This window comes from Amphiura filiformis, chromosome 5 (genome assembly GCF_039555335.1).
Source record: "Amphiura filiformis chromosome 5, Afil_fr2py, whole genome shotgun sequence".
Classification (NCBI taxonomy): domain Eukaryota; kingdom Metazoa; phylum Echinodermata; class Ophiuroidea; order Amphilepidida; family Amphiuridae; genus Amphiura; species Amphiura filiformis.
The window spans coordinates 40293983-40438161 of record NC_092632.1 but is presented as its reverse complement, the minus strand read 5'-3'; the positions used below and the strand labels follow the sequence as shown (position 1 = coordinate 40438161).

The 144179-nt window shown below is 36.3% G+C and overlaps 4 protein-coding genes, 1 long non-coding RNA gene and 1 other non-coding gene across 8 annotated transcripts; 2 read left to right on the top strand and 4 right to left on the bottom strand.

Moving 5' to 3' along the window:
* The first annotated feature begins 17301 nt into the window (after positions 1–17301).
* On the top strand, positions 17302–58344 carry LOC140153118 (TNF receptor-associated factor 3-like). Its single transcript, XM_072175755.1, is given in 10 exon segments — positions 17302–17437; positions 18449–18822; positions 21630–21972; positions 32049–32123; positions 35523–35600; positions 47603–47836; positions 54249–54489; positions 55838–56119; positions 56122–56177; positions 57871–58344. Coding segments are annotated over 10 exon segments (1962 nt in total). The 5' UTR covers positions 17302–17386; the 3' UTR covers positions 58099–58344.
* A 10110-nt stretch (positions 58345–68454) lies between these two features.
* Positions 68455–68527, bottom strand: Trnav-cac (transfer RNA valine (anticodon CAC)). Its single transcript has one exon. It is a non-coding gene; the product is annotated as a tRNA-Val (tRNA).
* A 9244-nt stretch (positions 68528–77771) lies between these two features.
* On the top strand, positions 77772–112626 carry LOC140152192 (splicing factor 3B subunit 2-like). Its single transcript, XM_072174492.1, has 21 exons — positions 77772–77955; positions 84886–84942; positions 85765–85856; positions 86573–86818; positions 87774–87954; positions 88408–88668; positions 89679–89783; positions 90700–90818; positions 91376–91582; positions 92443–92586; positions 94081–94239; positions 95072–95224; positions 96364–96464; positions 96989–97127; positions 97712–97819; positions 98932–99039; positions 99790–99932; positions 101123–101321; positions 101737–101828; positions 102500–102587; positions 109839–112626. The coding sequence occupies exons 1-21, from the start codon at positions 77871–77873 to the stop codon at positions 109905–109907; spliced, it is 2856 nt and encodes a 951-aa protein (XP_072030593.1). The 5' UTR covers positions 77772–77870; the 3' UTR covers positions 109908–112626.
* A 3754-nt stretch (positions 112627–116380) lies between these two features.
* On the bottom strand, positions 116381–121262 carry LOC140153117 (uncharacterized). The gene is made up of 3 exons (XR_011859072.1): positions 121117–121262; positions 120090–120228; positions 116381–118566 (listed from the first exon to the last, which is right to left on the bottom strand). It is a non-coding gene; the product is annotated as an uncharacterized lncRNA (long non-coding RNA).
* A 1685-nt stretch (positions 121263–122947) lies between these two features.
* LOC140152191 (uncharacterized) lies at positions 122948–124393 on the bottom strand. Its single transcript, XM_072174491.1, has one exon. The coding sequence runs from the start codon at positions 124391–124393 to the stop codon at positions 122948–122950; it is 1446 nt and encodes a 481-aa protein (XP_072030592.1).
* Positions 124394–132562: 8169 nt separating this feature from the next.
* LOC140153116 (uncharacterized) lies at positions 132563–141187 on the bottom strand. 3 transcript variants are annotated; one of them, XR_011859070.1, is made up of 5 exons: positions 141099–141187; positions 136504–136627; positions 135387–135461; positions 133984–134162; positions 132563–133625 (listed from the first exon to the last, which is right to left on the bottom strand). XR_011859070.1 is itself a non-coding variant. In XM_072175754.1 (4 exons), the coding sequence occupies exons 1-4, from the start codon at positions 141152–141154 to the stop codon at positions 134070–134072; spliced, it is 348 nt and encodes a 115-aa protein (XP_072031855.1). In that variant the 5' UTR covers positions 141155–141187; the 3' UTR covers positions 132563–134069. The 3 variants fall into 3 exon arrangements, 1 of the variants encoding a protein (XP_072031855.1); XR_011859071.1 differs by having other exon boundaries at positions 132563–133948; positions 133998–134162; XM_072175754.1 differs by having other exon boundaries at positions 132563–134162.
* Positions 141188–144179: the final 2992 nt, after the last annotated feature.

Genomic DNA, 144179 nt, shown 5'->3' with positions numbered 1-144179 from the left:
GAAGATAGCTTTATGTGTCTTACTATATCTTCTGAAGATAGCTTTATGTGCCTTGCTATCTACTGAAGATACCTTTATGTGTCTTGCTATCTACTGAAGATAGCTTTATGTGCTTTACTATCTACTGAAGATACCTTTATGTGTCTTGCTATCTACTGAAGATAGCTTTATGTGCTTTGCTATCTACTGAAGATAGTTTTATATGTCTTGCTATCTACTGAAGATAGCTTTTATATGTGCTTTGCTATCTACTGCAGATAGTTTTATATGTCTTGCTATCTATTGGTCTTGCTATCTACTGAAGATAGCTGTATGTGCCTTACTATCTACTGAAGATAGCTTTATGCACCTTGCTATCTACTGATGATAGCTTTATGTGCCTTCCTATCTACTGAAGATATCTTTATTTTTCTTGCTATCTACAGAAGATAGCTTTATGCGCATTGATATCTACTGAAGATAGTTTTATGTGTCTTGCTATCTACTGAAGATAGCCTACCTTTATGTGTCTTGCTCTCTACTGAAGATAGCTTTATGTGCTTTGCTATCTACTGAAGATAGCTTTGTGCGTCTTGCTATCTACTGAAGATAGCTTATGTGCCTTGCTATCTACTGAAGACAGCTTTGTGTCTTGCTATCTACTGAAGAGAGCTTTGTGTCTTGCTATCTACTGAAGATAGCTTTATGTGCCTTACCGTTATCTACTGATAGCTTTATGTGCCTTGTTATCTACTGGAGATAGCTGTAGGCCTATGTGCCTTACTACCTACTGAAGATAGCTTTATGTGTCTTACTATATCTTCTGAAGATAGCTTTATGTGCCTTGCTATCTACTGAAGATACCTTTATGTGTCTTGCTATCTACTGAAGATAGATTTATGTGCTTTGCTATCTACTGAAGATAGCTTATGTGCCTTGCTATCTACTGAAGACAGCTTTGTGTCTTGCTATCTACTGAAGAGAGCTTTGTGTCTTGCTATCTACTGAAGATTGCTTTATGTGCCTTACCGTTATCTACTGATAGCTTTACGTGCCTTGTTATCTACTGGAGATAGCTGTAGGCCTATGTGCCTTACTACCTACTGAAGATAGCTTTATGTGTCTTACTATATCTTCTGAAGATAGCTTTATGTGCCTTGCTATCTACTGAAGATACCTTTATGTGTCTTGCTATCTACTGAAGATAGCTTTATGTGCTTTACTATCTACTGAAGATACCTTTATGTGTCTTGCTATCTACTGAAGATAGCTTTATGTGCTTTGCTATCTACTGAAGATAGTTTTATATGTCTTGCTATCTACTGAAGATAGCTTTATGTGCTTTGCTATCTACTGCAGATAGTTTTATATGTCTTGCTATCTATTGGTCTTGCTATCTACTGAAGATAGCTGTATGTGCCTTACTATCTACTGAAGATAGCTTTATGCACCTTGCTATCTACTGATGATAGCTTTATGTGCCTTCCTATCTACTGAAGATATCTTTATTTTTCTTGCTATCTACAGAAGATAGCTTTATGCGCATTGATATCTACTGAAGATAGTTTTATGTGTCTTGCTATCTACTGAAGATAGCCTACCTTTATGTGTCTTGCTCTCTACTGAAGATACCTTTATGTGTCTTACTATATCTTCTGAAGATAGCTTTATGTGCCTTGCTATCTACTGAAGATACCTTTATGTGTCTTGCTATCTACTGAAGATAGCTTTATGTGCTTTGCTATCTACTGAAGATACCTTTATGTGTCTTGCTATCTACTGAAGATAGCTTTATGTGCTTTGCTATCTACTGAAGACAGCTTTGTGCGTCTTGCTATCTACTGAAGATAGCTTATGTGCCTTGCTATCTACTGAAGACAGCTTTGTGTCTTGCTATCTACTGAAGAGAGCTTTGTGTCTTGCTATCTACTGAAGATAGCTTTATGTGCCTTACCGTTATCTACTGATAGCTTTATGTGCCTTGTTATCTATTGGAGATAGCTGTAGGCCTATGTGCCTTACTACCTACTGAAGATAGCTTTATGTGTCTTACTATATCTTCTGAAGATAGCTTTATGTGCCTTGCTATCTACTGAAGATACCTTTATGTGTCTTGCTATCTACTGAAGATAGCTTTATGTGCTTTGCTATCTACTGAAGATAGCTTTGTGCGTGCGTCTGGTAATACTAGCCAAATTTCATCATATTTATTAGTGCATAAATCACTGATCATAGTGTCAATCATCGGTTAGGGTAAATTGGGGTAAATGGAATGGTGGGGTAAATGGAACGCTGAGAATACAATTTCCTCAATCAAGAATAAAATTGGGCAACATCATACTGAGTGTTCCATTTACCCCAACGCCATACATTCTGCTTTTGTTTCATACCCCAAATTTGGGTTTACTCGGTATTTGAGTGGAAGAAAATCTCAAATGTTGATGACTGACCATGAAGTGGTGCTACGGTTCAGTGAACATTACTAATTTAAGGGTATTGATTCCTAAATATTTGAATGTTATGCTGAGAGTTGTCATACAATATTGGCAATATGTTTGTTATCTACAATAACATAAATGTTTTACACAATAAAATAGCAGATTTTAATGATGAAATTATGCAAATTAATATGCTAATTAGCTAATTAATTAGTTTGGTGTTCCATTTACCCCACAACAGATCCACTTGAGGTAAATGGAACACTGTTGACTAACTTCAAATATATATAGGGCCTAACATGTTAATATATTTTTACTGATTGGTTTAAATATTATGAAATCATATAGGCCTACTACAAATAACTAATTCATGGTAGATTTGGCTACCATTATGTACCATAAGAAAGTGTATTTTTACGTGGTATTTTACCATATTTATTAAAAACACACGAAAACAAAATTATTGTTGTTATTCTTTTGATTAGTCCATGTTAAATAAAATATTCTGATGTCTTTTCAATGTAAATGGTCAATTCCAGCGAAAGCGGGACAAAATTCTCTCTATGTTAACTTTCCACTTTAAAATGTCATTAATAAAGGAAATCACGTTATTGATGGAGCATATCATGTCACGTCCAATGTGCTCTCTTTGTGCATATAGGCCTTTAGTAGCAAGTCATACCAGGGGACAAGTTATGATAGCTTAAATGAATTGGCGTTACCCACGAATTCAAAGATAAAGCACCATATATGTCATTGAATGTCCTTCAATCAAAATGAAATTATTACCGTTAGAAAGACGTTTGCATGATCTCTCATCATGTGTAAAACGATTGAATTCCACCAAAGTTTGTGGACTCTAGAGGCCATTAAGTCAATTTGACTAATAATTTTGTTACCCGCGTATCAAAAATAAAATGATCGTTCTGAAAAATGTTAAGTGAATATGCCATAAATGACTATATCATGAAACGAAGTTTCGTTCTATAATTCTGAGGTCCAAGTGATTATTTTATGCAAATACGTTTTACCCATAAAATTCCATAAAATCAAATTTGACGTTACCCACGTATCAACTGTTACCCACGAGTCCAGCAAATATAATTGCCATAACTTAAATTAACATTTAATGACTTTGGACACTGAATTTAGTTTGACAAGCGCTTAAAATTGTAAATCGTAAAAATACGTTCACCGCTTTAAAAAAGAATCTACGACGGTTTAAACTTTTGTTACCCACGAATTCCGAATAGATGCTAACCTTGAAAAATAAGGAGATTGTTTATTTTAAGTTTAAATCAGCACATATTCAAGCCATGGGTATGCTATAATTTTGACAGTACTTACAGTTTATACACCTAAGAAACGCAAACCCCAAACGGTACTATAGTACTTATAGCTTTACCCACGAATTCGGCGTTACCCACGAATCCAAGGATTTACTCGTAAATTATATGTGTCTTATGCATCTTAACATTTTGAAAACATGCGAAATAGGTTCCAAAACAGTCCTGTTTAATAGCGTCCTCTTGAAGGTATACTGAAGCTGCATCATGAATTTTTGATTGATTATCCTAAATTACCATTTTTTGGGTAAATGCAATTGGTTAGAGAAACAGGAATCATTGAAACACAATGGAGGAATAACCGCATGGTGGTTTCCAACCTTCTGTAATATTTTCTATTTTGCAGCTTACCAATGCATACCTTCAAATATGTGTTACCCACGAACATTTTGGTTACCCACGAATCCCTACTTAAATTATAGTTAACAATGTATTGATAGTGTTTTAGTTCATAGGAACTGTCAAACACGAGTTAATAGAATATTGCTGCATGAAAATATGGAATGATTTTACTAAAATAATAATATCAAACTGTTTGCTCTGTCTATTTAAATTTGGCAACTTCATTATTCTCAAGATTTTTATACCCAAAATGCCATAATGATCCATTCTAAATATTCCATGTAGTCTGTATTTTGATTAAAATTCATTTTAGTGCCATTGCAGCCTGAATTATTGACATACGGAAAAGTATTTTTTATTTTTATTGAAATTTTTTAATAGGAATTGCTATTTTCCAGACGCTGTTACCCACGAATCCATCCGAGATCCTCATCCTGCGACGAGATACAAAATCTAACTTTATATTTATATGAAGCATTTATTCTAATCTTTCGAAATAATACAGTAATGTAATAAATGACAGCCACTTTGGAAAGAGTTCGAAGAATTGACACAATCTTAACTGTACACCTGGTTCTTTCTTAAAATTTGTAATAACCAAAATATTTCTTTGTAGATATATGTAATAAAATTCTATTTTACGTTCAAAGTCTTCACCGATTTCTAGTGTATATGAGTCACACATAAAATATTGAAAGATATTAAAGAAAGTGAAATTTTATGGCGTACAACAGGTGAAAAATGCTTGAATTCGTGGGTAACATGCATATGCGCATTTAACACTTTATTTGGTCTAGCAAGAAAAGTTATTTTTCAATCCGATGGCACTTCCACCTGATGATTCACTAGACATGATCGTCTCATTTCATAAGTCTAGAATTGAAAAGGAAAACATTTTCAAAATGGCCCCCAGAGAGAATTTTGGCCCGCTTTGGCTGGAATTGACCAAATATATAATAGCTATGAATGTAGGCTCCTTGCAAGTAACGCCCCTTGTTCCAATTACCCACCCCGGTGTTCCATTTACCCCAATTTGTTGGGGGCATGGAACACCATGACCATGTAGGCTATGTATTTGGACCGAGTAGGCCTACAAGAAACAAAGCATAAAATGGGAGTTTATCTGTTAAAACAAGTTGTAAAAACATATTATCTACTTATTGAAACAAACAAAAATCATATATGGATACCCTCCCGACCACAGAAAGTGATTTATTGCTTAAGCGTTCCATTTACCCCAATTTACCCTACATAGAGATCAATCCTTGCTTACATAAAGCTGGCTGCCTGCGCATGCGCCCATATATGATTATTTCGGCAATCGATAACAAGCTACGCACAGTCTAGTCGGGGATGACACTAAATTCACGGTTTTTGTATTAGCCACGCAAACCTATGGCGAATTTTGTTGCCTTGCTCTCATTCAACAAAGTGAGGCAAGGTACTAGAGGCCTACAGGTTATGATCGGTTATGAATGATTCACATTAAACTCGGCCCATATGACTGAGGGAATGTCACAACCGTTAACGGCCGGGCGATGTCGGTGTGCGGTACGTAGGCCTGAGTTGTTTCACAAAGTGACATTTTATTTTATTTTAAAGAGGAGATTGGCATAGGCCTATGACACGGTGGCGTACCCTAGGGGGGGGGGGCAGCTCTTCTGTGAGAGGTCTTGGGAGGGGGTGAGGGAGGAAGGGGTGGAGGAGGGGATATGGAGAATGAGAGGGGGACTGATAGGAAGAAATGAAGAGAAATAAATAAATAGAAGTAAATAAATAGAAAGATAACAGGAAAATGATCGGAATATGAGGGGGCAAAAAGTAAGAGGGGATGGAGAAGGGAAGGGAAGGGAAGGTAGAAAATTCTAGGGGTGGTGCAATAATTATGTGTACCCCGGGTGGTGAATTCTCAAAATGGTCTGCCAAATATCGCTTGCCCCCCTTTGGCCGTGCCAAAAATCTTTGCCCCCCTTTCGACGTGCCAAAAACCGTTGCCCCCGCCTTTTGACGTGCCAAAAAATCTTTTCCCCCCCCCCTTACACATGCAAGATTTTGGGGAACCCGAATTTAAAACCTTAAATTGTCTTATCATAGGGCCTGTAGGCCTAATGCGAGCGTAGCGAGCAGGAAATTTTGCATATTTGAACGTGTTCCTAACGTTTTCCTACGCCTTTTTAGGGCGTAATAGGCCTATAAAATGGTACCCAAAATATCTGTGCCAAAAATTGCTTGCCCCCCTTTCGACCTGCCAAAAATCGCTTGAGCCCCCCTTTGACCTGCCAAAAATGCTTGCCCCCACCCCTTTTGGCCTGCCAAAAATCTTTGCCCCCCTATTATAATTCACCACCCCGGGTTTTTTAGCAAGGAAAGAAGTACAGAGAAAGGAAAAGAAAGGAATGATAAATGTAGGCCTAATATTAGTAATAATAATTATTATAGAAACTAAACACATCCCCCCACACACACACACATAATTCTACATGTAACACCAACAGCACTATATGCAGCCATTCGATGATGTCAACGCCTTTAAAGCTCTATGTGAAAAGCTATTGTCTGTCCAAATAACCGTAGTAGACACCCGGTTTTTAGGATATATTTCTTAAAGTTTTTACTTTGGCAAAAAGTCATGAAAGAAAAGTTGCTAAACACGGTCAGACCTAACAGAAATTATTAGTAAAGAGATGAAAAAATATTCTTCCTTGTCTACTTTTATTCAATTTTGACTGATTTACAGCAAGATATCTGGGTCCAGCCGAATATTCCTAATGACTTGAAACTTTTGATGGGATAATCTATTTACAGTAAGGGGTGTTTGAACATTGTAATCATGCATATTGATCAGTGATGCCACCCTTTTTTCTTTGATCCTTTTACTAATTCACAACAATGGCGGTCAGTACTCAAATGCATTCAACAAAAGCATGTTTGCAATCTACCGCGAGAGGTCGTCTCACACGCATTACAAATAGGCCTACACTACGATCAAATAGGTTGATGACAATATTTGATTGAATGGACTGCACTGTGCCATGATTTCGGTGAAAGACACCGGTTCAAATCCTTTGTTTGGAGCCAATCAATAATTTCAGTTGCTGGAGTGTATTGTGAATTATACTCCTCACCAATAACATCAGAACATTCATAGGGCATACAATTTGTATTTTCTTGGAATTGGGCCAAGCCAAAAGCATGCACAGAACAAGATTCAAATACCACGCCGAATTGTTGTAATTGGTTGAGGGACAACTGGGATCACTGAGTTAATACACTCAAGAATAAATATGCTAATTAGAAACACTGTCTGCATTTTACGAACTGAATTATATTTTTCATTTTTATAAAATGTTTTTGGTGAGGAGTAGGCCTATAATTAATACTATTCATCCATTCACTATCCAAAATCACAATACCTACAAATCTGTATATTAAATGAGACCTTCCAAAATAGTGGTACCCGATGCTACCGGATTATTTTTAAAGTGTTGAGAAAAACCTTCAAATTTCAATAGAATTTCTGGTAAACTCTCACTCAATGCTTTGGAAACACAAAAATCCCGTTAGGTCTCTGCTAATGTTAACACCTTTCTTTCATGACTTTCTTTGAAAGTGGATATTTTTTCAAATAAATAACAAAAACTGGGTGTCTAAGTTAATTGGACAGACAATAATATTTAAACAGCTATTAAATTCGAGTGAAGCCCTGTCTGTGGATATTTTATTAGCGGCCCTAGCAAGGTCACGCAAAAAAGGTCACGACGTACAACAATCACGCTTGAGAATTGGACACATGCAATGCAGATGAGTATTGCCACATCCTGATTTCCATTATCCTTGGCTGAGAGACTTAGGCTAATTCTAAATTTAGGACGCATGGAAATCCCCAGGAGCAGAATTCAGCAGGCATTAACATGAATCATGGAATATAAATGAGCCCGCAAGTCTTTTGTATTTAAGCAGCACGGAGTTTTCATATTCGTCCACATGTGCTGCATGCTGCACTCCGGGGCTGCAACTTAATACATTGATAGTGTGAGTCAAATTTGGGAGCTTTAAAGCCTTAATTTATGTACGATTTCCATCATGTCCATCAAATTTTAATTTTTTTATTCTTCATTCAAAATGTTGAAATAATGTTAGTAATAACTGCTGGGAAGGGTTGCTGTCCATTTTAAGTTGAAATAACAAGGTAAAGTGAAAGAAACCCCACTGGTTATTTTGCCATTTGACATGCAGTATTGCAGTTCTATAAATGGGAGGACATAAATCATAATTTTTAAATTATGATAATATCATAATAATGTCGAACTTTGCTCTGTTGACCAGACCTACATTCATAACATTGACATTGTACAAAGACAACAAATTTGGCGGATTCCATTTAGGTGCAAGTTGGGACATGTGTAAACATTACAATACAAAAAAATCATGTTTGAAAAATTAACCAATTTCATATCATAATATACTAATCATGGCGTGTCCGTCCGCCCGTCCCTCTGTCCGCGCGCTATCGCGTGTGCGCGACTCGCTAACGCGTGCGCGCGGTGCGCGTCAAGCGTGCGCTATCGCGTAGTTCGCAGAGTACCGACAGGCGCAGTGCGAGCATCGGAAAGCATTAGTGTGGCTAATCGTGCAGGTGTGATCAATAAGGCACTTGAAACTTGATTCTGAGTTTAGCGTCCACCGCCCGCGTTATGAATTTTGTGGGGCGTTTGAGATGTAAAATCTGAAAATAATTCATTATTTTGCAAATTACTACTAAATCAGAAAGAAAATTTGTTCTGCAAAATTTTTAAACCCCTTTTTTTGTATTTGAACAATTCTAAAACTATAGAAAGCCTTGAGAACTATTTGATGAATCCATCTAAATATTTTAGCATTAAAAATATACAGGTTTTTGACCCTTGCACACCGTCATCATCCCTATATCTTCGTGTTAAAAATTGCCGTGGTAGTACGATAAATCCTCACGTTTTTCAACAACTACGCATGGTGATTTTGTTCGAGATAGGCCGTATGACTCAGGCTATGCATACAATTTGAGATTTTGAGAGCCGGCCACACTGTTTCTATTCTATGTTTTACGATTTTCGCATGATCAGTATGGCTGGCCGTAACCGCCACAACGTGGAGCTGCTACGTGTAGCTTACTTTTAAACTTCATGGAGCTAAATTGACCAATCATGTTAGATCTTTTCATTACGCTGGAGCCAGTTGATGCATCCTCGCTCCAGAGAGAGAAACTCTTGCCAAAATTAATGTTTACTATGTGGATTTTAAATGAATCGAATGTAAATAAACCACCAACAGTTGTACAGGATCAATACCATTGTTTGATTAGTGTATAGTCAATGTTACCTTGCATGCATGTGCCATGTGTGTGGCGTGTTTGTTTGTTTGTCTACTGTGTCAGGCCAGGATCACTGACACCCACGGTACTGATACTGTCATACTATCACGGTGATCATATTGTTGAATGTTGTTGACTTTAAAATAATCATGATGCAGTCATGTCTACAGTAGAATTCACCACGACCTTTGAAGGACTTAAACCCCATTAAAAGCTATTAAACCAAGATAACACTCAATGAAAACAGCTCAACTATGTTACATCAGATCTTCTCTGGTTAAATACACACTGCACTTGTGTCTGTTTTACCTGTGCAATGAACAATGAGCTGGTATTATAGTTTCAGTTGGGTGAATGATTATAAAGCGAACGGTAGGTAACAATACTGTCTGGGCTTTTGTTTACGAAATGAGACAATAGTCTGCTTATTGTTAACCAGCGTTCTTGAAAATGAGAAGCATAATGGTTTGCAGACTTAACACGGTTTAGAAATAATTTGTTCATATTTTTTGGTGTTATCTGTCGTTTACATATCCTTCCTAAAACACAAAAGTACCAATATTTCCAAACACCTAAATTAGCTAAAATTTAGGAAATGTTACAAAACTATATTTTCTAGAATTTCAGAGAATACTTTAAATATTGACTGGTTATTTTTTACACAGTGACGTCATATAGGCAATGGCATAATACTTCTAACATACACTAGGTCAGCGGGGCGCCATTAGGGGGGCAAGGGGCGGCCGCCTCTATTATTTGCAAAAAAAGAGGTAAAAGGGAGGAAAAGAGAAGAGGGAAAAGAGAGAAAAAGGGAAGGGGAGAGAAAGAGAGGAGGGGAAAGAAGAAGAAAAGGAGCCATTGCCATGGTTAGGCGAACGAAGGGGGAAGCCCCATCCCCTTCGGACATCTTGCCCCCTGTGGAATGCTGACCGACTCGGTTTTAAAGTTGTTGTTTTTTGTATTTTGGGCCGATTTTCCGCACATTTTCCCCCATGAAAGTCACCTGGCCTCTCCTGCCTTTTCTCTCAACTTCTTTGGAAAAATCCTGGCTACGTCACTGTCCTGGCGCGGCAACATAGGCAAGTCTGTGTCATGCCAGCAATTTAATCATTATAAATTTTACTTTCAGTCTGATATCTGTAACACACAATTTTTACTTTTATCACATTGTTTGTATATATATGCTACCTCTCTCAGAAATAGTATCAAAATTATTTAGCAATAATAAGCAATATTGGCTTTATTTAATACGGTTAGGGGCATAGCCAGGATTTATGGGGGCTGATTTTGAAAAAGTGGACATGTTTTGGACCTTTTCCTAAAATTGTGGACTCTTTTGACCAAGAAAGCATAAAGAACCTAATTTTTTCGCTCGCTAATGGGCAAAATGTTTGACTTTTTTGACCGAAAAAGCATAAACTGTTTTTTCCTGCTCGCTACGCCATAAATTGAACCGCTTTGGCTTTCGATGATTGGGGAGCGACCACCCCGCCTCGCCCTGATAACGGCTTTCATTTAAAAATATTTTCCGACTTCCAAACACCCCTATTCATATCATTTTTATCGTGTTAGGCCTATTCATTGCGTAATTAATATAAGGCATCTCATATACAATGCAACTTTAAAACATACACACTGCTATGCGACTTAAACTTTGCATATTAATTAACCGGGACTTTGCAAACACGCCAAAGAATTGTACTTAATGTAAAGCCAAGAATTCTCCGCGTTACGGAAATTCCGCGAATTCGGAGGTAAAGCGGAAAACGCATTTCTGAGAAAAAAATTTAAAAAATAAGCAAAAATGACCTAGAAAAAGAAAAAAAAAATACAATTGAAAAGAAAGAAATAAAATACTAAATGAAATGGGTCTTCAAAATTCATCAAAATAAAGTAAAACCCGTCATAGATTTACCGTATACAACGCCTGTAAGCATGCTGCAGTGCTTCATTCTTGTGAAATTTTATATGTCAGAAATGTGCTAAAATTACAAAGCGGAGAAAAGCGGAATTTGGCATTTGTAAAGCAGAAAATTCTTGGCTTTAACTTAATGCCCGATCATTTGTATATATAGGCCTAAGGATGACATGAGAGAAGAAAAAATTTGAAAGGAATGGCGGTAAACATGGTCAAAAGAAAGAAATTTTATTTCAACAAAGGTGAAATTGGACTGGGAAAGCATGGGAAAAAGTAAGACTCCAAAATTGAACGCTCATAGGCCTAATTGAGTAGGTCCATGCCTAAAACCTGCGGTCCGCAAGTCGGGCCCGTTAATGAAACCCATAAAAATATGCGGTTGGAAAATAAATAAATAACCAATAGAAGGGTGAAAATGGTGCATCAAATGGCTTCATTTGTACTTCCATTTTGAAAATTTTTCCAAATTCTGAGGGGGGCACATCCCCCTCAGACACCCCCTGCTCGTAATGAGTAAGTCAGACTTGATTGGTCAGTTTTACCTCCGAGTAATGAAAAACTCTAACATGATTGGTCAATTTGGCTCCACGGAACAAAAAGTCAGCTACGCGTAGCAGCTCCACGTTGTGGCGGTTGCGGCCTACCATATCAGTATCCCATATGATATTTCTATTGTAAGAACATTTTATTTGTTGTCACATAAATCACAGGTTTCGTTTAAATGTACTAACTGGAAATTAAATGTACTAATTAGTGAGGACCGGTATTTTGCTGTGGATATGTTTAACTGCAATTTGCGGGTAAAAATTTGAAATCCTGAGTAAAAATTTTGATCATATTCAACTCTTTGAGAAAAAATTTATATAAAAGAATGCATGTAAAATCCAGCTGCAATACAATGTACATTATTGACACACTATCACGCTCTTTATCTTCGTCAATAATAGAATAATCGATTTCAATCGAATTGAATGCATGAGTTTGTAGTTGACTACTGAGCGACCTAAGCGATCGATTGCTAGCCAATCAGATAGAACTCCTTTTCTTGCGTTCAGTGAAATACCACTCGCCTGTCGCTCACTACCACTCGCCCGTCGCTCACCAACGGAGTATTAAATTTATATTTATCGTATAGGACGTCGACGGTGTGCCTTGCTCTATCCAATTATTTCAATTATACCTTTGGGATACCAAGGTAGACTAGAAATCAACCTAGCCAAAATGTTTTTACCAGATTGTTGATGTTGTAAATAATTTAACCAGGAAAGACCTAGTTTTGACAAATTGGTGCCAAAAATTTATTTCAAAATGTTCTGCATGATTGTTATTTTTGTATTTAATGAGTCAATCCCCCACCCCAATCCCATTTCCCCTATCCTCAAATGTATACGGAGAGGTTAGTACAAATTGGAGTGAATAAGACTGGCATGATATATACTTCGGAATACATTTAGTTTGTTTTAAAACTTGAAAAACAAAAAGCAAGATAATTATACTTTTATAAATGTTTATGTGTGTTTGTGACATTATATTGCGACTGGCGATACCCAATAGAATGAACAAAAGCGCATAAGCATTGGTAAAAGGCCGCTGATAATGAAACCTTGAAAATAATGAATAATGAATAATCAAATAGTTGCCTCATTATGAGCTGAAAAAAATGGGACGCTAAACTCAACATCAAGTTTCAATAGCCTAATAGGCCTATTTTCAACATATTTCAATACGGCCTATTAGGCCTACAGCAGAACATGACTATCGGGGTGCAATATTAAATTAAAAAGGTCAGGGCAGGTAGGCCTATGATGGGTAACAGGTGCTGGGTAATTAGAGATACTCCTATCCAGGCCTCCAGAAAATTTGCTGCTGTCTGGGAACTTATGACAAGTGCTGAAAATTTTCTGTGAAATAACTGAGCGCGAAGCGCGAAATCCTAACGGCCGGGGTCCAGGGTTTAGATGCTCTCTCGTGCAATCTGAACCTTATTTTGGAACAGTTTTCTATAAAAATTTACATCCTTTTTCACAAAAAAACACAACTTAAAATTTCAAAGTATTACTGTCAAAACTCAAAACAATTTTTTTTTTTTTTTTTAACATTTTTTAGAAGTATTTTGCAACTTTGAAGAACCACTGGACCTATTCTGAAGGGTTAGGATTATTCACAGATAATTTGAAGAAAAAAAATGACGAAAAAATTACAGTTTGTTATCCTTAATATGCAAACCATTAACTTGTGTTTACCTCTTCATCTATCACATATTATAAATGCATGGAAAACCAATGCATCTATAATATGTGATAGATGAAGAAATAAACATTAGTTAATGGTTTGCATATACAGGATAACAAACTGTAATTTTTTCATAATTTTTTTCTGATTTTTTTTCTTTTTTTAAAAATTAACTGTGAATGATCCTGAAGTTTCATAATAGGGCCAGTGGTTCTCCAAGGTCGCGGAAAACTTTGGAAAAAAAAAAAAAAAAAAATTTGCAATTTTTTTTTCTGTGACCTCTGTGACCTTTCTGGGAACGCCGTTCCCGCGTTCCCGCGGTTTTTGGAGGCCTGCTCCTATCACAAGAACCAACCAACCCGAGAACTGCGAACATTGCTTTCCTATCATTGGTGACAAGTAAGATAATAAGATATGTATATTAGGGGCAAGGACTACAACTACTGCACTGGAAATTTTATTTCAGCACAGACAACAGTTGTGGAGTTACAGTCAAAAATGAGGGAAAACCAGTATTTGATCAATAAATCAATAACTACTTGCCTTGAGTTGCTGAATTTTCAGAGCAATAGTAGTACCGGTACTAGTAGTCCTTGCCCCTACAACATGCATATCTTAATTGTCACCAATGCTTTATAATTTTTGAGAAAAATGCAAAAATAGGCAAAAAAATGGCCAGGGGTGTAGTACCCCCTTAAAGCCATATTATAACATTTGCTGAGGAGAACGCCCTCAAAAAAATTTTAAATTTAGGTTTTTACACGATTGTAATGTACTTTAGTAAACAAAGATTCTCTGCAAAAATCACGACTTTAGGTGCTGTAGTTTAGTCAAAATCCGAGATTTTTAATAAACCGCCTGAATCAGCGCTTTATTATTACGATAGAAATATTAGTCGAACGCAGCATACATGCGATGTCAACACAGTACTACGTATTACACGGCGTATGGGACAAACACACACACGCCAGAGGGTCGTACCAAATTACAACCGCCGGAGTTGGCGCTAGTTGTAAATTCCTATTTTCTTTGCTTTACCTCACTTGTTCGGCTCAAAATTAAAAGGGGACATATCTGACAGTAAATGCTAATATTTTATTGAAAATGAATACTAATCTATTTTTAAAGAAATGTTATAATATGGCTTTAAGAAGAGCAGTAGAGAGTGATTGCTCTTGCTCTTCTCAAAAGGCAGGCTCTGTTTTTCTAATTGGAACCTTTTTCAAGCTAAGATTTACTTACAAGTGCAACCTAGTTCTGGGGTAAAATCAGGGGCGTAGCCAGCTTTTTTGGTGAGGGGGGGAAAATAAAAATTTTGGGGCACAGACGAAAAAATTACAGTTGCATCATACAATACATAGAGACAAAAGGCTTTATTCGGACGATGTGCGCGCTACTTTGCACTATTTTCGCCCATTATCAGGATGGAAAGGGCTTAATCTTTGCAATATGCGTGCGTAGCGTGGAAAAATTGTGTATTTTCGGCTGAATTTTTTCTTTCATTTTGCTCCCCTGCCCCCCCGCTGGCAATGCTACTGGGTAAAATTACATTGAGAATATAATGGAGCATTTAGAACATGCGAGATATTTAGCTTGGTTTAGTGCTGCACAGCATCATCACCCCTTTATGTCCAATTGAGCTGAAATTTAAATGCAATGATCCTTATGACATTCTTGTTAAAGATGTTTTTAAATTCATTTAAGGTCATAAAGGGGTCAAAGGTTAAGTTTTCACAATGCTTCAGTTGAGGTGAAATTTAAATGCAATGATTCTTATGACATTCTTAACATGTTTTAAATATATTTAAATTCATTTAAAGTCATTAAGGGGCCATACAGAGGTCAAAGGTCAAGTTTTCAAAATGGCAGCTTTCCACGATCAATGCATGTATATAAATGGCAATTAAAAGGGCATTTCGTAATCCACAGCCTCATCCCCCTACTTTTCTCAAAAAAAGTTGAGATTTTTATATCACTGGAATACTCTGGCTACATAATGTTTATGTACAAAATATTTCTTGCAGATTAATTAGTTTAGCAAAGACATCGCTGAATTTGAATTTCGCTCTGGTGCACCAGAACGAAATTACAATGTATTGTCTATGGAGCAGTGTAATACACATAATCATGCATAACTCCCAAGTTACGCAAAATCGGAATCAACTGAAATTTTGGGAATATGCTTTTTCGTGGATATGTACTGAAAAATGTCATAAAAAGAGGATGCTAGGATCACGAAATACTCAAACAGTCTTATTAAAATTAATCTTATCCAGCACAGTATTGCTGTTTGATCAGATCGTCACAAGCATCCGCCTAACTTACCTCGTGCCCTAGTTCATTCGTTCTTTCTTTCATTTCTTTCTTTCTTTATGAATGAATGAATGAATGAATGAATGAACGAACGAACGAACGAACGAACGAACGAACGAACGAATCCTTGGGGCCCATGGACTGACTGACTGAATCCTTGGGGCCCATGGACTTTGTTCACTCTATCCACACGCTTGCTACGCCCCTGCAAACTGGTACATGTTTATACAGGGTGTCCCCCCCCCCAAAAAAAAAGAGGCCCCTCACTGCTCCCTCTTTTTCTCCTATTTCTGAAAAGTTAATTAAATATATGTAAAGAAACCTTTAATCATTAGCTTTTTAATAAACCAAAACAATTATTTCAATCGGCTCACAACTTTTGAAGATATGCCCTTTTGAATAAAAGTACCTGTTTTTCACTCTGTCCACGGATAGCAAACAGAGTGGTTGGGATGGCTCATGCTGTGGAGTGGCCTGCACGATCACCAGACCTCACACCACTTGATTTGTTTCCTTTGTGGCAAAATCAAAGATCTTCACAAACGTATTACTGAATGCATTCGCAAGTATCCGGCGCACAAGGATGGTACGCACCCGGGGTACGCAACGCAATTGATGCAATGAGGACCAGGGCTGAAACCTGCATTCGCCAAGGAGGCAACCAGGTAGAGGGGAGAGCAGCACAGTAAACTCACTTCAGAAGAACTAATGACAAACCAAATAGCCTTTTAGGGCTATCTTTTATCCTAAAAAGAGAATTGACTTATGTTTTAAATAAAAAAAAAGCAAGAAACAACAAAGTAAGAAAGTAAGAAACATAATAAAACAAAAAGGCATAAATAACCAAAAAAATAAGTAATTGCAAGTAAAGCAAAAGAAGTCCCATTCGCATCTATTTTACCCACAAATTAATGACACTATTAACAAAATCCATTGCCCATAAACCCACCAGTAAAGCCCATTCCATAAATAAAGTTATTTTATAAAGTTATCATTGACTCCATTGAGGAATGTTTGATATTCATGTATGGTATGTGTACTCCTTTTCAATCATTGAAGTAGCGAAACCATATCCGTGGACAGAGTGAAAAACGGGTACATTTCTTTAAAAGAGCATATCTTCAAAAGTTATGAGCCGATTGATATAATTGTTTTGGTTTATTAATGCTAACAACTCAAGGTTTCTTTACATACCAAAATATATTTGATCAACTTTGGGACATCCTGTATTCTTGAATTTTCCTGAAACCTGATGGAAATGTTCACCTTTGGCTTTGGGTACAACATGACAACCAGGGCCGGACTTTGCTGGTTTTTTTGTACAAACCGCTGTATTTTTAATATTGGATGTTTGCATTGTACTATTTTTACTTGTAGGTGATTGCTCAACTTCTTGGTTTATAGATATGTGTCATTCAAAGCGGACATCCACTTTTTCATAACAAGTACAACAGCTACCGATTCCCACATGACCCAGATCGCTGTTTGGGCTATTTTCCATCACAAATGTAAAAAACAGGTAATTGTGTAAAGAATAATGTTTTCTAATTCAAATGCATATGGCAGGGCTTATAAACCCTGCACAAAAAGGAAGTTCTCACTCCTTTGACCTGTCATCAATCTGTACCTGAGCACGTTATGACAATTTGATTGAAATGGATGTTTGCAGAATCTTGTTATCTTCCAATTTGATACCACAATTGTTACCAAAATTTGGAAATTGACAAAATTTATACCAGTGTTTGAAGGATTATGTGGTAAAAGTAGCTAAGCGTGGCCAAGCATGCTGCCCACGAGTCCCTATCACCTTCCCCAGATGCCCATGCTAAACACCATTCATTCACCGCTTAAATCTGTGTTTGGACTTACAAGTCTATTTTTCTTTCCTGAATTACCATTTACTTGCTTGCAGCATTGGACGTAAGGCATATTTTATGCGTAGCATTATCAGCTTGCACTACTTGATTTTTGTTACATTGGCATCCTTTACTATATGAGTCTATGGCATAAAATTGCTACGCATTTCCGAAATTGTGTAGCAAAATTGAGTAGCATTTTGCTCCGCGATACCAGCTACGTCCAATGCTGCTTGCTTGTATGTTGTATTATATTATTTGTATTCAAATAAATATTATTATTATTATAGAATATTAATATCATGCTGATCACTCTCACCTGTAAGATTAGTATCCTTGAAAAGAGCGGTATTGTATTCAATCTATGATTGCACATAAACACAGGTGGTGAGTGCAACCTGCTTGTAATGAAGGCTGATATATTCAAAAATTGTTTTAACCTATTGCTATGGTAGTTAATCCTGTTACATAATCACTTCTATGGTGAATATTATAGCCATAAACGAAGTTGCACAGTTATAATATGTATCTAGATGTATAATAGATTATAGACTTAGAAAAGGTTGTTCAACTTGGAAGAAATTACCTTGCAATGAATGGATAAATAAATATATAAAGTTTCATTTTATAAATAAACGAATAAAATTTACATAAATTTGTGCATTCATTTGCAGTTTTGCTTTGAAGTACCTGGGATCTTTTATAAGATCATCAGTTTTCTGCATCCAATACAAGAAACTCACAAGATACCACCACCACGTATCCCAGTACAAGAAACAAATCAGCAGCAAATGGCTGAGAAAGTACCTCAGGATGCTTTGGAGTATAGCAGTCTGAGGAGTATTGGAAGCAGTGCGAGCTTCTTGCACCTGCCATCGGTTTCCCCTCCCGAGTCATTACTGCATCTTCAAGGCATAGAGTCTGGCATATTTAAAGAAGAGGTAGATCCGCAGTTCCATTGCGGTATCTGTAAGAAAGTGTTACGATGGCCAATGCAGACTGAGTGTGGCTGTCGATTCTGCTACAGCTGCATACATAATTATCTTGGGTGAGTCTGAAGAGGGGAAGGGTGTTTGAATAAAGGCCTTATTGTGAAGCTGCCAAATCTTCTGCTTTTACCAAATGTCCAAGAAATAAAAGAGTCAGTCACCAAAAAAAGCAGGAGAAACATATGCTGTGTGAATGGTTTGTTGAAAATTTGTGCAAACATTTAAAAGTAGATAAATATTGGCATCCAGTAGCTTAGCATGACTCATAGATTGTTGGGGGGGGGGGGGGGGGTGGAAGCACAGGAACTAATTGAGGGGGCTGTTACCAGTTATGTAGGCAATTTGGAATTTATCACGCCCCCATGCTTACTTACAATGCCTCTATAACATTATGCTACTGTTGGCAACAGCATGGATAAGCATAGGAAAAATGCGCGCCCCTGTTTTTGAAAATGTGCGTTTTGCGCAAATTTGCACATTTTTTACCAAAATGTGTGATTTTTCACCCTAAAAATTTGAATTATGCAATATTAACTTTTTTTCTTCTATATTTTCTTGCAATTTTATGAGATGGCCTATTTTCTATACTTTTTTTAAACATAGATTGTGTTGCAGATCATTATGGGTTCTTTGATTTTAGTGAAAACTTCAGGTTTTTGGAAAACAAGTACTTTTGGGAAAATCTTTTGCGGTCTGACCTAAATTGCGCATTTATACCCAAAATGCACAAATTTCTGCATTTTTTGCGGAACCGCACATTTTCCCTATCCTTAAGCATAGTGGATTAAAGTGAAGTAAAAGCCTTCAGTAAGCATGGTAAGCAGTCATTTAGCAGTCCTTTAAACATTCCTATGTACAATCACTTAAAGCAGTCATGTAGTAAAAGGGCACTAATGTGTGCAGAGATAAAGCTCCATTTAAGCCTTTGAAGCTCGATAGGCTGTTGTTACGCCTTCAAATGGACTTTATTTAGGCAATCAAATTTGATTTAAGCAATCGGCTGCATCTTTGATTGCTTAAGTAACAAGTCATTGACTGTTTAATTAGGCAATCATTTGTCTTTGACTGCTTATGGATTGCTTATTGACTGTCTATTAAGCAGTCATCTGTTGTAAGGGTGTTCACTGGTGTAGCCAGGGCTTTTCCAGGTGGGTGATTTGCCCGCCTCCTGCCCCTGGAGCCAAAAAAAAAAGTGAAGAAAGGAAACAAATGGAAAAAGGAAACGGGAAAAGAAAAGTGGTAGAAAAAGGGGAGGGAGAGAGAAGAGTAAAAGGGAAGGAAAACCGGAAAGGAAAAGGAGGGTGGGGGGGGGGGAATGGATTAGGAGGGTAACAAAAAATCTACATTGAAAAAAATTATATATAATCCCACCCACCCACTGAGGCTGGCTGATAAGTGGTTGTCTATTGCCAAAGACATCTAAAACTAGTTGCATCGCAGATAACCTAAAATGACATAATAGTTGTCCAGTGGACAGTCAAAAATCTGAACCCACAAACTGTTATGTTAAATTTTCATTACTGATAAAAATCACAATGATATAAAGACCAATGATTGGGTCACAGTTTGATAGTCTCAGAAAAGGGTCATTAGCACAAAAACTCAATAACGTAATTAAAAATCATATTCCTTACATTAACCCTAAATGCATAACCTAAGCCATAATCGTAACCTTAAACATAACCCTAACCTAAACATAACTGTGCTATAATCCTAACCCTTTTCGGACATGTTTTATTATTAATTTTGATTGATGAATTGAATTGAATTAAAAATGAATTGAATTGAATTATAAATTGAATTCATGACCCTTCGGGCTAATGGGGTATAAATGACGTATCAACCAATGACAGGCCTTGATTGTGTATGTTTGTCTGCTATGCGCGTGCACCATGCCGCTGATGGTAGTATGAAACCAGCGTTAGATTAAAAGAAACACACAAAAATTCATTTTAGTAAAATTGTACAAACCGATTTGTGGCAAGAATTGCATCACAAACAAAAATGTGTCAAAAAGGTATGGGCAACCAAAAAAGGTATGGTCAAGCAAAAATCTAGTGAACAAGCAAAAACATGAGGTCAGGTTGTCTGTTAGACAACCTAAATTTTGGTCATCAATTCAAACACTGATTATAATAACCTTTGAGCTGAAAGTGTATACTTTCTGAAGTGAATAGTATGGTTGCAAAGGTTGTTTCGGAATCAGGAGTGCTTTAAAAGTAATAATTCCCATGCACAAATAATAATTTATTGATACCATTGTATATGGAATCCTATAAATAGGTTTATCTTGATAACTCTTTCAGCTGGGTCTATGTTTGATTGATATCTAGGACTAGATTACAATTGTGCTCTTTTACTATAATTGATGAACATTGTGATTTTTGTCCATTTTATAGATCATTTGACACTTTGGAGGGAAGTGAACCATTTTATACAACCTTGAAAAGAGATGGACCCATATATATAACCACTAAAGGTGTTTGTTTTATCATTTAACATACCCTGCAAGAGAAATGTCATGAGACTCAGAGCAAAGAATTGTTGAGGATCTGTCAATTTATGCTCTAAATTGTAGTTTTGCCTAGAGCCTTTGATATGGTCATTCCCCTGTAAAATTGATAATGCAAGAAACAATCATACGCAAACTTACGTGGAACTTTCAAAGTCAAATTTGAAATGTTCTGTATTTGTAACCAAATTATATCAAAATTGTATTGATAATATAAGAGCAACATAGATCCTTTTGACATATAACTTGACAGATTTAAATGTAATCTAAGTTTTTTTAAAATTTTCACAATGCTCTTGTGTGTTACTACATTGTATCTACCACCCCTAATACTTTATTTCTTTTCTTCCACAGTGACAAAAAAGGTTTAATTGATTGCCCTTCTGAAACTTGTGATGAGAAGTTTAACCGAGCTGATGGTGTGGCCAAAGATAACTGGGCAAATCGCCACCTCGGGAAATCAGTTGTATATTGCCTCAACAAAGGAAACGGTTGCCCTGAAGAAAGACCGCTTAAAGATCTCCCTGATCACCTGAAAGAATGCAAATATGAGGTCATTAATTGCATGTTCTATGATAAAGGATGTACAGCTCGAGTCCTCAGAGGACGTTTAGCTGAGCATTTACAAAACGAATGCCATTTTCGTCAAGAAAAGTGCGAGTTCTGCGGAGAGTCTTTTGCTGTGGGCGATCTTGCTGTAAGTTGATTTACTCTTTGGTGTGAAGAGTGGTGAGTGAAGAATGCTATATTGATCCTTATAGGATCTGGTTTTAAACATAATCTATATTGCGCTGCAAATGGGGTGTTGCAGTAGTCAGTAACCATTTAAATAAATCACATTCCACAGTTTTGAAGCAATTACATTATATTTTAGGATCAGGGATGCCCAAACAGAAAGCGACTGTAAAACTGTATTTTTTCTCAAAATTTTCTTGGAAGGGAGAAAAAAGAAAATAAAGCAAGAAAAAAGGAAAGAATAAGCCAAATCGGCATTGGAAGTTTGCAATGCATTATTGTAGGACAGTTTGTGCAGTTTTGGGACACTTTTCAGAAAATTCAGAAATATTGGGTTTTTGTACGTACAAAATATGATTTTAAATGTTTTATAATAATTAAAACAAATATAAAAAATATTAGTATTTTATAAATAAATTATTTAGTATTTTTAATGATCAACATTTAATATGACAATAATAAGAAAATTAATAATAATTACGTCAATTTTCCTGATATGTCAGAGGTCAAAGTGTCCCAAAACTGCTCTCAAAAACCGGAAGTTAGAATGGTGATTGGGCTTATTATGATGGGAAGCTCTTGTGCAGATTCTGCCCAACATCATTAGTGGGGTCAACAGGGCAAATGCAACTTTGTCAGCTACTTTTTCTTACTTCAATCGTAGTTGTTACATGCAAACCTTCATTATAATGATAAGTTTCATTTACCTGTGGACTCCTAGTAGGAAAATAGTTTTCCAAAGGTGTTATTTTGAAGATTTCTTGTTCTTCGGATACTTCTTCCCATTATAAATTATGATACATTTTAAAGTACATGTGCAGTGTTTTTATTCATTTGTGGCTGGACGCGGCGAATGAGCCGTAAACTCGGCAAACTTCATTTCGAGCTACAGGTGAAAATATATGCAAATCTCGTATTTTGGCGAAGTTGAGATTTTTGCAGATTTTAAATGTTAAAGCTTTCTTCTAAACACATACAAAGTTTTATTTTAAAGAAATAAGTGGAAATATGAAATAATCTACATTTTCTGAGGCCCGTCTGATGAATGGTCATTATGCTTCCCTAACTTTGAACACGTTTTGCTCAGTTTCGCGTTTTGATTCATGACAACCTATAACAAGCCATAACTGTGCTTCTGATTGTCATATGAAGTTCATGTAGGTGTCATTTTAATCCCAGAAACATGCTCTTTGCAAATATGCAAAAATGTAAAAATTACCAGAGGGGGACTTTACGGCTTATTCCAGGTGTCCAGGCACATTTTAGTAATCATAAAAGATGTATTAAAAAGGAACAAACTCTTTTAAATACAAAATAACCTAACCCTTTTTATGCTAACTCAACTGTTACATTTCAGACTCTGTAATGGTCATATTATTAGAGCTTATCAACCATCCGGAAACAAATGTTTACATCAGGCCTCCAGAAAATTTGCTGCTGTCTGGGAACTTATGACAAGTGCTGAAAATTTTCTGTGAAATAACTGAGCGCGAAGCGCGAAATCCTAACGGCCGGGGTCCAGGGTTTAGATGCTCTCTCGTGCAATCTGAACCTTATTTTGGAACAGTTTTCTATAAAAATTTACATCCTTTTTCACAAAAAAACACAACTTAAAATTTCAAAGTATTACTGTCAAAACTCAAAACAATTTTTTTATATTTTTAACATTTTTTAGAAGTATTTTGCAACTTTGAAGAACCACTGGACCTATTCTGAAGGGTTAGGATTATTCACAGATAATTTGAAGAAAAAAAATGATTTGAAAAAATTACAGTTTGTTATCCTAATATGCAAACCATTAACTTGTGTTTACCTCTTCATCTATCACATATTATAAATGCATGGAAAACCAATGCATCTATAATATGTGATAGATGAAGAAATAAACATTAGTTAATGGTTTGCATATACAGGATAACAAACTGTAATTTTTTCATAATTTTTTTCTGATTTTTTTTGTCTTTTTTTAAAATTAACTGTGAATTATCCTGAAGTTTCATTATAGTGCCAGTGGTTCTCCAAGGTCTCGGAAAACTTTGGAAAAAAAAAAAAAATTTTTTTTTTTGCAATTTTTTTTCTGTGACCTCTGTGACCTTTCTGGGAACGCCGTTCCCGCGTTCCCGCGGTTTTTGGAGGCCTGGTTTACATTGATCAACATAGTGACTTATTAAATTAAAATCGTGCCAGATAAATTGCACTTCTCTGTAAACATAAGCCTGATAGCTGATGTAACCCTAGCAGAAATTCTATACAGCAAGAAGTGTATCAAAAGTGTATCAAAGTGTATTAAAACTGTATCAAATGGCAATTTGATACAGTTTTGATATACAAAGGGTGTATTGAAAATGTATCAACTGAAAATATAGCGTATCAAAACTGTATCAAATACCACCTAAATGTATCAAAAATGTATCAAAAGTGTATCGAATTTGAACTTAGTTAATTTTGGCCATGCTTGTGGTGTATCAAAAGTGTATCAAATTGGACTTTGCAGTTTTTTAGTGTATGTAAGTGTATCAAAATGAACTTAGTTCATTTTTGGTGCTAGATGTATATCAAAAGTGTATCAAATTGGACTTAGTCAAATTCTGGCTGCATACAGTGTATCAAAAGTGTATTAAATTGGACTTTGTCTGTTTTTTAGTGTATGTAAAGTGTATCAAATTGAACTTAGTTAATTTTTGGTGGCTAGAGGTATATCAAAAGTGTATCAAATTGGACTTAGTCAAATTTTGGCATACACTTTTTATATAATTATGTATCAAATATGTATGAAATGAAAGGATAAAAATTTCAGTGCTAATTTGATACAGTTTAAATTGGAACGCTGATTTGATACAGTAACATATTCGATACACTTTTGATATAAATTATGTATGAAATGTGTATGAAATGAAAGGATAAAAATTTGAACGCTAATTTGATACAGTTTAAATTGGAACCCTGATTTGATACAGTTACATATTTCATACACTTTGATATAATTATGTATGAAATATGTATGAAATGAAAGGATAAAAATTTCAATGCTAATTTGATACAGTTTAAATTGGAACGCTGATTTGATACAGTAACATATTCGATACACTTTTGATATAAATTATGTATGAAATGTGTATGAAATGAAAGGATAAAAATTTCAATGCTAATTTGATACAGTTTAAATTGGAATGCTGATTTGATACAGTAACATATTCGATACACTTTTGATATAAATTATGTATGAATTGTGTATGAAATGAAAGGATAAAAATTTGAACGCTAATTTGATACAGTTTAAATTGGAACGCTGATTTGATACAGTTACATATTCCATACACTTTTGATATAATTATGTATGAAATGTGTATGAAATGAAATGATAAAAATTTCAATGCTAATTTGATACAGTTTAAATTGGAACCCTGATTTGATACAGTTACATATTTCATACACTTTTGATATAATTATGTATGAAATATGTATGAAATGAAAGGATAAAAATTTCAATGCTAATTTGATACAGTTTAAATTGGAACGCTGATTTGATACAGTAACATATTCGATACACTTTTGATATAAATTATGTATGAAATGTGTATGAAATGAAAGGATAAAAATTTCAATGCTAATTTGATACAGTTTAAATTGGAACCCTGATTTGATACAGTTACATATTTGATACACTTTTGATATAATTATGTATCAAATATGTATGAAATGAAATGATACATTTCATTTGATACTTTTTGATACATTATCTTGGCATTTGATACACTTTTGATATGTATAAAATGTGTATGCAATGTTAATTTGATATAGTTTTGATACATAAAAGTGTATGAAATGAGGGTTCCAATTCAAATACTTTTTATTTCATACATTTTTCATATGAATCAAAAGTGGTGTATCAAAAGTATATCAAATTCCAGCCAGGGAATGGCAGGATGATACTGTGCTATCCCTGTTCACTTGAGTCAGGCCCATATATGGCAAGCCACATGTTCAATATGTTGATAAACTTGCTTTTTCGCAGATGAACTTAGTTTTTCTCACATTAACTTACGTTTCTAAACTGAAAAACTTAGTTTTTCAACTGAAAAACTTAGGTAAAAACTGAAAAACATAGTTTATCTGAAAAAACTATGCAGGAAAACAAACTGCAAATTACTTCATAAACATTTCAAATTATTATTCCTCCTAAACAGATTTGAAATTCATCCAAAATAGCATAGCAAGTAAATTTAATACCATTCTCATGCCATAGTGATATCTTGGATACATGGTAGGGAAATCCCTGGGGAAATCCCTGGATGTGGGCTGTGCATTATGTTTATTCATTTTATTACATAATTTTTTAATCTACATAGTTATAGTGGATCAAAATTGTAGCTAGTTTCATGGGTACTTTCAGTAGGGCAGCTTACAGATCAAGGAAATGTGATTGTTAACCATTCACAAGTGTATCAAATTGGACTTAGTCAAATTCTGGCTGCATACAGTGTATCAAAAGTGTATTAGATTGGACTTTGTCTGTTTTTTAGTGTATGTAAAGTGTATCAAATTGAACTTAGTTAATTTTTGGTGGCTAGAGGTGTATCAAAAGTGTATCAAATTGGACTTAGTCAAATTTTGGCATACACTTTTTATATAATTATGTATCAAATATGTATGAAATGAAAGGATAAAAATTTCAGTGCTAATTTGATACAGTTTAAATTGGAACGCTGATTTGATACAGTAACATATTCGATACACTTTTGATATAAATTATGTATGAAATGTGTATGAAATGAAAGGATAAAAATTTGAACGCTAATTTGATACAGTTTAAATTGGAACCCTGATTTGATACAGTTACATATTTCATACACTTTTGATATAATTATGTATGAAATATGTATGAAATGAAAGGATAAAAATTTCAATGCTAATTTGATACAGTTTAAATTGGAACGCTGATTTGATACAGTAACATATTCGATACACTTTTGATATAAATTATGTATTAAATGTGTATGAAATGAAAGGATAAAATTTGAACACTAATTTGATACAGTTTAAATTGGAATGCTGATTTGATACAGTAACATATTCGATACACTTTTGATATAAATTATGTATGAATTGTGTATGAAATGAAAGGATAAAAATTTGAACGCTAATTTGATACAGTTTAAATTGGAACGCTGATTTGATACAGTTACATATTCCATACACTTTTGATATAATTATGTATGAAATGTGTATGAAATGAAATGATAAAAATTTCAATGCTAATTTGATACAGTTTAAATTGGAACCCTGATTTGATACAGTTACATATTTCATACACTTTTGATATAATTATGTATGAAATATGTATGAAATGAAAGGATAAAAATTTCAATGCTAATTTGATACAGTTTAAATTGGAACGCTGATTTGATACAGTAACATATTCGATACACTTTTGATATAAATTATGTATGAAATGTGTATGAAATGAAAGGATAAAAATTTCAATGCTAATTTGATACAGTTTAAATTGGAACCCTGATTTGATACAGTTACATATTTGATACACTTTTGATATAATTATGTATCAAATATGTATGAAATGAAATGATACATTTCATTTGATACATTATCTTGGCATTTGATACACTTTTGATATGTATAAAATGTGTATGCAATGTTAATTTGATACAGTTTTGATACATAAAAGTGTATGAAATGAGGGTTCCAATTCAAATACTTTTTATTTCATACATTTTTCATATGAATCAAAAGTGGTGTATCAAAAGTATATCAAATTCCAGCCAGGGAATGGCAGGATGATACTGTGCTATCCCTGTTCACTTTGCAGGAAACAAACTGCAAATTACTTCATAAACATTTCAAATTATTATTCCTCCTAAACAGATTTGAAATTCATCCAAAATAGCATAGCAAGTAAATTTAATACCATTCTCATGCCATAGTGATATCTTGGATACATGGTAGGGAAATCCCTGGGGAAATCCCTGGATGTGGGCTGTGCATTATGTTTATTCATTTTATTACATAATTTTTTAATCTACATAGTTATAGTGGATCAAAATTGTAGCTAGTTTCATGGGTACTTTCAGTAGGGCAGCTTACAGATCAAGGAAATGTGATTGTTAACCATTCACAAATAGGCATATAATTCAAATGTATTCAGGTTATAATTGTTTTCCAAAGATCAAATAATGTGGTTGCTTCAATATATATTTGAAAGGTTAACAGGATGCATATGTACAGACCTGCTGAAACTTTTCATCTTTTTAGCTGATTTCCTCTTTTGATATTCCTGAAATGTACACATTATTCGTTATTTTCGGCCCAATTTGAGCTTTTTTGGAATGATTTTGCGATGTTTTCCTCTTTTTTTTAAAGCATTTTTCTTTTTTTTCACAAATGGCCAGTTTCAGGTCTGTATGTAAATATTCGTGCATCAGTCATGCACTGCTGCACTTCAAATTATATTCCCTCGGGAAAAATACTATAAAATGACAGAAAAAGGAAGTAGAACCAATTCAAATTGAATTTACTATTTTCTATTTACTGTTTGGTTCATACAGAGAGAACTAGAGTGGAACAATCAGATGCATATCAGAACAGGATTATTTATTATTGTCATGTCTCTGCTAAATCTAGCTAAGGCCCAAAACAAGTTGTTTGCTTGTCCTTGTCCGATCGACCGACCTTCTCGGCAGCCATGACCATAGAATTTTTTTTTTTGAAAAAGTTTTTTTTACGATTTCCCAAAAAAAGTCATGAACTTTTCGTCTGAAATCTGAAGAAATGTTGTAAAATACCATTTCCTGCATGTTTCCCCTGTCTAGCTGTACCTGGCCAGGGTTCCAATATTTCATATTATCATCCTCCGCATCTACACATGTAAAACGTTTAAGAACTTAAAAATGCAGTATTTTAAGTCTGCCAGGCATGCACATGCAAATAAAATGGGGTTTACCTTCTGTGGTCAGTGAGTCTTTTACATACACACAAGTAATTCACATTATTCTTTTGGTACTTGAAAAAAAAGATATAAGAAGAAAACAACCTTTTCCTGACCGACCCAACTTCTGAAAGTGATCTATGGACAAGCAAACAATTTTTTTTCTTAGCCTAATACCATGCACAGCTTAACCCCATGAGAACTACCTGCCGATTGGCCAAAAAGAAGTTTTCATTATCAATTGGACCAATCAGCAACATTGTTAGAATAATTTCACCACACAAAAAAATTGGGGTGAATTATTTGCAAAGCTCCATTCTAATTGGTGATTAAAGTGAAGATATCATGTAATTGACCAATCAGAGGCAATGTTAGATTGGCAGGTAGTGCTCAGTGGGTTAACTTGGGTGTGCAGGGAAGGGAAATCCCCAGATGTTTTGGTTGTTCATGTAGGAAGTGTTAATTTATTCATTACTGTGATTTTGATTTATTTGATTACTGCGATTTTAATTATTGTTCATTCATAAAAGTTGTGCATTTTAAGTCCATTTGTTAGGTTGTTTAAAAACCACAACACATAATCCAAATATTTAAGATTTTGGACATAACTTAAATATATTGAGGTAAGATTTGCATCATATTTATGACCGCTTCCCTTTTCTCAGTTATACAGAAGTGACCTAATTTGAATAAATCTTGATAAAAGAATATTTTTATCATGTACAGTGTACTGTTAACATCCTACTTTATATGGATAAAGAGCCACAAATTATTTTACCATGGCAATCAATCATGTTATGATTGATTTGTGGTTCTTTCAATCTGTAAAAGGTTAACAGGATGCATTTGATAAAATATTCTTGTGACAATTACATGCACTGCTAAACTTGTATACTTTGAATCATGGTCTTAGGCAGGATTTGAAGGTTTGGGTGTGTAAATTAAAAAAACTGGGTGTGTAAATTAAAGATTTGTGTACGAAGTATAGGCCATGTGGGCAAAAACTGGGTACAAATTTGGGTGTGTAAAACACTCCCTACACAGCTCTCTGCCCAAGTCCTTGCTTTGAATTGCACTTCAAGTTCTATTCCCTCAGAAAAATACTATGAAATGACACAAAAAGGAAGTAGCACTAATTTGAATTGAAGATTACTACAGTTTGTCCACTCTGAAGTACAAAGTGGCAACGCGCGCGTATACAGCGCGTTAACAGTGCAAAGTGCTGCGTGTCTGCTGCAGGTATGCGTGCCTTCAAAGTCGGCACAATGTGTGCGTCCGCGTCTGTACTTTGTACTTCAGAGTAGACTGACTGTACCCATCATTTTTTTACTGGTTTACTTTGTAAAAATTTACATCCCTGAAATCTACCATTAGTTAGGTTGCAATATGTTGAAAGTCATTACAGTGGCATGCACATATTTTTTTTGGAGGGGGGCTTTGGGGCACAAGCCCCCAGGGTAAAAGCAAGGGTGGCAAAAAAGAAGGGTTTGGGGAAGAAGAAGGGGCAGCAAAAAGAATTATCATAGAAAAAAAGGGTGTTAAAATTACGAAAATGGTTAAAAAAATTGGAACTACACATGATAAAATTTATTTTTGCTAATGCCTGGGTCAACCTCTTGATGAAGAGGCGGCAAAATTTACCTTTTCTGCAGTCCCCAGTAGGAGTGGCCATGGAATGCCACTGAATGGCGTAACCGGGCGGCTCCTACTGGGGGGCTGGAGAAAAGGTGAATTTTGCCGCCCCTTCATCAACAGCCCAAAAAGGTCCCAATATTTTTTTTGATGGTTTGAAAAAGTGAAGAGCAAAAAAAACCGTTTTTTTTTTCACAATTTTTAACAGTTTTGACAATTTTCCGCTCTTCTTATTTTAATAATTTTTGCACTTCTTCTTCTGTTGCCACTTCCTTGTTGCTGCCCCTTATGTTTACCCTGTGTGGTTCGCACCTCCAAAGCACCCCCCCCCCCCCACCGCAATATATGTGCATGCATTAGCTATATGTCTATTGAGCTGACTGAAAATCACTGCATTCTACTGATTGTGAACAAAATTGTTTACTGCAACAGGCTGAACATTTTGTGATTGGTTAGCTGGCTTTTTATTTACTCTCTCATAAATAGTGATCTGTTATTATTATTAGATAATTTTATAGAGAAATGTCCAAAAAAAATACACACAATATGAATGTTTTGGAATTGAATATCTGAAGCAACTTCTAATATATATAGAACAATATAAAAATGGTACCCATTCATTCTGTATTCCTGACCTGTATCTCTTAAATCGTTATCGTAAATCCTAATCCTAACAATTCCCCTTAATCTAGGTTCAGCCTAGTACCTAACCATAATCTTTACCCTAAAACCTAACCCTAATCTTTTTTGGTGGTGGCAGTTATTCTAAAGTCTTGCCATATATGCAAACACATACCACATTTTTTGTGCTTGAACAAATTTGAGGGCCTTTTTAAAAAACATTGGGTGAAAAAGAGTGATCAACAGGATTTTTGTCTCATCTGAAAAGGTTGTGATCAATCACTTTTGTAGTTTATTTGCACACCACCGTATTGGGCATTTTGGTTCAAAAGTTTTGGATTAATTGTTGCAATCGAACAGGACAAACCCAAATGCAGTTGTATAAATTAGTAGTGTCAAAGGTCAAATATTGAGGTCAAAAGTCATTGCAGGACAATAATTTGTTTCATAATAATTTTAGAGTAACCTGTATAAATTGACAGTGTCAAAAGTCAAATATTGCAGGCAGAGGTGAATTTGCATTCACTACAATTTATTGTCCTTCACATTGGAGGACTTTGTCAGATATGACTGATATGATCATCTGATCCACTGTCACTGGAAAGTGGATCAGATAACCATATCAGTCATATCTGTCAAAGTTTTGTCAAGCATAACTATATATTTTAATTAACAAACCTAATGAATCTATTCAACGAATCTGCATTATTGTTATAATATATTTCACAATCATTTGATGTAACCTGTATTTTTGCAAAGGTGTTGGGGTCAATTTAAGAACTCCACTTAACTCCATTAACTGCAAAATATTTATTATCATTTTCATACGTTCATTTTTTCAGAGTCATCAGAAAAAATGCCAAGCCTCAGTTGCTCCTTGCCCAAACAAATGTGGGAAAAGGGTACATCAAGATAAGGTATACTTTATTCTTAATGATAATTGATATCTCTAGCTAGTTAAATTGCATGTATGTATGTTTAGAAAAAATAATGGAAAGAGTTGGAACTCAAACAACTTCGGCTTTTTTTCAACTTATATCCATGTTATGTTTATATCACTGATCATGCTGAAATTTGCAGTACTGAACTTTGTGATTCAAAAGAGTCACTGGTCTTGCTGAAAGTTGCAGCACTGTACTTTGAGATCCAAAAGAGTCACTGGTCATGCTGAAGTTCCAGAACTTTGTTATTCAAAGGAGTCACTGGTCATGCTGAAAGTTGCAGTACAGTTCTGTGTGATTCAGAAGAGTCACTGGTCATGCTGAAAGTTGCAGTACTGTACTGTATGATTCAGTAGAGTCACTGGTCATGCTGAAAGTTGCACTACAGTACTTAACAATTCAAATGAGTCACTGGGAAAGCTGAAAGTTGCAGTACTGTACTCTGTAATTCAAAAGAGTCACTGGTCATGCTGAAAGTTGCAGTACAGTTCTGTGTGATTCAGAAGAGTCACTGGTCATGCTGAAAGTTGCAGTACTGTACTGTATGATTCAGTAGAGTCACTGGTCATGCTGAAAGTTGCACTACAGTACTTAACAATTCAAATGAGTCACTGGGAAAGCTGAAAGTTGCAGTACAGTTCTGTGTGATTCAAAAGAGTCACTGGTCATGCTGAAAGTTGCAGGACAGTTCTGTGTGATTCAGTAGAGTCACTGGTCATGCTGAAAGTTGCACTACAGTACTTAACAATTCAAACGAGTCACTGGGAAAGCTGAAAGTTGCAGTACAGTTCTTTGTGATTCAAAAGATCACCAGTCATGCTGAAAATTGCAGTCATCGTAAAGCTATGTGACCAAATAGTCACAAACAGTTTGAAGATAGAGAAATGACATGCTGAAAGTTGCAGTACTGTGTGATTCAAAAGAGTCACCGGTCATGCTGAAAGTTGTAGTACAGTACTTTGCGATTCAAAAGAGTCACAGGTCATGCTGGCAGTTGCAGTATAGTTCTTTGTGACCGGTCATACTGAAAGTTGCAGTACAGTACTTTGTGATTCAAAAGAGTCACCGGTCATGCTGAAAGTTGCAGTACAGTACTTTGTGATTCAAAAGAGTCACCGGTCATGCTGAAAGTTGCAGTACAGTACTTTGTGATTCAAAAGAGTCACCGGTCATACTGAACGTTGCAGTACAGTACTTTGTGATTCAAAAGAGTCACCGGTCATGCTGAGAGTTGCAGTACAGTACTTTGTGATTCAAAAGAGTCACCGGTCATGCTGAAAGTTGCAGTACAGTACTTTGTGATTCAAAAGAGTCACCGGTCATACTGAACGTTGCAGTACAGTACTTTGTGATTCAAAAGAGTCACCGGTCATGCTGAAAGTTGCAGTACAGTACTTTGTGATTCAAAAGAGTCACCGGTCATACTGAACGTTGCAGTACAGTACTTTGTGATTCAAAAGAGTCACCGGTCATGCTGAAAGTTGCAGTACAGTACTTTGTGATTCAAAAGAGTCATCGGTCATACTGAACGTTGCAGTACAGTACTTTGTGATTCAAAAGAGTCACCGGTCATGCTGGAAGTTGCAGTACAGTACTTTGTGATTCAAAAGAGTCACCGGTCATACTGAAAGTTGCAGTACAGTACTTTGTGATTCAAAAGAGTCATCGGTCATGCTGAAAGTTGCAGTACAGTACTTTGTGATTCAAAAGAGTCATCGGTAATGCTGGAAGTTGCAGTACAGTACTTTGTGATTCAAAAGAGTCATCGGTAATGCTGAAAGTTGCAGTACTGTGCACTGTGATTCAAAAGAGTCACTGGTCATGCTGAAAGTTGCAGTCATCATCAAGCTATGTAAACCAAATAGTCACAAACAGTTTGAAGACAGAGAAATGACATACCATGTGATCAAATAGTCACAACAGATGGTTATGCTGAAAGTTGCAGTTAGCACAAATAACATGACTTGGAGTAACAGCTGAACACATATAATTGTGCTCAAACTTGGAGTCAACACATATTATAGCCAAAAAGCATCAAGAAGATAATCACTTCTTTGGAAGCTAGAGAAATGATGGATATGATTGTTATTTGCATTTTGAGGAGTGAACTTTGCAGTGTGGCAGTTAATTTGCAATGAAGGTAGGTGATGTTCCATGATGGTAAGTTGTCAAGTTACATTTTTGCTATGAAGTCAGCATGGCCATCACAAGAGAAGATTAAAAAAGGTAAGTTTTAAAATGATAAATTCTGTCCACCTTTCAGGGGCAGATCCAGGAGGGGCGCAGGGGTGCTGCCTCCCTAAAATAGACAGAAATCGTGCAAAATCAACCCATTTTAGCCAATTATAGTCTCATCCCCTCCACCACTATTTGAACATCCTGGATCTGCCTCCACTTTTTGGAATAGTGTATACATGTACGATAGTGTTATAGTATCTGAAGTACACCATGAATGCAAAGGTTGCACTAACTGGCAGCACAAATCAAGGTAGGTCTCATGTAAATGCTAGCAAATGTTCAAGTTGTGATTTGATAAGATGTCTCTGTCAGACATAAAAAGTGATTTTGAAAAAAAATTGGACAGGATGCACCAGTCAAGATAACTGAAGATCCCATGAACATTAAAAGGTAAGTTTTGAGAGACATTTGTTTTCACGAAATGTTGAGAGTTTTGAAGGATTAGTATGATAATTAGACCCAGTTGTTAAAGAGATGAATGATTAATGTTGCAGGGATGTGAGAGTTCAGTGTTAAAATGTGGCTAACTCAGCCAGAGTGTCCAGCCCAGAATTGTTTACAATGATACAGGATTTGTATATTGTTACCTGTCAAGTTTTTTTTTTTTTTTTTTTTCAAAAAGTGTTTTTGACTTATGCTACACGCCAACTCAAAACCCCATTAATTTTCTAAGGGAAAGCTTTTCGGCACATTTCTAATTTCACAGAATAGTCAAACCCATGAAAAAAGAATTTGTTTAAATATATTTTTCTGTCCTTTGTATCCATTGTATGCAAGTGAATTTGATTTGATTTTGTGGTTAATGTATCACTGAAAACTACAAACTAGTTTTCTCTCTCAGTGCTACTGAAGTATATGTTTAAAGATAATGTTGGTACTTTTTCATAATTTTCTTTATAGAAACACTAAATTACCCAAATTTGTGAATTTGTTGGAGCTATAATACTACTAGATTTAATACAATTGAATAGTTCAACATAGCAAAGTTGTCACTAAGGATACTACTCATCAACTTCTTATACTAATCTGCTATGGGTTTCAGTCTCAGGTGTGGGGAGTCTTCAGGCAGCTATAGTAAACAAGAAATAATATTTTCTTTTTTTCTGCTTTTGTCTTGTTTTGTTGTTCTTTTAATAGATTGACCAACATTTACAGAATGAGTGTCTTGCCCAGTTGGTTACATGCTTCTTCAAAGAATATGGATGTGAACATACTGTAAGTATCCCAGGGAAGCCACTCAAACATACTGTGTTTCCATCCTCAAGCAAGAATTTGCAGGAAAGGGAAGGGATTTCACTGGGCATTACAGATGGTGTTTAGGGTGTCTGTTTCAGGCTCATTTGCCCAAAAGGGTAGGCTATAATGGCACAGTTGGCCTGCAGGCCACTCATTTCACCTGATCATGAATTTCACACACAAAACTGACAGCAAAGTCTTTTAGCCAAAATCGGGTGGTTAGTGAAAAGATCCCCTTTTAAAAAGATTTGAAGGAAGGTCGGTGATTACGGTTGGTATTTTCACGAGAAATATTAGTGTTTTATGTTGGAAATGTGAGGGTCTGCTCGAGGATGGTAACACATGAATTTATACAACAAGAATATTCTTGAAATGAGCAACTACATATATGTACGTATATATATAATGGCAAAATATACTATACAAGTCTATAGAATTTTACCCAATATCATGCTAACAGTGATCGGGTGTGCTTTAACAGGTGTGATAGTTAGAACAATTGTCTAAATGGTGTACTTTAGTAGTAACGTTGAATATTTGTGTAAGCAATGGTGGTTAATATGTAAAACAACTTTAAAGTACCACAAACTTTTACATAAATATTGAATGTTTATGAGTACAATGGTAAGAATATTTTCATGAGGTGAAATATGCACTGTTCCATTCAACGAGGCTTGGATGAGTTTAAGGGTATACGATGTATTGTTGGTCGAAATAGCAGAAAAAAAGTAGTTCACAGCATCTTGCAAATGGTAGTGAGCTTTAGCAAAAATTGCATTGCTCAATCACAGATATACTTTTGTAGGTCCTGTGGTTCTTGAGTTATGTTGTAAAGAGGGCTGAAACAACAACACTTTTGTAAAACGTACATAACTCATTAACAACAATAAATTAAGCAAGTTTTCAAAGTATATGATTTGTAGAATGAACTTTTGCAAAACACCAAAGTGTTATTTTTCAATAATATATTGATTCAGATAATGAAATCGATTTTTTTTATGCTTCGACCAACAATACCTCGTATACCCTTAATGGAACATTTCATATTTCACCAAATGAAAATACTCTTTCCATTGAACAAAATAAAAACATTCAATATTTGTTTTGTATAACTCTTATATAAATTCATTTTCATCCATTTTATAAATCATCAGGAAAACAAAATTAATGTTAAGATATCTAAACTATATTTATTTTAGAAGCTTTTGTCAGCGTTGCCATGGTAGCTGCGCCTGAGTGCAATGAAAAATAGTCGTATTGCAGCTGACACTAAAAATAGCAAAAAAGAACCAATTGTAATTGGCGGATCAAATGATAAGATTCTTTTGAGTTTTATAAAAATTACTAAGACTTCACTGGTAATCCCTCTATAAACAAAATTCCGCTATTTGTGCACCTTGTTTCATTTATTTGTGTGTATATTCAAGAAATTATAATTATAATTATGGTTGTGTCTTTGTTTCTTCTTTATTTCTAATTTTAATATTTTTTTAGTGGTGGACATTGTGTTCATAGGGTTTGTTATAGTTGATCCATATCATTTTTACCTAATCAATAATTGGTATTTGTGGTGTATTAATATTTGCACTGTCAAAGGTACATTGTAATTTGCCAGATAGCAAAATTTTAAAATAGTTTTTTACAAGATCCAAGAAGCATGTGTCATGTGCCTTTTGAAAAATGTCTGTAAATATTATGGCACTGGCCAATGGTCTGTGCATGTCTTCTTTCCATGCATCAACAATGGCAATGAGAGCTTCTATAGAATGGCCTTTTCACTTGTCTTTTACTTAGTGATAACAAAAAGTATAGCAAAGCACAGTCAGTGTACCATATGACAAACTTGTAAAAATATCACTTAACTAACAATTACTATATTCTAACAGTTTTGGCTCTATAGTTTGATCAGAGATTTATAGGGGGTCCAGTTTTTCTTTTTGATCTGAATTGAATATCGTGATACATGTATGTTCAGTGGCGGCAAAGAAAAATAGGGAGAGGGGAATATTGGACAATTTGCATATAATTTTATATTTTTGCTCTAAATAGTGGGAATTTTAGTGGTTTTAATGTTCTGAATGAGGAAAAATCAAGTTTGTGAGAGAAAATAGTATGTTGCTGTTATGTTCACAGTGGTGGTGCTACCGGGGGCAAGGGGCATATTTTTCTTGCCCTCCAGTTTGCCACACCCCATTTTTGAGGCAAAAACCCCAAATCACATAAATTTCCACTATTTGCAGCAATTTTGGGCAAAATTGTCCAAATTTTGCCCCCCTGAAATTCACTTCCCCCAATGCCCCCGAAAAAAAAATTCCTGGCACCGCCACTGTATGTTCAACCTGAAAGTAGTGATAGTGCTTTGTATCGTTTACACAAAAAGGCTTGCCCATTATCTTTGATCAAAATATAGAACTCTGATAAGTGTCCTATACTTTCCTACCATTTTCCATGTTGATTCCCTGCTATTCATTCCAACCCCAGAGTCTACACCCAAATTCTTACCCTGAAACCCATCATTAAGCATTTGATAGCAAATTCTTATTTTTGTCTCGCCTGAACTTGTTCAGAAAGAGTCACTTTTTCTGTTTGTACAGGCTGCATCAAAATGAAAAGGTACAGATCAGTTTTCATGTCTATTAACAAGAGTGTGCTTCCTGCAAATGCAGCATTGGATCATATCGCATATCGAAATTGCAACAATTTAGAGTTGACACCCTTTCATATCATTTATCTACAAATTAGGTGAATCTTATGTTGTATTTGGATGTATGTGCATGACATATGTCTGTGATTTTACCAATTTGGTTACATTTTCATAAAATAGATGCCATTCCAAAAGTATTAGTGAACCAAACATGGGTGGGGACTTACAATGACTTGAAGGGTGTTGAGGTTAAGGGTCAAATGAGGTCAATATGTACTAAAGTTCCCCAAAGTATGAGTTACCAAGGTTGGTCAAGATGCTTCTTACGTGAAGGCTCGAATGAGGTATTAAGGACAATAAAGTCAAAGGTCATGTCATGTACACAATTTGTATGAAATTTAATAAAATGGCTCTGATTAGGCAAGTACTTGATGGAAATAAAATTGAAAGCATTGGAGGTCATCTGGAGATCAAATTGTTAATTGGTCCGATTTGACTGAAACTAGGTGGATGAGGAGAACTTCATTGACTGAAATTGTATATATGATAACTTGCAACATGCTTAAGCACATTAGACAGATAAGAGATGAACAGAGACTTGCTAAATGGTTAATATTACGGATTGAATAACTTGTTCGAATAATCCAAATTTGTTAATGTGAATGCTCAATTCTGTGTTGCCCTTGTATTTATTTACCATACTCTTTAAAGGCTATACAGCACCATTGGTGCTCTTGTTTTACTAACATATATATTTACTTTTATTTAAGTAACTCTTTTTGTATTATTGCAAAGAATGTTTCAAAACATAACATGGTTTGGCATGAGAAAAAATAGTTGTGATATTATAAATGTGGTATATAGCATGCTGATCAATTAAAATGCATGATTTTGATGAGTGTTTATTATTTATGTATTTTGCAAGAACTTGTGCGCATTACATTTGCTTTTTTGAAATTATTTACCAGAGATGGCATGAACATGCTAGTCATTCATAGTAGTGTTGTGGCTAATGTAGCTTGCATCATAGATGTGCTTGTATGTGCACTAAGGTCCAGCTTTAGACCTCATCATGCAGTGATACTTTGGTCACCATTTTAATATTTTTAGTTGTACATATTGTATCCTTTTGTCATATTTTATACCACCTTTAGCAGCAGATCATGACCATTGCTAATATAGCTAACATGCAATTTACTTGATGTTGAAAGGAATACTTGATGATCAAAAGACCTACATTAATCCTGTCCTAGAGGGATATGGTCATAGGTGCCATATGCATAGTCAGGTTATTTATTAATTCATTTGTTGTTCTGATGTTTATTTATATGTCATTTATTTGGTCTATGATTCTACCATACTTTAACCCATGAGAACTACCTGCCGATTGGCCAAAAAAAGGTTTTCATTATCAATTGGACCAATCAGCAACATTGTTAGAATAATTTCACCACACAAAAAAATTGGGGCTCCATTCTGACTGATTGGTGATTAAAGTGAAGATACCACATAATTGACCAATCAGAGGCAATGTTAGATCAGCAGGTAGTGCTCAGGGGGTTAAAAGAATAAAAAATCAAATACTTCTTTAGTGTTGTGTAAAAACAGATAGATAGATAGATTAGATAGATTTATTAATATCTTTTCACTCAATACATGATACAAGAATAATACATAAGAATATTACATTATAAAGATATAAATAATAATACATATATAATAACTATGGAAATGCATAATACAACGATGAGTGAAGGAATTACAGTAGAGGCCCAAAGGCCTGTAGCTCTGTAACCCCTTGGTACAGGTGTATGGCATTTATTTGACATGGCAGCAGGTTGGTAGACAACAAAAATGTTGAGTCGAACCAACCAGCTGTCATGTCTATCAATGACATGTCCCATATTAACATTTAAGGAAAAAACAAAGAAAACAAAATGCACATATCAAAAGCTAATTATTGAAAGTAAATTAATGAAATTTGTGAACAAAATAATGGTGAGGTACACATGATTGAAAGACTGTATACAATTAAGAATAGTTTTGCATAAGATGTTGTTATGCCTCCACCGGAGGTATTATGTTTCCTGGTTGTCCGTCCGTCCATCTGTCCGTCCGTCCGTCCGTCCGTCCGAGCTTGCGGGTGCAATATCTCGGAACTGATGAGATGTACAGTGATGCAATTTGGTGGAGGGATGGTCATTGGCGGTCTTCAAATTCCAGAAGGTTTGGTTAGTGGGTCAAGGTCACCCAAGGTCATCTGGGGGTCATCTGAGGTCAAATTAGCAAAAAACGTCGTATGGGCATGAACCTTGGTGGGTACTGTAAACATTTAGAACCAAATTTTTTGAGGGTCATTTTGGGGTCACCCAGGGGTCATCTGAGGTCAAATAACTTCAAACTGTCGTATGGGCATGAACCTTGGTGGGTACTGTTAACATTTAGAACCAAATTTTTGAGGGTCATTTTGGGGTCATCCGGGGTCACCCAGGGGTCATCTGAGGTCAAATAACTTAAAACTGTCGTATGGGCATGAAACTTGGTGGGTACAGTCAACATTTAGAGTCAAATTTTTGGATGGTCTTTTGGGGGTCATCGGGGGTCACCCAGGGGTCATCTGAGGTCAAATAACTTAAAACTGTCATATGGGCATGAAACTTGGTGGGTACAGTCAACATTTAGAGACAAATTTTTGGACGGTCTTTTTTGGGTCATCAGGGGTCACCCAGGGGTCATCTGATGTCAAATAACTTAAAACTGTCGTATGGGCATGAAACTGGGTGGATACAGTCAACATTTAGAGTCAAATTTTTGGACGGTCATTTTGGGGTCATCCGGGGTCACCCAGGGTCATCTGAGGTCAAATAACTTAAAACTGTCGTATGGGCATGAAACTTGGTGGGTACAGTCAACATATAAAGTTAAATTTTTGGAAGGTCATTTTTGGCCTTACATTCCACTCGGATAGTATCAAAATACTTCCTTGCTTCTGGTGCCAAAATCAAACCATTTTGATGAAGACAAAATGGGTCAAGGATCTTTCATTTGTTACACTTTTTCTAAAAACCTACACTCCATCTAGAGATGGCCAGTTCGGTGAAATTGCACCAGTTAAAATGATACGCGTCAAGGTGGAGGCATTGCGGCCGACGCTTTGCGTCGAGAACCGCGCAAGTCGAGAACCGCTCTAGTTTATACTTTTTTCGGAATTGCTTCACTGATGATGAGCACTTGATATCAGAATCAATAGCATTCCAAACCTTTATACCTGCATATTATTACTGTTAGTGGAAACTATCTTTTGAAAATGATGCAAAGACAAAACATGTGAGGTGATTAATAATTTTAGGCTCTCACAAGCTAATAAAGTGAAGGAAAGTCTCTAGGTGTTCCCCTAGGTCTATTGTGGGGTCAAGCAAAATCAGTCTGAAGACGCAAATATTGATTTTATGATATAGGCAAACAAATGAAATATTCATTTTGTTTCCTATTGTTTTGGAAACTCTTTAACTGTTCATATCTTTTGGACTGGTTGTCCAAATTCAATGGGGTTTTCTGCAAAATGTAGCTTTGTAAATGCTTGTTACAATCCAATAAGAAGCTGAAAATTGAATAATATAACCGACTTCAGACTGATTTTGCTTGATCACACCACATATAAGTTCGGAAAAACCTTGACAAATGATAGGTACATGGAAGACGCTACAAATTATTTGCGTGACTTGGTCTCTGGGGATGAGGCTAACATGTTTCAAGGAAATTGCACTTTGCCCACTTGCTAATTGTAATCAGTGTTTTACCAATGTTGTTGAATATATATTTTACACATCATTCAGCATTCACAAAGTCATGTATTATATATACTTATACATCATGCTGTATCATCCATCATCAGCTATTGTAATTGTTTCTTTTCATTGTAAACATTTCGTAAGTATGCATGTGCGCATCTGAGGTCAGATATTCTTAATCATGCAGCATGATTCGTAACTTTGAACTAGGATCAACAAGGAGAGAAAAATCTTCATTTTCTTGGTGTGAAAAAGAAATATGTCTTCCATTATTATCACTAATTAAATTCCCATTCAGTGATCCCAGCACAGGTGTAAAAAAATTTAAAATAAATTTCACTTAAAAGTGAAAGATAAGACATTCAAATTGTCATCTGGTATTTTTGAAATGAAAAATACACAGCTTTCAGCTGAACCACTAGCAGGCTACAATGTATGTTAGCACATCTATGAGAATGACAAAAGTACCAAAATCTGAATTTTGATAATTTTTACGATCCTTCGGATGAGCAAATCACTGAATAGGCCTTTAATACCCTCCTAGAAGACAAAACAAGGGTGATTGACCATAGTTTTGGATGTTCACAAAGCTACTAAGTACTATAAAGTGAAGGAACATCCAGGTGTTCCCCTAGGTCTGTTGTGGGGTTTAGTCCCCAAAGCCTTGATAAATGATAGATGGAAGATGCTACATTTTATGCCATAGTATTGCCTTACATGTGCTTCTGGTCTCTGGGGATGAGGCCAACATGTTTCAAGAAAATTGCACTGTGCCCACATATGTGACCAGATCTGGTCCATTCAGGCTAAAGTTGGCATTAATGAAACTGAGATAGGCAAAAAGTGAGGAGAAAAACCAATAAAAAATATAAGAAAATAAACATATAAAAGGTTCATAACTTTGGAACCAAGTATTCCAGAGACCTGGGGATTCAACATCAGTAAGCTTAGGTACTGAGCAAGTTAGTAATAATTATTGTAGTACTCAATTTTCAACATTTCCGACTTTGGCCTGAGTAGATTAGATTGGGTCACATATTGTAATTAGTGTTTTACCAATTTTGTTGAATATATTTTGCACATCATTCAGCATTCATCATTACTCATACATCATGATTTAAATTGGACCGGACTGAAGTCGGACGCACCAAGCACTTTTTACACAAGATTGGCGCAGCGTCATCAACCAAATGTGAATGTGGTGAAATTCAAATGATGGAGCACATCATCGATGTCTGTCCCATCTACAAGTCCCCACATGGTGCCCGTGCACTTCAAGAGCTTGATGAAGACACCAACCTAATGGACCTTACACGCAATTAGAAGAAGAAGACACATCACAATGTATCAACCTTCATCAGCTATTGTAATTGTTTCGTTTCAGTGTTAACATTTTGTCATGATGCAAGCGCGTATCCCACAATATTCTTAATTATGCAGCATGGTTCATAACTTTGAGCTGGAATCAACAAGTGTTAAGAAATCTCCATTTAATTTCTTGGTGCAAAAAGTCAGAAACAAAATTAATATGTCCTGCCGCTTTATTATGACTTATTCATAACCTTATACACGATGCGTGAGATCCAATCGTGTTTTATTATTTGTAAAAATATGAACGCAAATCGAGGTCATTAATATCTTGCAATTGATCGTAAAATGCGTAATTGTTCCAGCGTATATATTAGTATCCTCCCCATGCGCCATGTGCGTCGAAAAAACTGTGTGCACGCTGGCCGCCATATTTTGATTGCGCGCTACCATATTTGCACAGATTGTGATACGCACTTTTGTTATTGGACGTCCTGTTTTAGCCTGTTAGATTTTTGGATAGGGGAAATGAAAAAATGGCTTATTTTTACAAACTTTTGAGGAAAATTTTATGTTATTTTGTAAATTGAAAAGATCAACATGACAGTTATGAATGAGGTTAATAACTTTGCATCGTTAATATATCTGGCATTATGAAAAATCTAAACATTTTGCTTTGGACCTTGGAATATCGGAATATTCCTTGATTCCAAGGGCAAAATGTTTAGATTTTTCACAATGCCCTCCAAATAACCGATGGGCAGTTATTAACCTCTAAATATTGCCCTCCTAGCCAATCAAAAAAGACTTTAGAAAAATATGCAGAGTGTATTGAAAGTGTCCAGTTGCACTACCCAAATTGTCAACTGTCAATGATTGTAAAAGCTTATTTTAACTTTCCAAAAAGTCAAGTGTGATTGGCAAGTCTTCAAACTGATATAAAACGGTGCAGTATTAAAATTATAGTAAGAACTAAGGACTATGAACATGTAAATAGAATCGTGCAAATAATATCCAAATATCACATTATTTTTTCATGTTAAATTTTAAATAACTAGAGTACCTGCGGCTGTGAGGGCACTGTAGCTGTACGTGAGAGCACCACCAGCATCAGATAGTGATGCTGTTTGACCCCCACTGAACCCATATGACCTCTGACCCTAAATGACCTTGGCGTGACCCCCTTTGACCTTACATGACCTCAGTTTTATTTGATCCACCCATTTGAAATTTAGAAATCATTTTCAGCTATGAATGCTGGGAAGACATTGCAGTCCTCACAGGGAGTGGTGAAATCTTCCTGTTCCTGTCATATTGAGAATTCGTTATACCATGTTTAAGCCCTCGTAGCAAGGACTCCACCCACCAAGTCTGTGCCCGATCGGACAAAGTTTGAAATTGGACCCCCTCCATAATGACCTTTGACCTCGGTTGACCTCAATGGTATTTTGCGCATATATTCCCCTCGTAGCAAGGATTCCACCCACCAACTTTGAGCCCCATCGGACAAAGTTTGAAATTTAACCCCTCCATAATGACCTTTGACCTCGGTTGACCTCAATTTCATTTCGGGCATATATTCCCCGCGCATCAAGGATTCCACCCACCAAGTTTGAGCCCGATCGGACAAAGTTTGAAATATGACCCCTCCGTAATGACCTTTGACCTCGGTTGACCTCAATTTTATTTCGGGCATATATTCCCCTGGTATCAAGGATTCCACCCACCAAGTTTGAGCCCGATCGGACAAAGTTTGACATTTGACCCCTCCGTAATGACCTTTGACCTCGGTTGACCTCAATTTTATTTCGGGCATATACTCGCCTCGTATCAAGGATTCCACCTACCAAGTTTGGGCTCGATCGGACAAAGTTGAAATTTTGACCTTTGACCTTGACCTCCGATGACCTTTCAAACTACCCCATAAACGTGGAATGCCCGATACCTATCTATATCCGAAATATCGGAGTGATGCGTCGAAGCGCGGCGAAACGCATTGCCGGACAGACGGACAGACAGAGCTTACGATTTTATTAGTACTAGTGCACCTGCAGCTGTGAGAGCCCTGATGCTGTGAGAGGCTCCCCTCATACGAAGGATTCCACCCACCAAATTTGAGCCCGATTAGACTAATTTCCTACTCCGTTGCTTCCAGTAGGGAGCCTTGTGTGGCACCTGCAGCTACTACAGATACATGTACATTATTTCTTTGAAAGCAAAATACATGTAACTGTTGTCCCTTGTGGTCTCTGGCAATACTCCAGGAATGAATGAATGAATGACCTATTCACCCATAAAAGCACCATGCTGCTTGGGCAACTGTAGACATGTTGGGAATCGTCTATTGGATTCTTTTTATCCACTTACTGCTTTGTATCCACGTGGGGTATTTTCCCTCATGACCTTTGACCTTGACCTCCGATGACCTTCAAAACCACACGGTCAACATGCTTTTCCGTCACCTACCCATGTCCCAAATATGGGATCTATCGCGGGACAGACAGACGGACAGACAACGCTTATGAACGTATAGACTAGTGCACCTCGGACAGACAGACGGACAGACAACGCTTTGATGATTATTATAGTATAGACTAGTGCACCTGACCTCGGTTGACCTGTTTTGATATATTCCCCTCGAGAGCCCAGATGCTGTGAGAGCACTGGCATGATAGCTCCCCTCATCGATACTGTTTGACCCCAGATGACCTTTTTGAACCTCGGCATGATCAAAGGATTCTTTGGTCGGACAAAGTTTTTTTTCAGCGCGACATGCTCCCCTCAGTGATACAAAGGATTCCACCTATCAAGTTTACCAAATAGGGCAAAGTTTAAATTTAGGCCCTACATGACCTTTGACCTCGGTCCTCAATTTTGTTTTATGATATATTCCCTCGATCAAGGATTGCACCCACCAAGTTTGAACCCTATAGGACAAAGTTTGAAATCCATGACCTTTGACATTTGACCTCGGATGACCTCCATATAATGTTTTTCATGCTCCCCTCATACGAAGGTTTCGACCCACCAAGTTTGAGCCCGGTCGGACAAAGTTTGAAATTTGACCCTCCGAATGACATTTGACCTCGGTTGACCTCGATTTTATTTCACAGCATTATAGTCCCCTCCTATCAAGGATTCCACCCACCAAGTTTGGGCCCGATCGGACAAAGTTTGAAATTTTGACCTTTGACCTTGACCTCCGATGACCTTCAAAACCACATGGCCGACATGCTTTTTTTTTTTACCTAATATATGCGAAATTTCAGCGCGATGCATCGAGCACGGCGAAACGCATAGCCGGACAGACAGATAGATAGACAGATAGACAGACAGATAGAGAGAGACCGCTCATTATTTTATTAGTACTAGTGCACCTGCAGCTGCGAGAGCCCTGATGCTGTGAGAGCACTGGCATGATAGTGATACTGTTTGACCCCAGATGACCTTTGACCTCGGATGACCTCTGGAATTTTTTTCATGCAAAGGATTCCACCTATCAAGTTTAAGGCCAATAAGGCAAAGTTTAAATTTAGCCCCTACATGACCTTTGACCTTGGTTGACCTCAATTTTGTTTTATGTATATATTCCCCTCGTATCAAGGATTCCACCCACCAAGTTTGAGCCCGATCGGACAAAGTTTGAACTCCATGACCTTTGACCTTTGACCTCGGATGACCTCCATATAATGTTTTTTATGCTCCCCTCATACAAAGGTTTCGACCCACCAAGTTTGAGCCAGATCGGACAAAGTTTGAAATTTGACCCCTCCGTAATGACCTTTCACCTCGGTTGACCTCGATTTTATTTCAGCATATATTCCCCTCGTATCAAGGATTCCACCCACCAAGTTTGGGCCCGATCGGACAAAGTTTGAAATTTTGACCTTTGACCTTGACCTCCGATGACCTTCAAAACCACATGGCCAACATGCTTTTCCCAATACCTATCTATATCCAAAATTTCAGCACGACACGCTGCAAAAGTTTGAAATTTTGACGTCGAAGTCGGCGTAAACGCATAGCGGACAGACAGACAGACAGATAGATAGATAGACAGATAGACAGATAGAGACCGCTTATTATTTTATTAGTATAGATAGATGTGCAATTACACAGTGTATTAATTTTCATAAATTTCTTGCAGAATATCTTTGTTACTTTATTTTATGAAATGTATCAGTAGCTTTTGATAATAATATATGTGTTTTGTTTTATTTCATTTTATGTACTTAAAGGGTGAAAGAAGAGAGATGGCTCATCATGAAGAAGCTGCCCAGTCTGATCATCTTCGATACATGATAACTTGGTTTGAAAAAAGTAGACTAAAGATGCAAGAAGCTCAACATCAAATGCAAGAAATAGTGAACAACCGAGAAATACAAGACAGCCAGCTGACGGATTTGGCCCAGCAAATGAGCAACATGAATATCTCAACTACGGAAAGTGAGAAACACATCAAAGGATTGCAGGTACGTTTATTATACTATTTGCTAGACCATACTTATTTAAACAATTTGTTTTACAGGATGGAAAAACATTTGGAAGATGCCGTGATGGAGAGACGTTTGAAGAAACGCCAAAAGAAATGTAGAGGTGCAATTTCGTCAGACTTTACATGAATCAATATTGATTCTTGCATGATGAGTGAGTGAGAATCGATTTTGATTTGAAGATCAAGTCAGCTTACTGCATGTGAAATAGGAATGATATAGAAGAATCAATTTTGATTCTGGCAAATCCAAGTTTAGGAGAAAATCTGATTCTTGTCAGATATGCATCCCTGAAATTTATATTAAAACTCATCGCAATCAGGATACAACTCATGACATTGATAAGAGTCTACTGATTGATAATCAAGCCTAGTTTTTATTTGTCATAGAGGAAAATATAACTGCAAATGTACAGGGAAAAAAATCTGCTATATGCAATGCAGCAAAGTCATATTGTGTTATCCATTAGATTCTATTCATAGAGTTTGGAGAGAGATCTGGATAGCATCAGTAAAGTCGTGTGCAGGCTGAATGTTAGAGGTACAGCTGGATTATAACACAGAAATGTGGATATCAACTATCATGAAGACAGGCCAAGGTGTACATACATAACTACAAGAAAGCATTTTAGCAACCAATGTGTTTCCAGTTTATCTGCTGTGAGACAAACACATTTAAAATTAAAAGACGAAAGTAATAAACCACGGTAAGCATGTTCTTTCTTTTATTTGTTTTTGAGTCAATTTATCAGACCTTAGATATCTTATTTTGCTACTTTTAGTTGTGTCTCTTTCATTTTTTTTCATTTGTTTTTACCAAAGAGTATAATTTGCATCATTTAAAAAGGACCATCAGACACAAAATATTTGGCAAATTGCATCCACCAAATGCATAAATAGGCAAATTTGAGGAAAACAGATCATGCTTATTTCATAACATATTGCAAATAACTTACTCGTAAAGTGTTGAAGTATGTTCTCAGTGTTGTCTGTCGTGGTTGTCTGTCATGTTCACAGCTGGTTCCAAATTTGACAGTTACACTTGTGCAAGAATAAATGTACTACTTGGATGTTAAATGTCCAATTTGTTTTATTAGAATGCTTTCATATTGGTCATTTACATTGTGTATCAGCACATTTTTGTTTGTTCCAAAAATTAAAAGATCTGAATGTTGATGAATTTTAGGTTGAGATGCTTTCTTGAACTAGGATGACATTATCTGTCTGAGCTAGGTGGATGTGCATGTTTGTGGTGATTTAGTTTGATCAAGTACAATGTAGGTGTAAAGGGATTATTCAGACTTGAAAAAAAAATACCGGTACATTAACAAAAACATCTTTTATGCAAAAATAGTTCATGCTATAAGTGTTATGTATCTCATCATGCTTATTTCTTCGATGGGGCATTTTAAATATAATTGTTTTCTGTTTGGTGTTTTTCACAGATACACCTAAAACAATATATCAATATTATGTGAGATACATATATGTGGTTTTATTTTGATATGTTTATTGTAAGCAATTTTTATGATTTTTATTGCAGATATAATTCTACAGAAAAATGCTGTGTCACGCTGAAACATGGATACATTTGTACATGTGTGATTATTTGTTGTGGGAAATTCGTGGGATCAATTAACACAGGAGACCTGATATGCACATCAAATGAGTAATTCGGATGTTCTAAGCAAGTGACACCATGCAGGTAAACTTGTGGGAGGTGAAGAGGGAGGAGGAATAGAAGTGGTGAGAGGTCAAGATATTTCAAAACTGTTGGTGCTTACTTAACATGCAGATGAAATCATGATCCCAGATGTGACACAACTACAGCTATATATTCAGCTGAAAATGGTTTTGTGACGGGCTCAGTGCATGTATATAGCCAAGCTTTGGAAAGTTGACATCAGCTACTACAGTGCATTAACTCTTTTGCTTTGACATAGTGCATTAACTATTTTGCTTTTGATCAGACACTGGAAACATTTTATATATGTGATAAAGTTGAGGACTTTGATAAATTATATATATTTGTATATTATTAAGCCAAGAGTATTTGCAAAATTGGTAAGTATATCATTTTTTTTTAAATCTTTATATACCATCAACTTTTCTGGGAATAAAATTGAATAGATACATAGAAAACATTCAAATGTTAAAATTATCATATATTTTTGTTCATACACTTCATTATCAATTTTGAAGGTCATTTTAGTATGTGTGTGTACTTAATTTTCAATAAGTAACTGTGATATAAAATGTAAATACAATCTGGCTTAAAATGATAGAATGAGCTTGATTTATTTATTCATGCGATTTTCTTCTATCTCTTGTAAGGTTTATGTGCCAAACCAGTGGTGGAGTAAGATCTGATTCTGATTTCACTCATATGCTGTGATGTAAGATCAAATTTGTGTCATTCATTTTGTAACCTCCATTTTCACAACTTAAAGATAAAAATTCTATCCATCCATCCACCCACTGCCCAACAAACCCCATCCCACTCAACCCCACCCACCCCACCCCACCCCACCCCACCCAAATCTGAAGATTTTGCATTTCTTGCCCCCCAAAGTGGGATTTCCAACGATTTGTGGTTCTTACTTGGGGGAAACTGGGGGAGGGCAAAGTTCAAATTTTGGGGACTTTATGCATTAAGTTTGTGGCTATCTATTTTGTGCTCCACATGGTGTGGGTGTTAACCAGCTAATAAATAGGCTGTTCGATAATCTCTCAGTTTGGCCAATAGAGAGCTACCCTTGATATGTTAAAAATGTCTTTGAAATTGTAAGAGAAATTGGAATTTCATTATCCTTTTTCAAAGTGCAAAATTGAGTATGGCATGCGGACAAATCCCCTAAATGTTCAATACCGCACGCAAGCCCACAGCCACCCACCTGTCCAAGGACCAGACTGATTTTCAGGAAATTGATATGTTGCCCATTTACATGTACATCCCTGATATAAGCAAGAAAGGTATATTTTAAAAGTGTACTAAGACCCCATAGAATGTATATTCATAATGAAAACAAGGATTTCAACCATGACTTTAATATTTTTCCATTTCCGAAATACACAAATCAAACCACTTAGCTTGAAAGTTCATCTGTATTGGTAATCCATACCTAGAAAGATGTCAATACACAAATATTTACCTTCGTAATTTTCAGCTGTTACGACTACAGCCTTCATCAATGGGAAATATTTTTGTATTGAGTTAAAATCTTTCTGTATATGGATTACTAATATAGATGAATTTTCATGCTAATCAGACCTAATTACGTCAAGAATTGTATAAATAACATGAGACATTTGGAAAAAATGGGACAAAAGATTGCCCGGTATCACAACTAACATCAGTTTAGTCTGCATTGTACACATCACAATATAACACCAATAAGTTTACACCTTCCAAAGGCTGTAAAAGGGTAGAAAAGCCGATAGTCTTCTTAAGCAAGCTGAGAGAGCTTAAAATACTCATGTGCATGTTGGCCAAATTGTGAACAAGATCAACAATTCAAATCAAGAAAGAGATCATTTTGACTTTTTATTTATAGTGTTAGTGATTAACCCTGCGACATCAGAAGAGGTCATAAGTCAAGGAATACAAGCTGTCCAAAGCACGTCAGGAAAACCAATTTTCACTGGAAAAGAAAAAGTAGCTGGAATCTCTGAAAAATACAAATATAAGAACACACTAGCATCCAATTACATCAGTAAATGGGTGAAGAACTGTTTTGGAATGGCTATTGAACGATTCAGAGCTATCAGTGTTGGTTTTAGGATTGAACTACTCAGTTGCATTGACAGAGGGTCCTGTTGTTGATATCTTTACCAGCACTGAATCAGCTTGCCGAAAGTGACACGAACATGATGCTGGTGAACTTATAGAGCAAGTGAACTTACAGAGCAAAAGTTGTTTTGTTGAGTCGACCAAAGAAACATTTGTCTAACTTGAATGCAGATGAACGTAAAGCCGGCCCTTGACCAACTAAAGAAAGATCAAGATACCTGCCGATGGACACAGCAGATATAGTGACACTGTCTCATATATGACTACCAATGTCAAAAGACTGCCAAGGTAAGAACAAGTTTCTGTGCTTCAAGAGTTGGAGAACGAGAAGGGGATCAATAGGCTTGAATATCGTAAGCTTTACCCCACAATTGAGTCACCACCAATGTTTAATGGACACAAGGTGCACAAAGCGGACAATCCACTCAGACCTATTGTCATTAGTACCATAACTTACAACTGTGCTAAACACTTGGCTGACATCTTGTTGGTAAAGTCAAAACATCGCATTACCAATTCCCAACATTTTGCTGATGTATGAAAAATGAAGAACATTGGTTGTCCAATGCACTTTTTACATCGAGACATGAAAACAATAAAACTTTGAAAGAAAGAACTGAGTTGTCTGCAGCTCATGTGGTAAAACTCTTTGATGTTTGTCTTCGCTGCACTTATACTTTGATTATAATGGCACATATTACCAGCAAATGGGCTCGCTGATTGTGTGCAACTTATACATGGAACATTTAGAACAAACAGCACCCCACTCACCGGTGTGGTGGTATCGTTGTGCCAATGACACACACACAAACCTCAAAGAAGGAATATCCACATAACATTATTTGCTGGACCATTAAATCATGTTCACCACTGAAGGAGAGGAGGATAGATCGCTAGCTTTTCTGGATACATTAACCTTGATCCAAGCTGACGGCAGCTTAGAAAGAAAAATATACCACAAGCCAACACACATGGATCAAAAGAACATAAATTTGGTGTAAACAGACTCTATTCCACTGTGTGATGTCGGTGATTCTCAACCATCAAGCTGTTGTTGTTTAAAATAAAAGCAACATATTACCCAAGTTCTCTCTAGCCTTTCAATCAAATCAACAAGCCAAGAGTATTAAACCAAGCTCTGAACAGTGAAAGTACTGATACATCCGAAGGACAGATTGGGCAAAACCATATCAAAGAAATTTCGGAAATGCCTCGCAGAAATTCCCAGAAAATTGGTATAATAAGGGTATCTTAACCTACTAGGACATTGCACCAATTTTTAGTGGCTCCAAAAGATAAAACTGAGGAAAAGGATGTCACTGGTCTGGTGTATATGATTCCATGCCAGCAACAGACCACAGAGGAAGGATCATGTATTGGAGAGACTGAGAAAGTTTTCTCAACACCAGATTTTTTGAACATAGACGTCCAAGCACCACTGGACATACCAGAGGTCTCCAGATGCATCGTTATTTAGTCACCAGCCATCATGATGATGTGGACGAAGTCCAAATTTTGGGGGAGTCCCAGTGGTTTGAGAGAGGAAGGAAGCTATCCACATAGCCAACCAACCATCTCTGAACAAGGATGGAGGGCACTACAAGCTACCAAAAATCTATGACCCAATCATTATATACATCACACTTCCAGAGTGCACGATCTGGTCATACTGCTGAGGTAAATTACGGAGGTAAATATTTTTATATTGAGATCAAAAGTTAAGATCTTTCTATGCAAATTAAACCACTTTGTGACAATTGAACCCCATCTTTAGCAGGAAAAGTTTCAAATGAATGATAAGACCTGTTATTTCTTATATGTCCTTAATATTTCAGAGCAATCACCCTACCTGCAAACTTAACCTGACTTACCTGCAAATGTGCACCATCCTAAGATATACATTTGTATGTCCTTCTATTGTGCATTAAAAATACAAATTGCAGGCATTTTTCATACTGTGTATCGGAAACAGCTACAAACACACAAAGTCCACCATTTTGAGAGAAAACGTTTACTTGCTCAGTTCATCTTGTATGGATGTGCGAACATCACGTACATCACTCGCACCTTGCGTAAATAGAGTGCACACATTAACATTGTTTATGCCCGGCTCTCGACCAATCACGCATGCTTGTCATGCTCTTTAGGGAGTATGTATGAACGTTACATAAATTGATGTAAGTTTGTGTATCATAATAGATGTATTAGCAATAATCTTATACTGGTGTGCACTTATAACTTGTGTGATGATGATTATTTTTATGAATGTAATTTTCATTGTCATTTAATGCTTAAGTGTAAAATTATGTAAAATTATTCCCATGTATTGTAAACTTAGTTACAATATTGCTATGCTATAGAAATTGTGGACAAAATGTTTAAATATGTGTATATAAGGATAATAATAGTTAGATTTGTCACAACAAAGATATAGTAAGTATTAATAGAGGTAAGAAATAATAAGGCAATAGTAAGGTTTACAATAAAAATGTTAAAAAAATTGTTCATTTATTTTTTTAGTGCAATGACAATACCTGATATTTAAGCAATTAAGAGGTTTGAAAATGTTAACTACTATTTGAATATTATCCTTATTTTACAGAAAGTTGTAGCGGGCCATTCTGATAAGTTGGACAACCTGGAATCTCAAACTCGCCAATCCGCAAAGAAAGAGGAAGTCATAGAGATGAAGAAGACCATGTTCAAACCAATGCAAGAAAAGCAAGACCAGATGGACGATCGTCTTAAAAGGCTCGAGCGTGGCGGTCTTGTCACTGCTGGAGGGGGTGGCGTAGGAGGTACTGGAGGAGAGTCTGGAGGAGGCCCTGCCATGGCTGGTGGAGGTGAGGTTAAGTTCAAACAGAATCATTCAAAGAATGAATTTGGATGATATCATTCTAGAGATAGCTGACATAGCATTGCAGAACAAAGATACTGGAAAACATTGCATGGACATATCACCTGTACTATCTAGTGTGGATGCATTCTTTCGTTACCTCGGATGAAAGAATTGGCACACTAGCACTGGACAAGGATATTGTGGAATGCATTAAATGTCAGCTTTCTAGAATGCACCCTCATTAGTAGAAGTAACAGTTAGGTAAACTTGGCATCTAAGTCTGATAACCCTATACTGAAATCAACAATCCCTTGAAGAATATACTGGATATCTATTGAAGTCTACAGTTTCAGAAGCAGTGACATTAAAATGACTGAAGTACGCAGATACACTTCAAAGGCAATAACAGCAAAAACCAGGTCTCTTTGAAACAGAATCGATCACCTTGTATTATAAAGGTGCTTGGCTTTTGTCTAAATCTAATGGATAAATGGTACTCTATAGACCACTTGACATCACTGTTTATCAACAAAAGCGAGGGACTGGTCTATCGATATGCTTGAATGAACCGCCACCCTGTTCAATGGCTTTCTTGTTCTATGTGAAATGTGGTGGGTGATTTAAAATGCAGATGCACTGAGCAAACTACGATGCGTACGCACACTACAGGGCAAAGAACAATGGAAATGGCCATAATTTGTTCGCATACCACCGGGCAATGACATCACATGTCAAGTGATCTATATGGAACTTAAAATTAATTTTTAAAAAGTGGTAGAGTTGAAATATTTCAAAGTCAAACAATATCTGTATGGTGAAGCAGGTAAGCATGAATCACAATACTACAATGTAGCTTCCAGAGAAGTATGGCAGTCTCTCTAGCTCTAATTGACGTACACGACCTGTTAATGAGAGACGTAAATTTGATGAGTGCCGCTCTGTGCCAATCGCCTCTTTTATGCGTAATCAGCCAATCAGATTACCCAGTTTATCCTGTTGTGCTTTAGTACAGGGAACCCTCATACACAGGCAAGTCTGTTTTGGTTATTTTTTTTTTCTTGAATTGAACTTGTGAAACTTTTGGTTTGAAAAGCTTTAATGTATAGAAATTAAAATGACTATACATATCTCTTTAAACCTGTACTGTGATGTTATAAAATAAAGTCAATTCTGCACTCCTATCCAATATTCATCAACAATCGTTTGTGGTAAGGTCACATTGTTGATGCATAATTACATATTGGATTAGTTTTGGTAAATGATTATATTATTAATGTTGACATGTTTCAACCTTTGAGATATATTTTGATGACACTACAGTGAATAATCCCAGAATTTTACTGAAACTACAGTGAGTAATGCCAGGATGATATCAGTGGAGAATCAGATGGGGATGCACGCTGTCCGCCTGGCCGAACACGACCTGCGATTTCAAGTCCTGGAAACGGCAAACTACGAGGGTGTCCTGCTGTGGAAAATCAAGGATTTTGCTCGACGCAAACGAGATGCAGATAGCGGCAAGACCCTGTCCCTTTACAGCCAACCTTTCTACACCAGTCGCTATGGTTACAAGATGTGTGCCAGAATCTACCTGAATGGTGATGGCATGGGAAAAGGAACACATGTGTCTCTTTTTTTGTGGTAATGAGAGGCGATTACGATGCGTTGCTACCATGGCCTTTTCGCCAAAAGGTTAGTTTCAGAGAGTTACCGGGGCATTTGTTGTTGTGTTTAAGAGCACTGAGAATTCAGTATCACCCACAGTATAACATTTTGTTTAAAAAAAGTTGACATTTTTTTAGTGGTAGATAAAGCAAAAGAGATCAATGTATCGAATGGGAAAAGAGATCCGCTTCTCACGCATGGACTAATCCCAAGGTGAATTAATAAGTGAAAAAAAACCCAAAAAACTATGCATTTAAGCAGTTAAGTCTTTAGAGTGGTTTTAAAGTATTGAACACTGGCAGCTCTCCTGATATTCTTTGGTAACAAATTCCATTCCTTAGGGGCTGCAACTGAGATAGCCCTGTCACCATACATTGATCCAATGCTACATGCCATGCTAGGGACTTGCAGCAGTCGCTAAAACGTAAAGAGCGTGTTGGAGTGCATGGGGTGAGTAGGTCATCATCAATGTACGATGTAGTAAAACAATTGAGCAAGGAAAACAGGTTGAGCAAGGAAAACAGGTTGAGCAAGGAAAGGCTATGGAGAATAGTCTGGATGCTGCCATGCTTCCGTACATCAACCACTAGATGAGCAGCAGCATTCTGAATGTGCTGGAGCTTACTGATCTACTGCAATGCAAAATTACCTCCATGCCAAAGGTTATTAAATGGTAGATAACCCCTGCCAAGTCAGAGATCATCAAATGGTGTATGAATTACCATTATTTCAAAGGTTATCAAATGGTAGATAACCCCTGCCAAGTCAGAGATCATCAAATGGGAGATAATAAATATCTATGAACTACCACTATGCCAGAGGTTATCAAATGGTAGATGAACCACTGCTAAGTCAAAGGTTATCAAATAGTGGATGAATTACCTCTATGTTAAAGGTTATCAAGGGGTGAATAACTACTGCCAAGGCTAGATCATATGGTAGTTCAGTTATCAAGTGGTAGATAACTACTGCCAAGTCCAAGTCCCCACCAGGGGCCCTTAAGTGGCCGGCTGGACCATTGGCTGCGATACTCTGTGCTTTGCTCGTCATTCCAGCTTTATAAGGAAATTATTCACTTGCATCTCTGGTTTCTCCATTGTAAAACAATCTACCAATGAAGGATCTACCGAATGAAGGGGAGGACAGTTCTTCTGAAGGCAACATTGAGTTTTACCCAACATTCATATTGGCAACATTTAGGAACATGAGGATGTGACATATTCAACTGTAGGTTATAACCAACTGTTGGAACTTCATGGTCAAAATGCACAAAGGTGTTTTTTCCTACAGTGAGCATGATTGCAGAAGTTGGCACAGCAATCTTCAGATATATCTCCACCAGTTTGATGGTACTTATTAATAGGATGAGTTGTATGACCACGTTATTAAAGACACTTGACCATTTGATAGTTTTAGACTCCATTGTACAGTCCCCATTACTTAAACCCAATCATGTTGGACTTACAAACATACTCAAAATAAATAAATGTAAAGGTCAAGAAACACAACAAAGACTAACAGACATGATTTAAAAACACTTGAGGTTCATCTGCACTTCATTACTCAAGGAACTTATGTGTCCTGTGTAAAGTCAGTACAATTGGCAACAGTATTTTGATAGTTTCATATAGTTTTAAAAAATGTGCAATATACAAGTTAAAAAAGAAATGTGGAATATACAAATTACAATAACTTGATAAACTTGAACCACTACTTCCAGGTGACTTTGATGCTTTTGGATCAAGAGACGGGCAGGCGTCATCTGTCGGACAGCTTCCGACCAGACCCAAAGTCCAGCAGTTTCCAGCGCCCAACAACGGAGATGAACATCGCATCGGGCTGCCCTTTATTTGTGAATCAAACAGTTCTGAAGGATCAGACGTATGTCAAGGACGATGTGGTTTTTATCAAGGTGATAGTAGATACATCAGATTTGTACGGCCCTTAGACAAGATGAGCTTAGTTGTGAAAGGGGAAAGACTTGGGAAACAGAACCACTGGTACAGTGATTGCCATATGAATATATTCAGATTGAAATCCAGTTTCAGATTCAAATCCATTTTCAGATTCAGATACCAATCAGTGATTACAATGATTCATGAACAACACTTGGCAGTGGCTCAGTATGTAAGTCTTTCCCTGGGTAACAAAGTGTTTTCAGACATCTGTCAAAATATGTTAGGTACAATGAAATCAAACATCTGTCAAAATATGTTAGGTACAATGAAATCAAACATCTGTCAAAATATGTTAGGTACAAATGTGAAAGTACAAATGGCTTTTCAGCCAGAAATACTGATATCATATCGTAATTGTGTGTGTTTAAATGATGTTAAGAGAAATCTTCAATTATGTAGCATAGTTAAGCTATTCACGACTTTCAGCATTTCAAGTTTAAGTTGTAATTCTCCTGATTGTCAAAACTATCAGGAGATAGGTACTGTGTCAAGTACTGATATGCATGGCGGAAAACATCAAGTAGTTGAATTTGAGGCACAAATATCATCCATTGCAATAGTTTTACTGGTATCTGAGACATTTACTAGTGCCATGTTTAAGCAGGAGGCAAGTGAGAATCCTGGCAATGTGATTTCAACAACTGTGGTTGCTCCACTGGTCAAGTCTTTTAGATCATGCACAAAGGGTTGGTGTTTGTTCACCAGTGGAGGTGTTGGACTTGGTACAGATGTCTGTGTTAATGTGATGATGGTCCTGAAAATGAATCCAAACATATTAGAGCATAGCAGCATTATAGTGATGATTATCTTGAAAATGAATCCAATAGAGCATAGAATTATACCTCTTTTATTCAAGCCAATCTACAATAGGCAACTTCTCACATGGAACATTTTATACATTTACAGGACTGATTACGCTCATTGCAGGTATTTCAAGGATAATAACAGTGGTCCTGAAAGATTGCTACCAAATTTCAATTGTAACTCATTCTGTCTTTACAAAAATATCCAAAGCTTGTTTGTATGTATTACTAAATCCTTTGTCTCCGAGGATATGTGGCGAAAATATTTAAGGAAAAATGTTCTTAAATGACAAAATTATGTCATTTAAAGGCATTCTTGGATATTTTCATTATATATGTTGAGAGACAAAGAATTTAGTCACACATACAAACAAGATAAAACATGAACATGTAAAATATTTATGATAACATTGTTATTATCTTAGTGTTTCTACAGTTAAAAACATACCAAAAAGTTCTATACCATCTTGGTGATACCCTCTTCGTATTTGCTTAACTGATTTTTAGGTCATTGAAAATTGGTAGTTATAATTGAGAGCTACTGCATGGGAAGTGTCCTTTATGTGTACTGATAAAGGACTTCTTGATCCTTTTTGAGGCTTGTAATCGGAGTAATCAACATTAAAACAGACAACCGCTCCAATCTTAACATCTTCATTGCTGTGAACATTATATAAGTGCTTTAGCCCCAGATATCAGAAATTATCTAGCTTGTCTCTTACTCAGATGTTGAAATGGTATTTTAACAATTCAATATAAAAGCTTCTTGCAATTACATGTATTTGAATTTTATACTTAATATTTGAGAATGTATTTATTTTCTTAATGCATTGAATTGGTGGAATTGTATGTTCCTTTTCGTATCACTGATAATTTAAAATTCCTTGTTTGGTCACGGGGCTGCATGTGAAGCACTGGGTTGTGACTCCCTGTAAATCTGACAAATCGGGAAATATAGACCACCCTCAGCCCCTGTTAACATGGCCTTTTCTCCGAATCTTTGATCCACCTGTGCATTTTAGAGTATTGAGTCCTAAAATCGCACCTCAGCCCATAACCTTGTCCCATATCTTATCAGGTATTAGAGACATTGCGATTTTCAAATGCAGCATCGAACGTACGTTGAATCTTTTAAAAATCCTGTCACTGGAGAATGATTTTGAATAGGTTCCATGTACGTTTGATACGTACGTTTGGAAATCGCAATCTCTCTATTCTGTGTCCTTCTAGGTACTGTTGGATATAGCTGCAGTTGCAGTAAACTGCACTCCACATACAACGGTGCCTGAAGACCCATTTGGTGCACACGATAAATCCCAATATCTAGTTGTATACTTATTTGAGTAATTTAAGACGTGCACATGTTTGTAATGATTGGTGAAAGGCACTAACAATTTTAGACTTATACCATAAGTAGTATAGTATTAGAAAAGTAGAATTAACATCCCTCTCCTCCAGATGAAAGCTGTATTGTAATAAATATTATCTTATCCTCTGCAAGCTCCAACCTCCCTGAATGTACCTCTTGTTGCCCATTAATCAGGAGTACTGGTGCAGAGGGGTAACACATAATTATAGTGGAGTTCATAAATCCATAGACATTACAAAGGTATACCTTATTGATATTCAATGTAATTATAGCACTCCAGCTGCTCAAGTAAGTCATTTTAAGGGGTAGTTATCAATATGAAATGGAAGAATCAGGAACAGAAAATTTGCTGTTGCAGCTTTAAGGTTATTAATTATTTTAAACTGTTGTGATTTGGTAGTTCACAGCATCTTACGAATGGTAGTGAGCTTTGGCAAAAACTGCATTGCTCAATTCAGTGCGGCGTGTAGAAGAATTAAAATATCACAGATATACTTTTATAGGTGCTGCGGTTCTTGAGTTACGTTGTAAAGAGGGCTGAAACAACAACACTTTTGTAAAACGTACATAACTCATTAACAACAATAAATTAAGCAAGTTTGCAAAGTATACGATTTGTAGAATGAACTTTTGCAAAACATCAAGGTGTTAATTTCAATAATATATTGATCTAGATAATGAAAATCAATTTTTAGGTTGCTTCGACCAACAATACCTCGTCTACCCTTAACTGGAATTTTGACCAATTTCATACAAATCAAAGCACACTGAAGGGTTGCTTAAACAGATTCAATTTAACGACACTAATTTAGGGAAAGGGTGCTAATTTGGTTGAATATAGTATGTTTCTCTCTGTTTGGTGTATTTCTGATCAGTACCAAATAATGAATAGTGTTGAATTTAAGTTTTCAATGTGCAGCGCTTTGCAGAGCACTATTGAAATGGTTCTCAATGTAAACTAAGGTGGTGTCATGCTAGAGGAAAAGCGGGAACAGTTCCCGGTACTGTAGATTCAGCATCTCGCTATACTTTACATTGGAAACCATCTGTATAGTACTCCTCACAGCACTGCGCATCATGGAAAACTTAATCTCGACATTATAGATGTCATTTTAAGCACTACACAGTATAACAATCCATTCTTTTGGTTGGCCTAACGTCACACAGGTAAAAAATCCTTGTAAAACCAGTGTGCACATACATATACATGTGCAGTTCCCCTCTGTCGAGCTGGTTGCTATCCATGCGCTTGTGCAAAGGGGACAGTGTTCCTGGATGTCCGACCGAGGGAATATACTGGTATAGAGTATGATAGGATGGTTGGGTTTACTCGGAATATAAATGCTTAACAATTTTCACCAACTCTGTATTCATCAATGTGTATGTATGATTTCTATTGAAGTTGGAGAAATGCATTGGCTATGGATTTATGAATGGGAGTATATATTTAAACAATTGTACAGATATTAAAGCAGTAAGAATTTATAACAAACTTGATAAGATAGTAAAAATTATACTCTGAGTGTTCAATGTAACCTAGGTATTATATACTAACTGTATTATGCACCATAAAATACTCATTTATTTCACATCAAAGATTGAATTTAGGGAATAGATGCAACAATTAATGTTGACAATTTGAAATGCACATTTTTTCCAGGCTTGAAAATGAATAATTATGTGGCTAAGGAGCAGAATGTCGAGAAGGGAGGCATGGGTACATGCTTCCTGCCTGGTCATTCACAGCCATTCAAGTCTGTCAATGTTACTTATTAACTTGAAAGTATAATGTGTTCATTATATTTCAAGATGATTTGTGTTGTTGACAGCTAGTAGGCCTCTTTCAAAACAGCAATGATTTGGGATATCTTGTCAATCCCCAACAGTAGTAACATGGCTTTAGAAGTGCTTTCAGCGAACTCAGAAAAACTCTTTTGTAGACTGTAGTATATATTCAGGAAATTTGATGGCTACTTCATGATCATTAATGGAAAAATAATTGTTTGGTTAGCACAGGGCCTGACCCCAAAAATGTTGAAGCCTCTGGGAACCAAAAAACAGAATCACCAATCCAAACCTATGAAAAAACAAACACAAATATCATCTGTCTAAATTCTGTCCAAAGTTATATCTACAAGATTAATAGTGACGTTTAAGTTTCAGATAACTTGCATTATTTATCATGCAAAATAAAAAGAATCTTTTTGCAACTGACAGACCCTGCTTTTTAAGCATCGTGCAACGCTAACCAAACAATTATCAGTGGCCTTAGAACTAAATGTGTCCCTGTAAAGTTTGTTCCCCCTTCCACTTGGGCAAAGTTGATTGCTCTAGTTTGAATTGAGTGTTAGTTTGAAATGTGATTGAGCCAATATTGTCAAATTTTCTTTCACAAAATTAGTTAATTTGTAAATATTATTGTTATTCAGAATACTTTATTTTTCGCAAAACATGAGTCATGTAGTTGCAAGAAGCTTTCAAGTGATGTGTGATATAAATTATAACAGCAATGGTAAGAGTTCTTGTCATTTCGTGTACATATCCTTAAAACTTTTGAATTCATGCTTTTTAAAAGTTTTTTCAGCTTTGACAGCTAGTTGCCATGGCAAGTGCCATGGGCATGAAAGTTAGTCTTAAAAACACACTGGTCAACCTGCTGGACTTGGTCACCATATTATGCCCTCCGGCAATTCCACGCTGAGAATACTTTCAACCACTATTTTTATCAATGGCATTACAGTCATGCCACTGGCCTGCCCAGCTGACCTCCAGAGCACCAGGAATGTGTTGACATGCCAAAGGTCAAACATCAGCAGGTGTCAAGATATATGAGATCAAATTATGAAATCCAATATCGGAAAATGAAACCAGTCGAACAAAATTTATTACCCTCGCTTTTCTCTAATCGAGGGTAATTTTGCTAAAGTTCTTTAAGGATCCGCAGACGAAATGTAATTTCAAGTGATAAAGACATTACTTTGTTCACATGTAATTAATGCAGGTCTGTAAGATTGTACATGAATCAAGTCAATTGTGTTTGACTATTAGTGCTCATCTGTGGTTATATGATTGGGTAAATTCCAAACAAGACATTGTGGTTTTATACTTTAAGAAAAAGTCCATTGTGTTGAGGGATTGAAATGAATAATATTGTTGCTTATATTCAGGGATTATATTTTGGTATTTTCGTCACAGATGCCTTTTGTCTCTATTTTGACATAAGATTGTAGGAAGAAATAGTGTTTTATCAGGGACTATTTTCTTCAAGCAGAAACAAGTTCGCTATGCAGTACTTTATTCACCAATTGGCAGCCTTGTTCCCATTGATTAATCAGGACTATGTCACAAATGAGGATGGACCTTGGGCTCAGTGGGTGTATTTGTTGTGCAATATTGCCAAAAGTTATATTTTTTGTACAAAATATATATTTTCTTACAAATATGTTTAATACTATTGTTCTTCCAATATGCAAGTGACCACTTTAATCCGTCCATTTCATTGGTGCAATTTTTGTAGTAGTCAGAGGTGTAAGTCTTCCGGAAATTCCCGAATTCGAAATGTATTAAAAAAATATTCGAAATGTTTTTTTTTTTTTAAATTTTTTTTTTCAGTGAGGTGCTCGCCTTTGGCTCGCTTTTTCAGGGAGTGGATCGTTACCTCACTTACACCTCTGAGTAGTGCGTAATATTTAGCTATTCCAGATGAATTCTGTTCCCACCTATGGAAGGCGTAGCTGGTATTAGGGATTAAGTGGACAGTTGTAATGTCAGCAAAACCCCTATGGAAGACACTGCCAGAATTTGTATCATATGTGACCTAATCTGATCTACTCAGGCCAAAGTCGGAAATGTTGACAAATGAGTTGATACCATTTCTAACTTGCTCAATACCTACACTTTACTGATGGTGAATCCCAAGTTCTCTTGAATACATGGTTGCAAAGTTGTGAACCTGTTATATGTCCATTTTCTTATGTTTTTTTTTTTTTTTTTACAAGTCTTCAAGGTGGGTGGAATTCTTATCTGGAATAGCCCATTGTTTGTATTTTAGAGAAAGTGTTGGAAAGCAAGATATTCCGACTAAATTCTATAATTTGCAGTTTGAACGAAAACGTGGTTATAAAATTATTTGACAAGACCTAGCATAAATAAAGCAAGAGGTATATGTGGATGTACTAGGCCTAAAAAATTGTTGATTGGTGTAACCCGACCTACTCTAAAATTAGGCCCGACCCTAGACTTTTTTTTTTAAATAAAAAAAAATAAATAAAAAAATTTAATTAAAAAAAAGCAGAAAAAAAAAGATCCAAGGTTTTGATCAAACGCAATTTACAGCTTTAAAAACTGCATTGGTAACTTTTTATCACAAAGAATGTCCTTCAATGTACTAAAAAAAAAAAAAAAAAATTCATGTTACGCCAATCAAACAATTTTGTTTGGCTTTACGCATTTCCACATGGACCTGACATAATATGTCTTAATTTATCCAATGAACCATGTTTCAGTTTAATGTATTATCTGTGATATAATTATAACAACTTATTTTGTCCCAAGTATTGGCTTGGTTAGTTCAAAAGTAAGAAAAAAAATTGATGTTTATTTACACTGATGTATTTTTATTTTCACTTTGCCTTTGCTAACACAGCAGAACTCCTCTTTGAATTATCCATGTGGGACCCAAAGAAATATGTGATTTATCACACTCTAGAGCATTTTTGATGTACATAATTTTGGTACTTCAGAGTCAACTACAGCTCTGGGTCCTACATTGTAGATAGATTAACATCTTTCCTGGCTATGATGTACCTTATGAGGATATTTTTATGTGAAATAAATATACTGGATTTTGAAGAATTAGGATGTGGATGGAGAATACTAACTGGAGCCTTTTGAATTGAAAGTTATGGATGTATACTAGTATAAAAGGTTACTGCAAAGGTTTTCATACATGCACAGTTTTAGAGTCAGTTTGGAATATCTTGCTTGCCACATGTTTATGATATATTTATTTATAATTTTGATACTAATTTTATTGTATATTTTATATGATGTGATAAACATAGCTTGGTTGTCCTCCACTGACCAATCCTAACCTTGAAAATCTGAAGAAAAAAACCACTGTACAAAAGAATATTGATCAAAACTTTAAAATTCTAGATTTGCTTTTCTTTCTTAATTTTGGTAAATTTGTATTGTGATAACGTAAAAGTTTAAACAGTTTCTTCACATTTCTAAACTGTTTTAAAACATGTACAAAGTGAGACAATTGTGATAATCCAATTTACACCTATTGGCAATTAATCTTTCAGCTTTTGGATATTATATGTGACCTGCTCTGATAAAAGCAGGAACAAGTCGCATTTTTGACATTTCATCATTTGAATAAAAATGCAAGCACTATACAATAAGCTTTAAATGATACAAAAATTATGTAAATATAGCTATAAGATATGAATAATTTTGTAAATGATACCTTGATATTTTTGCCAAATTGCTATTCTGAGTAATGGGCCAATTAGTTTCCTGCCTAACACAGGATTGAATAGGGATTATCATAGTTCAACTATTATTTAAAAGTCCACTTAGTCCCACATTCAAATACCATGAAATTAAGGATTCCGAAATTTTGTTTCTTTATTGGAATGTCAAAGGCCTTAACTCAAAAACACATCTAGCGACTTGTTCCGGGTTTTGTTGGAGCTGGTCACATATTATAATCGTATAAAAAATAAATCAGAACAACAAACCCTGTTTTAGAGAGGTGGAGCACAACCAAACAATTTTTTTTTTGGGGGGGGGGTGTAGAGAAGCTGTTAAGTGATGCTACACACCACCATGATTTGGCACTTCGCATGCAATTGTTTGCTTCATTGCATGATGTCCTTCAGGGTACATGTAGTTCAATGACATGCAATGTGAAATTAAACAATTGCAGTCAACGATCCCATCATGTATCCTGTAGTACAATTTCTACACCATTACCAATCTACAAGCCTTTGTGAAAGATATTGAGCATCTTGAGGCAACGGATGAAGGCATGAACATTTGCATCATGGTGAACTTTGACATTTTTATGAGCATGGGGATACTGGGAAACAAGTCTATTACATGCATGGAATTTGGGCTATTCCATTTGAAATCCACACTACCCCTGTGGAAGATTTTGGAAATATGTTCCACAGAGGGAGTATGAATTTCAAATAGAATTAACACATTAGGCAGCTCCATTTGAATTTCATACACCCTCTGAGAAAGCTTCAAACTGAATTTTTCACAGAGGGAGCGTGAGTTTCATATGGAGCTGCCTAATATGCTAATTCTATTTGAAATTCATTCTCCCCCATATACAAGGGTAGTGTGGTTTTCAAATGGAATAGCCCAATTTGTGTAGTGGATCTCAATTTAATACTCTCAACTTATGATGAGATCCATTATAGACCTATTTTTCTGTGCTTACATCTCTATGGCATTTCTTTCCATGAACTAACTGCTATATAAAGCATTTTTCGCCCTGATGTGGCAGTGACGTCAGTGCGCTTTTCAACGGTCGCAGCTACAAATCACTAGTGTTTGCTCAAAGCACTGACGTACACGCGCACACGCTTAAAGATGCCGCATAGATGCGCGCGAGAGAAACGCCAGCCTCAACGCTTTGACCTCACTGCCACATCAGGGTGGAACATGCTTTAGTTAATTACAGGGAATATCAGTGATTCACTATTCCAGTTGAAATCTACACTCCCCCTGTGGAAGATTTTGGAAATATCTTCCACAGGGGGAGTATGAATTTCTAATGGAATTAGCACATTAACCTACTTTTTGAAACTCACCTTCCCTCTGTGGAAGATTCAGATTGAATCTTTCTCAGCGGGTGTATGAAATTCAAATAGAGCTGCCTAATGTGCTAATTCCATTTGAAATTCTTACTCCCCCTGTGGAAGATATTTGCAAAATCTTCCACAGGGGTAGTGTGGATTTTAAATGGAATAGCCCAATTGAATGGAGCTTCATAATTGATCAACCCTGCTTTTTTGTTCCTCTTTGCTAATGCTCATATAAAAAAATACCTGATGATATATTTTTTTTACTTATCTGTTACTTGTATTCCTGACAAATGTATTTGATTTTGTTACTGCTTTTCGTGAATCACTGATTTGAGCCTTCAATATCATAATGAAGGATTAAGGTGGTCAGTCTGCTTGTTGAAGTAATATGTATTAAACATGATTCTGCAATGAACTGCAACGACAGTGCACATTTTGTTGAGGAAAAGTTTGGTCTCCGAAACATTTTACCAAAAAGCTGTGTGTTAAGCCACTTTTTTTAATTAATTTTTTCTCTGTGGCTACAATGAGTGTACTATGATACACATCTTCAATTGCTGTCAGTACTCCATCATTGAACAGGCCATTCCATTATAAATGTGAGATTTTACACCAAGTAGTGCCAGCTATCAGAAAAATATGCCCACCTAGGCCCAACAAAGACAAACGAAGCTGTACTAGAATTGCATTCAAGACAGGTGAAGGCAACAGATATAGCAATGTAGTTTCACTATAGGAACTTACGCACCCAGAGTTTATCCAAAACTGAAGACTGACAAGTTGAGATGATGACAATTATCCAGCAATGTTCCCTCCAGAAATAGTGACAACAGAGAAGACCAGATATTACTATTCCTTCAACATCTGAAAAGTGAGGTAGCATAATTGAATTGATGATACCAGCCAAAGAGAACATAGCACAGGCAAACCACAGGAAAAAGCTCAAGTATGAAGACTTGATTCAGGAAGGTCAAGGGTGTGAGTTGGAAATTTGTTCTAGAACACTTCAAACCTGCTGCTTTAAATACCTTGGAAATCAAGAAGGCACTGAATTCTGTGGCAAGAACAGTCCTATAAACTGACCTACAAACTTGTTGTGACTAGCAAGGGATTCAAAGCCATTTGGAAGTTGGATATTAAAGTTAAAAGTTAAATCCTTCCCAAGCCTTTCAGCCCATTGGGCGGCGCCTATCTCCATTTCATAACCCTAGGCCACATGTCTGCAAGCAGAAAAGCTACAGCAGGGGGTTAGTCCACTGGTAGCCATGTGTTTAACTTTCCCTACTCCATTCTTTCAATGCCGAATGCCTGGCAAGAAGGCAGTAGGTACCATTTTTAAAGCCTTTGGTATGGCCCGGCCGGGATTCGAACCCGCAACCTCCCGATTGTGAGGCGGACGCTCTAACCACTAGGCCACCACGCCGGATTCCACCTGTCAATCTTTGTGAAGAAGCTGAAGAAGAATAGTATTATGCTTGAATTATGCTTGAATTGATTGTACAATTAAGTTCCTGTGACCAACCATATCACAAATGGTTCTTGCACATTTTCACTCGTTTCCAAAAAAACGCTGATGCAGATCCCGGCCATCTCCAAAATGAGACACCAAATTTCCCCTAGGTTTGCAACAGTTTAACATCACGTTATGTTATCGTAATGAAGGATATGGTCAAAATGGTGAAATATATGGGATATGCATTGTGAGGATATTGCATGTTTAAACTACAATGGTCCCTTAGATAACTGTTTGGACAAGTCCTTGCAAACTGTGCAGGTGAAACAATAGTACCATTTGAAGAACTTTTTAACATATAATTGTACATAATTTTAGATCATATCACATGGGGATCAGATTCAGTTGTATAATGACTTTGTCTTGTTTTGAAATATACTACAATAGAGGAATTGCATGATTTGATTTTAACAAATGTTAATTTTCCACAATATTCAACCACATAATGTCAGCTAGAATTTACGCAATCATCCGACCTGGCCAATTGTAACATGCAAGTCTTGTCAGAGGTAATTAATGCTACATGTATAATTTATTATTTAAATGTATGATCTCAACACAAAATTAAGACATACCTCAAATTGTCGGTCACAACTTTGACCTTCAACCCAAGTTTGGGATTAGTGACCTTAAATTTTGGACACTTGATCCCAAAACTTGGTCATACACTTAAAGATCAAAGTTGTGATCAAAATTTGAGGTCATACATCCTAATCTTGTGTTGAGATCACCAGTTTAAATGATTAATTATGAAGTCTACCAACACATATGCTTTCAGTGTTAAAATTACACACGATACTGTAGTAGAATGTATAAAAAACAGGGAATCCACTGATAGAAATATAAAAGCAAAGCAAAATGCGATAATTATATTACACAAGTACAAAAGTACACAGATGAAAGATAGATATTAAAGAAAAAAACACAAAATAAGAGCAACAAAGTATATATTCACTTATCAAATGTATTGTAAATTTAAAATGTTTGAATTGTTGTTATATGCTGTAGTTTGAAAGTGTTCTTTACACAGATTTTTGTGGCAAAAGTAACAAAGTAATGTCAACTCTTTATGTTGTTATCAGTGGTGGAATTGTTTATGTTGATAACCAACACAAATGGATCTAATAATAATGCACGAAGTTGCAGTGCAAAATGTTCATGTGGTCAAGAAGAAAAACGGGAGTCAATATAAGATTTTACATGAGGAGCTTTTGATTTTAAAAACTCGGCTGTTGTAGATTTACATCATGGAGTGAAACAATGAAGTATAACTTCTATAATCATATTTATAAATGGTGCAAACATCTGAAATGCTTTTATGTGAGTTTGAGATTGTGTTTGAAGCTACAAAAAAAAAAAAAAAAAGCTGGCCTTTTCTGGTTGTTTTCCTTCATTCACGTCCATAAGGTGCTGCTGTGGATAAGAAACTCCTTGTATAAAATATTTTGTACATATTCACCGAGAAGTAAAGAACAATTTACTCAGATTGCGGAAAGTGTGGAATTTGATGATTGTACTGCATTTAAACAACAATATTGTAAAATGGATTGTATATAAACAACAAATTTCTTTTGCTGTAATGCATAGCGTGATATGCGTAAACTGATTGTAGTGTACTTGTGTATAATTTTTTTCATCAGTACTGTAGTGAAAATAGCAATTTTGTTAAGAGAAAGTAATACACTTTCTGCCATAAGAAATTATTTAAATATAAGCAGCGGTTTTTTTCTTCTTGTATGTATTGGACTATTCCAGTTGAAATCCATACACCCCCTGTGGAAGACATGCATGATCTTAATCTTGGTTATGAATTTCAAATGGGGTTATCTGAACAGGTGGCTCCATTTGAAATCTACACCCCCTATGTAGGAGATTGAGCTAGGTCATGTCTTCCGTAGGCGGCATATGGATTTAAATTGGAATAACCCAGTTTAAAAGATTAAATATCATTTCAGGTTTTCAGTCAAGGAAAATAATGTTGGCACACTTTGGCATAATGTAAATTGCCACTCCTCTTCCAAGTTAATGTTGATGAAAGCACTTTTGACATGGGCTGAGTCTCCCAGGTGGTGGCCGCATTGCATTCTCTAAATTCAGTAAATTTTCATCGTCAACCGTGTAATTGAATGGGATTATTTTGAAATTTTAAAACGCTTGAAATATCGCGAACAAATAGGCCTATGTTGATAAATAATATAAATACAAGCTAAAACCGTTGGGGTTCGATAATGAACCCCACAAAACTAACCGACTATATTGGAAAATGCCATACGGCCGGGCGGTTTCACAAGTTGCCGGCTTGATCATGTCATCCGCCGCCTGGAGTATCCCTTACTTTGAGGGGGGATGAAAGAAAGGGGAGAAGGTGTGTACTTCTCATCAAACATATTCTCATCACTGAACTGGCAGAACAGGAATGAAGAGTTCCAACATAGTAATTGTCGATGTGTGCCAACTATTGTTTTACTTGATTGTAGTTACTTAAGGGATCTAAAATGAGCGTTTATTGCGTTTCGACAGTATTTTTTGTAGGACATGAGAGCACCTCAGACCTATCGAATTGCATTCTGAATACGAAGCATGTCTTTCTGATATCAAATAATTTTCATTTTTTGAAAATCACAATATAATACAAGTTTTATGACAAATTATAAAAATTTGATATTTTTCAAATTTTTGATATATAACAGTCCTCGGTAATTATATAAATCTAATGATATATTCTTAAAGTGTATGTAGCAGGAAGGAAAAGCCGACGGTCAATTGAAAATTTTGACCTTTAATATTGAAGATATGGATTTTTTTCCCAAAAAGCCCTATTTTTTTTGGGTGTTTTGGGAAAACAAATCCATATCTTCAATACTGAAAGGTCAAAATTTTCAATTGATCGTCGGCTTTTCATCCCACCTACATACACTTTAAGTATAAATCATCAGATTTATAAAGTTTACTTCAAGTACTGTTAAATATCAAAAATATCAATTTTAATGATTTACCATAAAATGTGTATTAAATTGCAATTTCAAAAATCAAAATTATTTGATATCAGAATGACATTCTTCGTATTCAGAATGCAATTCGATATGTCTGATGTGCTCTGATGTCCCAAAATAAATACTGTCCAAACGTTCATACCCCAGCCCTTAATACACTTTATAAGTGATATCTGAATAGTGTAATGTAAACTAATAGTGTACCCAGCATTGATTTAGGAGAATGGAGACAGAGGGTAGGGGAGGAAGATTTGATCTTGTCATCAATTCCTTTCTCATTTCCATTTTAAATACAAGGTACACTTTATAAGTGGGCAATAGCTTTTCGTATATTTAGGGAAAGTTTTAAGAAAGTAAGTTTCAAATGATAAGTGACATTTATTTGTCTTAAAAAGATAATGAATTGTGTACATTTATGATACTCCAAAAAAATAGTTCATTCAGAAAATTGAAAAAAAAACCCAAAGTTTTACAGTTGGTGTTATTGGAAGTGAAGGTATAATTATTATAGTTTGATGTGTTATTATGCTTCATATAAATATGTTTGCAATAATGATCCTAATTTGGGTCGATCCTTCATGTAATTATTTCGTGTAATCTAATCCTAACTCTAACCCTAATCCTAACCCTAACCCTAAGCCTAATCCTAATTATAACCCTAATCCTAACCCTAACCGTAATCCTAACCCTAATCCTAACCCTAAACTAACCCTAACCTTAACCCTAACCCTAACCCTAATTTTGTGTAAAATTACATGAAGGAATAACCCTAATTTGTGAGAGTGTAACTCCGGGGCACTCCAACTTTGGAGGTGACGCGTATGTAGGGCTGTTAAGACCCCTTTTTCAGCGACCCCCCCATATTTTTTTACGAACACATGTTCTGTCACCCGAAGACCCCCTATTTTTTCATTTGATCTGTCACCCAAAGACCCTTACAAGTTCAATTTTAACAGCAACTTTCATTTATCACTGAAATTTGAAGCCATTTATAACTAGAAATTTGATTTTGGAGGTTTCTGTGGCGCTGTTTTGGCTCTCACCCAAAGATTCCATTTAAAAAAGGTCATGTTCTCACCCAATGACCCCATATTTTTTACATTTTGCTCTTACCGAATGCCCAAAATCACGCTCTCACCCAATGACCCCATATTTTTTTACATTTTGCTCTCACCGAGTGCCCCTTAGTGAGAAAGTGCCAGCCCTACACCTATATCCATTTCAAATTGAAGTGCTCCCCCCCTCCCCCCGGGTATGTGCACTCTGTGGGTTAAGTGATAACAAGAATTGGGCTGTTCCATTTAAAGTCCACACTCTACCCCTGTGGTAGATTTTGGAAATATCTTCCACAGGGGGAGTATGAATTTCAAATGGAATGTAAAATTAGCAGCTGTATTTGTAACTCATCCTCCCTCAGTGGAAGATTCAGGTTGAATATCTCCCAGAGGGTGTATGAAATTCAAATGGAGCTACCTAATGTGTTCAATCCATTTGAAATTCATATTCCCCCTGTGGAAGATATTTCAAAAATAGTCCACAATGGTAGTGTTGAATTCAAATTAAAGAGCCCAATATAGGCTTTTAATGACAGTTATATTTCGGTCAATCATCGCATCATGATGGATCAGAAGTGGTTATGTATAACCTTGTCTGATATAGGTTATCACTGCTATATCTTGTTTGAAATGTAATGCTAGCATAGCAGATGTAGGAGTTGTAAAATAACACTCTGTAGCAATGTAAATAATATCATTTGAAATTAATGTGATTTGCATGATTCAGGGGCAGATTTTTCAAAAGTTCAAAAGAACTCTGTGGGGTATCCCCCTTTGAGAACCCCCCAAATTTGCCCAAGAGTCGCTTTTGCCGTAAAATAAGACCGAGCAAATTTGAGGGATGATTATTATTATTATTATTAAATCAAGATGGACACATTTTCATGAGCGAGCCCTTTAAATAAAAAGGTTGATCGCTGGTAGTAAATTCCAATTTTCTTTGCTTTGCCTTAGTTGTACGGCTCAAAAATAAAGGGAATATATCTGACAGTAAACGCTAACATTTTATGGCAAAGATTATGTTAATCTATTTTGTATGAAAATGTTATAATATGGCTTTAAGCAAATCAATCAGTTTATAATATGTACATAGACAGGTCCAATTTGGGGCTCTTTGTTAATTTAGTTTGACAGGTCCAAGTTGGGACTCTTTGTCAGTTAGTTTGACAGGTTAACTTTGGGGCTCTTTTTTTAATTAGTTAGTTTTACAGGTCCAATTTGGGGCTCTTTATGCACAAAAAGTATCATTACATTAAAGAGGGAACTTCTTGAAGAAATCAACATTCAATATAAAGACAACTGAAAAGTTCTATGGATAGACAAACTTGTTATGCACTTTTTGATACCTTCAAAAATTACAACATTTCCAGTGATGTTCTTTCCAAATCGCCAGTACTGAACACAGCGCAATATGCTTCCGAGCCCATTTCAAATGGGGTATTTGTATATTACCCATTTCAAATGGGACAGGAAAGTGCTTAGCAGTAGCGCAATTTGTAATATTTGAAATCTTACCTTATTTGAAGTTATGGAATTATGTTAAGTATCAAAAAGTGCATTTCCCCATCCATGAAACCGATTTGCTCATAATTTATACTGTTAATTTAATTGAGAAATTGCCCTCTCATTTAAAGCCTTAATGCACGATCTTATAATATGAAATTGGTGAATTTTTTTCAAACCTGATCTTTCGGCATATTTGTTTACGCTTACCCAAGTCACAAATAAAAATTGAATTGGCCAACCTAAATTGATCAGCCAAATTTGTTATGTTTGCAGGTTAACAGAGCAATTTTGACATAAAATCGTATTAGTGTGCTGTAAAGTGTGCTGAGGCTTGTGGATCAACGTCTAGGGGTTGTGCCTGTGCGTAGCCAACTAGCGCTTTATCAATCACTGCACTTTTTCTTTAATGAATTTAATTCCCCCATAGAACTCTATCAACAGCCAAATAACCAGTGGGACAGTTTCTTTCACTTTATATTGTTATTTTTTGCTTAAAATGGACAGAAACTCTTTGAATATAATTTAAGCATTTTGGGTAAAGAATAAAAAAAATTGAAATTTGACGGAAATCTTACATTATAGCTTTAAGTGTACCGATACTTTATTTTAGAATATTTTGATACAGTATATTTTGATTGCATTGTTATATTTATTGAAAATGTTTCAAGTTTTCTTTGCACCATAAACATGGTTTATGTTCATTAACATAATTAATAGCAAAATATTGTCATAATTTATGACTAATTATACCAGTTTACTTGAATCAAGTAATGAGGACATAGTCACATTCAATTTAGCCATATTGTATAAGTATTTTGAGTATTTTTATTGCTTATTGTATTTACCCTCCATCTATGGTATGTTTATTTTTATTATATAATTCATATTTAAAAAAAGTTAACAACCTTCCTTGTATAGATTAAGTGTATAACACAGGAAAACATATTAACAAGTTCAAAATAATGTTGATATTTAATATGTGTGTACTAGTTTGGTTTGTGAAAAGTATTGGATATGTATAATACATGTCAAGTATAAAGGATTTAAATTGTTATTCAGGATTGAACTTTCTGCATTAATTTTATTAGATATAAATCCAACTATATATTGTATACAAATTGAAAGTTACACAAATTTATTTAAACTTTTATAAACATTGCACATATTTTATGAAATGATATTATAATCAAAGTAACAACAAGGACATTATATTATGTTGAGGCAAACATGCTGTTAAGCAAAAAACTTTTTAAAAAAGCATATGTGAAAATATTGTAAAACGTGACATGGGCTGTCAATATATTTTACAATAATTTAATTTCATTTTATAAAAGCAAATTCTTTCCAAATCTCAATCATTTTGTTTGTGATGCAAAAATATTGTGCTATAACATAATCTTGTGATGAGAAATTAAAGCACAATAATGATTTCTTTGATTGTTTAAAATGGGTGAATATAACATTGTATTAAAATGGACCAACTATTTTGCAGTTATTTTTCTTGTATTTTTCTGAATTGGTGTTGAAATAAAAGCAAGTGTCATTTCAATTTAAAACTTATTTTGTTTCTTCTTTTCTTGTATTGTTTTCTTGCATTTCATCTCATTGATTGACAGAGTGATGTAGCTTGCTGGTAGAGCCATGGAATGTGGCGGTAAGAGTCCAGGGGTGAGAAGTTCATATACAGTTTGATCAGCTCCAAATCAGCGGGCCTTATAACATTGCGGATTAATATCAATATATTTTATTTTGAGAATTGTCAGGTCCTATACTTTGTCTACTTTCTTGAAAGACGACTCAATTTAAATACCAAAATGGGTGCACCTAGACAAAAATGAAACGCCAATGTTTTTACTTGCTATAGTGAGCCTCCTAAACAACATCAAAAAAGCGCACAGGGGAAAAAATGTTAATTTGCATATTTCAAAAATGGCAGCTAATGAAGGCCTCAAATTTCAAAATTGGGGGAATATGGATTAAAAAAAAATCATCTATATAATTGTATCCCTCTCATTAGGATTCAGAAAAAGTATAGTTTGACCTATCTCCGATGTATAGTTATTGAGATAGGCATAAAGGTCAAGTGTCAAATTATGGTCTCCATGATTATGTACAGGGGTAAAAAAGCAAAAATGCTCAGAATTTGCTCAAAGTGGTCTCAAATTGTTCTGCTTAGAAAAAAAAATAACTTAAGAATATTTTACCATATGTGCCATGTGTTTGACAAATTCTGAAAAATGCTCTAATTTTCATAAAAAATAGTCAAAATTGTGTGTTTTGCGCAATTCACCATTTCGAATTAATATAAGTTTGCCATAGGCCCTATATCTTGGATATCCCATTAAAAGCTATTAAAATCTATTGACCTGACCTATAATTTTTGCTGTTACATATATATGCAAAAAAACATCCCAGATTGGGCAAACTATTCTTAATTTAAAACATTTTTACAAGAATAGACATCCTTATTAGGGGCTGTGCAATAATTATGAGCCCCAGGGGTAATTTCCGAACGACTGATAACTTCGCTTGCGCCCACCCCCCTCCATCGACTGGCCAAAAATTGCTTGCCCCATCCCTTTCGGCTCGCCACAAATTTCTTGCCCTCCCCCCATTTACCCTTCCCTCGGGGCTCATAATTATTGCACAGCCCCTTAAAATCGGAGCATTTTTATGTTGACCACTGTGCCGGGAGCTCCGTAATATGCTAGGCTACTCATGCTCCCTGCATGCCACAGCCCAAAGTGCTTCAACATTATTATAGGAAAGAAAGAAAAAAATTTGACCCAACAAGTTTGAACCTAAGTATGCCCCCCCCCCTTAAAACAGATTGGCTTTAGGCTACAGCGGGGGCTACAGTAGGACTACAACCTTTTTCGTTAATATCCCTGGGCTGTGCAATAATTATGAGCCGGGGGTTAAAATTTCCTAAATGGCTGCACCAAAACTTACTTGCACTCTTGCCAAAAATTGCTTGCCCCCTCTCTCCAGGTATTAAAAGCGACTGGTAGGCCCTATATAGTGTGCAGTATCGCATGCAGTACTGCACACTTCCGCTTACAGTCCCTGCACCTTCCGTCACGCACTTCCGCATGCGGTAGTGCACATCCCGACATCCGAGAAAAATGCCGACATGCAGTACCAACAGCATGCGGTACTGCACATAAACGGGTCCCAAAAATAGTTCCTCTCTCTCAGGCTGCCAAAAATCTTAGCCCCCCACGCATGCCTGAATTGTTCCTGATTTGCAAACTTCAAATGGTCTGATATGATGCGAGCAGGGATAAATATTTGAACATTCGTTAAGCCTTGAGCATTTTTTTAAAAAGGTGTCCCGTTTGTGTGTCAAAAAAAATCTTCTGCGCTCCTTTTGATCTCACCTGAAAAATTAATTGCCCCCTCCCCCCCACCTGAAAAAATCTATAATTTAAGTTTTTTGGTCACACCATAGCTGAGAACCACCCCCCCAGAAAAAGAAGAAATTGGGAAACTGAAAGAAAAAGAGGAAAAATCCATTTTCATACACAAAATGTCTCGACTCTGTGTCTCGACTGACTCCTCTAGCTCCGAAAATACATCGGTGCAGCACAGGAAAAGGAAATTAATACAATGGTTGCCGAGTGGACGAAACCAACGCGTTGAAGTGGCGTTTCGTTGTTTATTTATTTATTTTGTTACAGAATTTCCGCCGCTTTCATAATGAATCCGTCACTATCTGAAATAAGAAAGCTTCGTGTTGCTGATTTAAGAACTAAGCTATCTGAGCTGGGTCAATCAACTGCTGGTAAGAACTGTTTTTGTTCGAAAGATTTTACTTTTAATTCAGTGTTTTATACTTGCAAGTCTGTCGAATTCAGCTACCTACAATTTTAATGCAACATTTAACAAGCGGCTAGGTCTAGGGACGCAGGGGTAACCTTGTCAATCAATGGTTATTCTATTGTCCGCCAAAGTTTAAAGCCAGTGACATCACCAAAAAGTTTATCCATGATCAATCCAAAGACCAATTGATAGGCAATTAATGAATTATAACGCCAACGCAACGGTAGGTATGTGAGCATTCCTTACCTGAGCATGCGCCAATATTCAGCCTCTCTCAGCATAGGGAAATTGCGCACCCGGCGCCATTTTGGAAATTCATTACCGGTAGTAAATTTTACGGCGATGTTTTTGATATTATATTTTGGGGAATTAGATCGAGTTAAAAACAGTTCCAAAGCTTACAAGGTCAAGTCAAAAGGTTGAACTTGATCATAACCGGAAGAGGTCTGATGATTACGCGCGTGGTCGCGGCAAATTTTGGCGACTTTCTAGTGGGTTTGAAAGTGACGATTTCGATCTATTTTTTTGGAAATTACTCTCCAAATATCTAAATAACGGAGTTGAGCGGTAAGTTAAATGGAGCACTTGCGTGAATAAAGATAGTTTTTGTACATAAAAATGTTTGGTTTGATGAGGTTGGATGGATGCCTTGCGCAAAATGTGAGTGAACTGGAGACTTTGTGTAATGCAATTGGCTACTTTTGCCAGTGAGTGAACATGTTTAACCCGGCATGGTTTATGCGTATAAATTGAATGGGCTCATGCTGTGGATGCTGGGATAGATTCTCACTCTGTGCCGACTATGAGTCGGGGGAAGAAGCAAATTTGGACCTTTTCTATTCCTATCCCATCATGCATAGCGCTATCAGATTTTTGCTATGATAGACGCATGAATGACTGAGTCTGTGCCGTGGGCACATCGGGTATGATGGCGGGGGGGATACAGGCCGTTTTTGGCCATTTTCCTATTTGATTGTCTAAATGTTCAAATTGATGGGGGGGCGTAGTCCTATGGCGCTTCGTCATGGGGGGTAACTTGAGCAGGAGTGACCCCATTCTAATGATCAAGTGAACTGGCCCTCGAGTTTCATAATGATCTTTGGAATAGGGAGCATGCGCCAGCCAGTGCTCCAAAGGGTGCCTGCTCAAAGACAAAACTCAGGGTGGGGGGGGGGGGCAATGGGGTTCATACTTGAGCAGGAGTGACCCCATTCTGATGATCAAGTGAACTGGCCCTCGAGTTTCAAATGATCTTGGAATAGGGAGCATGCGCCAGCCAGTGCTCCAAAGGGTGCCTGCTCAAAGACAAAACTTAAGCTTGGGGAAGGGGGGGGTTCATACTTGAGCAGGAGTGACCCCATTCTGATGATCAAGTGAACTGGCCCTCGAGTTTCCGTAATGATCTTGGAATAGGGAGCATCGCCAGCCAGTGCTCCAAAGGGTGCCTGCTCAAAACATTTTCCTGGGGGGGGGTGAATGCATCAGCTAGTGCTTATAATAATTAAACATTTTAAAGGGTGCCCCTCAAATAAATTACCCCCCTTGTATCAGTGAAAAGGTGTACTGGGTGGGTAGTATCAAAACCGTGAGTTTTTCAATGACAAAAAATAATAAGACACTTCAACACAAATTTCATTTTTATGAATAAGTTTTTCTTTATTTTTGCATATGCTGTTGGCCCTCACTGTGGTTTCCCAGGGACTGCCTTTTGAGGAGAGCGAGAGCAATCGCTCTCTTCTGCTCTCCTTAAATCGGAGAGTGATTTTTAGCTTTCCTTAGTTCTCTCACTACATTTTATTGTTAATGTTCTAAACAGCTCTTGAAGGCTCTAGAAGAGCTATGTAATGCTCTCCTGCAAATTCCAAAAGACAGTCCCTGGTTTCCATCCTCTGTCAAAGCTGGAATCTGCATCAGAAAACAGAAATAAAACAAAATGTTACTCATACATGTTCATTTGTATATTAGGGGGGCTATCATTTTCTGCGGGGCTCCCAAATTTCCAAAAAGTCAGCATCAATAAAATTGCGACCCCCCTATTTTGGCAACAAACTTTTATGACCCCCTCCCCCATCACCCACTGATACACCTTACAAGTCATGTACCCCCTGAAGAGGCTAAAATTGTATTCAGTCTTTTTGAATAAGATAAACACACTATTTGTGGTCATCTTGCGACTCCCTACATTTTGGTCATCAAAAATGTTATGACCCCCCCTATTTTTCTTCCCAAAAAATTATGACCCCCCCCTGTATATTTGGGACCCCCCCCCCTTCCAAAGAAAATGATAGGCCCTTATGTTCACATCAATTCAAATTCAATCAATCTAGGATTACATTTACAGTTCAGAACCGGTAAATAGCAAGTGCTTGTTTCTTTAAATTGTGTACTCACAATGCACAGTATAGGCCTATAAGCATTTTAATATGTGCATGCACAAAAAGTTTGTACAGGAAATTGGCTGAAAAATTGAGACATTCAAATTAGCATATCTCCGCAAACCACATGTCATTATGACATTCATTTATGCCTCATCGGTTTTCTTTCATTTACCTCTTTAATATGAGATTACTTTGATGAGAATCAAAAAAAGTTCAATTTTTTTTGTATTATACCTAGCAACGGCAAATCAATCAGCATGGCAGTGCCAGGTAGCGAGATCAGCGCATACGATGATTTATGCATTTGTATCTGTTTGTGTGTGAAACTTGGTGAAAACAACTCACCATTTCTCATCCTTTCAAAACTCCAAATACAATAGGAAATTATTTTTACAGAGTTTAAAGATGGAATTTGTCGATTATGTAAAGTTTTCCACAAAAAAAGAACATTAGGCCAAGTAAAAATAAAAACATGTTTCTCGTCCGGGTTTTTAAAAATTTGGAGAATGAGGGGCTTTTTATTTTTTATTTTTTATTGGAAAACGACGCTAAATACCTGTATTTGGCACCATGTTTCGGGTATTCGACATACAGATTGATATCTGAGAAAAAAGAGGAGGCCCTTTTTATTTTATTGTTTTGAGAGGTAGACCCCTCTAGTGATCACAAAACTCTTCTTAAATGATGTATTAGGCTAAGTAAAAAATAAAACATGTTTCACGTCCGGGTTTTCGAAAAAAAGGAGGAAGAGGGGGCTTTTTATTTTCTATTTTTTATCGCAAAATTGGTGTAAATACCCATACTTAGAGCTGTTTTAGCGTACAATCCGTACATACAATACTGCCTGGAAAAAGGAGGAGGCCCTTTTTTATTTGTTGTTCTGAGAGTTACACCCCTCTAATGATCACAAAACCTTCCTAAAATGTTTCCTGTATCTTAACAAGGCTATAGAAAGCATCCCAACTTCCTAGACATATTTTTTGAAAAGTTATAACTGAATTTCAAAAAATAAAAATTTATTTGAGAAAACCTCAAAAAAGGAAGCGGGAGGGGACGTGAAACATGTTTCTTTTTTTATTTGGCCTTATGCATTTACAAAGCCGTAAAATAAGTTTCAACTTCTGAAACATCTTTTTCTATACAAGTTATAACTGAAAGTTTACAAAATAAAAAGAAATTTGAAAAATCTTCAAAAAATGAGGAGGGCGCGGACGAGAAACATGTTTGTTTTTTTACTCGGCCTTAAGCATGTTTTTTAATGTCATGAACTTGTTGAAGTTCAGGAGTTACGACCATAGCGACTTCGATCGACGGGGCCCATTTTTTAAATCTGCTTGAAATTCACGAAATCTCGATTTGGATTTATCCACGAGACTCCACGAGACTTACCTGGATGATGTCATCATTTTGTGGGTAATTTTGTGACCTTTGCACTCATACCAAACACGACGGGGTTTGTTTTGGGGAAAGCCCCTAATTTTTCAGTTTTTTGAGGTCTATTTTTTAGGTAACATTTTCATGGTTTTTGGCATAAAAAGTTGTTGAAATGGAGCAGAAGGAGGTCATTACACCTATATTACACCCATATAATATGAAATTTTGAGAGTATTTTAAAGATGTTTGTGGTCATTCTTCTGCAGAAATCCATCGCGCATAGATGCGCAAAGGGAATTACTGTGATGACCCGTATTTGCAATTGGCCTTGAAAATACGACAATACGGGGAGAAGTGTTGAGGTGGCGGTGCACGTGTTGTTCCTGATCGGGCTGACGCCGGGGTGGGAGATGTAGCGCATATCGGGTCATGTCGTATGTGGTAAAATGCAAAATGCACACTTAATTCAAGTGATATTATTTTTGTTACTACTTTTAATCAACTCTATGATACTTTAAGAATTTGTATAATTTTTTTCACTTCCTTTGTATTTTTTTTTTTACTAAAGTTGAGTAGTGCAGTGTCAGATGAGGTTGACAAGTAACTAATGGCACTGGCAGAACATGTTCATGTGTTGCATGGGTCATATTAGATTATGATTACATATATTCATTTGTTTATTTTTTAAAAATTTTTTTATTCATTCATTCCTAAATTTACTTGTTTATTTACTTACAATATTTATTTTTTTATTTCTTTTAGTCAATATCATCGTCTCTAAAATAATGCTGTATTTATTGTACGCAAAAAATGGACTCACAAAAAAACCCAGTAAACTTCACATGACTTTAAATAGGCATATTAAACCTCCCCACATTTTAAGTTATAGAGCTGATTCTGGCACCATTGTCTTTCTTTTTTAATGCCCTTTACATTGATACCAGATTTGTAAGTGTTACTTGTAAAAATATTCAAGTGCTAGACAAATAAATCCAGGGCACCATAAACAAAAAATGACAGACAAATTCCGCTACCCTTCACAACTTCAAATTGGTATAACTCCCCCATACTTTGAGCTATAGAGCTGTTTTTGGTACCATTGTCTAAGTTTCTTAATGCTCTTTACAGTGATACCAAATTTGTAGATGTTCCTAGAATAAACATAAAAAGTGTTGTCCTCGCTATGCCAGGTGGCAGAGGCTGACTGCCAGAGCACCAATGGCCTGCGAAATTGACCAAGTTTAACTCGTGCGCATAAACTTGCATGGAATAAAAGTTAAATAAATATAAAATATCATTGAAATGAATTAAAAATTAATAATAATGATAAGGCCCTTCGGCCTTCGCACTTGATTATTAGTTTCCTGTTTACCGCCCGCGTCCGGAATTGAAAATCTCGAAATAATTATTTTATTTATAAAATATTTCTAATTTTCTCCTTTAAAATGTAACTTTCAACTACTTCTACTTGCCATTTTCTGACTTTAATAATATCAACAATAATGATGAATGAACAAAGAGTACAACTCCACCTTCACTTTCTAAAATCAAATATTGTTGTGAAATAATTAAATGCTGCGCTCTAGTCAAAAGCGAGTCAATAGTTGCTTGTAATAGTTCAAACTAAATAAAGAAAATAAAGATAATTAATAATTAATAATTAAAAGTCACCTCATCCCTTTTGAAAAACCTTAACAGGAAACTAATAATCAAGTGCGAAGGGCCTAATTCACAATTGATTCTTAGTTTCCTGTTTCATGGTTGAAAAGAAGGGACGAGGTGACTTTTAATTATTAATTATCTATTATTTTCTTTACGGTATTTTAAAACAAGTGTCGCAATCTATATCAACCCATTTTGACATGGAACATGCATTTAATTATTTTACAACTATGTTTGATTTTATACATAATTCATAACCTCATTAATATACGGGAAACCTGTGATCCAATCAAAAGAAATTGATTGCCTGACCGTGCACTAATTGCGAGGTTATTAATAACTCACAATGACTCCTGACGCGCTACAATGACTTCTGCACGCGCGTGCGTGTATAAAGCTAAGCGTTATTGCAACGCGACGCGCCTACGCTGATGCCGCCCAGCGTTTCTGTGATTGGTAGCTCTTGTTGTCGGCGCGAATGTTAAATTCGCCTGGTCGATTTTTTTGTAGGGTAGGTTACACCAATAATTAAAACTGGTTATATTTTAAGAACGTTTTATGGCATAAAATAACATAAAATGCTATTTTGATTTGTTCAAATACGACGGTAATGAATAACAATAATAACTTTGCACCATCTATTTTGTGTGAAATTGTCGGGTTTTCTTTTGGGCCTCGGTATTTTTCCTCAGTCCAAAACAAAACCCTCCGATTTCACACAATGACCTCAAAATAGATGGTGCGCAGTTATTATTGTCTAATTTTAAAAGAGAAAATCCAAAATATAAATAAAATAATTAAATATTTTGCAATTCTCTACTTTGGATGGGGGCGGGAAACAGGAAACTAAGAATCAATTGTAATGAAAAGTTATCACAATGTTAAAACAATTCATTCATTCATTCATTGGAATAATTGGCGTTGTGATCACGATTTTTGTGCCAACTACATATGTATTAAATTAAAGCTAGTATCCTTAACCTGCCTTGAGTTTAGTTCCAGTAAACTCGGTATAGATATAGCGTAGAATTAGATGTCACTTTGTTATGTTAAATGATAAAGACTAAAGTCTTGCTTGCAGGACTACCTTGAGTTGAGATCAGTTCCAAATCCAACAAGTACAAGTCAGTCAAGTGCTGTACATCTAGATCTACATCTACATCTGTGGGGCTGTAGCTACGGACGCAGGCGCACATGAAGTTGTCACAATTTATCACTTTAATTTTCACAGACGTTTTGACCGTTTGAGATCATTTAGTAGACTCTCGCCAGTTGTTTTCTTTTCGTAACAACAGTTTGCCCTTTGATTCTTGCTACTACCAGCCGCCATTGTTTTTACAGTGATTCTCCATTCTGATTATGTGGTTCGCTTGTGTCTGAAAAAACGAGGGATTATGACACGCGGCACCACGTGTAGTTTAACTGCCCTTAGTAAATGTCACAACTCTTTATCTAATAGTGCTTTTGTTTTGTTACAGGTTTGAAGGCAGAGCTTGTTGACAGACTTTATGAATATTACGTGCAACAGGAACAAGGTAAATCCAAGAAGCAAACCTGTAGCATGTTTTGATGAATATCAACATGTTGTCAGTATTTATGAGAAAATGCAGTTTGAGTGTTTCACAAAGTAAGGACCATCGTTGGCCACTCAATATCGATAAAAATCAATAAATCAATTTTCCTCCTAATTTTACTTAGTGTCTTCTACATTCACCCATAAATTCATGTCGACATAACCCATACCTATGTAACAGGATGCATCATGCCATTTGGACCAGCCACTTGGACCAGCCACTTTCCAGCATCTTATAGCGCTCACTGTCAGTCCTTTTTCCTATATTTTTTTCATTACCTGCAACTTTGATACATCGATTTTCTTCAGAAAGTGAAACAGGCGATATCTATATTATTGGATAGTCGATTTAGTGATTATTATCAATATATCATCGGTCCTTATCACATCACAAAGGTGGTATTCAATTTGTTGAGTCAATTATATATAGCTTTGAAAAAAAAAGAAATAATTGAGGGAAAAAAGAGAGATGTGTATTGTGAAAAGTGAGATTTATTGTGGACTATTGGAAACTGAGACCAGTAAACAGTCAGAGCCCATTATGGCAGATCAACATTTTTGCACCATCCCCACCTTCTTGTGAGTTGCTCATAATAGTAGCTCTACATGGAAGGTTTAAACAAGCGATAATATATTATCAGACATCCATGGGTTCTTTTTCAGAATTGTAATGCTCTGTCAATTTTGCTTACAATACATTATGGAAACATGAATTTTTTTTACACCACCTTATTAAAGTAACATATTGTATGATATTAACACTTTAATTTGATCATGTATACAGATGATCCTGAGCAGCATCCAGAGCAGTTCCAGGGTATGGCAGACCCTCCGATGTCAGAGCAACAGGCACAGATGCAACATCAGGCACAGCAGGTTAGTTGACTCAATAGCTTTAAAGAATGCCAACATGTAATTATTTATCTATTTTTATTTAGTTTTATTGCTTTTTATTTATTTGATTTAATTTGTGTTATTGCGTGCAGGCCATGGAGGGCGGAACAAATTCCAAAGATAAGTAAGGGCCAAATACACCTTGTTTGGCTGTTTTCAGTATATTTCAGACCTGCTTAGGGGCCACCCACTATTGTTCCGGTGGGGGTGCCGATTGAGAACTTGTGCCAAACACATTTTGTTGTAGAAAAAGGTGATAATAATTCTGTGGACACAGATTTGGCTGCAAGGATCATGCATGGTGCCAAAGTGCTTTACATAATTTTGTGATTTGAGACAGCTGTGCTTGGTTTTAATGAAACAGATTAGTCAAATATCACACAACCCATTTCAAACAGCTGTCTTGGTTTTTAAAACAGGAGATCTACCATATTGAAAATTATAATCTATTCAATTGGACTTACTATTTTGAACTGGCGACAGTTTCATATCCTATCCTGGATGTTTCCTCATGCTCTCTGATTTTTCGGCGGCGATTGGTTCAAAATAGTAAGTCCAGTTGAATAGATTAATTTTATTTGATATTTTGCATAGCTGGATGACTGAGAATATACGTAAATAAATAGAAGAGATCAGGAAATAGTGCAAATATTTTCTGCAAATTCTACAGCAAATTTATTGGCATTCTTGCATTTCAGGACGCTATTCGGTTACAAATGGAAAGAGCCGAGCAACAGGCAAGAGAACAGCAGGAGCAAGAGAGGATCTTGGCAGAGCAGAAAGACCTGATTGAGAGAGAAACACAGAGACTGTTTGAACAGCAACAGGAAAAGATTAGACAGAGACAAGAAGAACAGAAACGACTTGATGAAGAGACAAGACAGAAAGTACTCCAACAACAGCAGATGTTGGAAGAGCAGAGGATGGCAGAGGAACAACAAAAGGTTGGAATTTGTCCTTTGAATATTTTCAGATTTTTTGTGCCAATTTCCTGCATGTTTGATATGGCAAGTTGTTATCATTCATAATGGTCTATTGACCCCAGACGGAGATAAATAAAAACATAAGCATCAATTGCGTATCAGTCAGGCATTCAAACAGACATTATTTATTCATATAATTTTTCAACATGACTTGTGTGGAAGAATCCTGTAGCATAATGGTGACAAACACATGAACAAGAACAAGCTTTGCCACACACGATCGCCCATTGGCCCATCGAATGGGTGTCCTGGTAATCAGAACAAAACACACATAGCAACCAAAACCGGGGGCAACATTGTGTTAACGAGTTTCCATTGCACCTACACAGCACTGTATCTTACTCTTGCGAAGTTGATACCTTGAAAGTTGATGATGATATAGAAATAGAAAGTGAGATTTCATTCAAATCTGGTCAACCAGGCATACCTATTTTTAACGGATGATCCGACATTGCTACTGAAATCAGCCTTCGGCTGGTTTAAAGGCTAGGTTGTGATGCAAATGATCTTGAGTACCAGTAACTTCCGGTATAGATGACAATCGGCGAGGAATGTCTTTAAGGTCATTTGCATTATAACTCAACTGATGACTGAAGTTATTTTGAAAGTATTTTTGTCAAAGCTGGGTAAAGTTATACATTTTAATTACTTTTGCTTCTATTGAACAGCTAGCAATGCATACAAATTCAATGTGTCACTGGCTGGTCAATAGAAGCAACAGTAATTAAAATGTACAACTTGATCCAGCTTTGAAAAAATAACTTTCAAAATTTCTTTTTTTTTACCGATCCGGTATTTTACCGATGATGCGCATATATCGGTACGATACGATAACCGATCCGATTATCGGTTGAGCCCTAGTAGAAAGAGTAAAATAATGTGTAGTATCATCGTATTTTCACAAATTATTTTCCAGCTGCTGCTTGAGCAACAGAAAGCTGCTGAGCAAAAAGCTCGGGAAGAGGAGATGTTGAGACAACAACAGTTGGCTCTTCAAGTACAGAGAGAAGAAGAAGAAAATGTTAGACGGCAACAGGAGATGATACAAAGGCAGAGGGAGGAAGAACGCAGACAGCAAGAACAGGAACAGCAAAGAGGTAATATTATCATGATAGAATGATATCTCAAGTGATATTTCAATACCATCAAGATGCTTTACCATGGTATGAAGTCCTTTTCAGAAGCACATACTGAATAGTGGGTTGTAGTAATGGTCAATGTTCACTACTGAATTTGAGCTACAAGCTACATCTACATACTCACTGAGCCTGCACACACACACACCCATATACCACCCCCACCCAGCACTGTGGACACACACATTGGGAGTTTTGTTCACCTTATTACCATTTTTGCTAGGCGAGGAATGACCTCACATGCATCCCAAGAGCAGACATAGTTTATATATATGTTTTAAAATGAGTAATACATGTACCATCTAGCACTTTTCCTGTGTCTCCACTGCTGTGTGTTGAATGTATAGATTGATGATATTGATAAAACACACAAACACCCCCACATTATATTAAATTTTAAAAGTCGTAAAGTAGGGAGACTAAAATGCATTAATTTATTTATCCACAGTGCCATTACTTCCAACTCCAGACAGAGACAGAGGGATGCCTCCCTACAGGCATGCAGGTACCCCTCCTGGCCCTCCCCACTGATGCAAACTACCCCAGGACCACCAAGGCATCAACAGCTTCCACCACCCCAGCCATTGATGTCATCAGGACCCCCACCAAGACCACCACATATGAGAGGACCACCTGCTCCCCCTAGAGAGATGTCTCCCCCTCTCCAGCATGAAGGTAAGCATCGCACCACTTATGGCTGTTTTCAAACAAAAAGGCAAATGCTAAAAGAGACTAAATATAACAGGCGACAAGTTTCACCAAAGTTTGTTGGTGATATAACATGATGATTTCTGGTGCTGTATACTTTTCCAAAATAATTTATTACAGGGGTGATCTTTTCTTTTAGAACACCCCTGCTATATATGGACTAAATTATTACTTTTGCATCAAGGTTTACTTTTACATCAAGGTATTGGAAGGAGGGCAGGGCTTCGATAAATGAGGGAAATTATGGGGTAAAATACAAGGTTAAAACAACTTTTTGAAAATGCCTTTAAAGCAAGAAACATACCTTCATAAAATCAGCATCACTTCTGTCACATAAAAAGATGTTCAGATGAGTAGAAAGTGGCAAAGAATATGTGAAATGAGGATATTTTTAAAGAAAAATATAGTGTGCTTTTTGAGAAATTTGCCATCTTGAATAAATGCAGAATTGAGTCATGCAGTAAAAAACTGTCAAACGCGCTTGAAGATGCTTGATACTCGAGCATAAATCACTGTGGAAACGAGCGTATCGTGCTACGCGAAAGTTTTGAAGTTTGCATCACCGGTTTTACATTCAGCTCTTACGTCAAAAATTGTGGTAAAAACATGGATTTTGGAACAAAATAAAGATTGTTCGACAAAATAAAAGGTATGTCTGTATAGCTAAAAACATGTTTAACTTTGATGCGAAAGTTTAATTTGATAAATTCATAATTTTAACCTTATATAGATTGGGTTGTCTAAAAGAAAAGATCGCCATTACAGGGACTTACTTTAAAAGGGTTATAATTGAAAATTATTTTTTTAAACTGTTACCTTTGAAAAAAAAAAAATAACTTGGATACACCTGTTGTGCGATTTTCTGTCAATACAAGTGGAGCAAAGGTTACTTGATCAAGTTATCAACAGTTGTTCATTGGGTGTGTTTATGAAAGAAGAAATCATTATTACTTATGTCTAATGTTTAAATTTTGCAGAACCAGAAGAGGATCAAGAGCCTGTTCAACTACCACAAGCTCTCGAGAAAGTTCTGGAGTTTAAGACAGCCAGAGTACAGGAAGTTGGAGTAACTGAAGAAGAAGGTGAGACAATAATTAAAGTTTACATTATTTTGTGAATGATAATAAATAAATAATAAATTTCGTATATAGCACCTTTTTCCAGATCTTGAAGGATTCAAAAGCGCTGTAATTTACGTTGCTATGGTGATTCATCACAATCAGATTGCATCAACTTTTTTTTTTTCATGCTTGTCTTTTGTATGTGTGTGTTGGGCCGTTTTTGTTTTCCCACACAGATCTTATGATCTGTCAACTTGTCCAAAATAGTGATCACTGATGATAGGGATGGGTTATTCTGTTTATTTTCCTACACGTTTAACGCATCAGTTACGTGTGTGTTTAACGTATTAACACGCATTGATCCAGCCCCGTCTGGCGGCAAGATTCATGAATATACGATAGGTGCGGTGCACCTCACAAAACCGGAATTTCTAATAGTATATGTACCAATGGCGCCATACATAAGGTAACATTTGCTAAGTCAACTGCCCAAACATGTCAGAAACTATGCATTATTTTGACGTATTAGTGTTAAATAATGAATGTTTTGAGCAAGTTTCATGTAAATTATGAAGGTCGTCTTCAGATTTTGTTACTTTCAACTGTTGATTAGCATTGAAGAATGGAAAATTGAAGGTTGAACTTGAAAATCACTTGTGTGTTATACGTTTACCACTATTGCCAAACGTTTAACGGATTATGCGTGTGTTTAACAGTACATGTGTTTAACGTTCCCATGCCTAACTGATGGTAGTGATTGTTGTGTCACACCGGTCGGATCTAGTTTTGGAGAGATTTGCTCTTTACCGGCATAAATATCTTGCATAAGACCATCTGGGTGTTTTAACACTACCCACATAATTTTTCTGTCAAGTTGTAGCAGAAAATGGGCCATACAAGCTGAGTTTAAAGCTGAGTATTTTTCTTATAATTTCAGCAATGAACCAGCAGGAAGCAGACGACGATTACCCTGAGGATTACGCTGAGGAACCTGATGCAGACGATGAAGTAGAGGAAGATGAACCAAAGAAACCAACGCAGACATCACAGCCAATGGTAATAGCAACTATGTTGCACAGATTGGTGTCATTTCTCTGCTTCACCTGTGTGTTTTGTTGAACACTTGTGCTATTCCAGTTGAAATCTATACACCCCCTATTGTAGACATGACACTAATCTCCCAGACAGGGGTGTAAATTTCAAATGGAGTCAGCCATTATAAGGTAGTCTGATGTGAAATTCACACTCCCTGTGTGACAGATTTAGGTCATGTCTTACATTGGGGGTGTATGGATTTCAACCGGAATAGCCTAATATGTCAGTGCCTGCTTATAGTGCTTAATGTAGGCCTTTTGGATTATGTAAAGAAATGACTAAAGTCGCTGTGTTTGACATCAGAGAAGATATCGTACCCTTCCCAGAATCCTTTGCAACATGACGCATCACCTCATTAGATAAAATGATGTTTCCCTTTGTTTTCATGTGGAGAATAGACTGACTAAACATGGGTCGATAGTCAAAAAATAAACTTATGAATATGAACATTTATTTTCCCTGTATAAAGAGTGAATTTTACTTCCACAAATCTAATTTTTTCCTACCAATTTCAACAGACAAAGAATCAAAGAAGGAAGAAGAAAAAGAAGAAGCGTCGTGCAGCCAAGCGTCTAGAGCAGCAACAGCGAGAGCAGAATCAGAAGCAAACAAACAAGCAAGGCAAGAAGGACGAGCCCAAGGTTGAAATAGAGTATGTTCCAGAGGAAGTGGAAATTGTTGACCCACAATTCAGGCAATTCCAGAAAATCTTTGAGGCTTTTCAGGTAATTTGATGTTGGCAGTTACTAGTGGTTTCATAGAATTAGAGCCGCACCATGCTGATTTGGATAGAGCAGGGACTCTCAATTATATTTGCTCGTGGGCCATGGACCAGAATCATTTTAAAAATCTGTGTTTGGGGGGCAAATACACATTGGTTTGCTAAGTTTACTGTACATTTTAGTATCAAAGGCCAACCACAATTGGTTGGTGGGCTGCCTATTGAGAATCCCTGGGATAGAGTTACAGGGGGATATTGCTGCTAAAGAACTTGTTGTCTGTAGCTTTTAGTTCATTTTCATCTTAACATATTGAATCAAAGTGAAATTACATATGATAATATGAAGTTCATACTCCGACGGAGCCTGTCTATAAATTTTAGTTATTTTAGTTGCACCCTATACTGTGATTTAATTATCATTACATAAAACAAAAACTGAAACAATTTTGTTGTTGTTGCTAAAAGTCACCTTAATCGCCTTTTTCACAGAACCGAGGTTCTCCCTGCATGCGCAAAAGTGCATTTTTATTTCACATGTTTTTCTAGTAATGCGCCTGAAGGCTTTTACAAAGCGTACGCGGTAATTAAAGTATGCGTTTGACAGGCGTACACACACAACATGCACTTTGTGGGTAGAACCTTGTTTAAAGATGACCGTGCAAAGGGTCAATTATTAATTGTATCAATTAGCTTCTTTACCTATGTAACTCATTCAGTATTTACTTTAAAAAAATTAAAACTGAATGCGAATGAAATGTTCCAGCGAAATACAGAAGTGTTGATAAATTGTTTATTGATACTGCAGCTAATTTAACTGATACAAGTATCATCATTCTCTGTTTCGTTCTTTTTTTCCCGTTTTAGTTGGCTGATGCAACCAAGTCTGATGCCAAATCTGCAGAGGCAGAAAAGGAAGAGAAGGCGGCAGAAAAAAAGAAAGAAGATGAAGAAAAGAAGAAGAAAGCGGAGAAGAAAGACAGTGATGATTCGGACTCAAGTTCGGATTCGGTAGGTGCTTCTTGCCAAAAAAAACCCCAGATAACTGGCATTTGCACAAGGCATAAGTGGAAACTTAATGGTCCTGCATTTGAATTTTGTTTCAGTATTAAACCAACAAAAAAGTAATAACAATGTTTGGAAACAGATGATCTTGAATGTGGTCCTCTGCACTGTGATAGTTATTTTGAATGGTAACATTCTCCAATTCAACAGGTTCATTGCTTGACAAGTATTAACAGTCAAAAGTCCCCGTGCTGTGAATTCTCGCATATTCATGAGGGCCGACCGTACGATTATGCCGTGTCTAACAATCACGCCAGCGTTGCGTGCATGGCAGTTTCACCTGTCACATTTTATGGAACAATCAGCCGTCATTATCGGGTGATGCTGAGACTTTGGCTGTTTGGAGTTTGTCTGTTATCACCTCTAAATGCATGGTTATACTTATAATTTGTGATGAGATCAAGCAAAATCAGTCGGAACTCAGAAATATTGATTTTAAGATATAGCCAAACAGAGGAAATATTTCCGTTTGTTTCCTTTTGTTTTAGAAACTCTTTAATTGCTCATATCTTCAGAACTGGTTGCTCAATTTCAATGGGGTTTTCTGCAAAATGCAGCTTTGTAAATGCTTTTTACTATCCTATAAGAACTTGAAAATGTAATATTTCCGAGTTCCGACTGATTTTGCTTGATCGCATCACAGTGTTTTAATGCTGTGTACTTGTGTCTTGCACATTGTTTGGTCCTGATATTTTCACAGCACTGGTATTACAAGTTAACTATTGGTTGCACTTGGTGGTTACAAGTAACGGGTTTATTACTGACGAGTAAAATTGCAGGAATTCCCAACAAGTTTTAGTTCATTCACATCCGTCTATAGAGGAGATCGCATTATTTATCACACGTTCAACGTCTGAATATTACTCAAATGCACTCTATTGTGAATTATAGTTTATTGTAGTCAAATTTTGGCTTTTCATATTCTGGTTTATTCCATGATTGTCAAGACTGACTCTCAAATAACATTTTCCCCTTTTTAAATCAAAATTAAGTTGAATGGCGCTAAATTCAACTTTGTCCGTACTAAATGTGTTAGAGATGTTTACTTCAAGAACATAGGGATGGTTACAAAACCTGACTGCTGGCGCTCCTGCAGATCCGGTGCCTGGTTCCTATTGACACGGTTAAACCGCTGATTCTGCCATAGAGCCGGTGGTCAACCAGCGTTCGTGTTTTGAAGCCATTCCTTATAAAAAATGATAAAAGATTTGCAGCAATTTGGTAATTATTGGATGCAGTAATTTAGATCCATATGTTGTAAACGCTGTGGATTACTACATATTTTTGTGGTTCCATGTAGTATTTTAAGCATGTTAATTTGTTATTTAACATAAAATGTTCAACTACCTTTGTCAAAATGTTGAATTTGTCACCATCAATTTGGCAATAAGTCTAATATAATGATACTATTCAATTGTTTTACCTTCGTTCCTTTTTAAGGACAAGGAAGACGATGGAACGCCAAAGATTTCCAAGAAGAAATTACGCAAGTTAAACAGACTGAGTGTTGCAGAGTTGAAGCAACTGGTGTCAAGACCAGATGTAGTGGAGATGCATGACGTGACAGCTAGGGATCCCAAACTTCTGGTGTATCTCAAGGTAAGGCTAGTACTTAGGCTAAAAAAAATTGTCATGTTAGCTTGAAAAAAAATCTTAAAAACATAATTTTTTTTTAGCCTTACTGGTTTTATTATTTAATTTTCAAAATTGAATAAAGTTTGATGAATGTTATAAAAATATGTAATTCCTTTGCTAAAAAAAACCTTTGAGATCCAGCATAAATATTGAAATGCTTTTCTTCATTATCTCTTAAAATTATTATTTAGTTTTCAAAATAATAAATAAAACTGAAGTCTAAACTGAGGCTAAAGAAAAAAAAATAGGTTTGTCTCATGTCTCTTGCTTGGCGAGTGCATTAGATTTATGCTGCACGTTTACTTATGCAAAATTGTAGGAGTTGAATTATTTCATTTTAACAAAATTTTCTCAAAATCTGCAGTAAAATTAATATTCGGTTTCAAATTTGTTTCCGATCGAATCGGCAACTTCGAAAATGACATAAACACAACCTGAATTCTTCAACGGTCAGAGTTCAAATATTTCGGGGTAAAGCCTAAGTCACATATGCAATCGCTGTGTCCCTTGGCTGTGTAGTACATTTGCGGTGCATAGTCGGTTCTACAAGGAAAACATGTTCTATGTACTATTCAAATTCTAAAGGTGGTAAGGGTTTGAAAGTGAAAATTACACTACAAAAAAACTCAAGATGGTTTTTTTTCACCGACCACAATAGAATGTACCGTTGAGCGATATACTGAAGTCTATATTTAGTTCAGAAAATTTGTGCATAACGAATGACAACTTGGGATTTCGTCATGTTCATCAGTGGAAACAAGTAATATTTTGATGATTCCGTTCTTCACTTTTGCAGGCATACAGAAACACCGTACCTGTGCCCAGACATTGGTGCTTCAAAAGGAAATACTTGCAGGGAAAACGAGGTATAGAAAAAGCACCGTTTGAGCTGCCAGAATTTATCCAGAGAACTGGTATCATGGAAATGAGACAGGCTCTACAAGAAAAAGTAAGTCAGTAGAAACCAGGCACTGATATTGTGCATTTGTTTTTTGAAATAGCCCAATTTTGCCTCACTGTAAGTCAAAGTTTATGAAATTTCCCCAAAATGTGAAAAGAAAATTTGTGTTAAATTTCGCTGAATATTTTGAATTTTGGTATATCGATGGGTCCAAATTTCTGGAAAAAATGGTATATTGATGGGTCCACTTTCGAATTCACAGTGGCACACCCCTACCAAAACCAAACTTAAGTACCCCTCTGGCCAAATTACCATTGCCAACTTATAAGTGGTTCCATTTTCATTTGGGGTGATGTCATGGGGGTCTACATCTATAAGGCCCCCCAAAAAATTGTTTGTTTGTCCTCCACAGCTTTGAAAGAGGACGTGTGGGGGGGCGGATTTTTTTTTTTTTTTTAATTTTTTTTTTGGATTTGGCACATTCCTGGACCTAAGAGCTAAATGCTACAATCATTCATGGTGACTTAAAAAACCAACATTTTGATTCTTTAATATGCAGTTAAAGTTATAATTTGTGTTCATGTCATAGTCTTTTAATGATTTCAAATCCAATGTATTTTGAAGTCACTAAAAATAATAGACTGATGACATGAACACAAGTTATAACTTTGTATATTGAAGACACAAAATGTTTTTGTGGGGCTTTTTTAATTTTCAACCATGAAAGATCTTAGTATTTAGCTCTAGCTAGGTCCAGAGATACTCCAAATCTGAAAAAAAAAATTGAATTTTACTTATTTTTATAAAAAAAAAAAAAAAAAAAAAAAAAATATTGGTCAGGCCTTAATCTGAGGAGCGGGCGGTGGAGGACAAACAAACAACTTTTTTTTTTGCCTAAGCATTGAATCATTTGAATATTGTCAAAAATACCATGAAGACGTAGAAATTTTTTTATTATGATAATAGTATCAGTTTATGTGATTCATGCACCTTATTCAGTGAAATTACTTTTATAAACAGTAACTCCAAAAATACATACATTGTTAAAAATGTCTTTCAAAATAAATATATCCCTTGGGCATTTGGGCAATGTTTTGGAACCCTTCAAAAAATTTGAAATACCCCTTCAGCAAAATGCTTAAAGTAAACCCTGTTAATCACTTAATATTTTTTCTGTCTGATTATAGGAAGAGCAGCAAACAATGAAAGCCAAGATGAGACAAAAAGTACGTCCTAAAATGGGCAAGATTGACATTGATTACCAGAAGCTCCACGATGCATTTTTCAGGTTGGTTGAAATTAAACTTCTCAAAACACTTTGTTAAAAGCGTACAAATAATATGACCTGCATGCGCCCATAGTCAATTTTGACTTTTATTAGGGAAAATGGATTATGGGAAAGGAAACTGGAATTATGGGTAATTTGTCTCACAGTTATTTATTTCAAGTTTATACAGATGTGACATGATCTCCTCCATGGGGGCCAAAGGAAGCATTTTGGCAAACAAAAGTTTAGCATATACTGAAAACACCAAAGATGTAGCATACTTGGTTCTAAAGTTCTGAAGTTTTGTGATGTGTATTATCTTATGTATTTTATTGTCTTATCTCAATTTCAAATTTACTACATAATTGTATAAAAGTTAGGATAAAAAACAAAGACAGAGAGTTTGCAATATTAAATAACAATATATTCATCTATAGTTTCAATATTGTTTGTTTTGTTAACATTGTATCTGGTGACAATATCAAAACACATTTGACTTTTGCATTGGGTCTCAAAATTATTTAATTTTTTTCCTGTAATATCAGGTGGCAAACAAAACCCAAGATGACAATCCATGGTGATTTGTACTATGAAGGCAAGGAATTTGAGACAAGATTGAAAGAAAAGAAACCAGGTGATCTGACGGAAGAACTCAGGACAGCACTCGGCATGCCAACAGGACCAGTAAGTCCACAAAACAAATAGTCAAATTAAACTGAATTACCTTTTTATATTCCCTGAATTACCTTTTTATATTGTATTACAATTTAGGCTCGTAAAGAAATTGTGAATTTGTATTTGTTTAATCTTGAACCAACAATCCCAATCTTAGCCTTAATCCTAATTGTGATCCAAACTACCGTATTCATTCCAATAAGCGCCCAGGGAGCTTAACAAAGTCATTTTGTGTGGGCGCTTATTTTTCATGGTTTACCTAATTTTATTAGAGACGAATCTACGTATGTTATAAAAGGGTCCTGAGACGTTCTAGTAGCTTTTCTGATGAAGTTTACACAGGACTTTGAATCCCCCAGCTATTTCACTATATCACTGTCTATACATCACTTCAACATTAATGGTAGCCTTTAGCAAATTGAAAATACCCTGGGCATGGGCGCTTATTGGAACGAATACGGTACATGTATTCAAAGTGAATTCTTTACACCATCTTTACATTGCAAACTGAACAAATTGACTGCAATTTCCATAAAAGTGGTAATCTGTGACTTATATGATCTTTTAATTTCAACTGGTTTGTTTTATTGCAGAACTGTGAGAGATACCCACCACCATGGTTAATAGCCATGCAACGTTATGGACCTCCTCCATCGTATCCTAATCTGAAGATCCCTGGGCTCAATGCACCTATTCCAGAGGTAAAAGCATTTGTCTGTTCCTACGAGGGGCAGTCAGTATGTAGTAACAGTTGGTCTGCCCATGTTTAGGATCTGTCTTTGTAAAATTTAAGAATTTTTGCACCACGTACGTCGAAGTTCACAGTTCAATGTGCGAACTGTAATTAGGATAACAAAAATGACTGGTAAGCAAGTCTTCTCATCTGAGAAAATAAAAATAGTGGACAAGAAATGGCACCTTTCAAGCAGAAATACAGCTTATTTATTTTTCACAATATGACAGTAATGGAAAGAAAAGTGCAAATGTTTGTCATGTTTCGTTTTGACAAAGTGACAAGCTCTAGTGAAACAATGTACAGGTATTAATAATTAATGAGGTAAAACCACAGAATTAGAGAAAGAGAACCAGGACTCAATCGCCATCTTGATACAGGCATGGAACAACAATTGGGGGTATTCGTTTTCCCTCGGAATGCACTTGAGGTATTCGTTGTCATGCAAGCGCGACATGGATGATGGGCGCATTTGAGATACGCACTTGATGCGACCTGCATGCGAGTACCAAGACGCTTCAGATGAGACGCAGAGTTCTTTTCGTTCGTCTCCGCACACTGTCGGCAAGGACCCGAATAGCCCCAATTTTCTACCGGCCATAGCTGACGACGTGATTGTATGTGGCGGTATAGGGAGACCTGGTTCTCCTAATTCTGTGGGTAAACAAAAGTATACTAATTAAATGGTTCAAGATATCAGAATACAATCCTGGTTTCCAAAATTAGGTAAATGAGTTGAAGTAGGTTATGTGAACATGTACAGTAGTTTGCATCTAGCTATACCAAAGCATTTTCCCTTTCTGATGTGGCAGTGACGTCAGTTTGCATTTCATTGGGCGCAGCTACAAATCGCTAGTGTTCGCTCAAAGCGCTGGCGTACACACGCACACACTTAAAGATGCTGCCACAACGCTTTGACGTTATTGCCACAGCAGGGTGGAAAATGCTCTAGAAGATCTTGAGGTGATAATGACCTCTATCAACTGTTACCAAAACCAATACATTGCATAATTTTAACATATGTCTTGATATATTCATTTCTATATTTAACATGTCTTGATATCACCATTTCTATAATAGAGTTGTTCATTTGGATACCATGCCGGAGGCTGGGGTAAGCCGCCTGTAGATGAGAATGGTAAACCACTCTATGGAGATGTATTCGGCACAAATGCAGCTGACTTCCAAGTAAGTGGTCAGTCTACGGATTGAGTTGTAGAAAGACAAGATTCAAAATGTGATGAGAACTGTATATATCTTTCCTATTTGTTGGAAGTTGCGTCATTCTGAAATGTCAAAGGGGAGGATTCTTGAATGAGCTTTGGTATTCATAGTAAAGAAGTGTGTCTTATGTAAAGTGACATAGCCAGGAATTTTCGAGGGGATAGGGCAAGGCTTCTTTCAGGGGAGCTGCAAATTTGACAAAAATGGGCAAAAATGATAAAGAAGTATGTCTTAGTATACAGTGACGTAAGCCAGGGATTTGCTGGGGAAAAGGGCAAGGGCTTGTGTCAGGAGAGGGGAAAATTTGACAAAAATGGGCAATAAAATATTACAGCAGCCAAGATCTCACTTCGGGACAGCTTCTCCCTTTGTTACACTGTTGGTGTTGCTCACATGTGTGTCCACTGGTGGATCATGGATATGATTGTGATTGATGTTCGTGATAAACTATTCTCAACATTACATCACTATGTGGACATTAAGTTCTTGGAAAATTGTACTTGAAGATCTAGAGAAAATGTTAAAAGTTTGGGTAGGATAGGTCCTCTAAATAAGATTTATATTATATGCGAAGGCCAGAACCATTAGTTTTTTGTTAAAAAAATGCACACAATTTAAAAGCCTTGCTTTTCTCAGTCTTGTTTGAATTGTTAATTTTTTTTTTTAAATGAACCATTATGTTATTATCTTGATATCATTTTGTTATTTTATCAGGTGCAAGAGGAGGAAGAAGAAATTGACAGATCACAGTGGGGAGAACTAGAGAGTGAATCAGAAGAGTCATCAGAGGAAGAAAGTGAGGAGGAGAGTGAGGAAGAACCTGTAGATGAAACAGGACTGGTAACACCTGCTGATGGGTAAGCTAAAATATTGCACCACATCAGTATAGGATGATATCATATTGCGAACACATTTGGTTTTTTTATCGACAAATATTTAGAGGTTAATGACTGCGCATCGGTTGTTTTGAGGGTGTGGTGTAAGTTTTTTTTTTTTTTTAACATTTTGTTATGGAACCAAAGAAATTCGAGGTCATTAAGTCATTGACGTCTTTCATAATTGTCACTTTGATTCTTGCACGCATGAGAATTTACAGGCTTTTGCCAGAAATCAGGCTATTTTGTTGTCCAAATTACACATTTTTTCTCAGCCTGTTTTGGGCCTTTTAAGGCCGAATTCACACGCTTTTTCAGGCAGTTTTCAAAAAAGCCATTTTCATGCCTGTTTTTGTTATTCATCTGAATTATTGTTATCTTAATCATCATATTTGATGTCCAAATATGGCGGTCATTGCACATGTTAATTGTTCGATAGCATAATACATCGCACAATACGGCCATTATAACAACCTGCATTTGCGTCTGTGTGTTACAAATGATGAATAGATATAATTGAATGGCATGTATTGTGTTTGATCATTATATTAATAATGCATATCAACACATGTGGCTCAAAGCATCATGTGTGACCCAACACCAATGGATGAGGCAGAATGTGGCAAATCCTATTTTGTTTCTTGAGCACCAACAAAATGAACAAGGTCAAATTGGGACAATACTTGAATGAAGAACATTTTTTTTCAGTTATTCAGAACTTTTGAAAGGAATGCTGTATAACATTGATTTTGGTATCAAAATGTTAATTTATATAAAACACTGCAATATGTGACCTGATCAAGGGGAATGAGTCCGATGTCATTAATATTGTTTTTGAGATATTGGCAAAAACAGTGTTCAAATTCTTTTGTTTTATATTGTTTTCAGTCATTGATAAGTTCCTCATAACTCTGTAACCGGATGTCCGATTTTGATGGAATTTGCACCAAAATGTAGCATTTGTAAACAGCAAGAAATTGATGTAAAAACTATTACTTCTAATTGAAAATTGACGACATGTGACTCGTATCTAAGTTTTGCCGCTTCCCTCATTCAGCCTTATTTGCTTGCTTTGGGTCACATATTTAAAGTCTAAGATGATGTTTACATCAAAAATAATAATGATCCAAAATTAAAATCTTGATATTGTAACTTGTCTGTTTCGTTTGCAGTGGTCTAGTAACCCCCAGTGGCTTGACCTCAGTACCGACAGGCATGGAAACACCAGAAATGATTGAGTTGAGAAAGAAGACTATAGAAGAATCGATGGAAGGCAGTGAGACACCATCTTTGTATACAGTGCTACCAGAAAAGAAGGTTGGCGTCGGGGCAGCCATGATGGGCTCGGCACATATATACGATATTGGAGCTGTGAGTATATTTGCCAATTAGCATATTCTATTAAAATTTTGACTGTGAACTGAAAACAAAACATCATGCGTGTAGGCACAATGTTTAATTACCCCATGTACACTGGGTTTCAGAGAAGAATGGAAGTTCCTTGCTCAGATTGATGCGAGCGCCCTGTTAATGAGCGACATACGCAGAGCTTTGTGTTCACTTCAAGGGTGCCAATCTGCACCGACCAACGATTTGATGCACAATCGGTCAATTAGATTATCGGTCTGTTGCTATGATTATCAGACGCACACTCTCAAAATGTAAACAAGACAAAAACTGTAGTTATATATGAGCCCTCATGTAAGGTGAAATTGATGTTGTTAAATTAAAAATTTGTATAAACCACAAAACTAATATTTGTTTTAATTTCATTTAAATTCCATAGGCAAAGAAACCAGGTGCTCAACCAACTGAGGGAGTGGCTATTGCCCTTGATCCTAGCGAATTGGACCTTGACACAGCAGCTATGGCAGCCAAGTAAGTTTTAATTCACATGCATTCTGATTTTACTAGGTTAAAAAAAATATGATATCTTTACCAGATTGCCTTACTGTTGCTGATATGTGACCCATTCCAGGGACACATACCTGTATTTTTCTATAAAAAAATGAGATTTACTAATTTGAAGAAAGGAGCAAAAATCAGCTTTGTAATGATACCATGTTTTTGAAGATAGGCGGTTTCTTTTTGAAGTTATGATGAAATCAGCCAATATTTTTCTTACGTTTTTCTGAATATTTTTCAAGCTTAATTTGTTTATTTTTTCAGAACTTGTCAGGCCTATACTTCAGCTATATTTTGCTGGAGCGAGTCACATATTTATTCCAATATTTGTTCCCAATCATTCAGAGCTTGGAATAACAATCAGCTTAAAGTATTCGTAGCCTCATTCTATGAGCCAAGACAATGGCAGTCCGATGGTGCTAAGAGAAATGCCCATATTTCATAAGTATTAGTAATTCTTCTATCTAGGCCTATATGGTATCAAAATAGTATGATGAATTTATATTTGTGAGTATCTTTTAGTTTTTTGCCCCCCATAACAATTGTGTGGGGTTTTTGTTATGGCCTTGATGGTTGGTCAGCTTTCTCTCTCTCCAAGTGAACCAAAATCATTCATCCACTCTACATTTGTTTGTAACTTACAGGTATGAAGAGCAAGTCCGAGAGCAACAGAGTCAATTGGAGAAAGAAGATTTCAGTGACATGGTAGCAGAACATGCAGCCAAGCAAAAGGTAAGACTTTTGGTTTGTTTCCTTACACTTATCTGCCTAACTAAAAGTCACAAAAAGCTACAGTGCCAAGTAACTTTGAGGGCAAGTTTCCCATGTGATGCGATTGCATCATCATGCAAAAGCACATATGGGCATGGAAAGTGTGTGCCGTCTAAGGTACTCCCGGTGGCATGTTCTGGCTATTCTTGTTGCAAGCACTCTTCATTCATTCATTCCTTCCTTCCTTCATTCCTTCCTTCCTTCCTTCCTTCCTTCCTTCCTTCCTTCCTTCCTTCCTTCCTTCCTTCCTTCCTTCCTCCTTGCTTCCTTCCTTCCTGTCATCCTTCCTTCCTTCCTTCCTTCCTTCCTTCCTTCCTTCCTTCCATCCTTTCATCCTTCTTTCCTTCCGTCGATGCTGCTTCGATGATTGTTATTAATGAACTAACAACTAGTTAATCAGAATTAAGGCTAAAATATTGGTTAATGTCAATACAGGCAATATCACAATTAACAACAGTCAATTAATTGATTTCATAAATAATAAGGATCGCCTAAGCATCATTGGTCTATTGTAAGATCAAACTAATTTGTTTCTATTGCCTTATAAGGGATATTATTTCTGCCTCATATGCATGATTTTCTCGAGAGTGAGAAAATGCCCAAAACGTTCCTTTTGATGTACGTTGACTAACTGCACGATCTATGGCAATATAAATGTGATTATTGGCTTACTTAACTCATTTCCTATGAGATCAAAGCATTAATATAAAGAAGTACACTGCAGTTGTTTAATTAAATGGCTTCAACTGGAAAACAATGGCTCCTGACATCTAGCTCGCCTTAAAAATTGGAAATTGTACATAAACATTCAAGTCCAAATCACCATGATCCCTAAGCCAGTGTGTTTTTGTTTCAGTCTAGTCAGCTGTAAATATTGTGTCTGCTTCCTTCTTTGTTGCATCCATCCCATGGCAATAGGCATGGGAGATGCAGTTGCTTCAGTCAATTGTATGCCAAGGTTATATTTATTCAGCTGTGTACATACTTTAAAGGAAGGTGACCTGATATATTTGGAGAATGGAGTTCTTTAAAATTGACGTATAATATAAAATGTTGTCCTTTTCAAGATTTCATGCAAAAAGAACACGTAAATGTTTCTTATAAATGGGACTTATTCCTTTATATGGAATTACTATTACTAACATTTAAACAGCCTGATAATCATGATAATAGACTACAGTATTTTTTATTAATTATATTCATTTAATAAATTGATATCAAATGAGAGATCCTATTTTTCTCATTAACATATTAAAATTAGAAGTACCAAATCGGTGTGTTTCTGTAGATATCATCAACAAACTGTTGAATTAGTCTCAAACATGGTATACCACAGTTAAGACTAATTCAACAGTTTTTTGATGATTTCTTCGGAAATATACCGATTTGGAACGCCTAATTTCAATATATTAATGAGAAAAATATGAGCTTTCACCTGATATCAAAATCTGCATTTTGATGGGGTAAAGTGGGGGGATGAGGCTGTCAATCAGGTTACCCACCTTTAATGTCAATGTTTGGGAAAGAAAAAAGCATGACAAGTTATTGTATGGATTGAGCAGAATTTTCTATATAGGTTTACCATGTAGGTTTATGGCTTACACAGAGATGGGTACTTTGAAACAGTGACCAATGCACTGAATAGATTCATGAGGTTTGAAGATAATTATGAAGATTCTTCTAAACAAAACCAAATTTTACTCACTAGTTTGATTGTTTCGCTTTTCATGGTCGAAAAGCATCATCAGAATATTGATTGATGATCACTACTTCCGGTGGGCCCACTATCCAAGTCGCATATATGATCCTCTACTGAGTGACAATTCTACGCCCTCTGTGATCGGGATTCATCCAACCGGAAAAAGTGATCATCAATCAATATTCTGAGGATGCTTTTCGATCATGAAAAGAGAAACCATCAAACTATTGAGTAAAATTTGGTTTTGTTTAGAAGAATCTTGGTAATTATTGGTGAGCAATGCATGAACATAGGGGTGTGGTTGGATTATACTGGAATGATTCATGCAATAGGACTGGCATCTGAAAGTTCCATCACATCTTGCTCAATTTGAAGTCATAATCAGTGAATTTTGTGTTTACAAACTGGACCACACCCATCGAATATATACAATTGTTCAATTAGGATACATACAGCTTTAACCCAATTCATAAGCTTATCCTCAACCCCAATGCCCCAGGCCTATTTTGGCGAGGGGAAAGGAAAGAAGGAAGGAAGAAATAAATAAGAATAAGAGAAAAACTTTTTTTCTCGGGTGGGGTTTTGAACCAGGAACCCTTCGGGTTGCAGACACATGCACGGCACACCTTGCCACAGAAGTCTACCTTTCTCAGCCAAGCTCTCTGTGCCATATGACTGTTAGCATGATGATGCAATCATATCACGTGGGATACCCGTGCTTGCAGATGTTTTGTGAATTGAGTTTTTTTTATGTTTGGTACAGTTTGGGTTAAAGTTAAGTTAGGGGAGTTTAGCATACAATTGCAAAGTTATGAGAATTTTGTAATATTTTCTATAACAGAATGTTAATTTTCATCATTGTTGATTTAAGGCATGTTGAATCAGATGCTCTCATATATGTTCTGTTATTTTCAATATGCACACCATTATGATAGAGACATTGCATAAAGTGCTTCAGATAGACAAGGTCACCATATGTTGCAGGGCAGCGTAGCATAAGTAATTCATCACAGCTTGCAGTCAATATCCATTGTTTTCCCACAAAAGGATTTATCTTGTTTTGTATGAATGAAAAACTTAATTAAACCTTCATCCATTCATTCATTCATAAAAGGTTTATTAAAAAATTGTCATAGCAGAAACCTGATTTGATATTAAAATAAAAATATAAAATCAGAATTTGAAGCATTGTGTAATAATAAGCCATTTTAAAATGTTTTTGTTAAGACTTATTACGCATGTTGAGCACCTAGTATACATGTATGTATAAATTTTTGTGATAATATTGATAGTTATTGATCCATTGAATCAATATGAATCAGGATTGCTCTATAGAAGTGTTATCTACACACCTGGTAAATTCTACCCAATAAGTATTTTTCACACTTAATTATTTCTAAATGATGTGGCAGGTATTGAACTTTCATATTATTGTCCATAGTCATTAAAAGCATGTCTACAATCAAGGAATTTAATGTTGCACACTCTGGCCGTCGCCCCTCTTCCCCAATTCAATGTTGATGAAAGCAATTTTGGCATTTGGCTCTCCAGTCTCCCCAACATTGAATGAGAGGGAATAGGGGGAGGGAATGGGAAAGATGAACGTTTTTACTCCTCATCAAATATAGTTACACTAATTTCATTGAACTCTCAGAGCGGCAATGAAGAATTCCAATATATCGAGGGGTCAGAGCAAACCAAATTGCCCCAAGTGATTTTTGGCAAAATTGAGTTTTGGGTACCAAAATAATTCTTACAACACTGGGCACCTTATAATTGTATAGCCATAATGAAGCTATAGCCACAGAAACTGTTATCAGCAAAAATGTAAAGCCCATAGTGTATCACTAATGCATGCCAGTACAAAAATGCCTGTATCATTAAATGGCGTTTTTCTACTTAGGGCTTTTTGGCTCTGACCCCTCGATATTGTCAAAGTGTGCCAACTATATTTTTCCTTGATTGTAGAGTAAGGAAAAGAGAGAAGAGAAACAATTTCTACCATTTTTGAGTCATCTAAGCAATGTTCATGGTGGTGGTGCTACTAGCCAGTCCAACATTTTGTATGGATGGGGTGGGAGGGGTGTTCATGTGCACACATACACAAGGTGACATCATGTTTGGCAATCAACATTGTTCTTTGCCTGTCAGTATGCGCATACATAATGCATCCAGTTTTGTTGAAACTTGAGCCGAATCAGATGAAGGCTATTGAAAGGTGAAGGGCTCAAATTATGTATGTGCATTTTTATTTAGTTAAATATAAACATTCTACTACAATGTGGTGATGAATTCTAAGTTAGAATAGGATTTGTCCGTGCAATTCCGCGATCATGACATGCCAGTTCTTACTTACGGTACTTCCCTGCTATGGCATGGACATTTTCTGCACTTCTGTAATTTTTTTGGGAAAAAGATGGGGGGGGAGGGTTGTTTATTAGAGTAAATACAGTAATTCTTCATTTCATATAGTTAACCCATTTTGTGATCCATAGCCTCATCCCTCACTTTTCTCAAAAAAAAAAGTATACCACTGAACACACCCGACTGCATAATGTCTGTGTGCCAAAAAATTCTTGTAGATTCATTCCTTCAGCAAAAATGTAAAATTTGTATTTATGTCCTGTTAACAGAACAAAATTCAAGCAGAGTGGCCAATGAAGCAATGTAATACACATCAGGCTTCCCGTTAGTGTGCGTCATTGCGTACAGACGCGTATTTTACAAATTTGGACACAAGTTCACATAGCTAATCAAGTATTTTGCGTCCATGTCACATGCATGTGGACGCATACAAAACTTCGAATTGTTATCATTAATTGATGATAAAAATAAGAAATTTTTATTCTTTTATATTTTTAAGATAATAAAAGCCCCAAAATTTTGACCCACCTGCTAAGAATTGAAGTAAATTCTGCAATATTTGTAAATGCAACGTCAGGAAATCATGCACTTTTTGCATGCTTTCCGAACGACTGCTGTTTGATGGCCTGGGGAAGTCCCGATTGATTTGTTTACAAGCAAGCAACACGTGCCGCTAACATGCGGTTAATGTTTATTTAATTATTTATCACGACCTGACAATATTCAATTTTTAATATTTTAAGTTTATTTTCTCAAAAATAATCTAGGTTTCCTTTATTAGTATTATTGTTACGATGAATAAAAGCACTTTTAAAGACAAAATCCAAATGATAACCCTTTTTCGTATTATTTGTGGCAGCGCGTGTTCTTGGCGTGTTTTAGCTTTGTAGCATCAACAACACGTTAATTTTAAAAAAGAAATGCGGAAGTGAAAGTACGATCGAAAATTTGCTCAAGATTGACCGGGAGATTGACAGACTTTGCTCATGTTTTTGCACCTGTTTTTGACCACGTTTCGGACCAAAACTGACACAGAAATGAGAAAAATTATCATAGCGAATGGAGATAGAATATCACGGCGAAAATACACTTTTTTTTTTTAACAATCAACATTTGACGAGGTGTAGACCCGGGGTACGTGTGTATCGTCATAATCGTGAATTTCAGATGGACGCACAAAAATCTCGTCAGCAAACTTGCGTCATTACGGACGCACATTTTTAAAACCTTAACGGGAACCCTGATACACATAATCATGATAACTATCAAACGCAAAATCGAAATCAATTTGGGAATCAACTTTTTTCATGGATGTTTACTCAAATATACATGTACCATAAAAAGAGGAAGCTAGAATCACAAAATACTCCTTGAAAAGGAAAGCAATATATAACAACAACCTGTTTTGATGTACAAGGAAGTACCCAAATGAAATGTATACATATGTAGATATCAATTGGTTTATATATAGTTGTTATAGAGTGAAAGGGATATTATAATAGGCCATCTAATTTCTCCATCATTTAGTTTCAATTAGGTATGTTTTTCTAAAACATTGTTTTTACTATAACCAAGTTTGTTATTGCATCTCACATTGCCATTGTAATAGATGCCAACTAAGTATGAGATCAGATTTAGGAAAATGTTATTTAGAGGGCATTACCACATCCGTTTGTTTTTAATTGTGACTTGACCTGAGTCTGATCCAATCAGGCCAAAGTCAGCAATAAGGAAATTGAGATAAGCAAAAATAAGGAGCAAAATACAACTAAAAACATTAGAAAATTGATGTGTAAAAGCTTCATAACTTTGCAACTAAGTATGCAAGGGACGCTGGGATTTCTATATTAGTCAGATTTAGGTACTGAGCAAATTTAGTAATGGTAATAACTCTTAAGTTTTAAAATTTCTAGCTTTGGTCTGATTGGATCAGATTGAGTCACAAATAGGCAACATAGTCAATTTAATTCTTTTTGATCTCTTTCATTCTGTGCCACGTCACTTCCGGTTAAGTCCTCGCAGGCGAGTGAAAACAGATCCTTGATTCAATTTGTTGTTAATGATTACTGTCATTGGTGTTGTGTATATTTCGAGCGCAAATAGTCAGTGGAATCTAATGAGTTTCTAAGTCTGCAGAGTGGAAGTTACTTACTTGATTTACCGTTAAATTATACTGACAAACTTAAGCCGAGTGTCGAGTGATGACTTTTCCAAAATTGAATTTTGAGTGAACAACATCACTATGTAGCTGCCTTCACAGCCATTTTCTGTCATAACAAACCGTGAGCCACGTGCAGTTTGGGCTCGAGACTAGCAATAGCCCGGATGTCGGACGGACAGAATGACACTAACAGCACTGGACCATCCACTACAAACAGGCCATCTACACTACCCCTGTGGAAGATTTTGGAAATATCTTCCACAGAGGGAGTATGAATTTCAAATGGAATTAGCAAATTATTAACCAACTCTATTTGAAACTCACCTCACTCTGTGGAATATTCAGGTCGACTCTTTCTCAAAGGGTGCATGAAATTTCACTGCTTAATGTGCTAATTCCATTTGAAATTCATACTCCCCCTGTGGATATTTCCAAAATCTTCCACAGGGGTAGTGTGGATTTTAAATGGAATAGCCCTATGTCGGCAGAGAAAGTTCTGCAGAGATGCCACTTTTCCTGATTTGTCAGGAATTCCTGATTTTTGCCATTTTTAGCCAAAAATTCAGGATTAGTATTGGCAATGAATGAGTGGCTACGCTTCGCAACTTCATGATTTGTTTTCAACAAGCAAGTCGCATCTCTGGTTCTGAGATATGGTCTTTTTAACATCTTAAAAAACGATAGAAAACAAAGAATTTTTCAACACATTTTTTTAACTCCCTTTCAATCAAGCAATATGTAGGTGCATGTATTATAGTTATACCAATGTAAAGCTTACTTTGAGGAGATATTGTTTGTTTGATGTCTATAACTTATAAGCTTAAAGAGTAAAACATTAACATTACAGCCCATTTTGTGGTGGACAGTCACAAAGAGTGTGATGAGTCTAATACTGGTCTCAAAGTAATAGAGGCTACCATGAATACTCCAGTGTTGAGTGAAACAAACAATAATCTATGTTTTGTCTATATTTTCAATATCTTTTCAGAATAAGAGGAAGAAACAGAGCCAAGACAGTGGGAAGGCAGCCAAGAAATACAAGGAATTCAAGTTTTGATGCTGTCTATATGCCTACCATTGTGTCATGTCTAGTACAGTTTCTGCTGTGTGCATAATTGAGGAACATTCTGTTGCAAATTGTTGCACAGGCCTTGAAATTCACATTGTCAGAGTTAGTGAGCAAATGGAACGATGGCCGCTGGCACTATGCAATGTTTTGAAATTGAGGGGCTGGGGCATCAAAGCAAGGTCACGGCCAACAGAGGTAGTAGTCTTTGAATTTCAAGGCCTGTTGTTGCATTGTTAGTGCAAAATTATCACTGGTGTTTATATCCCAATCATGAATATTTTCTTTTGTTTACATAAATAGAGGGAACTTTTCACAAAGATGAAATAAAATGAGCATGCTGTTTATGAATTCTCTCAATGACCCCCCTTCTCTATTAAATGCCCATTTGTCATTGTTCAGTGAAAGTATCAAGAAAATGCATAGAACAGGCACATAACCAGTCTGGTCATTCTGAGGGGACAGAAGCCCATAATTTTAAAAATGAGTCCTGGTTGGAGAGCAAACAGGGTTCAAAAGGGATCTGATTTGTCGTAAAATTCATTCTTTCCACCCTGATTTTACCCAAAGTATTTTTCCCTCGCCTCATGGCTGGTGATGCCCCTGATTGAAAATACCATGATAGTATAGTTCCTGGCACGGCAGAGCAGGTTGAATTCTGATTTGACAAGTCACATCATTCGATAATTTCAAATCATTAAAAATTTAAAAAAATAACCAAAACCCCATAGTTTGCATAATATGGAATTCGCCTAACTGCATGCAACAAATTGATCATCTAAGTAAACTTGATCCTAATAGCCCATGTGGTTAAATAATGTCTCAAGTAAATCATTTGGTAATTGTAAATCATTTGGTAATTTCAATTTAACCTACCACAGCACCATCTCCTAGGATCTTAGATCATTTATTTATCATGGTATTAAATCCAACTGCTTCACTCATGTGAGAGTGAAAGTGATTACATGATTTTATAGTAACATATTACATTTTGTCTTTAATTGATTTAATGATTGTGAATAGTACAAACATATGGTTTATACACTAATTTAAAAGGGACATTCAGATAACCATTAATCCCAAACTCCCCTATTCCCCACACATGTCATTTTGTTGCACTTTTCAAATATTTCCTAATGTAGTAACTACCCCGTACAATGAGTAAAGCTAGACACAGCACTTTTCATGTCAAGTGAAACAAATCTTTATTCTCTACCCCCAGGTATAAAGAATTCAATGCCAATCCAATAGGGGATGTGATCTTAAAGACGGACATTATGACATAACCTTTCAGTTGTCTTCAAATTTTGTCGATATAGCTGAAAAGAAAATGGTTTAAAGCTATTTCCCGAATTTATCAACCACTTTTGACTTCAGTTATTTTTACAGAATGTTTTGGTCCTCAACAGATAATTGAAAATCGACTTGAGGTATCTCGGTTAGGCCAATCACTGTGTGTACTATTAAATTTACTACAACAACAACAACAACAACAACAACAACAACACAACAACATCAATAATAAAACGTGGAAGTCAAAACTTTGATGGAGAATAAAATCTATAATTCCATGCTCCCGGTCCATGCTTCTGCATTAAGCTGGGCTAGCAGTTATAAGTAGACATACTATTTGCATCATGTTATTTGCATATTTATGAATATTAATGAGCTTATTTGCATATATTGCCTACATTTTCATTAATCCATTCTGCATCTTAAACGTGATAACCGATCAACTTCTAACTTGGTATTATGATAGTATATAATGGCCTAATGTGCTGTATAGTTCTCTGGCATGTTATTTGCATATTTATGAATGCTTATTTGCATATTGCATATTACTTTTATTCACAAACCTTTGTTATTTAGGGCTCATATTGAAATTCTCTTACACAGGAAGGTGTGTACCATCCTGCAGCTTTCCTGTGCTAGCCTTCTTTTGTTAAAATCCTGGGCAGGGTGTATCACTGATGCATATAGTCCATCCGTTTCATGACCGATCTTTCCTGAGGCGCGCTTAGCGAGGGGAATCCTGCCTTCTTTCTGTGTGAAAACGTGGTAGGGTATTTCAATATGAGCCCTTACACACCTTTGTGTGGGGGCCACCTTAATTACAAACCGCGTAATTCTAGTTATTATTTGCACATTTATAGCTTGACAAGAAATAAAATACAAAATCATAAAATCTAAAACAAAATATAAATATTCATTTTGAAAAACATTGAAAAAATGATATGCAAAAAATCAAACATGAATAAGTAATTATCTAATCGAACAATAAAACTTTATTACAACAATGCAAATGTGCAGTAATTATGTAAAAATCATATTTTGATTTTTAGTGATTTTCAGAATTGTTTTTTTGTTATGCAGACATTGATTTTTTTTACGGTGTATTTCTCACCAATTTCAACAGATGGTTCAGTGTCATAAATAACTTTCATAAGAGAGTTCAATAACTTTGATAGAGTTTTGTAATTATGAGGCATGTGCTGGTAATATGTGACGTGTCATGTCAAAAGGAGACACTTTTGGGCAGGTTATCAATTTTGAGGTTTTTGCATATCGTAAATATAGAGATATTTTGCTCCACAGCGCCGTTTTCCTCAATGAAATTGGACATTCCTAAGCGAAGATAATTGAGTTCATAAGTTATGGTATTATAAAATTGGAAATTGAGATATCAGCCTTTAACAATATTATTGACAATGTTGAGAGTAGGAATTACCTTGAAAAATATCTCAAAAAATACAAGATGCCGGTTATATTCCGGTCTGAAACTACCAGACAATATTTTTAACATTAATAACATCACAAATTCGCAACAAACCCAAATTGTGAAAAAATCACCCTCATGTTGACTTTTGGTTATTTCTCCATTTGCGATCCTGCCTATAAGTGTCTCCTTTCGACATGACACGTCACAGATTTTCAAAGTTTTTTACAGAAAAATAATTAAAGAGAGGATTTGATTATTAGTGATTTTCTGAATTGTTTCGTTATGCAGACATTGATTTGGCAAGATATATTTCTCACCATATTTCTCATTTTTCTCACCATATGTTTTTAGTGTTGTAAATAAATTTCATATTTTGTAATAGGGCATATGCAGCAGAAACTTAGAGAATTGTCAGTTAATTCCACATCTTGCAAACTAAAATACCGAATTTGGCATATCAGTGGAAGCTTTTCTCATTTATTATATGTATTGCAAACAGTTACAAATTTTGAAAATTATGTCAAGTGAAGCTTAAACCATATAGTGCAGCTACCCTATTTGACTTGTGTATACATGCACATTGTTTAAACTATATTGTCTGAACAGTAATGTTTATGCAGATGCCATATGTCGCCATTTTGGTCCAGTGAACTGATAGTTATATATGACGCACAAGAATTTGCCATTCTTTATTGCACATCAATTCGAGGGCTTTTTGAGCCCAAATTTGACATTTTGGGGTAAAATGCTTCATTTGCCGCACCCAATGTCCTGACAGAGTAAACACTGCTGAACAGTGGTTGAGATTTCTGAAGGTAAACTTAAAAATTGCTTTTTGTAACAAAGTGTAGCTTCAAACACTAACGGGGTAAATTGTTAATTATTTTATTATGATCATGGAGGTAGTACCCATCTTATGATATGGAATAGGATTCTTTTTTCCTTTTTCCCTTTTCTTGTTGTTGTTGGGTACATATTTGATTTGTCATTTGTGGGGTTGCATTTGAACTGATGGAGAAAAAATTCTAGTGTCATATTTCGTAAGAATTATTTCCCAACTCCCAGAGGAGTGGAAATAACATACGGTAATGTGCCCAGATATGGGTCTCATTTCCGGGCATCTGGTACAATAACGACCCCTTTTTACAAAATTGTGTTTAAATTTGGCCAATTTGGCTTGAGGTATAAAAATGGGCCAAGTTTTCTCGGAAAATTGGTGTAAATATTGGTCCACTTTCTGGTTGACAACGGCACATCCCTATCCAAACCAAACTTGAGTACCTCCCACGGGCATGGATTACAATAGCCTCTGAAGGTGCCAAGCCAAGCTCAGTTTCTAAAAATACTAGGGATTTTACTATTTTGCTGTGTTTAATTATAATAAGCACTGTTTAAGTTTAAACCTTGCTTGACTTTTTATTGCATTGTGGGCAGCTAAGGGAACAAACCAAAAGATCGATGACGTCCTATAAACGGAACTAATTTCGTTTCTCAGCCGACCTCCTCCCTCCCTGCCAGAAACGTAATAATGAAATGTTGAAAATTTTGACATAATAATAATATGATATATTCTTCAGACCGATGTTTTTGTACAAACGTAATCAAGTATTTTTACCCCCTCCCCCCTAAACGAAACTAGTTTAGTTTATAGGACGTTATCAATCTTTTGGTTTGTTCCCTAACATAAATTGTGTTGGTAAGCAAGCTGGTAGTAGAATGCATCAGAAGTCAAAAAAGGGCAATCTTTACAAGGGCAACCCGTGATTAAAGGCTCTTTATACAGGAAATGTGTAAGCATTAAAAGCTCATTTCTGGTGATCTTGACGAAAATTATGCTTTTATTCAATTTTAAACAGGAAGGTTTTATTTTGTATGTAAAAAACGCATTAATATGATGCTATGTAAACATGAATCCATTAATGCTTAATGCTCTCACCAAAAGGGCTTATATGTATGTGTAGTGAAGCTACTCATTTGATTTTAAGAAATTGCTACCTTTTGAGCTCTTTAGAACTAGAAAGACCTGCTGTTTTTGATTAATGTGCAACAATAATGACATTTGGATAATGGATTTTTCCAGTTGATATCCATACACTCACTATGGAAGACGTGAACATACAGATTACAGTGGGTGTAGATTTCAAATGAAATTGCCCATTGAGATCATTCTATTTGATAGTCACACTCCCTGTGTGGAATATTAAGGTAATGTCTTCCATAGGAGGTGTGTACTGTAAAGATTCGGCTAATGGCACTTGGGCTCCTTTGCCTTGGAATAAATTTCATGAGCAAATACTCCTCTGAAATCCCAACAAGAATTAAGGTTTCATGCCCTTATTTGCTGGTGGAAAGTTTACAGGAGGGTACTTTTAGGGTGTGCCTAAAATTATAGTTATGTCAAGGGAGCCCATAGCGCCATTAGGCGAATCTTTACAGTAGATCACTTTGTTGGTCATGGTATGTCATGTTAAAACTTGCATTATCCATTGTGATTTGCATGTATTGTGCAGGGATGCAATATTGTCAGTCAAAATTGTACTTACGTCATATTTTGAAGTAAATATGGTAATAAAAGGGAAGAAATGTTTTGTAACTATGCTTTGCTGGACTGTTTGTATGTGTGTGTGTGGGAGGGGGTAGGGGGTTTTGGTGTGTGATGTTCGGAATAAGCCTGAAGGGAGCAAAAATCACTCTTTCAAGGTATAATAAGGGACATAGGGACAGTATGTTTTCACTCCATTTGGGGTGATTTTCCTCTCTCCAGTCTTATTGGATTGTAATAAGCATTTGCAAACCTAAACTGGCCGCGAAAAGAAACTTATAATTTTTCACAAGGTCATATCTTAAAATCCTCTCCATAAAATGAACAAAAATTGCACAGGATTACTTCAATACTCTACTCTAAACACATGTCAGTAACCAAGCAGTTGTCAACTGACACAACAGCAAAATGCACTGACATGGAATATCTTTCTGGACCCAAATTCACATCCCAACAGATTTCTTTTGTTGGGTTCCAATTATTCGCCTGTGAATGTGGTCCCGGAAGCTCTTCCGTGTCAGTGCATTTTACTGTTGTGTCAGTTGGACAACTGCTTGGTTACTGACATGTGTTTAGAGTAGAGTATTGAAGTTATCCTGTGTGTAATTTTTGTTCATGTACAGGTGAATAATTGGAACCCAACAAAAGAAATCTGTTGGGATGTGAATTTTGGTCCAGAAAGGTGTTCCATGTCAGTGCATTTGCTGTTGTGTCAGTTGGACAACTGCTTGGTTACTGACATGTGTTTAGAGTAGAGTATTGAAGTAATCCTGTGTGCAATTTTTGTTCATTTTTATGGAGAGGATTTTAAGATATGACCTTGTTTCTTTTTGAGGCCAGTTTACATTTTGCAGCAAACCCTGTTGAAATTGGACAACTAGTTCAAAAGATATGAACAGTTAAAAAATACCAGGAAGTGTGTCTGTCCATTAGAAGCTGAAATAACAATGTAAGGTGAAAGAAACCACACTGGCTATTTAATATGGAGTTCTATGCAGGATTTAAATTCATAATATGACTTTATGCCCAAATTGCTCTGTTGAGCTATAAACACAACAAATTTGGCTGATTCCATTTGGGTGTAAGTGAGGTAAACATTACAAAATATGCCAAAAAAAATCGGGTTTGAAAAATGGCTTAGTTACAGGGGGACTAATAATCGGGGCTATGTATTGATAATAATACACATTTGGACACATTGAATTCGATATACTCATGTATTTCAATTCATCATTTTGCCATCACTCTATAATTGTACAAACATGTAATACAGGTTCTTTTATACATAATCAAATACATTCTGTGAATCAATCTCATCCAAACCCGGGCCCAGGTTTTTTTTACAATTATACAGAATAGTGGCTTTCCGAATGTCATGAACATGTAATTACAACATATTTCAGGAAAAGTAGAACAGATTTATTCATGAACCCTGTGGAATATCCAGGATTTTTCTAGAGAGTAAGTAAGGGGGAATTAACGAAAATTAAAAATGGTCAAGAGGTCAGAGGCGCATGCACAGACCGAGTTTTAGGCATAATTTATTTAAGGGTAGACAAGAAATTTATTGTTGGTCGAAGCAGCCAAAAAGATCGATTTTCATTATCTAAATCAATATATTATTGAAAAATAACACTTTGATGTTTTGCGAAAGTTCATTCTACAAATCTGTGAAGAAAAGTTCCTTCTACTTTGAAAACTTGCTTAATTTGTTGTTGTTAATGAGTTATGTACGTTTTACAAAACTGTTGTTGTTTCAGTCCTCTTTACAACATAACTCAGGAACAACCGGACCTACAAAAGTATATCTGTGATATTTGAATTCTTCTACACACTCGCCATGAAATGATCAATGCAATTTTTGCCAAAGCTCACTACCATTCGCAAGATGCTGTGGACTACCAAATCGCAACAATTTAAAATAGTTGCTAACCTTAATATCATCAGGTATCCCACTAGTGAACAATAGGCTTTTACATTTGATATCCATACCCCTTATGGAAGAATTTCAAATTTATAGTCTTGGTCATAATTTCCCAACATGATTACCATTTATACATAACATACTGTCTCGTGATATGTGATCTGTAAATTAAGTCTTAAAAAAAAACGTCCAAAGTTTTGTCTGTTCTTGATCAGATGAAAATCTTTATGTTTATAGTCTTAAAAAATACTTTAATGAAGTATACATGTTTGAATATTTCAGTACACTTTTTAGGATGTTTTGTTGCAAAATCTGTGTTAAGAAAAAGAAAATCTTTACTTATTGTTAATTGGTAACAGTTTTAGCATTGTTCTACCTATATACATGTAAATTAGGTTAACCATGTTTAGATTGGATTGAATAGGGCCCTATATAAGCAATTAATATTTATATAGTAAAGAAGTTAATTCTTCACAATCATAACTTAATTTTTTTCTTTCATTTTTCATTACATCAGTCTCATTACTTACCAGTTAGCCTATACAGTTAGAAAGAATGTTGGCCTAGGCCTAAATATGAAGTAAACTTTGGTAGATCATTTGGAAGACTTTACATGTACAGTCCTTAGGGACCGTTCACAAACACTTGTAAGGGGGGGGGGTGATTCAAAATAAAAAATTCACATTTATTCAGGGCATCCTTTCTGACCTAACATTATTTTCAGCCCCCCTTTTTGGCCATGAAAAATGTACGTCAACCTCATAGATAATAGTGTAAACCCATGTTCTACGAGAAAAATTAAGGTGATTTTTAGCCCCCTCCCCGCCTCTCCCCCTTTTTTTTGTATCAGCCCCCCCCCGTGTTTGTGAACGGTCCCTTACCAAAGAGATGCACATCGGGAGAATGTTTTATCTCAGTTTACATGACCCCCTATAACCATCTTATCTCTTTCTTCCATGCTATAACTAACACGTAGAATAATAGACTAGTCGATCATCCTCATCCTGTCTGAAACATAAGCCATTTAGGTATACTATAGTAACTGAAAATGATAGAGTTTGAATATACTAGATAGAAAACTTACTTTACATGATTTAAAAAAACAGCAAAGCTTATATATAGTTATAAGTTTTATATTACAATTATATACCAGACGATGTCAAATGTGAAAACATCCGCAAACAAAGTGAAAGCACATGGATCATTTTACCAATTTTACGGTCTCCCCAAAGTGATTTAAATTTATAAAAACAGCATGAACTACTAGGTAGATGTAGTTAAGTTCTCATTCAATCGCGAACGACGGTTGCTGGAAATTTTGCGATTCCTTTCACATTCGTCTGTGTCTTGTCCATAAAATGCATATCGAGACAGACATGTCTGTTGTTATGTTCTTATCTAGCGAAGACCACGAAGAGAATAGATGCGGCTATCAGAGGGACTAGTGTAAGTAATTGATCTGCGCCTGTGAGGTAAAACAAAGATAAAGGAATAATAAGATAATGCCGTAATAACTCGAGACTCGACTCATAAGTCAGATTTCTTAAATGTCCCCATAGAGATTGTACAGTGACTTGAGTCATTTGACTCGACTCGAGATATTGCTAGAATTACTCGACTCGACCATTGAGTTAACTCGTTACAACTCTGCTAAATTTACCCCAATATTGTTCAGTTTGGAAATTGTGATTATTTTTTCAAGTGTAAGGATACTTTATTGGCGCAGTAATACTGCACTGTAATATACTATACCTAGAATTGGCACTTTCCTGCCGTTGGTGGGGTGAACATCGATAACACGTATTATAAAATAACAAAAGCGAGGGCAAGAAGGGTATCACGTGATATAAAAATAACGAAAGCGAGGGCAAGAAAGGTATCACGTGATTATTAAAAAAAGGGATGGCAAGAATGGCGTGATTTCGATGCTCACATCGACGGCAAAAAATGGCAAGTAAGTTTCAATAAAATTACGTAAAATTTGGTTCAAATTGTTCCTCTAGCAATGGATTCACGAAAAGAATAGTTTGCACGATCTACGTATAAAGTTCATTAGAAGAGAAATAAGGAGAGCACAATTGTTGACCTTTTAATTATTTTGTTGTGTAACTTACTAACCAGAAACATAGCAGATGCAAATAGTGCAAACTATTCGTTTTCCGAAACCCCTAATCAAGAGAGACCGACAATTTGCTTCCATTTAGAAAAATTGTCCCGCTTTTTGTATAAAATAAGCACGCGCACAATTTTTACATGATTTAATAATTTGACAATTTGAAAGTTGTTGGCCTAATACTGAGACGAATATGTTTATTCCCCCCTCCTGTGTTATCATGTGGGGGGCGTTTTGTGGTAATTTTCATTTGAGGGACACGGTGCTTCCCTGACAAAAATGAAAGAGAAAATGCCCTGGACAAAAAATGAAACAGAAAATTAGAAAGGTAAAGGAAAAGCAAAGGGACAAAGAGCTCATTTTCCACCAAAATTCAAACCCGTATATATCCCACAGATAATACCGGGTCAAAATGATGCAACTGGGAAATTTGTTTCGCCTTCCCGCCCCCCCCATTTTTTTATTTACACCCCTTGACCAAGAAAGCTACGCCCTGACAGCTCCCGGTGACAGCTACACCACTGATTAAGGGGGTAGTTATTGAAAATAGAGCGTCACATTTATCCTGTACAGTGTATGAAAATGCAAGTCATTGGCTTAGGAAGATTTTCAGCATTTGGGGGCTGAAAGTTGAAACATTTTTGGTGGGCCACCCTGGCCCTGTGGGAGTGCCTGTGGCGGTTTCCTCCCTCGGAGTCAGAAAATTCACAAACACCCATTTCCCCTCTATTTAATCATTTTTTTTAAACTTCACCTAGGATTATTGGGGGGGGGCTTGAAAGGTATTCCAGCCCCCGCACCAAAAGTATAGAGGGGGGCTGAGCCCCACCGGTTCCTAAGCCTATGCAAGTAAAAAAAATCACACAAAATCATACCCGAATCTGTAGTACTTTCTGCTGCTGGTGCATTTGTCATGTTGGCATTGGCGGCGGCGGCAGCTGGGGCCATTGTGGTATTCGTATTTTCCTGGGCGTGGCAGAGATATACCAACGCTAAAACACCGACCAGAAATACCTGTACGTTAAAAAATATATATTTCCATTGATTAATCAATATACAATTTGAACTTAAAATCCGTATTGTGCAAGTAGAAAAGATTTCTTTAACATCAAATTCTGGAGTAGACATGATTAATATAATGCCGGCCTATGTCTCTTGCGGCTGTTTCTCGCAAATCCATTATTAGCATGAAACTCACAAGACGAATTTTGTGCCTTAGAAATAAATTTAAAGAAACTTTACTTGTTGTTCCGACTGACAGTCTAAGTTATTTGAAGTAATTTTAATGGCATTTTAAAGAAATACAATAACAATTAATGCATGATTAAATCCTAAAAATGTCACCAGTAAAACGCCAGTATGTGCGTATAATTTCTTTTTGACATAGGGGGACAATGGGGGATGGATGGGGTTGGAAAAAATATCGTGAAGTATATTAAATCCAGAACCTTTTGGCGATATACTTTATGGTACAAACGCGGCGACAAATGTTGCCATAAAATAGTGGAATATGGTGTAACGGAACAATTAAGAGTGCAAAAATGACACTTTTTAGGCTAAAACTACCAAATATGAGGTTAATTTGGTCAGAAACCCACATACAGTTTTTGGGGTGGGGGTGGGGGTTGATTGGACCATCATTGAACAGCATAGGGGTGATTGGACCATGGATTTATCCCCCACTCCGGATTTACGCCTAGTGAGGTAGGCCCTATACTTGTTTCAGACACCTATGGTATCGGGTTTTATTCCTTGTTGGTAATCGAACTTGAAGTCCAGTAAAATGCTTATAAAATGATTTAATTATAAACAATGATTAGCGAGTTATAAATATATTGAAATGAGGAACAGAGTTTCTGTAAAAATATGTAATTTCAAGACAGAAAAATAAACGGAACTTACCCTAAAAATCATCGTTATATTAAAGTGGGATACGTCAAAGAACAAATAAATATACTCCGTTCCTGGTAAGCGATAAAACTCGAGTGATGAGGCCAATAATCCATCCGAGCTCTGCGTCGAATTGACAAATCACGTGACTAGCTCTGACCGATGTGAGAATCACTGACGGATGTAACAGTCCGGGTGTAACAGTGTATTGAAAATTTATATATGGTCCTGTATCACAACCTGGGGTACCTTTGTGTTACATAGTAAAAAAATGAAATGTTTCAAATTTTACCCACACGTCTCATTTGAAGTGGTTCATCCTCCTGACCATTTTGACACATTTTTTTTATGGAAATCGGTTAAAAAATGAGAGAGTGCGGGCAACACCAATCACAAAGTAGGTGGAATTTAACCCCACCTCTTTTGTCCACATTTACAATCATTCTGAGCAAGTCTCTCTCGGCTTGGCGTCGCTAACGAAGATTTTAAGGCTGTTGTCCATGCACGTTTTCCGCTACAGGCTCGCTGGTGACTAAAGAGGCCGATGCGGGATAGGCAGGTCCGACTGCAGTAGTTGCAGGTAAAAGTCTGATCAGTGGTGGGGGTCCTGTTGCTGCTCTCTTTCCGCCGCTTTCTCTTGTCTTCCAACTGGGTTTTTCTTGAAACTTCGAAGTCAGAGACAGCTTGCTGCACAGTGTGTCTCCACACAACACGGTCAGCAGCCAAGGTAGACCAGTGTCTGGGGTCCATGTTGCAGGCCTTCAGAGATGACTTAAGGCAATTGCAATCTTTGTACCTTTTTACAGGTGCCCCTACATTTCGTCGCCCAGATGACAGCTCGCCGTACAGGATGACCTTTGGCAGACGGTGGTCTTCCATTCTAAACACATGTCCTGCCCAACGTAATTGTGTCTTCAGTAACATGGTCTCAGTGCTGGGGATGTCTGCTTGCTCGAGGACTTCGACGTTGGTAATGAAGTCGCTCCAGTGGATGCCAAGGATACGACGGAGGCATCTCTGATGAAAGCGTTGAAGGATTTGTAGATGCTTGCGGTATGTCACCCATGACTCAGAGCCGTACAGGAGGGTGGTCAGAACCACAGCTTTGTATACACTGATTTTGGTGGCTTTCTTCAGGTGTTTGTTGTTCCACACTCGTTTGTACAGTCTGCCAAAGGCGCTGTTTGCATTGGCCAGTCTACTGTCAATCTCTTTATCCAGCTTTGCGTCAGAGGAAATAGTAGATCCCAGGTAGGTGAATTGGTGCACTGATTTCAGTTCTGTCTTGTCGATGAAGATGTGGGGAGGTTTGTACACATCGTGGGGTGCTGGCTGGTGAAGCACTTCAGTCTTCTTCAGGCTGACTTCAAGTCCAAAGAGTTTTGTGGCCTCTGCAAAACAGGATGTGATGCGCTGCATGGAACTCTCTGTGTGGGCCACAAGAGCGGCATCATCAGCAAACAACAACTCCCGAACTAGCAGATCCAATCTTGGTACGGGCCTGTAGGCGCCTCAGATTAAACAGGCTACCATCAGTTCTGTAGCGAATGTAGATACCGTCATCATCATCAACAGTGGCCTGATGGAGCATCATGCTGAAGAAGATGCTGAATAGAGTTGGCGCAAGAACACAGCCCTTCTTCACCCCATTGGTAATGGGGAAGGGCTCTGTGAGGTCGTTATTCAGTCTAACCTGACCAAGCTGGTTTTCATGGAGCTGGATGATCATGTTGAGGAACTTTGAGGGACAGCTTAGGCGTTCCATGATTTGCCAAAGTCCTTTCCTGCTCACAGTATCAAACGCCTTGGTCAGATCCACAAAAGTGACAAACAGTCCTTTGCTTTATTCGCGACACTTTTCCTGCAGCTGGCGAAGAGCAAACACCATGTCAGTAGTTCCTCTGTTGGATCTAAAACCACATTGGCTTTCTGGGAGGTGTTCCTCTGCAATGGTGGTTACCAGTCTATTCAAGAGGATCCGTGCAAGAACTTTTCCAGCGATGGAGAGCAGGGTAATCCCCCTATAATTGGAGCAGTCAGACTTTTCCCCTTTGTTCTTGTATATCTCTGCGGGTATGCCGTCAACTCCTCCTGCCTTTCCAATCTCCTCAATTGCTTTACAGGTCTCTTGCAGTGAAAGAACCTCATCAAGCTCTGTTTTCATCGACTGCTGAGGAATGCGGTTGAGTGCGGTGTCTTGTACAATACGGTTGGCACTGAAGAGGGATCGGAAGTGTTCTGACCATCTGTTCAAAATAGAGGCCTTATCCGTGAGGAGTGTCTCTCCATCAGTACTGCGCAATGGGCTCTGAACTTGATAGGTTGGGCCATAAACTGACTTCAAGGCTGCATAAAATCCAGCATAGTCTCCTGTGTCATCAGCACAAACCTGGGTTTTCTGTGCCAGGTCTGTCCACCACTTGTTTTGGATCACACGAAGCTCGCGCTGGAGAATGCTACAAGCAGTTCTGAAGGCAGCTTTCTTTTCTGGACAAAGAGGCTGGGCCAGGTGGGCCTGAAGCGCTGATCTCTTCTTTGCCAGGAGAGTTTGGATCTCAGCATTGTTTTCGTCAAACCAGTCACGATTTTTCTTGGAAGTGTAACCCAGGACTTCTTCAAACGACTGCTGGATGGTGGTTTTCAACTGTTCCCAGAACACTTCTGGTGAACTGTCTATGGAGTAACTTGAGCCTTCGATGCGAGTCTGGAGATTTGCCTGAAAGCTAGCTTTTATTTCTGATGACTGTAAGCTACCAACACTGATCTTTCTCTTAGGGGGACCTCCTTTCCTTGGCTTTGGTTTAAACTGGAGGTTCAGTTTACAGCGGACAAGGCGATGGTCAGTATGGCATTCTGCACTGGGCATCACTCTGGTGTGTAAAACATCTTTAAGGTCACTTTGGCGTGTAACTATGTAATCTATCAGGTGCCAATGTTTGGAACGAGGGTGCATCCACGTTGTTTTTAGGCTGTCCTTCTGTTGAAAGATAGTATTGGTAATGACAAGTTGCTGCTCAGCACAAAGCTCCAGGAGTAAACGACCATTGTCATTACAGTTTCCGATGCCATGCTTTCCAAGTGCTCCTTTCCAGGTGTCTGAGTCTCGACCTACTCTGGCGTTGAAATCGCCAAGGATAAAGATCTTGTCTTCTGTAGGAGTGCTATGCAAGAAGCTGCGGAGATCAGAGTAGAACTTTTCTTTGTCTGCTGGTTCTGCTTGTAGAGTTGGAGCATATATACTGAAGAGTGTAACAAACTGCTCGTTTTGCAGAGGGATACGCAGGGACATGATGCGGTCAGTCTTTTAAATGACCTTCTGTATTTAATTACTTGGTTTAGATGTCTGGGAGTTCATTAAGACATTTTTTTTACTAGATTCAAATTTTTAATGGGGGTTTTAGATCAAATTTACGATACGAATCCCTCCCCCTTATCCTCCTCCCCCTAATCCTCAACCACCCTTGGCACATTTCATGCCAAACGTCATAAGAAAATAGTTAAAAGTTATTTTAAAACAGGTTAAAAACATGAGTAATATAGAATAAATTAGCCTCAATTTAAGACCTAATTGAATCTTCTAAGTGAAGGAATACTCAAGAGACAGTGTTTTGAAATCCAAGCTGCACATCAAAATGTAACAAAACCACCTTTTTGGGTACCCCAGTATATGACACAGGATCATATTTTGTAAAGCAAAATGAAAGCAAAGAAACTACAATAACAAACAAGCATAAACAAACAAACACAGTTTAAATATCAGTGTATTTGGAATTTAAAAAATTTGTAAATCAAAAACAAACAACAAAACCGAACAAACACAAACAACAAAATAAGGAAAAGAAAAGAAGACACAAACACAAACTTTTCACAGCGACACCCGGTAATTGGAAAGTACACGCTATTCAAAATAGGTAACTATAAAAACCTTTTCACAACGAAAAGTAACAATAACTTCACTACTTGTTTTTGCTGGCCTTTTTCATCACTCTTGGTAGTGTGCAGCATTAGGCTCTTTTTAACAGAGGTATCCGTTGGGTCCTGTTGTCATGGTGGGGCAGTATTAAAAAAATCTCATTGTCATACTCTGATTGTATCTTTGTATCTGCGTAATTAAGATGGGGTCTGGTGGAGCATGCCTGTATGTTCTTTTTTCCTTTCCACCAGGCCCAAGTACAGGTGAATAAAAATGGAAAAACAAAACAAAACAACAACAACAAAAAAGTAACAATAACTTGACCTATATCTTTTCACAGCGACACCCGGTAACTGGAAAGCACACGCTATTACAAGTATTAAACTATAACATATCTTTTCATGACACCCGGTAACTGGAAAGCTCACGCTATTACAATTAACTATAACCTATATCTTTTCACGACGACACCCGGTAACTGGAACGCACACGCTATTATAAGTAACTATCCTATCTTTTCACAACGAAAAATCACATCAATCAATCAAGCATCTTTATTTCATTCAAAATACAACAGTAGGCCTACAATAACAGCAAAACATACACATTTGAATGAGGAGATGCTCAGAAGGCCAAAAAGGCCTGAACAAACACCCCCTTAACCTAATAACCTAAGTTTCATAATTTATCTAATAAAAACAATTACATACATACAAACCCACCCTCTTTCATACCATTAATGTAGAGCTAAGCAGAAAAAAAAGATGAATAAAGAACATGCAGAATATAAGTGTAAGACAAATTAAGATTTCATAACATATGCTCACGTATATCGCACAAGAAAGCTGACAGTTTGTGAATATAGTATAAATGCTAAGAGATTAGTTAATTTTAAGCGAAGGGAGAAAAATAGAAACAAGAATTAAATCCAAACTAAGAGGTATTAAGTGTACATTTCCATAAGGTTTGTTTTAATTTGGGACCTAAAGAGTTTTACTGATGTAGCCGTTTTGGCGCATTTGTCAATCGAATGCCATTTTCTTGGCCCGGCAGTTCTTGTTTTGTTAGACAGATCTTGTAATCTTCAGCGTTTCTTGTGTGATACCTGTGGTGATTCCTCTGCTCAACAAAATAACTATTGAAGGCCTTTGGTAACTGAAGTACATAAAAGTGCTTAGTTCGAGATCATAAGTATCATAAACATTAAGCAATTGTAATTCTTGAAAATAGGGGCTGAGTGACTTAAAAAGTGACTATTCGATATCATTCTAAGGGCTTTTTTTTGAAGTTTGAAAATCTGTTCCAAATATTTTTGACAAGTATTGCCCCATGCTAAGATACCGTAGTTTATGTAAGGAAGTATTAAAGTACAGTATAGTGAATACATTATTCGCTCGGGAACAAAATGTTTCAGTTGGTTTATTACACCAACACCTCTAGATATATTCTTTGAGATGTTGTTAATATGAAATTTCCAAGTTAGATTCTCATCAATTGTCACTCCAAGAAATTTGATCTTATTCATCCTTTCTAGGATTACATTATCTAATACAATTGTACAATACGCGTGATGTTTTGTGATTGGTACCAAGCACCATATAATTAGCCTTAAACCAATTGTTAACTTCTTTTAATTCATTGTGATAAGATCGTATTTGGACACAATGTCCTTATGTGAAGAAGTTATAGTAGTATCATCGGCAAACAAGACAAATTTTAGAATGGTGGAAGTATTTATGATATCATTAACATACAAAATGAACAATAATGGGCCTAGGATGGAGCCTTGAGGTACTCCGCATATTATATCTTTATATTCAGATTTACAAGAATTGTAATACACATACTGTTTTCTATTATGTAAGTAATCTTCAAACCATTTTAAAACGTTTCCTCTAAAACCATAATGTTCCAGTTTATGTAATAAAATACTATGGTCGATAGTGTCAAAGGCTTTTGACAAGTCTAAGAAAATCCCAACAGTTGTCTCATTGTTTTCAACCGCATTACTAATTTTGTCAATAAATTCCAAGATAGCCATGTAGGTAGAATGTTTAGATCTAAAGCCAAATTGCTTATCATTTAGAATTTCACACGCTATTACAAGTAACTAAAACCCATATCTTTTCACGACGACACCCGGTAACTTAACTGGAAAGCACACGCTATTACAAGTAACTATATATAACCCATATCTTGTCACGACGACACCCGGTAACTGGAAAGCACAATTAGCACATGCTATTATAAGTAACTATAACCTTTATCTTTTCACAACGACACCCGGTAACTGGAATGCACACTCTATTATTTTTTTATAAGTAACTAAATATTTAATTTATAGGTGAAAATGTAACTTTTTGGTGATGTAAAAATTAAATTTGTGGTCAAAACTGCGCAAAAAGCACCAAAAAAATGGCATTTTCACTCATAAATTAAATGTATTGAATTAAAAGGGCATTTCGTGATCCACAGCCTCATCCCACACTTTTCTCCAAAAAAGTTGAGATTTTTATATCACTTGAAACCTCTGGCTACATAATGTTTATGTACAAAATATTTCTTGCAGATTAATTCGTTTAGCAAAGATATCGTGAAATTTGAATTTCGTTTTGGTATACCAGAACGAAATTACAACGCATTGTCTATGGAGCACATAATCATGCATAACTCGCAAACGCAAAATCGGAATCAACTGAAATTTTGGGAATAGGCTCTTTTCGTGGATATGTACTGAAAAATGTCATAAAAAGAGGATGCCATCACGAAATACTCCTTTAAGTGATGATGTTGTTCGTATAGATAATAAATATCCATGTCATGTGTTCTGCACACCAAAATGAAGTTTCTATTCACTCTATTTAGTATTAAAGAAATAGCTAGTTAAAATGTGACATTTTAGGGGTAAAAATGACACAAATTCTTCATATCTAAAAGTTTGGCTACAAAACGATACTCTAAAAAAACAGCTTATAAATGCATCTATGCAGTTTCTATCTCGATACACATGAGTGCACAAATTTGTGCAAACATAGTGAGTTTAGCAATACATTGCCCTTACACAGACTGTGTTTACACTGCACGGTTGAGTGCATAGCATCATAAGAGCTGTGTGGGCGAAAATATGGCATCTGTGATGGTTTTGTCAAAACCCAGATAGTTTCCTTCATTCAATCAGAAAAGTTTTTATAATCGAACGAAAGCTAACACTTCCCGCTAAAAATGCTTTTTTCATTACAGACGACGCAATTCAATGTTTATTAACAAGGCGAATGTGGTAAATCTATTGAAATCAACCTAATCACGCACAATTTTTGACCAAAATGTAGGTTTTAAAAGTCAAAACCTCAAGTGATACTTACAATATTTTTCAAATATTATGTCATTAAATAAAAGAGCATACTTATATTGTCCATATACTAGCTTCATTTTAATGAGCATTGGCCAATTCTCTTTAAATTGCATATCTTGTGCAAAAAGTTACTATTTTTGCCTGTTTTATCATACGGTTGTATGTAAAATTCAACGAACAATGACTTTGCATAAAGAGCGCTTAAAAATTGATATCGTGACAGATGCCATGGGAACGGAATAGAAGAACGTGCGGGTTACACATTTGACAACATGGCAGAAAAGATGCTCCAGACTCTACTGAACATTTTAAATTGACATATGATTTGTCCATTTGAAACATCTGACCAACGACGCGAAAATGTCATGGGGCTGGCCCCTATACTGATTTGTCATGCAAGTTAAATGACAACATGGCATGATTGATTCGCCAGACTGTTCTGAACATTTTGATATTATGATTTGTCCATTTGAATCATTCTGTTCTACGAAACCGTTAAATAGAGCATTTTTGGCTGCATGGCCTCTATACTGAATTGTTTTTTTTCATGTAAAACATTTTGTACACGATTGATCTAAATAAAATTGCACGACAAACTCATTCACGGTAGTGAATATTTGCGCTATATTCTCGACAGCAACTTACGATTCTTAGTTTTATTAAGGGATGGGGTATGAACGTTTGGACAGTATTTATTGTGGGACATTAGAGCACATCAGACATATCGAATTGCATTCTGAATACGAAGAATGTCTTACTGATATCAAATAAACATTTTATGGCAAATGATTAAAAATTGATATTTTTGATATTTAACAGTACTCGAAGTAAACTTTATAAATTTAATGATTTATACTTAAAATGTATGTAGGTCTGATGAAAAGCCGACGATCAATTGAAAATTTTGACCTTTTGTATTGAAGATATGGATTTTTTTTTTTTTTTTTTTTAATCCATATCTTCAATATAAAAGGTCAAAAGTTTTCAATTGATCGTCGGCTTTTCCTCCCAGCTACATACACTTTAAGAATATATCATTAGATTTATAAAATTTACTTCGAGGACTGTTAAATATCAAAATGTGAAAAATATCAAATTTTAATAATTTGTCATAAAATTTGTATTATATCGTGAATTTCAAAAATGAAAATTATTTGATATCAGAAAGACATTCTTCGTATTCAGAATACAATTCGATATGTCTGATGTGCTCTCATGTCACACCAAATATACTGTCGAAACGCTCATTCCAGATCCCTTAACATAGCAAATTATTTTGAGAAAACTGTGTGCTCCCTTAGGCCTTAACATTTTTTTACTATACTTGACATTAATCTAGTGAGACAGGTGTGTTCTTTCATTGAGTAAAAACGATAAGTCAATTAAATGGATTTGCATTTTTAATAAAAACCTAGAATACCTCCAAGCGGCAAGTTCGCGTAAAAGCTGGCAATTCAAAAAATTTGTTTTGCCAAGCTATATTTCAACCCCGTTACCTTTAAAAAAAGACCCCAAACCCTGTACATGATCATACAGGGGGCAAAAATTAAACATGCTCTAAATTCGCTGAAAAACATGTCAAATTATATGTGAAGCACAGACCCTATATCTCACCCTTCACCACTCCTTATCTTTCAATGTTGGAGGGTCTCACAGACCTGTTGACAACATGGCTTTGTCCAACATTGAATAAGGAGAGTGGGGGGAAGAGATATATACCAAAAGACAGGCAAATTATGCAAACATTTTTTCCAGGATTATAGGTGAAAACAAAAATAGGCATTAATATATGCACTTTCAAAGTCTATAGATTTTATGTAGCTATTTAATTATGACAGGATAAAATTCCCTTTAAAAGGGAAGGCCAGCCTCAATGCAGAAGAGGTCTTGTAAATAGTTTGGGTCACCGTGAAAGGCATTTTTTTTAGGATCACGCTTACATCCATGTTACATGACAGTCCACCAAACCATGAATGGTGAGAACATGCACACTGAAACAGCAAAAAACCTTAACTCCTATAACTCCTGTCAACTCTTAATAATTCATTACTCCAAATTGTTCTGTATTTTTGTCTTTACTGCTTTTTACCCATGCTTATTATTAAAATCAAGAAATACACTGCAGTTGTTAGTTAATTCGCTATGTAAACTCAACTTACATGCACATTTTATTTTAAAATGATTTTATATTATTTCGCAATGTATAGTTTACTATAAAGTAGATAGTGGCACGCACATGATAAAGGACTGATCATTCACTACAATCTTCACTTTTAAACTGTATTTTTTGAATGTGTTGATTGTTAGTCCGAAACTTCTGCAAAGCTATGGACATGGCATCTTACCTAATCCATTCTGTAATAGTCTGCATTGTGTGTTTTCTCAGTCTTCAATCATTTTGTTGAATGTAATTTTATGAATCAAATAAAAAAGATAGAAAGTGGCCTCACTTTAGTTATGTGTCATTTTAGAGTATTTATAATTTATAAAGTAAGACAATAATTTATTTATTTTCTATAAGTGCATGTCAAAATATGGGATATATTGTTCAATATTATAGCTAGCCCCTAAAAACTTTATTTTCCATCGGATTTTTTCCGTTGAAAAGACAAAACTGATGTTAAAGATAGCAATAATATCATCAATAACATTTTGAGTCATTTTTATCCATAAAATGATACAGGATAGGATAGATAATTACTTTGACTTCAATGTGGTCCATTAATGAAGATTTTGATTCTACAACATGCACTCACAGGCAACCAAACATCATGCTATGCTCAGTAGTCCACTGATATGACCTCGTCCAGTGATCATTCCCCGCTAATTACTAATTGTTGACCATGTCATTTTTTTGATATGCTGATTGCTGAACAAGTTTATGTTTATATGTCGTTATGAACACGGCAGAGTGCCGAATACGCAAAATTGCTGTTCTGAGTAAACGGCGTTTGAAAATATTGGTACTATTCCATTGACCCTTTTAAAAATTTAGAACATTCGTGAGCACTCATTTGAAATGTATATTATAGAAGTGAATGTACACGAATTATTTACAATACTTGCATGTTCTGAAACAATCAATATATCCCTCAAACCGCGTTTTAACAGCTATTCGGCTTTATGCTGTAGCCAAAATGTCTCTATCACTGCGCAGAGAAAGGTCGAATACGCATTCAACTACGTGTAAACCATAGCACGCATTCTTGATTTGGGACTTTTGTGTATAAATTACTGGTTGTCTTAAGGTTATGTAGACTTAACTTGCTATAAAAGTTATAAATAATCATCAATGTAATATTTAGCAAAAACTCGAAGATTTTAAAGCAGAAATAACAATATTGGCCTATATTTTGCGTATATGATTTTCCAGGATTTTCCAATTTCACGGGGGCGCACTCACATTATTAAACCACAGCAATATCATGTGGGGAATGTTTGTACTTATTTTGGTATCACTGGATAGAAGATACCTACAGCTATACGTTGGTATCAAATATATCAGTATAGGACATGTAATATAGAAAATTCAGGGTTTCCCGCTATACAATACTATAGATCAACCTGATTTGTACAGTTAAGTATACGATTCGTCTCTCTGCCGAATTCATTTATCGCACTTAGGCGCGATTCGTCCAAATCAAAATTTCAATTACTACGTCGGTGAGTAAGATTTACCATTAATTTTTGGTGGAAATAAAAGACAACCTGAAACATAATCATAAGCATACAAAAACTCAATTTACTCAAAATTCTCGATTCGTCACTCTGCCGAATTCATAACGATGTGTAGGCCTAACCTATGATAACTTTTTAAGTCATAATTAATTCAAACATAACTTTGGCAATACTCAATCGTTTTCGTTCATTGAAACGGCAAAACATACTTTCTTTTCCTTGCAAATCGAATTAGCAGACATCAAAAACATTTCCACCACAAGAAGTAAAAAAAATAATTCATACCAATAGAAGGCTATAATCTTAGCTAATCTTTAGTGTACACAAATCCCATCTAAGAATTAGATACCAGCCCTATGGGCTGGCGAAAATACGACACATCACAAAATAATGAGAATGGTGGACTAACGTTTGGTTAAGATGTTTATTATTTGCTATTTTCTTAATCGTATGACCAATCATGTAAAATATTCTTAGAAACAACAAGAAGTCTATTGCGCCAACATTTTGAATTGCAGATTATAACTATGTTAAATTGTGACTATACCCAAGGCAGTTTTTGACTGATTAAAAAAAGTATCGCTTACTGAGAGAAAAACTACTAAATATCAATTTAACATAGGATAAGCGAGTCGATCTTACTTCGTGGAAGAACTTCATTTCCTGTTAATTTGACTGGTTGAAACTTCAATGGCATAGAAATATTTTAAGCACAGATTGTTTAATTCTCAATGCACAGATTTTTAATCACACTGCACGAACATGCCAGGAGGCATGTTAAAATAGCCGCTGCCCAAGACACACCATAATAAATCATTTACCAACAATTAGGGATTTGCACACCCTATAAAAACCACAATAAACCATCACAGCCAGGATCAGCGCCCCATGTTTTCGTACGGGTAACCAAAATAAAACAAGCAGTTAGTTCCTTGCCCAGGGGAATTTCAAGTTGGCTCAAACACGCACAAGAACAAACAAAGAGACTGCACCTGGGCTCTAGCATCAAACACCAATGCACCAGAGTCTAACATCACACTGATTAAGCTAACTTGACTGCTTTATGTGCATGTATAAAGAAAAAATCTATTCAGATCTTGAATTCAGTCCCTTCCAAATTGCAGCCACTGCTTGTGTCACATGGCATTCTTTGTTTAGATTAATTGGTCTTCACAAACACCTCAAAGCTAAAAAGTTCAATCTTCATCTTCTGGAGATCAACCTCTCCAATCTTCAACCTGTTACTCTTACATGTGCCTAGGTGACTACCCAGCTTAAAAGTGGGCTTCTGTATGGCACTAGGTGGAATGTCATTATGAGCTCCTTTAAAGTGTCACCTGGTATTTGGTAGAATGTCATTGTAAGTCACATCAAGGGTGTCACTTGACACTACTAGATTATCACTGAAAGTCAATTCAAGGGTGTCACCTGAGTGACAGTATGAGTCTCTTCAAGTGGACTAGGCAGGTTTTATTGTGAGTCCTTTCAAGGGTGTCACCTGACACTAGGAGGATGACAGTATGAGTCTCTTCAAGTGGACTAGGCAGGTTTTATTGTGAGTCCTTTCAAGGGTGTCACCTGACACTAGGAGGATGACAGTATGAGTCTCTTCAAGTGGACTAGGCAGGTTTAACTGCGAGTCCTTTCAAGGGTGTCCAATAGGTGGAATGTCAGTATGAGTCTCTTCAAGGGCACTAGGCAGGTTTAATTGCGAGTCCTTTCAAGGGTGTCTACAGCTGTAATGTCAATATGAGTCTCTTCAAGGACACTCCAGACTGTTTTATTGTTTGTCCTTTCATGGGAGTCACTTGACGCCAGGTGGGTTGTCAGTATAGTTGATTTCTTCAAGGGCACAAGGCAGCTTTAATTGTGAGTCCTCTCAAGGGACTGACACTAGGTGGGTTACTTTGAGAGTCCTTTCAAGGGTACGTGTCACCTGACACTAGGTAGGTTACTTTGAGAGTCCTTTCAAGGGTGTCACCTGACACTAGGTGGGTTACTTTGCGAGTCCTTTCAAGGGTGTCACCTGGCACTAGGAGGGTTACTTCTACTAGCTGCTTTCACACTTGTTTTCCACCCAGGAAGTTCCTGCTCCAAAGTTTGCCAGTATTTTTCCTGCAGAGTAGAGAATTGAAAACAAATGAATCAATTTCTGTTTTAGATAACTTTTGACATTCATTTTATCATATTATTAGACCAAAAATAAGGTTAGTCTCAGAAACTTGTGCACATAGATATGTGAAATTAGTTTTGCTGTGTAGCTCTACCTGATCAGTCAATTTTTGGCATTTTTTTTGTAACTGTCAGGAAAGAAATTTATTTGCAACATTTGACCAATGCCAGGCAAAGCTCAATAGTGCTCAGAGGTTACTAAATTTAAAGAATAGTGGGCTAAAAATTAATCCTGGTATAACACATCAGATTGTTTTACTCAAAAAAAGACATAGCTTTTTGCAAAATGTTTCTAAAACAAACTTTTTTCGTTGGACTTACCAATTATTAAATAAATACGGTATGTTCTTTCTTACCTTTTACCCCTTCACAATAAAAATTGATTTGCTAAAAAAATTCTCTTTCTTTCTTTGCTGTCTGTGTCTCTTTTCACTTCCCTATGGTTCTCTCGTCATCACAAATAACATTCAATGGGCTGTTCCATCTAAAATCCACACTACCCCTGTGGAAGATTTTGGAAATATCTTCCACAGGGGGAGTATGTTTTTAAATGTAATTGGTCGGGGTTAATTATTTTGAAACCCATACTCCCTCTCTCTGGCTTTACTTATATCTTCCACAACTGGAGTAAGTATTTCAAATGGAAGTTACCCAATTACAGCGGAAACTCATTAACACGAAGTTGTGCAGAATTCAAATTTTACTTCTTGTTATCAGGAGTTTGTGTTATCCAGTTCTAATAACATGTGAAATGTATGCTTGGGAATGTAAAACATACTTCTTGTTATCAGGAACTTCATGTTAAGAGGGTTTGTGTTAATGAGTTGCCACTGTATCTATTCTAATCAAAACTAATACTACCTCTATGGAAAACTTTAGCTAAATCTTCCACAGGAGTAGTGTGGATTTTAAATGGAATAGCCCAATTTCAAGTTCACCAGATGTTACATGTTATTTAAAGAACAGGAGACATCGCAAAAACAAAAGAGGACTTGTGCATGATATACCGCACCATATGACACACAGAAAATGATCTTTTTATAGGGCTTAAATGAAGCATCTATTCATGCATCTATAATTCATACATATATTTACTCAAATTCTCTATTTATTATGATCTTTTGGTGAACTTTTTTGTTTACTAATTTGCATCCGCAATCACCTTACCTTGCTTGCAACAAAATCCCTTGATGGAGGTATTGATGCACGCTCCTTGAAAACGGCTTCAGAATGTTTGATTTTCTGCAATGATGGCAAAATACAACACCAAATGCTAATTTAAAGTCATAATCATACAATTTTTTTTTCTTTTCAACAAATGCTTTAAAACATATTTTTATCAAAAAAATTGAATGCAAGCAACAGCTTCAAGACATACATTTTTATTTTGGTGATCATAATTTCTTCAAAGGCATTTAAATTTAAACCAAGATTACTTCAAGCCTCATACAGTGGCAGTTGAGATTGGATTAAGCACTTCCTTTCTCTTGACCCAAAGGCTGACAGTAAAATTGTTAACTTGAATGTTGGGAGTGGCCTTCTTTTCCTTGTTCTTTGTCTTCAAATCTGTTTCTCACTTCTCTTTCCATACAGGCCAGCATGCTTATAGGCTCTTTAGCCTGGCTTGAGCATTTTGTTTGAGCCTGGTTCCATCAGGACCCAAGCGTGTCTCCACACGGAGCAACCCTTTAAACAAACAAACAAACAAACTTCAAACCATTGCTTGGTTAACTATAAGTATTTCGAGGGTTGGGAGCCAGAAAGCCGTAACTCACAATGACCTGCTACCAGGACACTATAGAAGATGCAGTCCATTAATAATGAAACAAATAAAAAGAAAACAAAGAAATTTTGGAGGAAATATTGATTTTTGAAGACCAAAGCAAGGAGTCATCCTAACATGTGTGGTATGAAGTTAAAGGGTATAAAATAAGGATTTCAAATCTGGAATATCTCATAAAGTTATTTTGCCAACTTTATGCTCATTTTGTGAGAGCTGTTCTAAGTGAGTTAAGGCTTTCTGGTTCTGAACCCTCAATTTGGTGCTCTTGCACAATCAATCCTGTGTAAAGTTCAGCAAATATGTTTTAAATCTTTTTACTAGTATATATTGCAAAACAATGGGGGAAAGATGGCAACATCATTGCATTTACCGGTGCAAAAGCAGTCTTTAACATTGTCGCAACATTGGTATTGATGTAATATGTATGTATTAGTTTTCCGAAAATGTGACGGGAAAAATGAGAATCAATTTAATAGGAATGTAACCAGATTTGTTGCTTACATCTATTAGAGCCTGATTCCGTTGTTTAGCATAGACCCAGTGTTGTGCAATTGTAGAACTCAGTTTGTGATTCCCGGTCAGTTGCCACTCAGCTTGATACAATAGTGCCTCTCTTCTTTCAAGTCTGCAAATAAGTATCACATGAAATGAACACATCATCATCATATTAAGCTAAGTATGGAAATGGAAAAGGGGGACACTTTAATAAGGGAACAACCCAAAAGTTCGATGAAGCCCTATAAACGAAAGTCCTTTCGTTAGGGAGGGAGGGGGTCAAAAAGTCCGATTACATTTGTAAAGAAGTAGTTAAAATATCGGTCAAAGTTGATCTTTTTTTAAGGATTTAATATATAATTGTAAAATTGTAGTATTTTCTGAAGTACGATATTGACATTTTACAGTGGTTGCTTCAAAATGATTTCAAATAAATATAGAGTGCAACCTGCAACTTGTAAGTTCATTTTTTAAAGCAGCTGTTCCAAGACACTTTAATTCTTTTTTTATTTGAAAATCCAGCAAGTCCATTTTTTATGAAGAAAATATTTCAAAATAAAATAGAATTATTGTTTCTTAAACGTGATCAATATCCTACCAATGTCGCACCCCTCCACAACCACATCGACCATATACCGACGGCCCTTAGCCCAATGAATACGGGTTGGAATTTTCGATATTTGACACTTACGTTAGAGGGGAGGGGGGAGGGGTTAACCTTTTAACGAAAGGACTTTTGTTTATAGGGCTTCATCAAACTTTTGGGTTGTTCCCTAACTTGAATATGGTACAATGTTTTATAAATTATCCCATGATACCTTGTACTCAGCCAGTAATCATATTATGCCTCAAGCTGACAGATGTTATCGTCTCATAAGGTACATTTTGTAGGCCCATGCATTCAAAAAGTCAGGGTTCAAAGAAAGCAATTAAGAAATACCTGCCTTAAAATTCCAACCCTTCTAGCCTACTAATTGAAATTGGATTCATTAAAATATACTTAGCTTGCCTGAACACATCAACATCCACACATGGGGGTACTGCGTAATGTTCGCCAATAGTCGTTAGTCGCGACTATTACTTGTAGTTGGGACTATAACTATTGAAAACCAAAAGTCGACTAACACAACTATGTTAAAAAATCACATTAAAAGTGCCAGATATCCGCACCAAAACCAACCAAATACTAACATATGAACTGCGAAAAATGTCATGGAAAGTTAAAGTAGTTGAATTTGTGGTTGACATGAAAAATATGCAATATACACAAGTAAAACTAAAAGCCTACACTACCATTTAATTGTTGTGACAACTTGTAGTTTCTTTATTCATGCATTATATACATGTATATACTAAATTTACAACAATCTTTAACCCGATTTTTGCAGCCCAATTTTGACCACAGATAGTCATGACTATTATATAGTCGTAGTCGTGACTATTTGCTAGGAAATAAGTGATACGCGCAACACTACATGGGGTGGGTGGGTGGCGTGAAGGGGTGGGTTACTGGCAGGATCTATGATAAGTTTAGACACCATGGACTATAATTCTAATTCAATTCAGTTTTATTCAGGATTATCATCATTATACAATTAAATGCACTAAAATATTGCAGTATTGCAGCGAAAGGTTTATAAAATACAATTTAAAAAAAATATATATACAAGTGACTGCATGTTCAGTACAATAACCACACAAATAAATATAAAATACGATTGCACCTGATAACAAAATTTTAAAAAAAGAAGAAATTATTACTTAGAATATTGGACAAGAAAATCTGTGGAGATCCATAATTAATGTCCAAGGGTATCTCAAATACGGTATTAAAAATACAGTGGTTCATAACTGCAATGTCCCTTGGCCGTCATGTTAAAAAAACAATCCTCAGGATAACATATATCCATTAGGTTTCGAGAAAAAACAAGAATATTTATGTTTGTATTTGACCGCGGCTCAGATGGTCTCCATAAAGCTTGTTTGCTGGTAGTACATCCACAGTGAAAATCTTCACTGTGGATGTACCTGAAGCATGACACCATGTAAAGCAATGGAAGTTCAGATGTAAACACAGCCGATGACGACAAGCGATCGCATCAAAAATGTTGCTAAAATTACACTGTAGACAACAAAATTTTAGACTGTTCAAAATAGGCAAATTTTGCTCAAAAGATACAGTGGACTCATCAAAATAACTTTTATCAAAATTTCAACATTAACAGAATAAATAACATCCTTTGCAAAAAATGTCAACACTGTCCGACCGGAAAATGATAATAATGTACTCTAGCATCGGATGCATAACTATCGTGTTACAGTTCTCGTGTAAGCCTAGGCATAACATTACAGTCACAGCTATAATGACTACAGTTGTACGTTTACATATAATTTCAAACATGTAGCAGCAGGGTCTTAGCTAGAAATTGAGGGTTGCCCGTCATTTGAATAAAATTGCCTGTCCTAATTGACCTTTAAAACATTTTCCAGTCATCTATAGCCCATTGGGGGTTAAAAGAGTTCAAATATGTGCTGATATGTCCTTGTTCTACAAATTGGGTCTACTAAAAAGGTCAATTAGCTTCTCAAAACATACAATTTATAATATAGCATCTGTCAAAGGCATTAATTTTGCCCGTCCCAGGAGCAAACTAGCCGTCTAAAATGACGGCCAGACGGGTGGCTAGCTAAGACCCTGTGTAGCAGTACAAGGCTTCCAGCCCTCGAATTAAGGATCTGAAGGGGCATGGCAACTTTTCTAGGGCAAGTTGATAATTGCCTTGGATTTTCACTGATAAGGCAAGGCAGCATGGCAGTTTGTAATATTTCAAGAGGGCATCATGGCAACTGTTGAAAATTTGAGAAGGGCACCAAGGCAATTTCTCAAAAGTGAAGAAAACACACACAAACAGTCTGATAGATGATTTTATAATGAAGGGGCAGGGCTGGGGCACCGATGGCAACTTCATTAGAGGGCACGGCAAGTGACTGCCTTGGGTAAAGGACATTATTTTGAGGGCATTACGGCAGTGGGGATGGCGACCCACGGCAAAATGCTATGAGTGCCGTGGGTTAATTCGAGGGCTGAAGGCTTCCCCCGTAGACGCATAGGTACACCCATCGAATGAGTGTCATCGGCCCTCAGCTACATGTATAGTGCAGTGGCAAAGCCAGATTTGAAACATCTCCCCAACTCCACCCGGTGCCCAGGATGCTCATCATGATGCTGGCTGCTGGAAATTGAGATTTTTTTACCATTTTCTTCAATCCCCCAAACCCCCCCCCCTCCCCGCCCCCAGTTCCAAAAATTGAAACTCCAGCCTCCGACCGTGAGTTCCAACAGGTGCTGTGTATGTGTTTTGTGTTTAATGTGCATTCACATGTTACATACTTTAGCCATCAGTACGAAGAAATCGTCCAAAAATGATTGCAAATTACACATAATCATTTTTCACCACAAAATATGATATGAAAACACAGGTGAGCAATGTATGAATATATGGAGAGGTCAAACAGGTTGTTAATTGTCAATATTAATATTTTGCAACATTTATAATAAAAACAATTAACACTGAAGACACCCTATCATATGTGGATGGCAACTGCTACAACTTGAGAACAAGTCCTCAAATGTTCGAAATTTGTTCTTACTAAAGTCCTCAAATGTTCGAAATTTGTTCTTACTACAATTGCCCCTTCTCCCTAACACTACATAGGTATGCTAGGTGAATTCAAATTTGCCATCAAACTGCATCATTTCATATATCAAATTAAAGCCCTTGAGTAAACAAAGCCAAAACTGAAAACCATTTTTTCATAGCACTTTCCGTAGCAAAGTTACATCTTGTCAAAGATTGACTTTCATCAACAAGTTTCAGCTAGCAAAATTCCCCAAAACGGCATTTCGGGGGTGTTTCTAGATCTTAAGTCTCATTATGATAGCAGCTTTTTTTAATGGAACTGCTATCCAAATCCTCTAAAATTCCATGTGCGGGTGACTTATCACCATAAAAATCACATATTTGGGTCAAGTGAAGTATAGAAAACATATTTATGTAGGTTTCTTTCTTCGGGCACTTGTTTTAAATTTCTATGTAAAAATGCATTGACATTGTCGGCGAATTTGGCTGACTAGCAAATGTGTTAACTAAGGTTTGCCTGGGTTACCTACACTACAGTATGGCTCCCTCAAGAAAAATCCTGATTAAAACACTGGCAGCCCTCAAACTCAACTTCGACACCGACATCGAATCGATGCAGTATTGCTACTAAACTCTAATTCAGATTACAAATTAAGCGTACCTGGCTACTGCCAGCCGTCCAGCGCGTATTATTTTGCACATGGTCCAATGCACACGCTTGACGTCACGCACGTATACGCGATGGTTAATTTGTAAAAGGAAATCTGAATAATACTTTAGTATTAGAACATACTACTTGGCAGTCACATCACGCACATGCACACTCAGTCACAGGACACATCCATGACAATGACATGATTGCATGATTTTTAAGCTTACTCAAAATCATTGATTTGTTGCTCACACACATATGCCACAAATTTTACACATTACGTGTTGCATAAAAGCATAAAAGCTTACATTTCCTCATGTTGTTGATTCAGTTCCAGCTCCTGTTCTAACCATTTATCTGTCATTTTTAATAGATTTCAGCGATTTACTTTGCTTTGGACTATGTCTATGGTCCGTGCTATGGTTTCCAATGTAAACAGTTGATTGATTGATAAATTAATATACCGCATAAACCATGAACTTCCGGAACGAATCAACGAACTAGCAGCTTCCATATGGAAATAAAACGGTTTCCATCAATCTGACATGGACCATAATATATTATTTATGTTAATGAATTAATAAAAGTTGCTTTAGGTAAACAATTTTAACAACAAGATCAAGTACATAACAGCAAAAAGAGGAGTCATCAAGTACTTGTTACTTTCTTAGATGAGCAGGCTTTTAAATGAGGGCGTTTTTGTACAATTTCTTGAGTCCAGACATGGTAGGGTGGAGGCGAGAAATCAAGCCATTAAGACAAACAAACAAAAACAAAAACAAACAAACGGAGGCTAAAATGGTAGGTGGGATAGGGGTGGGGTTGGGGGGGCCGGGGTGAGATTTTGCCAGCCCCAAAAAGTTTCATTGAACTCTCTGAAACCGTGGTTTACGGTAGGCCTATAAGCCTTCAGTCTGATCAGACTTTCTCATAATGGTCCTAAGGGAGTTTTCATAAATACTGGGGGGGGCTGGGCACTTGGAAATTTTTGAATCAAAACTTTGAGCCCCCCTCCATAGAACCTGAAACTTCTTTGCCCCCCTTTAAATATACAAAACTCCCCCCCCCCCCCATTCCAAGAGGTTAAAAAACAACTTCCTCCATTTGTGCAGTAACGAACTCAATCACAATTAGGCCTATGTTTGTTTATACATTTTTTTTATATAGGCCTCGCCCCAACCTCTACTTCCAGCCCCTGCAACATAACGCCGAGACTGGATCTAGGCCTATCTAAAAGCTCAGTGATATGTTGGATATGTCCCGCAGTGTACGGTCTAAAACATCTCATCCCGAAGTATCATCTCTTTCATGTCTTTCTTTCTACTCTTGAAGCCATGTTTTACATTATATAGTTTTCTCTATTAGTTTCTATTTCATCACGTAGCGGCGATTTTTCTTTCTTTCTAGCGGATAGTACATCGGCCCCGATCAGAAATTTTAAAGCGATAGTACAGACTCATCACGTTTCGTACCTACATGTTTCTCTGTTTTTTAATTAGTTTAATAGGCCTAGCTCAGCAGCATGTCGCGCAGAGCGAGCGCGTGCTAGGAAAGTCTAAAGGTAGGCCTATATTTTTTTTTATCCCTATCTACTCATGCTAGGCTGAAGATAGCATTTAACATCTCATCCCGATTCATCATGCCTTTCTACTTTAGAAGCCATATAATTGTTTTACATTATTTTCTCTATATTTTTATTTCATCACGAAGCGGTGTACGTTTTCTTTTTGTACATCATCCCCGATCAGACATCGTAGCGAAATTACAGACTCATCACGTTACGGTACCTAGATGTTATCTGTTTTTTAAAACTTTTTTTATATAGCTCGGCAGCATTAGGCCAAATTACCATTTTTTTTGCCCGCAGAGCGAGCGCGTGCTAGGAGAGTCGAGTCTTCATGCGCGTATTTGGGGGGGGGGCTTTGGGGCGAGATGGGGTATATTTTGATTTGTCGCTATACTACTGAAGATAGCATTTAACATCTCATCCCGATTCATCATCTCTTTCTACTCTAGAAGCCATGTTTTCATTATTTTCTATATATTTATTTTTATTTCATCACGTAGCAGCGAATTTTTTCTTTCTAGTACATCAGCCCCGAATCAGACATTTCAAAGTGATATCACATGCACAGTCACGTTTCGTACCTACATGTTTTTTCTGTTTTTTACCCTTTTTATTAGCTCGGCAGCATCCGAATTACGTTTTTTAATGCTCGCAGAGCGAGCGCGTGCTAAGAAAGTAGGCCTATATTTTGATTTTTGTCGCTATCTATACTGAAGATAGCATTTTTAAATTAAAAATTAATTTTTAATTAATTTTTAAATTAAATTAATTAAAAAATTTGAGGTTTCTGCAGTTGATAGCAAAATCACACGAATCCGACAAACACCAAAATGACATAAAACAGATAGAGAAATGTAAAAGCTTTAGGCCTATTTCAAAGTTTATTTCAGCGTCATATACGGTATTCGGTTCTTGAGATATTTCAATTTTAATATTACCCATGTAAATCAATGCAAATTACGGCATGTCTCGCCACATTATCTTTTAGTATAAAAATCGGTACTAGGCCGAATGCAAAGCTATAAAGAAATGTTAAAATGACGAAGCTGACCAAAATTGCTATCTTCAGAAGAAAGCCGGCAAGCAAAAAAAAAATTAATATTAAAAAACCCAAAACAAACAAATAAATATTGCCTAGCACGCGTTATATAGATGATGATTCAGTACGGCGCGAAACGGCAAAACTGCATCATGAACGGGTCGAGAAAAATCGGCATTAGGCCGACTGCAGAGCTATTAAGAAATGTAAAAATGACGAAGCTGACCAAAATTTAAAACGGCACTTATAAAGCAGAGATTATCATCTGCATGTTTCTCTATTTTTACCTCTTCCCCCTGGGGTTAGCAGTCGGAAAACACGGGAAAATATGGCCTTTTTTATATAGCACTAATTTTCTCAAAACTGAAGTTAGTCGGACCTAAAATGTGTAGTCATTTTCAGAAATGTTATGCAGAATTTTGTTCTAGTTAAGATGATATCAAATATATATTTCAAAGTTGGACGTAACTCGACTTATGGCCAAAACGCGACCCCTATTTAGCATGTAAAGTCTATAGAAAGCTTTTTTGTGGTATGTACCCTTTATCTCGTTCAGCAGACAAAATCGACAACCAACGGGCATTTAAATTTGAGCTATCTGCAGTTGATAGCAAAATCACACGAATCCGACAAACACCAAAATGACATAAAACAGATAGAGAAATGTAAAAGCTTTCAAAGTTTGTTTCAGCGTCATACGGTATTCGGTTCTTGAGATATTTCAATTTTAATATTACCCATGTAAATGGGCTCTATAGACACTGGCACCAGAATCGAGCAAAT

Coding starts and splice junctions, on each gene's coding strand:
- LOC140152192 (XM_072174492.1), top strand. CDS start 77,871: ATGAATCCGTCACTATCTGAAATAAGAAAGCTTCGTGTTGCTGATTTA. Junction 85,857..86,572: donor TGCAACATCAGGCACAGCAG/GTTAGTTGACTC, acceptor CTTGCATTTCAG/GACGCTATTCGGTTACAAAT. Junction 92,587..94,080: donor CGGACTCAAGTTCGGATTCG/GTAGGTGCTTCT, acceptor TTCCTTTTTAAG/GACAAGGAAGACGATGGAAC.
- LOC140152191 (XM_072174491.1), bottom strand. CDS start 124,393: ATGTCCCTGCGTATCCCTCTGCAAAACGAGCAGTTTGTTACACTCTTC.
- LOC140153116 (XM_072175754.1), bottom strand. CDS start 141,154: ATGACAGATAAATGGTTAGAACAGGAGCTGGAACTGAATCAACAACAT. Junction 136,628..141,098: donor AATCAACAACATGAGGAAAT/GTAAGCTTTTAT, acceptor ACTTATTTGCAG/ACTTGAAAGAAGAGAGGCAC. Junction 135,462..136,503: donor GGAATCAGGCTCTAATAGAT/GTAAGCAACAAA, acceptor CCATCATTGCAG/AAAATCAAACATTCTGAAGC.